This window comes from Conger conger, chromosome 9 (genome assembly GCF_963514075.1).
Source record: "Conger conger chromosome 9, fConCon1.1, whole genome shotgun sequence".
Taxonomy (NCBI): Eukaryota; Metazoa; Chordata; class Actinopteri; order Anguilliformes; family Congridae; genus Conger; species Conger conger.
The window spans coordinates 37,882,674-38,026,852 of NC_083768.1; the positions used below are offsets into that span (position 1 = coordinate 37,882,674).

At 41.5% G+C, this 144,179-nt stretch overlaps 1 protein-coding gene across 2 annotated transcripts; it reads left to right on the forward strand.

The window, feature by feature from the left end:
- The first annotated feature begins 18,000 nt into the window (after nt 1-18,000).
- LOC133136504 (cadherin-18-like) lies at nt 18,001-95,981 on the forward strand. Of its 2 annotated transcripts, XM_061254053.1 has the most exons (12): nt 18,001-18,201; nt 30,591-31,060; nt 53,591-53,885; nt 59,487-59,606; nt 71,101-71,268; nt 72,325-72,512; nt 72,708-72,961; nt 76,903-77,039; nt 83,003-83,124; nt 84,781-84,895; nt 91,748-91,999; nt 95,028-95,981. In XM_061254053.1, exons 2-12 carry the CDS (start codon nt 30,833-30,835, stop codon nt 95,540-95,542), a joined length of 2,394 nt encoding a protein of 797 aa, XP_061110037.1. In that variant the 5' UTR covers nt 18,001-18,201; nt 30,591-30,832; the 3' UTR covers nt 95,543-95,981. The 2 variants fall into 2 exon arrangements, with proteins under 2 accessions (XP_061110037.1, XP_061110038.1); XM_061254054.1 differs by lacking the exons at nt 91,748-91,999; nt 95,028-95,981 and adding an exon at nt 91,502-91,666 and having other exon boundaries at nt 18,002-18,201.
- The last annotated feature ends 48,198 nt before the right edge of the window (nt 95,982-144,179 follow it).

Genomic DNA, 144,179 nt, shown 5'->3' on the forward strand with positions numbered 1-144,179 from the left:
CAAAGGATGATGGTTTGGAGGTCGGCAGATTAATGCCACAGTAATAGGTAGTGACACGCCAAGAGTAAACAATATTACATTTATTTGTTGGCTTGACAGGCAATCTCACCCAGGAAAATGTGCATAGCTCAGGTCTTTTTTTATACATATTATCTATTTATAAAGCAGGACATTTTCTCAAGTACTTCAGGTGAGGTACTTTGCTCAAGGGTAGCTGGGAAGGTACCCACCTGGGAGACAAGCCTGGAGCTTTGCCTAGCAACCCTCAGGGCCTTTCACCATTATCCCCTCGTCACCAACCCCTTGTGACCTCACTTCCTGCCATCATTACTCATCAGTGCCGCAACCCTAGGGACAGAGGCACTATAAAACACAAGCCCGTGGGCTAACCTTGGAGTTGTCCGGGAGAAACACTTCCTACCCGCGTCTATAAAAATCCATGCGTGCTGTTGGACCCTTTAGTTCAACCCTCCCTGCACCCATCTGTATTTCCCACATTTACAACTGGGGTAGAGGAATTTTCCTGCTGCCATTCTTTATTCATGTATATTTTCATGTAAATAACAATTCTATCACCTGTAATTTTTGTTTTATCTTCAATTAAATAAACATTTTTACCATGAATGGATTCGCCGGAGAGCAGAGCAGCATGTTACAACCCAGGGGAGAGGAGAGGCTGAGTTCTGTATGGAAGTACAATACCATCATAATTATTATGGGCTTATTCAAAACAAAGTTTTTTTTAATGTTCCATCTGATGGACAGGACAATCACCCTGAAAGGTTTTATAAATTCTAGAAGCCTCTTTTGGAGACAATTTTTTTGTGTGTCTGGGAACATTGGCTCTGCTAGGTTGGTGGTGGTTTAATATATTATGAGTTAAAGTAGGTAATTGGCCACAGTGTGTGTGTGTGTGTGTGGGGGGGGGGCTCTCAGTTGCCTTACCTGCATATGGATGTCCCATTGCTGCTGGGGGCTAGCAGAACATTTGAGTAATAGCTGGTCCTGTCCTGTTTCCATCCACATCCTCTGAGGCCTTCGGAACTTGGTCAGTAGCAGTGGCGGTTGGTGGTGATACTGGATTGTAGGGCTAAAAACTAAAGGTCAAATACCTATCAATAGCTCACACTCTAGCATTGCATTTGAAAATATGCCATTAAATATATGCTATTTGATTTTTTGTCAAAGCACCTTACAATACAATGCAATACCATGAGCTCATACATTTTTCAGGATGGCTGGCACCAGTGGGAATTGATTCCACAACATTGGCAGTGTTAGTGCTAAGCGCTACCAGTTGAGCTACAGGACTACAATATAGACCCATACTCTGTCAGAGCAATAAAACTACGAAACCTAGCCTTGCTATAAAAAGTGCAATAAAGAGAAATCACCATAGCTGTACTGGCAGTAATGTAGCCTACCTAACTGACACTGCAATATGCTGACTGGGGCTGAGAACAAGTAACCCTGTAGCCAAAATATTAGTCATACCCTATGATTTTGTAATGACCATTAGATGGTAGTTTTGTTCTTGGTTTCACCATAATTCTTAAAAATGTATTTTCCCGTTTTTTTCGTGAAAAGATAGGGAGGGCTTAGCCCTGTTAGCCCGTTTATACCAGTCGCCATGGTTAGTAGTCACCTCACTGAAAGGCACAGTCAACAGAGGAGCCCAGGGACCTCATTTTAAAAATGTTCTTGGAATTAAACTTGACTGTGATATTAAGAAAATGTTCTGAAATTTCAAGTTATGCTTACGCTGAATTCATAACTTAAATTAAATTTGAACCCTTGTGAATGTGTTTTAGATTTCCCGGTCCTGCTAATGAAGCCAACATAACCCATTTTCCTGTAAGTAAGGTTGCATTTCAACATTCTTGCACTCATCATGCCTAAAACGGATTATCAATGAATTGTTATTTTTAAAGCATGAACACTAGGAAATTTAATTTGCAGCCCTCAAACCTCCAGATAGCCAACAGGGAATTGATTTTACGCCTAGTGTAAAATTAGCATAAAGATACATATAAGAGTAATTCTATGTGAAAGGGATTTTATGAATAACTACATAGTCATGGTTTTCCGCGTCAACCACTATTGAAAATACAATTCAATTGTTAGAAATGAGGCCCCAGGTGTGCCTAAGGCCTTCGCCTTTGATGGGCTGAGCCATTTATTTGTCCCTCTACCAACCATTCTTTGTGTCGAGTCAAACATAGTGTTTGTACCGTAGTCTGCATTTTTTCACCTTTTAAAAGGTTAAAAGGAAGAGTCAATGGGCCTTCTCCAAGGTTTCCTTGCACTGCCTCGTTGTGTTGCTTATCACCATTCACACCTTCACTAGCTCTACATATACATTCATAGACAATATGCTCCCTGAAGAAGTGAGACATGCCATCAACCAGGGACATTGCCTGAAATTCTGGGCCCCATGAGAAGATGTCACTGGGTCCCTTCGATTTACACTGATAATATCCCCCTCTATCAATCTGGGTCCCCTGAATCATTACCACTTTTTACTGAATTTTCTCCATCAGTCCTGCTACTCGCACCAGGCACTGCATTACCATATTTAACCAGAATTTTGTGACAATGTCAATCACACAGATGATGAGCACATTCTATTATAGTCGCAGTCTCTGTACCCATGGCTTTTTGGTGGTTCATAAGGTAATGCAACCCATCAGTGGAAGTGTGATTATACATTGTGTGTTGATTTCCATGAGTTTAGCTATCTAGCTAAATGGTATTTCATTATAGACCGACTGTAATTGTCTTGCATACTGCATACTGAGCACACAATACGACACCTCTGCCCTTTGAAGTAATGTGCTATATACAAAAATTAGGACTACATGCACACACACACACAGGACATAAGAGAGTAATGGTCACCAAGAAAGATGTATCTCTTTGAAATGATAATATCACATGCAATTTATTCATAGAGATGGCATTTGACAGGTTCGAGAGAGAAAAGTCAGCCTGATTGTGACAGCCAAAGGGCAGGATCACAGCACAACAATCATTCACGGCCTTCCGGGCATCTCTGCCACACAGGACACAGTAAAGGGTGGCTGAACTTTCCGCCTGTAATTTATATTTCGTTACAGATCAGGCCCAAAGAGCAGTATTTCCATAACACTGGAATATTCTTGCCATCGTTCAAATCTCAGAGCCTCTGCGGACACCAATAAAACAACAAGAAGGCTTATATCTGTCAATAACATGAGAAGAAGAAAAATGAAAACCCAAGGCCTTGGAGAAGGTTTACTGGAGGATCAAATGTTTCATTGCATTGGAAGATTTTGTTCCTTAAGAGGGAAAGCATGGCTTCCCTTGAAAATATTTTGTCTGAACCTACCTATACACTGTGGCTAGAAAAAAGAAAAAAAAAAAAAGAAAAAAGACTTAAGAGCTCTTTAATTCAGTGACTTCAGAATAAAAGGGAGCTGTGGTTTACCATTTAAAAGGGCTTCACAGGTCATGAGCAAGCACTTATAGATATTACTTAGGTCTGATTTGCTCTCTTCCCGTGAAGATCCGAATGCTTTTTATATTTATTGAGTTTGTATATTCTGTACATTTGTATAGTTCATTCACTGATATGAACATCAATTGAATTGATATATTATTAAATGCCTTTCTGACACGATCAAACCTTGAATGCTTTTGGGCTCCCAAGTAGACTAAAAGGGTCAATGATTACTTTTTCCTTTTACAGTATAACAACTCATAGGAGTAAACATTCGCTATTTGTAATGTAGTCTAAAGCTTGTGAGTTTGGTTGTGTGTGTGTGTGTGTGTGTGTGTGTTTTGAACAGAATCATTTCACTCTTCATAATAGCCTCAGATAAACCTAGAACCCAGGGAGGGACCCTTCTCCAATATGCGTCACCTTGGTCTATGGTCTTTTATACAGTAGCTCCCAGGATTTCATCCGTTCGCACTTGACACTCTGCCTTCTGTGGTTCAGGGCTGGATTAATGAGCCCCGCCATTTTGTCCCCAGGGTCCCCCTGGCCCTGTGTCGAGCCCAGGGTTAGGCAGGACTCATTGGGAAGGGCAGGGTCCACAGCAGTCTTTCACTCAAGCGCTGATTTCCATATGGGAGGCCAGGCATGTAGACATACTATTCAGGCAGTGACACAATGTGAAAAATTACAGAATGATATGCATCCTATACCTCTGCCCTCTGAAATTAAGTGATGTTGAATGCTTTAATATAGACATACAAAAGCATGTAACAAGTTCCTGACACCAGCTGGCATGTGTGACCTGAGCATGATGGCAGCCATCACACATGACCAGTTCATGGATATCGCTTGTCTTTCCATTTTAGCCCTCAAACAAACGTGTAATGCATCTACTGTATACTATTCAATGGAATTTACAATCTTTTTAATCAGCTGAAATGGAGATTGATAATTGCTCATTTATGCACAAACAAACTCAAGCAAAGAGCTTATATTAGTTTTTTTGAAGGATCCCAGCAAACCTTTGGTTCCAACTGGCTGGATATTTTCTAACTAAATCAACTGCCAACATTACACACCAGCAGCTTTCTGTAAATAAAGTTGAATAAATTCAGTGTCAATACAATAACAGACGGTCTGTTGATGAAACACCAAATACAACGAGTCTCTTGTTTCACAAGATTGCTTTCCACAGGCTCACAAGCTGTACGCTTAAACACCTTTTTGTTTGTCTTGTTACTCTCACAATGAACAGACAGATACGCATAAAAATGAAGAACCACACTATAATTAGAGAGAAGCTGAATATTAGTAACATGGCAAGTTATCCTGCCCCACACGTCAAAGCCTCAGTCAGCCTTCGACAGGAGCACCTACCTGGAAAGCAAGGTGATTGAGTGAACCAAACTGAGCCAAACCTTAATCGATACTTCTGGACATCGGGTGGTCAGCTGGCAGCCAAATGGTTTCAAACTGCCTGATTGTGTGTGACGACTGACAAAAGAGAAAATCAATGAGCATTTCTCAAGGACTTTGAAAGCATTCCTGGTCCTTAAAAGCGTAGTGTTGGGCCCCGCCAGTGGTTTTGCAAACACACTTGCGTACCTGCTACCTTTACTCATTCATTTAGTCATTGTTCATGAATTTATCATTCCTTCAGCAAATCAGTTAATTCATGAGCTGATTCACCCGTGCATCATTTATTCAGTCATTCATTAATTCTCAGTTTATTCCTTGTTTGCCATTAGTTGCAAGTGGCAAGCATGAATTGATACCAATTGAATGTCCAGCTGTCAATCGAATTTACAATCTATGGAGTTGCACATCCATTATGAACCACTATGTTACGATTTTACATAAAGTATTCATTGAAGCAAATTATGCAATCCAAAAAGTCGAAAGCTTTGCATTTACATAGACAATACTAATGCTGCTCCTGTATTTTTAAGTGAAAGGAACAATCTGTCTTAAGAGTTATTTGGAGGGAAATTAAAATAAATAATTGTAATATTAATGCAAAGTAAGTAATGTGTGAGCCCTGCCATATGACCCCGGAATTCCGCAGGAAAGTCCGGCTTAGCTGCTGGAAGTAGGACAATTCTGTATAAGGCATCATTCCAGAATGTTCCACAACTGCTCAGTTGGGTTCAGGTCTGGTGACAGAGAAGCGCATGAAATATGGATAAAGTTGGTGTTATGCTATTCCAATTGTTGTGCTATGTGGGGGAGGGCATTGTCACCTTGTCAGGAGGCCACTCTCTGCAGGAACGAGAATATTTACAGCTTTGCACCCATTTTCAGCTGCTGAGTGTTGTTCTGAATGCAGCTGTTTAGGTGATCAGTATAACTTATATTGTGAATTCAACAATGCTGTTCTTCTGATGCAGAAAAGCCTCAATTTCCCCAAATAACCCTCAGCACAAATACACAGGCAGTTCCATTATTTTACCCTCCATGAATTAAACAAGAAATTGATAAAAATGTCACCATGAATGAGTACACAAGACATGTCTGACTGAATTGAGCAATACACAATGAACAGAAACAAAAAGTGCTATAATGGCTTTTCAATGGGAATTTCAATACAGACTGTAAACATCTACGCAACCATGATTAATCCCACATGGATCCACTGGAGAATGTAAGCACAGTAATAATGTACAAAACTGACACACAATAACTAAGGGCTCCCACTAGTGACAGGAACTACCATATACAGCTTGGTATGCACAGTTGTCATCATATGCAAGAGTGGTTTTGATTTGAAGCATCGTGTTAATGAGTATAATAATGCATACAACAATATATAGGGGAGGGTGGGGGGCTAATTACCTTCATAGATTTACTGCCATGTAAAATGGACTAATGAATGAACAAACAACTCAAATAAACACTGGTTTATAATGTATAAAATTGGCTAAAATGCAAAGACAAATACATTTGATATTTGTCAATGCATACTTACCCAGTAGTTTCCGCACTATAGCAGAAAAGGGTAGTTTCAAGCGTTTTCTTTTTGCCTTTGGAGTTTCTGCACCTTGTTCCACAGATAAGTGGGTTCACTTTCCCACCTCCAATAAATGTAACCTGCAGTGTTTCTGCCAGGTGATGATTGTGTTTTTCTGGAAGAATCAAATGTCCACCTTCATCCTCTGATTAGCTCACCTACATGTCACTTCAGCCAGAAAGTGTGCATCTGAGACAAAAGAGGGCCGTGTGTGTGTGTGTGTGTGTGCGCGTGACTGTGTGTGAGTATGTGTGTGTGCATGTAGAGGTGCAATTTCCATGAAGGCATAAAGGTAATAAGTATGGGTAAATTCAAGTTCATGACTAAATGGAAGTGTGAAATTTGCTGTACCTTTGGCCACTACTTTGTTAATGACAAGTCTATAACGAAGAGGTAGCAGAAGTGATTCTAGGTCACCTGCTCAATAAATTTCAGACGGGAGAGGTTCATGTCCGTTAGATGAGAGGTGCAGCTTTGTCAAATTAAACTGAACGATCTCACCAGCAAGATGGTCTCCCACCTCTTTCTGGATACTCCATCTCTCTATGAGCAGTGCCCTCTCATTCAGGATAGGGGGTTGCTAACCATTTTTAATTGCCCTCCTGAGACTGTGCCCCTCTCTCCCGGCACTTTACTCTGGTTCCTCGGTTGTACGCGATTTAAACCAACAGTTTACGACCACCGGACATGAAATTCCCTCTTTCGTTCAAAGTAGGACACATGACATCATTAAAACTAATATGAAATTAAAATACATACTGTAAGCGCTGTCTGCAAACTGAATAGTGTTCCATAGGCCGGAACCACCAAATGGCCTAACAGATCTAATCCTGATAGCAATTATATTTGAGAAAAGATAAAATTCCAGAAGGAAAAAGACAGAGACCTGCCATGAACTTCATGGCCTCAGTGGCATGTGATTGGGAAGGAGACAAAAGGTAGATTTACTGAAAAACTATTTTTCTCTTTCTTTAAAAATCAGTAAAGCTTACTTTAGGGGTTTAGAGATAATTAATTAATAATAATAACAATAATAATAATAATACAGATTACACAATAAGTACAGACAGATTCCAGAGATCTCCCACAGTTTCAAAACATAATCAAGTCCCTGAAACAACTGTAACCTCACCAAGCAGCTACAGCTTTGATTATGACTTTAGACCATAATCCTGGTTAATCCCACATGGATTTCCTAAGATTAGCCTACAAAGAATCACTTTTGAGAAATGTAAGATGGAACGCTGTAAGGATCCTTGACCCTACAAGTGGCCTTGTACTGTAAACCTTAGCTCTCATAGTCTAAAAGATAATAAACATTCTCTACATTTTAAAATGAAGTGAAATAATAGCATTAGATATCCATTAAAGGCATGGCTGCTGTCATTTTGGCAACAATGCATTAATTGTGTGTTCATTAGTGCTTTTAAAAAATAAATAAAAATAAAACAATGTTCTCATTATTTTAGCTTAATTAAATAACTTCTGTTAGCAGCTTTAATTGGACGTCTAATGACTTAAGCATTATCAAAAGGGAGCCTTGGGTTGCTTTAAGACAAAAGAAAAACGTGTTTTTGTACAGTTTTGGTTTTGGCCTGTGACATAATCACAGAAGGTGAGGTCATTGATTGTTGATGGCATAACCATTAGAGATACTGAAAAAAACTAAAACAATTTTGCCATTTAGCAGACATTTATCCACGCCAATTAACATTCTGTTACAGTTTTATATATGCAGTATATTTCAGCAATACAACACACAGTTCACATGGACATATCACAAACACACACTCACACAATGTGAACAATACAACACACAGTTCACATGGACATATCACAAACACACACTCACACAATTGAACAGCCATGACATTATATCCATTACATTACAGTACATTTAAATCCCAGCTGGGATTAATACCCATATCAGTTCAGCTGTCATCCCACTTAATGAACCACTTAGCTATACTGTAGCCTCATTCATAGGCAAACAGGGGGCAGAACTGGGTGTGCTGGCTACATTTCCTTAAATCATCCTCCATTGATAAAGTGAACCCCTCGCACTCTACCTCAGCTGATTTTGATCAGTTGGGAAATGGCTTCTGTGATGGTGTTTGAGCCGCTCATTGCAAAGAGCTTAACGATTCATAAAGGACCCAATACTATACGATTAAATCTATGTACATATACACTACAGTATCTGCAAGGATCCTCGCACATAAACATACACTTGGGGGAGTGATTCAGCCAGAGGCAAAAGCTTCACTTCTTCTAAAGTAGCTTCAGTTCTGGTTTTATATGGTTTTTGAGGGATGGGAAATTTTTAAATCAGTTTTTTATTTCCCTGTAGCACTATCCTGTCAGATTTGAGCTGAAGTGCCTCCCTCACATACACCATTCCGTAATTAAATTCTTCATTTCCTCAGCAGATGCCATAATGTAGAATCACACCACTTACGGTATACATGAATGCAGCTCAATAGGTCCTGAGACAATTCGGATGAAGCACCAGAGCATGTAACATCCCCCGTGTGGAATTCAAACCTACAAGCTTCTGGTTACAAGGCTTGTTCTCAAACCGCCGTGTCAAACTGGCTAGCCTCCGTGAAACAATTCAGTATGAAAAATGAGGCTGAGAGCAGTCGTGGGATTGCGGAACCCACTCCAGATTCCGCTCCTGGAAAACCGCTAATCCCAAATGTCAACAGTGGGCCTGAGAAGCACCGGTTACTCGACAAAGAAAAGAGACCGGCGGGGGGAATCGCGGTCAATTTTTCAAAGTTGTCTCAAAGCCCCTCGTGGGTCAGGATATACAGCGCGTCGGCGTGCTGTGGAGCATGTCCGCCTCCCACCGAGGTCCAGCCCGGTCTGCCCGGGCCTGGGATCTCATTCAGAGTCCTCGCTGAGCGGACGCAGACAAATAGCCCGACACCCACGCCGGGGAGCTCTAATCAAATATCAGACAGCTTTGAAGTGAAAGCACTCGAACACTTGTTTCTCTTGTCCCGGTCCTGCCCAGAGCGAAGCGAAGAATCTAATCAGCAGCCTGTGACCAATAACGCGCCCAAAACAAAAGCGTCATTTTCACATCCAATGGGAATAATAAAAATGATATTTCATACAGCTGTGATAAATTATGATAGTGAAATTAATGCAAAGTTCACATGCAATATACTGTTTAATTAATAATTTGTTCTTATTATTATTATAGTTTTTTGTCCATTTACATAATAGGGAAAACTGGATTGGATGGATTCATCCTTCCATGCTATGTACAAATATATAATTTGGATAAAGTTGGCTCCATTGTGAGATTTGTGATGACTTCATCTTCAGACCCAGCTGGCTCTGAGTGTAATTAATTATTAATGTAATTACAGATAATAGGCCTCTTGGACCGACATTGTGTAACTGATACCTGGATTGCATTTGTTGCTTGCAGTGGAAAGGCTAATTTAGAGTAATAGCAAACGAGGGTTGGCTTCATCCACCGCGCACTTGCAGTTCCGCTCGTTTGTTCAGTGAATGTCCTTGTCCAAAACAGAGGAACTTATGTTGCTGAAATTTGAAGTTTGGCAAGCACTTAAATAAAAGAAGCAAGGGCATTTTTAATGAAAAGGCATTGTTTCTTTAACTGAGCATTGAGATTCAATGCCACCCTGAATCTCATTAAGCTTTGAGGTCACTCATTGCAGGGTTACAATCATCCTTTTTCTTTTACAATCATCCTTCTTTGCTCAGAAAAACAATGGTAACATTTACAAGGCAACTGCATTGTAAGGAACAGTAATGCTGGAAGTACCCTTGTCATGCAAGATATATGTTTTTGTAGGTTCCATTTTTTGGATTTGCATATACTTGACATTTCATTGAACACTGCAGATTGCATATTGAAACGGCAAGCTTTTGCACTGCAAATGTTTTCTGTACAGAAAAAGCTATGTGGTGAGGTGCTAAGGTAAATGGGACCGGAAGGTTGGTGGTTCAAGCCCCGGTTTAGCCATTATAAAATCTGCACAGCTGTTGGGCACTTGAGCAAGGCCTTTAACCCCACATTGCTCCCCAGGTGCTGCACGGTGGCTGCCCACTGTTTCTAAGTAACTAGAATGGGTCAAATGCAGAGGACAAATTACCCCACAGGGTTCAATAAAATATATCATCTTCTTCTAACCTGAGTTAAAGTTTTGATGTTGCACACATGCTGTGGTTCAAAAAGTCTTTATGATGGATGTATTAACTGCCTGTTTCTGAATTCAATATAAATTCATGCAATATCAATATACAGTGGCTTCAGAAAGTATTCAGACCCCTTTACTTTTTACACACTGTATTGTTGATTTAATTTTAAATGGATAAAATTGCTATTTTTGCCAATCAATAACCCATAATGACAAACTGACAATATGTTTATTGAAGTTTTAGCAAGTTATTAAAAATCTAAAATTGAAATTTGTTATTTATATAAGTATTCAGACACTTAATTCAGTACTTTGTAGAAACCCCATCAGATTGGATGGGAAGCATCTGTGAACTGCCATCTCTCCACACCTGTTCTATGGGGTTTAAGTCTGGGTTTTGGCTGAGCCACTCAAGGACAGCCACTCCAGCATTGTTTTGGATGTATGCTTCAGGTCGTTATCGTACTGAAAGATGACCCGGGGCAAGTTTTCTTCAAGGACCTTGTATTTGGCTGCATTCATCCTTTCCTCAATTCTGACCAGTCCCTGCTGCTTAGAAGCACCCCCATAGTATGGCGCTGCATCCACCATGATTCACCATAGGGATGGTATTAGCCAGATGATGAGCAGTGCCTAGTGTTTGCCAGACAAAGTGCTTGGGGTGCTGCCCAGAGTTCAATTTTTGTCTCATCAGAATATTTTTCCTCGTGCACAAGAGGGCTGTCATATGCCTTTTACTCAAGAGTGGCTTCCATCCAGCCACTCTACCATAAAGGTCTGATTGAAGGAGTACTGCTGCGATGGTTGTCCTTCCGGCAGATTCTCCCATCTCTGCTGACGACTTTGTGAGCTCGGTTAGAGTGAGCATTGGGTTCTTGGTCACCTCCCTGACAAAGTCCCTTATTTCCCGGTTACTCAGTTTTGCCGGAGACGGCCAACTTGAGGAAGAGTCCTGGTGGTTCCAAACTTCTTCAATTTCACAGTTACTGTATTAAGGCCACTGTACTCTTGGGAACACTCAAAGATTTAAAAATGGTTTCATGCCCTTAGCCATCTATGCCTCACCACAATTTTATTGTGGAGGTCTATACATGCAGTGTGAATTGTGGGCCTTTAGAAATTACGTCCAATAAATTTGTACCACGTTGAGTCCAATCAAGTTCTAAATACATCTCATGGAAAATGTAAGCAAACAGGATGCATCTGTCTACAATTTGCAGTGCCACCGCAAAGGGTCTGTACTTATGTAAATGAGAGATTTCAGTTTTTTATTTGTAATAAATTTGCAAAAATGTCAAAACTATATGTTTTCACTCTGTCATGTTATTGAGTGTAGATTGATGGGCAGAAATTGACATTTTATCAATTTAAAATGAAATGTATAAAACAATAAAGTGTGGAAAAAGTGAAGAGGTCTGAATACTTTCTGAAGCCCCAATGAATATGATGTTCTTTCCCTTTTGAAGTGTATTTATTTTACATTTTTGTCATTTGGCAGACACTTTTAATCCAAAGGGACTTACAAGTGCATAGGTTCTACCACAAGTCAAAGCATCACATCCATAACTAGGAAAATACACATGGAATGCTGTTCTAAACATATAGTCGTCAATTTTTTTTTTTTTTTTTTTTTGGGGGTTAGACAAGGGTAGGGATATCAGAAAGGGGGGGCGGGGAAAATCAGGAGGGAGGACGAAGGTAGAGTTTGAAAAGGTGTGTTTTGAGTCTGCGTCGAAATAGGGGGAGGGATTCAGCTCCCCCTATTTGCCCAACAGGCGTGAACATGCAGCTCGACCACCAGGTGCACGTAGAGAGGGAACCATAAGGCGACCAGAGCTGGCAGAGAGATCAAGGATTGTATGTAAGGTGGGGCAGTCCCCTTAGCAGCCATCTATTTATTACAGATATGGGAACAATGGAAGACACTGGAACTTTTACCTTGCACTTTGTTTATCAAAAAAGGTGTGTTGGCCTTCTGGTCCCATACAAATTTAAAAGCAAACAGAGGCCTGCACTCCAATGATTAATCAAACAGGAGTTAACTACTTATTTAATTATATTTTTATAGGCGGACATGCTTTGGCTCATGCATTGAAAATCTTAATGGAAGAACAGCAAAAGTCTTATTACATTTTTTAAAAATGAAATCTAAGGTGAAAGTGGGTTGTTGAGTATGAGCGTGCAATTCACAGCCTACAGGCTTGATTGTCAGGTTTTTCCTTGAGCAAAGCACCTAACCTAATACTTTGGAAAATATTCACTTGCACAGACTGATGTATCCTGGTGGATTGAACACATTTGCTGAGGGCAGAGTTGAAGCTCTGACTACTGCCATTTTGTTCCATAAACCTGAACATGCAATGCAACACGCAGGAATGCATGCACTGCGTAATTGATCAACTTTTTTATGCAATCGTGTCAATTTACTTAGTTGTCAAATGACTATGAATACATGTGTGAAGATACATTATACAACGGATAGGTCCAGTCCATTGTCTCTATTGGTCAGTTCAAGCCGTGCCAATATCCACGATATATGCACGGCTAAATGGAATGTTCACGTATCTTTTAAAATTACTCCGCGTTCCTAGATCACATATCTACTTTGAACGTAATGAAATTAACGTAACTTAACGTTATCATCATCTCGCCACAAAGTAAAGTAAAATAAAATGAGTGACTTTAAAGAGTCCTTTGATTTGAAAAGGAGCAGGATTTAAAAAAATACAAGTTGGGCAATATCTTCGGATCAAAATTCCAGCAAGACCACCAAACCCCGGCGAAGCAAATAATGACTCATAAGGACACAAAGTTATTAAAGATAAGCGTCTATAACAAAAAACAAATGACTTGTGTGTGTCAGTGTCATCTGGTGTAACACAAACTAGCAAGCTAGCTAACGTTAATGCAGTGGGGATACATTATTGCAATAGCGTTGCTTAGCTAAGGTCAGTGCAGTGGGAATACATTATTCCTACTAAATGTAGCTAACGTTAGTTCCGTTGCTTCGATAGTGAAGTGGGGATACATTATAGCTAGCTAATGTTCACAATACCGTTGTTTAGCAACCAATAAACCACTGTTTACTGCGGAAGAATAAATTTACCATAAAACATAGTTCTATTACCTCTCTAGAGAGCCTTGGGTTCTAAAATACATGAATTTAAAGTTTGTCTTGTCTTTCTTTAGTGAAATTCTGAAAGATAAATGTGGTAACTGTTGTATAAAAGGGTTATGGAACTCGAACATGTGGTACATTGTGAATATTGGCACAGTTAGGGTGTAGGGTTGCCACATTTGATTTGTGAAAAACCTGGACATTTGATGCGCCATTATCCATTCAAAAAAGTGCTCTCGTTTTGCCCAGTCTGAGTTGTACGTTGTATATTATTTCATTTTTTATTTTATTTTTGCTGCTGGTTGCTTGTCTGATTTTGTTCTCTGGTCCTCCTCGTCCGTCTCTCCCCCCATTTTATAAAACTGTAAAAAATAAATAAATACAAAATAAATACAAAATATTGGGCGATTACCTCTAGGCTAGTAGCTAACTGAACTTTCCCACGGTGGGGTCGTTGACGGGAATGGCCAGACTGACAGCCCATGCAACAGTTACTAGGTAATAAGGTAAACTTTCGTATTTCTCTTCCAATTAAAAAGTTAAAAAGTATAAGCATATGGCCAATAGTCATATAGTCAATAGTGTTTTACTAATTTTTACCTGTTTACAGACACGGGATTGGATGTCTAAACGTAAAGAGGAAAAAACCCCACTAGGGGGTGTAATGGCACTCCGCTTTGCCACACGTTCTCGTTCCAATAACACTTAATTATTGGAATGCCCAGATTCACATAATCTATATATTAGATTATAGGATTATTTCATATTTATATGTATTTACTATTCTTAGATATAAATTTTACATGTGTCGACATTTTGAATCATCAGCAATCCACTCTGCTGACCTGCTGAGAAGAGAGCACATGAAATATTCCGAATATCAAAATCAACATATGCCTTTTGAGTGGACCATCTGTGATAATAATATTCATCATATCTATTCATAATGATTCATTTATTATTTTTAATCTGCATTTCAGCTGTATTGCATCTGCAACATCCACTGAACTTTGCAGTTAAACGGTACGTCAACCAGTTTGTTTTGTGCACAAAGGTGGCTTACAAACACAACAACATGTCTTCATTCGGCACATAGTTCAAGATCATTTGTGTGTAGGCTGTCGTGTCAAAAACACGGTTTGGTGACAGTTAATATTTAAATGAGCATAACTTGCGTAATATTTGGAGTAAAAATATAATATTGGTATGCCAATAAATCAGAGATTCTCTTTACACGACTATATCAGGTCACGTGTTTGTTTGGTTTATTGCTTATCCATCTACTCAAATAAAACTGAGCACTGGTTGTGTCACAATACATTTTTTTACATTTTCACACACCTTCCATCCTAGTTTCCTTTCCTAATTTCTTTTCCTTGCCTTCTCCAATGGGATCTTGGAATGAGAGGACATATGGAAAGGAAACCAGAAGGTAAAAGTAAGCAATGCAAAGAGCCCCATTAGTGGAGATTGAGAAAAGGGTTGTGAGTAATTGTAGGTTCCTGGAGGTGTGTGCTCCTCCAGGTGAGGGAGGGGCCAGTGTCCGTACATTCCTCCTATCCCTGCTTTCCCCTCCTCATCGACACCTTTATTAGCATGATCCCAGGTGATATATCAATGAAATCAACCCTCCGCCCTTAAATATAGTCGGAAAAGGCCTAGCCGGACCGTCTGTCTGAAAGCGATATTGTCCAGTGATCTCCGATGTCAGTGGGGTTTTATCATTTCAGTCCAGGACAAATGGCTGAAGTACGCACTACTAACTTCCCAATAACGATTGTGGTTTATGGGTCACTGCCACTGTGACCTGCCGTCCCCTTCCAATCCACCCCCCAACCCCCATCTGCCACTTGTGCGTGGCTAATAGATTCACTTACTGACAACCATGAACCGAAAAGCTGTTAGTCTGGATAAGTAATACAACAAAACCCCAAATTACTTCTTTTCTTTTTCATTCCCCTAAAGACACACTATTTTTGGCGGGAGCTTGTCCACAACATCAGCGTGTTTTCCAGACGGCAGCTCCACAATTAATTTACTTAGCAGATGCCCTGATCCAGGGTGACTTGCAGAGATTCCATTTTTGCGTGTTATCTGTTTACACAGCTGGATATTTACTGAAGCAATTAAAGATAAGCTAAGTGCTTGAGGGTAAGGTTGCGCCGGCCCACCTGAGAATTGAACTCCTGCCGGTTGCAAGTTCCACACCGACGCTAATGTTGCTTGTGAATCACCATGTCTTTGCTTAAGGTATGTGAATGTCGCTGGAGCCTCTCTCATTTGAGGTGAAACGTGCATTGGCGCAGGATCGATATGGCGCTTGTGCTGTTTATGTGTAGCCATCATCCATCCTTGGAAATTAATGAAACCAGTTAAACCGGGCGGGTGTTTTATTTGGACCATAGCCGCAAACGTGTTCGCTGTGGGTCGTTCGTCTGCCCTCACGGTGTAGCGTGAACTCACATCCCCACCAAAACCAGAGCCATGAAATAAGATTCATCCAACTGCATAATCTATTTTTTCCTGTGATTAGCTGACCAATGTTCTGTAAGCTTTCAGATGAAGCCCCCCCCCTCCCCCCCCAACCACCCAGTCTTACTGGTCGCAAACGTTATGGTAACATCGGTAAAACATGGGCCACTCCTGTGAAAAGCCAAAGGCATTTAAACACAATTATCTGTATCTGTGCTATTGTAAATATGAAAAACACTTGTTTTGTCTGCATTTGTGGGTGTGCGCCCATGTGTACGCACATGTGAATGTGTGTGTTTGAGTTGAGCTTCAGTATGTGTGTATGTACACATGTATGTGTGTGTGTGTGTGTGTGTGTGTGTGTGTGTGTGTGTGTGTGTGTGCATTTTAGAGTGTGTATGCATTCTCTGCAATGGAGTAGCCTATTACTCAGTTTTACAGTGCCCTTACATCTTCAGTTACACTTAAATGTATCTCAAGGTCTCTTCACTATCTCAGAAAACACAGAGACAAAAGCAGGCAAGAGAGCGCTTTCTTCAGTCTTTATATAAATGACCTCAGGACTGGGCTTCCTTGTCTGCTGAACACAAGGAAACTATCACCAACATACCTTTTACTTTGTCATTATTTCCTTCACAGATGTCCTTACCAGGCACACTTATACAGTGTCAATACTGCTGTATAAAATGTCAATCAGGTTAAAACACGACACCCAGACCCTTTGTGATGAAGCAATTGCAGTTTGCCAATGAATTCTTATGTGTAGCCTTGGAACCAGTCTCTGCACCATGGGCTCTGATATGAATGAGCAAAGGACATCCAGCAACTGAATACTCAGAAACGTTTTTTACATCCGCGACGGACACAAATTCGACAGAGAGTATCCAATGAGAAATAAATAAAAACAGAAAAATAGAAGAATAAATAGAATCTGCGATAAAAAACCTGCTTGCGTCAGCTCTGCGGTCTATCTCACGGACCATAAATTGAACGGTAGGCTGTAAGGGAGGGCGGTTGAATTGGCCAGGGCCTAACATGTCTGTTTTTGCGCATAGCGTCCCGGGACACGCGCGGACCGGCGTGGGCGCTGGTGGGCGTTCGGCGAGGGGGAGTGGCGTAAATAAATTTAGTTTCAGAGATAAATCATCGTTTCCTTGGGACGAGGGGGGGGGGGGGGGGGGTGACAGATGGGAGGGGAGAGAGGTCACATGAGCGCGTTTTGAGTCCCCCTCGTAGTCTCCTCAGCCCGCCCCGCTGCCTCGCGTGACTGCCCCCCTCCTCCTCCGCCCACGCCCCAACCTCTCCTTAATTGATGGGCTAACACCTCCGTCTACTCATCCCTGCATCGCACACATGCCCTCACTCCACCCCTCCCCTGCTCCTTTTATTAATTAGCTTTCCTCCTGAAAGAGAGAGAGAGGGAGAGAAAGGGAGGGAGTGAGTGAGAGAGGGAGGGAGAGAGATGGAGGCAGAAGGAGGGAGAGAGATGGAAAGGAGGATACAGAGGCATGGAAAGGGTTGGCTTGAGGGAGAGGGATAGAGAGAGGCATAAAAAGGTAGAAGGTGAAAATGATAAAGAGGTAGAGGGTAAAAGAGAGAAGGGGGAATGAAAACTGAGCGGAGCAGCCCACCTCAGAGTATCTGAGAGAGAGAGAGAGAGTAAGAGAGAGGGAGAGAGACAAGCAGGGCAGACTTGCAGTGTGTGTGTGTGTGTGTGTGTGTGCGTGCGCGCACGGGGCTGGCCAATCACAGCTCCCCTCCTGAGCTGCAGCAGGCGTGCGGCGGCAGCCCAGCGGATTGGGAAAGCGGAGTCCTGAGCAGCGGATTGGGATCAGCGGCGTGCGGAGAGAGACACGGGGAGGTGCTGGACTATGGGAGAGAAGGACCCCACTCTCAGCATCCCGCTCAGATCAAATGCCTCATTATCTGTCAGTGCAAGTGAGACAAGGTAACGCGCTCTTTCCTCCTCTTCTGCTTCTCCCTCTTATTCCTGCCACCGCCGTTGCGTGTGTTTTCTCCCTGCTCTCGGGTCCCCCCCCCCCCCCCCCGCCCCGCTCCGCGCTCCGCTTGAGTTTTGCGTCTCTGTGTGAAACGGGTCTGGGTGTTCGGCGCTGCGTGTTGCGACAGGCATCCAGGACGCATGCGAGCACCTGCTGGGTTCATTTCAGCCGTCTGCAGCCAGGGCACTTCCAGCTTCCACAAAGATCAGACATAAGGAAGTAGATGACAGTGAAATCTATGCCTCGCAAAGAGTTTATCATTCTGGCATCGGGCTGTTTTTTTGTGTTTTTTTTCTCCTTCTGAAAAGACATGTTGTGTCCCCTCCACCAGCTGTCTCTGCAGCCTCGATATTCAAACGCATCTTTGCCAAACGAGGCACAGAGAGTACTTAACGTGCAAGGAAACTGTTAGAAACTGAAACAGAATACTGCCTTTCGAATGCTGCAACAAAATGGCAATGAGTCCAGTTTCGTGCAAGCGCTGCTTTCGGTCGGTCAAAGTGCTGTGCCCAAAATGTGTTATCGCACTGCATGGAAGTGTGGTCCCGCTTTAATATTTAATGTGCCATGCAAGGGTGTTGTCCGGACGATGCTTTCAGGCGAAGTCTCATCTCCGAGCTCTCGCCAGCGCCTCTGAGGTGCACTCCTGAGATGCATTCAGCCTGCGCCTTTTCATTACGTCCGTCGCAAAACCCGTTAAAGACAGTCGCATGCGGGGCTGCCGAGTCCTGCATTAGAGGTGAACGTGCTACAGTAACTCACTAATGCAATCTGTCAGAGTGGCAAGCGTGTACCATTCCCAAACCCCTGTCCCAAACCCCCCCACCCCCACCACCACCACTACCACCCCCACCCTGGCCCAAGATATTCTCGGGATAATTATTTCAATGTCAGGGAATTGAATGTGCCTTCATGGGAATGTTTACTGATGCATCTTGGGGGGTGGTTCTTCCAGAAAAGATAAAAAATAACACAAAGCAGGAATACAGGGAAGACCCAGCCCTGCCACAGCCAGCGTGAGGCATAAATGAGATCTTCTCCCCCAGACAGCGATAAGTTGATAATGTGCAGTAATTGGAGTCCTCCCAGTTTCTGTTCTTGTTCTGAAGACATGCAGTATATTCTCACCTTTTCAGAGTGTTGATATGGCTGAGAATATCTCCTGAGAACCTGCAGTGTTTTCACCTGTAGGCTTTGCAGCCACTTAATCAGAATCTGCAATATGGAGACTGACATCTTTATACTCGAGCCTGGAAAGCCATGGTCAGTCGTATTGTGTTTTTAAGAGGCCCTATAATACAGGTGACAGCAACTGAATTCGAATCAGACATCGCATTCAGGCTAACCAGACAGAAACATAGACATGACATTTGGAAGCAGACAAGAAACTTTATACCCCCAGCAAAGCGGGCCACAGCACATGACCAAGATGCTTTTGCATTGATTTTTCGTCATAACATTGTGTCTGGCCCCACTGTCTTTTCCATACTTGGAAGAAGAAATGTGTTTAGGCTTCAACGCTGGTCCCTGGCTCATGTTGCATGTATTTCTCTCTCCCACTGGCAGCTGATCTGTATTCTATGATCTGCATGTTTTCTGTACAGCAGCTCTGATGCCTGTTACACCCAGTAAGTGGCAGAGCAGAGCATCTGGTCTTGTGTGTGTGTGTGTGTGTGTGTTGTGTGGTTGTGTGTGTGTGTGTGTGTGTGTGTGTGTGTGCCTGCAGCTCATAGTTCCTGTGAAAGCTTACATTTCCTGACAGGCTTAAATGAACAGATGTGCAAACTGCCTGTTCCTTCTTATGTATGCAGGACAGTCTAGCTTTATTAAGATTTTTTTTTTTTCTCAACGCCTAGCGGTCATATGCGGTACTGCGGTTGTTTTGTGGGAGTCACTCACTCAGCCAGTGGTCCAGAGGGGATTGCTGCTTGTAGAGATTTCTCTGACAGCTTCCCCCAGCCCCAGCAGAAAAAAACCACTAAACAGATACTTTACTTCAGCAGTCCGGTGGAAGTGATGGTTCTTCAAAAGAGAGAAGTCAAATGGTTTTGTCATGTGTTCTTAAGGCAGTGACAGTAAGTGCAAATAAAGCTTTTAGAATTTGGGTTGTTTTCAGCCGCGAGCTGGAGAGAGGGAGGAAGCATCCTTTTCCGTGTCTCCTCTCGATGTGTTTAAAGTCTGCAGTGCATTCATAATATCTGCTGTTTGGTGTCTCATGCATCTGAATTCTAACAAGCCCAGGTCCCACTGCGTCTCAAGCGTGAAAACAAGAGCCGTTTCTGCAGCGGGTCATTCAGAGCCAGAAAACTGGAACAGTTTACTGTCATTTTTATCTCGAGACGGGGCTACTGTGCTGCTCGCTTCTATCCTTAAGCATTCTATCAGGAGCCCAGGACGAATTACAGCAGTGCTGACAGTGGATTAGATGCAGTCTCATTAACTGGAATAATTTTCACAGTCAGATGTTAAACCTATCAATGTAAGTGACTTAATCCATCAGAATTGAACTCTTTAGACAAGTCCTTGGGGAAAAAAGATATACATTACTGAGCATGTGTCACAGATATTCACCCTACCTCCTGCCAATGAATTTCACTTTACATCCACATCATGATAAAGAATATAAATTTGAATAATATATTTAATTGCATTGGTTGACATACAGTCATATGCATGCATGCATGGATTGATGAATGAATGATATAATCATGTTACAGTAAATGTAGAACAAAATATTAAGTGTTTGTTTTTTCGAAATATGTAGATCATATTACATAGGCATTGTATTCCACATCATGCGATTCCAGGAGTTTGTTTCCGAAATGTTAGCCATTAGAAGCATCCATTAGAACAACATGCATGACTTAGAGCAAAGAAATGTAAGGCTCAAAAAGGCTTGGACTCAGTTGTCTATTCATCTGTGGTCTCTCATGTTAGGCTAATAGCTTAGATTCATTGGTAGCTTTTATGGCTAGCCATCACCTGAGGGATTGTGGGACACTAAACTGAGTGCAGAGGCAAGATGGAGTGTTCCATTTGGAGAGGCCTGCTCACTCCCCAGCTAGCAGTGGCTGTTAGAGTGCCCCTGAGGGTGTCTCCGGCTTGGGGTTTCAAACCTCACAGACGGAACATCTCGGAGCAGTTAGATGCACGCTCACCGTTGGAGCGATTATGCCCCAGGTGTCTTGGTCTCTCCCATAATTCATTGGGACTTACACCAGTTCATTGCCAGGCTATTACTGACTGTAGTCTTTAGGCGAAGACAAAAAGCAGTTATGGACGTCATTTACTTTGACCTTGATCCCCCCTCCACCCCCCACTCCCCCCCAGCCACACTTTGCCTGCCTGAAATACGTCTCTACATTCCCATATAGATTAATGGATTTGTTACACGATTGTGCTAGTACCTGCTGAAAGTAGGTTTCACTTTAGATTCTATCTCGAGAGCAAACAAATATGCATCCTTATATACATGATAGGCCAACACACAGGCCTGCACGCATGTCCACACACACACACACACACACACTTTCCAGAAACTATACTGTAACTATTCTGTACATTTTTAATGTATAATCAAGAGCTGCCTTAAGGCGGTCCCTTTTTTTAGTCCCGAATCCAAACTGATTAATCATGAAATGCATTAGCAACATGAGTGTCTTGGGAGCATATATGTACCTCTCTACATATAGCCCCCATCTCATGTACATCATCCAGCAGCAAATATTATTCATTTATACAGTATATACAGTATGCTCAAATTCCTTGGGACGAAGACACATCTCTTCTTGATTTGACTCTGTACTCCACAATTTTAGATCTGTAGTCATACAATACACATGTGCTTAAAGGTACAATATGTAAGATTTTTGTGTTAAAACATTGTTACAAGACCATTGTAAATCCCTTCCTATCACTGAAAAAGGCTCACTGTCATGTTGACTCACCCTCAGCCTGTGTTTATAGTCCTTAAATTCTGGTTTCAAAATATACAGTTGACGGACTGACACCCCATACTAAAACATTGTATAGCTGTACAATAATTCAAGCTCATTGGTTGAAATGTCAGTGCATTTATAGAGAAGGGGGAGGGATAAACAGTGTTGTGGTTTGGGCGTGTTTTCATCAGCAATTCCTCTCTTAACCGTTAGAAGTCCAAAATGACCTATTGTACCTTTAAGTGAGTGTGCACCTAAGTGTTTTTATTAAAGCATTTATCTATTTATTTATTTTTTGGTTTCCCCATAACAAAATAGGACTGCAGTTTTTATACATAGTCCTGTAATTTCAGAGGACCATAATGTTTGGGACAAATGGCTTTGCACGTGTTTTTGATTAATCAGGTGTATTCAACTGTGTCCATGGTACAGGTATAAGAGAGCTCTCAGTTGTGTATCTAGTCTTGATTCTAGGTGTTTGAATTCCTCTGTGTGCATCTTTAGCATAGAGAGAGAGTAACAGAGATAAAGAGTGATAGAGACAGAATAATAGAGAGAAAGATGGAAAGGAGGATATAGAGACTTGAGGGAGAGGGATAGAGAGAGGCATAAAAAGGAAAGCTTATGTCAGGATGGTATTTATTTGGTTTATGTATGGGCTGAAAATCTAAATCTAAAAGCACTGTGCTGAAGCCCGTGTCAGACAGAAGCCAGACGGAGGGAGCAGAGAGGACTGTGCCATGACCGTTGGCCGTGACCGTGAGGCAGGTCCTCCGTTTTTGATTTGGCACATGCGGGCTGATACGAGACGCGGCAGACTGCGGACTCTGTCTGTGTGGGTCACGGTTCACAGTCACGGGGAAGGGGGGTGGTCGGGTTTATCTGCATTCTCCTGCCGCCCCACCTCACCCATTCCCGTTCTCAGCATTGGGTTGCTGCCGCTGCCTCGGAAACCGCTGTTCTGTGAGGCCCTGCTGCGTTTCTGGCCACGTATATCTCCCTAACCATAGACCGTCAGCTTGGCCTCAGTCCTTTGGTCTGGACATGTAAGTCCAAGGGTTCAGCGTCATTTGGTTTAAGCTCTGGGCGACTGGAGTGTGTTTATACTTTGCTAAGGACAACGACCACTGCCTAGGTTGGGAAAACAAACTTTCATGAATGTTCCCTGATTTCAGTCGAGCGACACTCTGTCGCTGGACTATAAACACATTTACAAGTAGTAAGAAGAATCATCATGGTAACAGCAGTCTAACTACTAATGTAAATATTCTACTACTATTTATGGATACTGTATATCTACATATTTTTCATCCAGTACAAATTGCTCATGTTCAAAATTATGCTTGCTCCATGCCTACTGGGGTTTAAATGGGGTCCAAACATTCACCACTGTGTAGGGAATGCAAGCACACACTCCCCTGCTGTTTCAAAACAGTCTCAGGCTCCAAGATCTACATCAGCCAATCGGCACGCAGAGAGGGGAGCCCATGAAGTCCAGTGAATCACAAATTGCACATCCCCGCTGATTCGCGAAACGGAGCCAGGAAAGTGAACAGAGTAACGTAATCACTATCCAGTCAAGTGCTCCAGATTTTTCTTTGAGATTGGCATGAGATGAAAATAGGGAAAGGAGTTTGGTCCCTATGCTGATACAGTAACTACAGTCTACAATGGCTAGCAGAGATCAAGGTTCATTTTATGCCTGCTTAAATGCATTTTTCGAGACTGTCAGTCATAGGAAGATCAAAGAGCGGGCTGCTGGTGGTGTGTCCACCGCACATGATGTGAGGAGAAACAGGAAGGAGTGAATTAGCCTTATGAAAAGGGAGATGGTTGCATATGGTTAGACAGAGAGAGCCACACAGGGCAATTTTACAAGCTCCCACCCACCTTCCCACCCACCTCCCCCCACTCATAAGGAATTCTCCCCAATGGTGTCACCTCCTACAGTACATGGGGAAACATCCCAAACTGCAAACTGCATTGTTGGTTTTAAGCTTGTTTCAGAAAAAAGAAAAGAACTGTACTGATATTCTGATATTTTATCAGTACGGATAAAACTGGCCTGTTATTGTATCAGTTAAAACAAATAGTCTATGTCATCCCTAAAAAAAAAACAGATCATACAGGGAAAATAACATGAACTGTAGCCATGGTGATCTCCTATGAGGAATATAGAATCAGTGAAGTTAAAACTTTTATTAATCAGCGATGCTCTATAAACCTTAATTAATAATGCATCAACCAAGTCACATTCAGTATAGGCTACTGCTTAAAGTGGTGAATCATTTTCTCGAAAAAGCTGAAATCTTAGATCTACTTAATAAACATGGCAATTAGCCACATAATCATCACCTACTGAGAGATCATTTATATAATTTAATTTTATCTTATTGTATACATATAGTTCTTTCCTCATTTCAAGTTAGGATGTACACAAAAAGACTGCACTAAATGCTATTTATATTTCTGTTCAATATATCAATATAATCATAGTCATTAAGAGATTCACAGAATACATGCCATTTCAAAGAAAACACTTTTGACTTAAGAGGTGTCATGTATGTGATTATCATGTATCTTGTAATGCCATCCATAAGCTCAAGTTGGGGCATACATTGTGACTTACAGAAAGGCTCTCCACTGCCATGCAGCACAACCAAGAGAATGGAACGTAATCCCCACAGTAGCAGAATACTCACATGACTAATTGTCAAAACTAAATTAAAAGGGTCTATAATTCTTACACAGATCACCCCATATATAGTGGGGTCCAAAAGAAATGAAAGTTACATCAAAGCTTTGCAAGAACTACTTGAAGACCAAAGAAGAGCAAGGAGTGCCTGAGAATCCACCTCAACACCATTGAACATTATGGGGGTATTTTAAGACTGACAAAAGCCAAGCATTCAGTAACATCACAAGATGTTCTTTTCAACATTGTCAAGTAATGCTGGCAAAACATGAATTATCCAGTTTTGCTCAGATTTATGGAGTCCATGCCAGCTTGAGTGCAGGTTGCCATTAAAGCAAAAGGTGGACATACCAAATACTAAGAAATTCTGAAATTTATGTCATTTTTTTCAAAGATTCAACTTTTCACTCAAATTGTTATGCTGATAATATAATTTTTAATGACAAGGTTGTATTCAATTGGAAAAGAATGGAAAATAGAATAATTTTCACTCGCAGTACAGAGCAAATATTGGGCAGCAATGTGCATATTTTGCATTAAGAAAAAAATAAAGTTGGAAGTTTTTTCGTAGCACCAATGTATCTCAATTATTTAGGGATCTGGCTTTTATAATACAGCATTGCAGTTGAGTTATATCCCCCCAAAACAGTAGCCGTAATGAACCATTGTACAGTGATTACACCAAATATGTAATATTTTCTTCTGGGGGAGCATGCCCTGGACCCCCCCAGTAAAACATCCTCTCTCTGCCTCCTCACTTGTCCAACCCACCAGCCACCAGTACAGGAGGGATGTGTTTAATCTCTGTTCATTTTCCTGATCCGTGAATACATCCTCCTCCGCAAAGAGGAAGTTAAAGATATCATGTCATTTAAAATATTTAGCTATGCAATGCACATGCTTAGCGATTCATGAACATGTTACAAATGGTTTTATTGATTATGTGACTATCCTGAGAATGCTAGGTTAATGATACAGCAAATGTTAATTAATTAAACATGTCTTAAAGCATAGTCATACAGGCTAAGACCTAGCAGCATAAAACAAACACTGTTCTATCTGATATTAGCTGCTCCACTATTGCTTTTGCTCAGTGTTAGCATACACAACTGCTACTGCAAATAATGCCTCCTTTAATACCACAAGGAAATGTTCTTACTGTGTAAGACTAGAAACATATTCGACCTTAGGCATGCTGACAATCATAGAGTCCCAGCCCTTTCCTGAAAATCTGCATCCATGCACTTTCCAAAAAAATGCTACCATATGAATGTTTGAGGAGATAACCCTTAGAACTTGAATTGCAGATTATTGTCAGAGGGACAATTACGCATGACATCATTTACAACCACAAATACAATGCAGTCTGTAAGTATTTGGACAGTGAGAAAATGTATGTTGTTTTGGGTCTGTACTCCAGCACTTTGGATTGGATGCAACAATAAATATGAGATTAAAGTGCAGACTGTTAGCTTTCTGAATATGTATCTATATTGGGCCAACCATGGAGGAATTGCAGCCGTTTTTATATATACTATAAGTGATCACAGCATTTGGTATTTCTCACTTATTTTTTTGTCTTATTGGTCTTCAGCTGCTGTCCACTTCAAGGTTTGCATGTTGTGTGTTCAGAGATGCATGATTCATTACTGTCTGATTAAATAATTGCATTAACAAGCTTGCATACAGGTCTACCTAATCAAGTGGTCACTGAATGTAATTCTTCCATTTTAGAGGGACCAAAATTGTTATTTTAATGTCATTAAGTTGTGAACTTGTATTATACAGTTGTGTAGTAGTTATACCTACCAAGCGTAGATCAACAACTGAGTGCCCTTATCTCCAAGATAAGCAGTGAGAGACTGGTTATAGTTATTTAATGCTAGTAGACTAGGTTTTTTAAAAACGTTTTCTAACTAGCTAGTTTGCTGATTAGTTAGTGATAGATAGATTTTGTGAAGGGTTAAAAAGACAGCTGGTGGGTTGTTTGAGCGTAAAAAATGTTTAAGCAGCGCTGCTTAATGACATGCAATGAAAGCCATGGCCCTGGCCTTTGGAGAGGGCTTTCAAATTTTACGAATTTAAATACATGTATCATAAATACAGCCCATCTGTGGGTACAGGTTAATACTCATCCCATCTGCTCAGAAAATGTTGGCCAATATCCTTTTTAAACAAACTCTAACCTGGCCATTCTGTTCTTGATCCTTACCAGTAATTCTCCTCTTGTGAAAACTGGTGTAGCCTATTTTTACGGCTTTATGGTAGTGTTTAACACATCTATGAAGACACCCTAGAGAGTGTTCTTGGTCAGTTGTATAGATGTAAATAAGTTTATCTTCACAATTGAAAATATACTTCAGTTATACAGTGGCTTTCAGCGGTCTACAAGGTAATTTGCCATTGCTGAACTCACCAAGTGTGCTTCCTTCCCAACAATGCATCAAAAATTACATTTTGACACACCCAATGTTCTGGCTGCAGTATGTCTTATATTCAGCTGTATAAAGGCATGCTTTAGCATTAGCATTGCTCCTCATGTTACCAGACAGAACAGTAGCAGATACCAAATGCATATGCCATACCTGGAATCAGCTATATACCTTTGGTTAGCTTTATTTTATATGAACTAATGAATGAATTGATGTCTAAAGTGGACCCAATATGGATGTTGAAATGCAAAAATTAAAACTGAACATTATCCTCATACAGTTTTATTTCTGATCCACTATGTTGGGAATATAGAACCCAAAACAAGTTTCCCTGTCCAAATACTTGCGGACTGTACTGTATAAATTGCAATTACTGAAGTACGGTTCATTTACACACATCAAACCAGCAACTGAGGGCACATGAAAATAGCTAGAAATATTTTCTAAGGTGATGAGGCTAAATTCAGAATTATGCCCTCTTTAATTTGAAATTAATTGGGAAAAATAAATGTGAAGACTCTGTAATTAATCCTACAATTGGAATCCTTGAAGAAGTGTCATTACTTGCCCTGTGTAGAAAATGAGTTGAAGCAGAACAGCCACCCCAGTGTGAAACAATGACACTGTTAATCCTAGCACACCCATGCAAATAATTACAATATAGGAGGAGAAGCTGTATTATAGCTGCTGAGTATTCTTAACAAAATAAAATTTCACGCAGTCAGACACCCACTAAGAAGTGACTCTGAGACCTCAATGATCACTCCTTTTCATTGGCTAGATCCCACAAATTAGCCAACTTGAGACGAGACGTGATGGTTTTTCAAAAGTTTTTTAAAGAAAGTCTTCACTGTGTGTACTGTCCAGTTTTAGAACGTCTGCTCTCATCAGCTAGTGTTTCTCACCAAGTCAAGTACCGTCTCAAGATGTCTGTTTGTTGTAGACTGGTTTCAGAACAGGAAACATTTGTTTATATATGTTTACTTGGTGCTTCGGTGTAGACTGCATAGTTCTGAGCTTTCTCTCGTCTTGTCTTCTCTTGTCTCAAGTAGACTGGGCTTTAAGTTACCGATATGATCCCAGGCAAATATAACATACGTATGACATGGACTGCTATAACAAAGCTATAACATTGTAACTTTGTCTCACCCTGTCTCAAAATAAGGTATAAGGTAGTGCTGATATTGATCTCTGCATAGACTTCCACAGGTAACCATGACTATAATGGATCACGACTGGGACCCACCATCACCCACACTATCACGACACAAGTGACACACTTTCACAATGAAGAACTCCCTTAATCCTCCTAATGTGCTGAGCCCACCCTGGTGATAAACAGCCATACTTCTGTACCAGAACGCTCTGTGCACATCAGCCCGAGAGCAAAGAAAGCAATTATTAAGCCGGCAATAAACTGGGGGATATTTAGCCTGATTAAGACAGCCGGAGTTGGAACCTGGGCAGGGCACCAGGGAACATGTCTACCAGTGGTGAGAGCCACAGGATCTTTAATGACTACTAAGTCAAAACCTTGGTTGAACGGTCTCCTCTGAAAGACGGATGTTTCAATAGCCCACTGACAACTGGAACAGCAGTCCCCATCCAATCAATGTCCCAAATCAAGTAATTAAGTCTGTTGCTAGGACAGGGACCACTGACCTATGGACCATAAGTGGGTTTAGCTCTGAGAAGCTAAAATTGGAATGATAAAGTGGACCTCATGCAACAAAACCCAATGCAGCCAGGCACTCTGTTCTTTCCCTCAATGCAAAACAAAAAACACCCATAGCCAATATACCCCAACTGCTTCTGGTTCTCTGCTTTTTTTACTCTGTTTGGCTTCCTATTTGCTTCCATGTTCCAGTATATTCAATAGGAAGACAGCAAAATAAATGTCAGCAGACAGATTTCAATTTTGCCAAACATTAAATATGTATCATTTTTTAAATTGTTTATTCTTATCAAATAGTTCTGGCAAGAAGGCCCAGGCAGACTAATTCATTTATTTATTTATCTACACAATTTCCTTTCAGCTGTGCAAAGTTTAAGAGATAGGTGCGTTGCAATAACCTCCCACAAAATACAGAAAATGGCTCAGAGAGTCACACAAGCGGAGCAGCTCTCTGAAGACTGAAATTGTGCTCGGTTGTTATGCTTGAATCTGTATTACAAAAAAGAGTTTGGATATAATACAGATTTTTTTAAAGCCTTCACACCTCTGCAAAGGTTGGTTTTTTTTTTCTCCCTTATCAGACTATGCACCTTTGCTCTTTTTTCCCCTGCTGCAGATGGGGTGACAAATATGTCTCATACCGCCATCTGTACTTTTGAATAGCATTTCAGGTGATACTTTCTTGAAAAGGGGATTTTGTGTTTAAAGTCTCTTTAGAAGTCTGCTAAGATGCTTTTATTATTAAGGACTGAATCACAGTGAAACTTAAAGTTCAGTCAACAGCGCACTTCTTAATCTCAGATTTCTAACATTTCTGAAAAAGGAAAGTGCAAAATGCATAAAAAGCAAATATGAAAGCATGTGTTTGTGTGTGACTGCTGGAAGTATGCAGAATATATTTTTATTCCAAGGGATATCAGAGGATATATTGTAGGTGTGAAGCATCTGAACACATCAAAGTGATCAGTGCTGAAATATTATTCAGGGCTCAGTTTTGGATGATGTCCCCTCCCACAATGTAACGGAGTGCCCTAGAAAACTTCATGTTGCTCATTGCTTAGTACGTGCATTTTGAAAATTACCTTCTCAGCATGCATAACAAGAATACTGTGTTCCCATCAAAAAAATTATAATTAAAATAAATTTTCATAAGCAAGTTTTTTCAGGAACATTTGTTTGATCAACAATGTCATACCTACTGCACTGCGTGGAATAACCTCATTGAGAACTGCATACCAAATACACACACACACATGCACAGTAACTTGCTCTGCATTTGAACAAAAGAAAGAGAGATTTGAGCTTCAAAATGGCCTCTGCCCCTTGAAATGTCTTCTCTCTAATACTGCAGTTTTTAAACTGATGACCAGGGCACAGCCTACTGTGGAATCCATGCTGTATTTTGACCATTTGTAGTAGTAACCACCTTCTCTGCCCTCTCTCTTTTCTATGACAGCACCCAGTGAAAAATAGCAAAATGTCTCAAAAATTCTGTGCAGCAGTTGGACTGAGTAGGGGCCTTTGAAGCAATCTGAAATGTTGTGGGCTGTCAGCATAGCATGACCACGCGTTTCTTTTTTCCCCTTTTGTTCCATAGGACGAGGAAGATGGGCACCTGTGACAGACTGTGGTAAAAACTCTTGAGAAAACTCACTTGCCGTCCTTCCTACCCCTGCCGTTACTCACTCCGTAATGTAAACTCAGCTTGGCTTTCCACACGTCAGCCAGCGAAACCATGGACCTTGGCAGAACTCTTCGGACCCTCCCGATCAGGATCTAGCGCCTTTCAGCGCGACCCCCCGCGGGACCCTCGCGCTTAAACGCCCAGGGAGCGCTACCATGAGGATTACGGCCTCCTCCTGCCTCTGTCCGCTGCTCGTCTGCCTCTGTGTGGTCCGAGGAGGGCACGGGACAGGCCACCACAGCCCCAGCAAGGTGCCCAGGAACCAAACCAAGCTCCCGGATGGGGAGAAGGAGGTGCACCACAGGCCCAAACGTGGCTGGATTTGGAATCAATTCTTCGTTTTAGAGGAGCACTTTGGTCCGGACCCCCAGTACGTAGGAAAGGTAGGGTCCCTCAACATTTATTATTTGCGTTTGGTGATGGAGCCAGTACTACCCTATGCTGTACATCACAAATAACAAATTAATTTATTCTGTGGGGAGACCAATAAGCCAATAAATCAACCAATGAATAACTATAATAGACTCCAATTTAATAATTTAATTAATATCACATTTTAGTAGTTTATTTATAATTTACCCTTGATTGCTAAAGGAATCCTGTACTGTAACTTGCTCTCTGAACTATCTGCTGGTCCCACCGCATGTCATATTGGTTGTTATGTGCATGACTCACGAGCTGGCTAGATATCTGCAGTTATTTCAGAGGTCGCAGGAATAGCTACTTTCAGTATATCCGACAACGGCTCAGGGACCCAAGAAGGGTATTAGCTATTCCCATTCTCAACATGAATAAACTGCTAAGTGGAGGAGTCTATACAATACGCTGAAGACCAACTCGTAGGGAGTGTCCAAACATTACCTGTAGCTATATGTAGTGAGTGTTCAGTAAGAGAAACCACACAGGCATGTATTTGCCATGCATTTATTTGAAATCTACAGTCCAAACACACATTAGTACTCCCTCTGAGTCTGGCAGGGGTGGGGTGTGTGAAGACAATGAAGGAAACCAATCTGAAACCTCACTTTGTCCCTCACAAACTTCCAATACAGTAAACCCACAGCAGTTTACATTTTCCATTTTGTTCAGTTTCATGGTTTGCAATAACAGAATTTTGAACAAGCTCTTTGTTTTTCTGATTTAGATCATTCTAGACATGAATTATCCTATGAGAGCCAAGTCTTATGCTGATCAACAAGTCTAGTGTTTACGTAGGATAAGAAGTACCGCCACCGTCCAGAGAATGGTAAAGAGGTATTGATAGCGGGGGGATAAGTGGGATAAATGGGAATGTGTCTGACCCATGATTCAGTAGCAAACCCCATTGTTACACAACCCCATTTCCAAATAATGTGCATTAATATTGTAAAAACTGTATTGATACACTTGTATTTGTTAGTTTAAAGTTTGTATTGGTAGGCTTAGATTGCAAGGTTTAAGTCTTTCATGAGCCTGTCAGTGAGGTTAGCGGAACAGCAGAAGTGGTATCCCCGCTGAATTGTAATAGCCAACAAAAATAATTGCATCCGTATTTCAATGAATATGAAACATAACGCTAAAAACGCTCACTCACATGTTCACTGAATAGCTACAAAGTACAGAGTTCTATATTAATATGTGACTATACAAAAAAGAAAGAAATAACAAGGGGGATGATGAGGGTTAGATAGACGCCTTGACTGTAACCACTGGTGTACTTAAGTAGCCTACTCTTTTGTGGTATCTGTACTTTATTAAAGTATTTCCATTCTTGGAGACTATTACTTTAAGTCAGCTACATTTCAAGTAAAATATCCTACTTTTTACTCCACTACTTTCTGCAACATGTGTCGTTACTCATTACTCTTAAGTGTGGAGTTAAGTGTATATGGTTTAAAACTACAATAGAATTATCTGTATTTCAGTGAATATGAACTATAATTACCATGCTCGTTCCATATTTTCATATTTTTAAGGCTCACCGAATGCATTCACAATTCCTTTCTACCACAGAAATCTACCCAGCACTTACTGCAATATGCAGATAAGCTTGAGCATAATTCAAAGACAGACTTTGCCATCTCGATGCAGCTAAGCTGTTTCTGATTTTAAAATGGTCTCTGTATCAGCTGGAACAACTTTGTTTCTCTGTTTACAACTTTGCTACGTGCCGCTACAAGAGAGCTGGTACTGGTTATGAGTTAGCCGAGAGTTGTAAATGTGTGGTGCAGGGTGGAGCTGGTCCAGAATGCACTTTAAAGTATGTAAGTCAATGTATTCAGAAATAGTAGTGTTATAGAAATGTGGATGTTGTTAACGTTTGCTTGTCAGTACAAACATTAACTTAACGTTCAGAAACCAAATGTTTGTTATACATACAAGTTAGCTAGCTGACGTTAGCTGTTGGTATTTGCTTCTAAAGCCAGACTGGGATGTAACATTACAAGCAATACATTATAAAGTTTGATAACTTCATGCCATGGGGCTTTAGAATGTAGACTACTGTGTGTGCACGTGAATTCAACTACCGTAAATCCTCAAATTGTGGCCGGGGTCTTTTATTTACTTAGGCTGTACAAAGCACAGGCCTTTATTTGGGACAGACTTGTATTTGAGGCAGGCCTTTATTTCTTATTAGGCTTCTGTTGTAGAATTTTATTCTTAAGGATCTTTTTTTCCTAAAGTGCGTTTTATTGTGAGACATACGTTTCGTTTGGAGCAGCATACCGGTAGGCTATCAAATGATTTTCGCTTTGGTTTGGGATTGAATTGACTTTTGGACTGTTTGATTCTATTGCTAAATGTTGGGACTGATGGGCACTGAAATCTGGGGGGTATTTGATGGTTCACTGTTAAGCTTTATGTAGTTGAAAGAGTGTCGGGATTTCCACCCGTCTGTTTATTGAGAGCCAAGGCAGCCGCTTTCATTCATTCATTGAACGTGCGCTGTGCTGTAAATACATGGAAAACTTATTGCGTAGTCAAGTAGCCTAAATTGAGTTAATTTTTAATTTTGCCTGATTTACTTTTTATTAAATCCGTAGGCTGGAATGCCTCGCGGCAACAATTGTGTTTAAATGTATACTGCTTCAGCCTTTGGCAAGCTACTCAGAAGGGGGCGGCAAGCGACTGGTAGCTTGAGAGTAACGTGTTGGAGACCCATGGTGTAGGACAACGACTGTTCATTGGCAACAGTATTAAACCAACCAACAATATAAAATATTAAGAAGAGCTCTTTTATTTCATAGTAAAATTCATCGAAACAATGTCTTCTAGTGCTCATGGACTGATAGCCCTACTGGTAGGCAATATTACCCCGGCTTATATTTGGGGGCCGGCCTTTATTTGTCCGAATTGACCATGCCCCTGGCTATTATCCGAGGCCCGGCTTCAAATAGAATCCTGGACACAATTTGAGGATTTACGGTATACATTTCTGATGTAGTATGTTGTTGGCCTTTACTGGTCTCCATATGACTTTAGTTACTGTGAGGTTTGCAAACAGTACTTAGACAGTAGAATGATAAAAAAACGACGATTACTATTACAATCAACGGCAATGAAAATTTCTGTTGCACCATCCGTAAACAGCAAAAGTCCCACTATATATATTTAAATCTTTAAGAGTTATACACAAGATACCAGTGCTAACAAGGTTAAGTGCTGTGGTGGAAGATATAACCTATACCCTCACATTTGCCACCGGGTGGTGGTTATGTGAAAAGCAAACCTTAAACCACAATGGATTATGGGCAAGCTTGCTAAAAATGACTTCTCCTCCTGCTGACAGGAATAGCTTTGCCCAATAAATCGGATAGCAGAATTAACTGTATTTAAATGAGTGCAGATCCTAATGTTTTCCCCATTTCAGATTGACAGTAAAACAGCAGCAAAAGCCAACAGCTGGCTTGTTTCTGAAATGTATCATGGTTGCCAGTTTGTGCAGGCCAATTTAGGATGCAGTTTTTATTCATTTATTTACTGACTTTTTTTTCCCTTAGGCACAGTTGTTATTTTATCAAAATACCCAGTCCACAGATATTGCATTCAGGGACAGGAAAGGTAAAGTGTAGTAATCAGATTCACAAGTTGTGTGCGTTCGACCTGGGATTTCCTCTGTATCTAGACTATCATGATCCCTCCGAGCCAATGGCTTCAGTCAAATCATTCAAACACAAGACAGAAAACAGCCCATGAGATGCTCCCCTCCCTACTACTCCCCACCCCACCCCAGGGGTATTCATACGGTTCCTTATGAAACTGCGGAGAGTCCTGAGGTAATTTGTAAGACAGATGGAAAACACGATGCTACGCTGTGAAACAAATCTGAAGGGAATGTTGGCAAAAATTTGTCACTGAGTCGCTGTTTTTGATGTTTTTTTGGGGTTTTTGAATAAGAAGCTGTATCTTTCCAAGGACTCCTTACATGCTGAGGCACGGAACTGAAACAGCACGACACCACAACAGCCCAAAGGTTTTTTTTTTTCTTTTTATAAATCGCAAAATCAGTTTAAAAATGTCAGGTAGATAGCAATCCGTGTCTTCTTCTGAAAATTCAGCGAATAGAAGTTTCACCCCTCAAGATGGGGCAAGATATGTTTGTTCATGCTCTACGCTCGGTAGAATATATGACATTTCCCGCCTTTGTTGGTGGAGGTAATTTCATTTTTAATGGAAAAAAGGAATTACAGCTATATATCTGCTTTTGGGGAGTAACATTACTTCTGTATTACCATGATCGACTGTGAGACACTGGCACAGTTGGGGCCTCTGTCAGATTCATTGCTCTGTATGGATAAGATACAAATCACATTAATGATAAGGCGCAAATGTACAAGGGTTGTAGCATCATCTGCCATCGTGCTCTCATTTCTCAGTCGACTGGCAGCCTGGCACAGCGCTGGTGATATCTGTTCATTAAAAAAGAAAGAAAAAATTAATGGATTCAGGATATTGCAGTTTGCTGCAGCGATATGTTGTGCTCATTAAAATGATTTTATTTACCTTTTTTCTGGAATAATCACACACCATGCCAAAGCTAACCAATCAGTGCAATGTTTCATATTCAAAAACAAAATCTCCAGTATTTGCTTTGATGCAATAAACATTGAAACCAGACGCAAGCTATGAAAGGTGCAGTCTCAGGGCGTTTTCCTTTTGTACAAGACGGTTTTCTCTTTTGCAGTAAGAATAATTGCTGCTTTTGTTTGTATACTAAAGAACAGGGTGTGCTTTAATTTGAACATTATACCGAGCCATCGATCATGCAGTGCCCGCGAGCAGCCTCCTTAACGGCATAGCGGTCTGTCCCCCGGTGTTCTGCGAATCGGCACCACAGTGGTCCACTCTCAGACAGATAATGCCAGGCATTCCAGATGAGGGTCGGCTATTAAGAGAATGTGAAGTAGCTGGTGGATGGTCCTGTCACTGGCGGACCACTGCAAAGTAAATGCACACCACAGAAACCACAGCTGGCTCCAACAGCAGTGCAGTGGGCACTTTATTCTTTATTAAGACTTGTCAACAGGAGCAGGACAGATGTTTTATCCTGTCAGCATGGGAGGTGGGCTGATAAAACAAGAGGGAATTGCATCATCACATAGAAACCCAGATAAGGGACTGAAAAGAAAAGGCCACAGCTTATCTTTGATCAGGATAAAAGGCAAAGCATACAGGTTAATGGCAGACACAGGCTCATCTGTTCATCTAAGCTGGTCACATTGCACGTTATGTCTGTACTACCGGGTTTGCTAAGCTATTTCTTGTTAGCAAGTGGTGTGCATTTACACTCTGAAGGGAAAAGAACACAACTATCTGTGTGAAATTAGGCTTTGGTTAATGTCGAGCCACGTGTCTACCCACACCTTTTTGTTTCAATTCTGAAACAGCAAACCCAGCTGTTAATCCTGGAGTCTAGTTTCCTTTTTCCCTGCTTGTTCCTCTGTATGCCCTGATACTACATGCTGCTACTAGACTGGGAATTACTTGCAGGTAGATATCATCTACATATAAGATGGAGGGTAAGACCTCACTGGAATGACTGCTGTAAAAAGACATAATTATAACAGTTTATCTTTCTGCTCTATGTGAGCATTCAAATGACATTGCAATTAAAAAATGGATGGGGAAGAAATATTTGTCCTCAACCTGGATTTACAGTACCAATGTCAATCCACAAACAATTTGGCATGCTATTTCTGATTCTTTCTGAAGTTGACACTTTTATGGGCAACAAAAAAAGTCTTTACCTGCACGATACTCAATCAGCTCTTTATAAGCAGCCATTTTGATTGGTGCACAGTTCTGCTGTCCCCTCACATCTGAGCTGAAAGGAGTGTGGCAGTCGAACAGCCTCGGCTATTGCAGTCACATGTTGCGTGTTTCCTCTCCATTTGCCCTGTAGCACTGCATTAGCTGACCATGCTAACGTGAGCTTTATCAGTGACTACTCGACGCACGGCTGCGTCATAGAATCTAGCACGAACCTTGAAGCAAAATTGCCCATTGTTCTTCCTCTCTATCTGTTCAGTACATCTCTCCCTCTCCCCCATTATCCATCCATCCATTATCTGAACCCGCTTATCCTGAACAGGGTCGCAGGGGGGCTGGAGCCTATCCCAGCATACATTGGGCGAAAGGCAGGAATACACCCTGGACGGGTCGCCAGTCCATCACAGGGCACACACACCATTCACTCACACACTCATACCTACGGGCAATTTAGACTCTCCAATCAGCCTAACATGCATGTCTTTGGACTGTGGGAGGAAACCGGAGTACCCGGAGGAAACCCACGCAGACACGGGGAGAACATGCAAACTCCGCACAGAGAGGCCCCGGCCGATGGGGATTCGAACCCAGGACCTCCTTGCTGTGAGGCGGCAGTGCTACCCACTGCACCATCCGTGCCGCCTCTCTCCCCCATTATGTGTCTTCTATTTCCTCATGAAATAGTTTTGCCTTTTAGAAAGTTTGTATATTTATATTTTCATTTTTTTTATTTTTACTTTTGTTTCAAACAAGCTGTTTTTCATTTATCTATATCTATTTGGATTCCTGCTCCAAATACTAATAGGTTTCATTCTGAATGAACTGTATGGGATTGCTCAACTTGCCTGCTTCATAACTGACACATCTTCCATCAATCTGGGAGGATGCTGGCATGTACTGTTTGTGGATCTGGAATGTGTACAAACAGCCTTCATAACATTTTTGCAATACGGCCCACCAACTGAGCTGTGAAGTCACTGCACCACAGGGTCGCTCATCAAGTCAGGGAGGACCACAGTGTCTGCACTTATTCCTGCTTTCCTTCCAATCAACAGCCAATTAAGGCCTTGAGAACATGCCGTGTGGGTTCTTCAGCCAGTCATTGACTTAGTGGCCTGACACCTGTGTTATACACAAATGGGGTCAGTCAGACCGCAGCCAACCAATGCGCCTGTCAGGGTTCGGGACAGAGGAACCAAACGCAGACTCAGGTCAGAATCAGGCTGGCTTTAATGACAAGGGGCAAATCCAAAACGTAATCCACAAATAGGCTATGGTCGGGATCCAGGCAGACAGAGAGTAGTTGGGAGTAGTTTGAGTTCAAAAACCGAGGAGGTAGACAAGCAACGGTACAAATCCAAAAATAGAAAGCAGAGTCAAAAAAACTAGGCAGAGATCAAGAGCAGAAAATCCTAAAACAGAACAGTGCAGAATGGAGCAGAAACAATACAGATAACAGGGCACAGGGCACAGGAAGCTAGAACCGGAGTAGGGAACGGAAACCGAAAGACAAACTCGCAAAGAGAAACTGAAAAGGACAGGTTTTAATACACAGGGGAATGAGACAACCTAGGTGGGGCATGGGAGTGCGGATGGTCTAACAAGTAGACATCAGGTGAGACACATGAAAGGGCAATCATACAATAACAAGGGAGGAAGACGCGGGACTGGATTCATATGGACACACATGTAAAACAAATGGCTCCGGGAGCAGACAATTGCACAGACATAAGGAATGTAGTGATAGTTAGAGAACAGGTGCGAACACTTTGCAGAATTAATGCAGGCAATCAGAGATAGAACAGGGAGGTGGAGCTACAGCAGTGCAGAAATAGGGAGAATTTTAATGTGTTAGTTACATGATTAAACTATACCCAAAACCAGTGAATGTTAGTTGGTTAGTTAGACAAACATATTAGTGTGTTAATATAATTAGTACTGTACAAATTCTTTGTTAGTCGGGGTTAGTTGATTAGTGCTATCTACAAACATGAATGGAGAGAAAGTGGGAAGCAAGTAAAGCGAGACAGAGAAGGAATCGTGGGAAACTGGAAAATTCCAAAAACACCTGAATAGTGAATCACGCAGACAGGGTAGTGACTCGGGCTCAGAACTACATAAAGACACAGACATCACATGGGAAGATGAGTGCAATAAGCAATGAATGTAAACGAAAACCAGACATGAATAAGAAAAATAATACAGAAACATGGAACCTGACAACGCCAGAGGAGTCTCTTTGTTTTAGGCAGACAATACATTCATGCATCTGGATATATCGTGAAGTAGACTTAGTTAAAGACCTTGATCAGACAGTACATGGCAGTGCAACTGCAATATTTTAGTTACATGTCTATTTCCCTAGCTACAATTGTCCAAGCTTTGTTCTCCAATCCTCCATTGGTATTAGTAGTCGAGAAACAAAAATAGAAGCCTTTCATTTGGACATGTAATGGACTTCTGAATCTCAAATATAAGGCATTAACATGGTCATGCAAAAAAAAAAAGCTTTGCTGGTCTGGGGGTAATTATGAGCATTAGTTGGTTTGACAGCCTGATGAACTTTGCGAGCAGACAAAGACTTGCTTAGAAGTCATCCCTGTTAATTGGTAAAAAATTGAACTGAGTAGTTCACCATTTCCCACAAGCCCCTCTGCCTCAAAGTGTTTTGTATTGTTGTTTTTCACGACGGCTTTAATTAAAGCATTTGCATGATAACAGGCTGAGGGCAGGGTAAGCGGCGTGAACTACCCTCGCAAGATTGCTGCGTCTTTATGGAGGGCCTAACCTATTGTTAAGAAATGAATTGGGCGTGCATATTAAATAATGTCAGGTCCTGATCAGTCCTCTTGAGCTTCACATTGGTGTTCATTTAGGGGTCATCAATGGTTTACTTTGTCCTAATGCAGGCAGAGGAAATGGACTGACCACCATTAATCTGTTGATGATTAAAGGAGATTAATAGCTGCAGAGATAATGGTATTTCAAAGCAACCCTCTTATTTCCTGGGGTAATTATAATGCTCTGAGAAGACACCCCCCCCCTCCATTTATTCATTTATACCAGTGCCATCACATAATAGCACGCTGACTTTGTGATGACTTTAGGTCTGCATAGTTTTAGCCATTAGCTTTTATATCAAATCACAGTATACAAGTCAGTGGTAGATATTTTGCATGTTATTTTTTGATACATTGTCTAAGCCCATTGATGGCAGTGATGCCTCAATGTAACGTGCGTGTTGCCATCACTGGAAGGCAGAAATGGACCCCAAGGTTCATGTTCAAGATAATTTTCCACATTCATGTTATTGGATTTACTTTTTCTCAGTATTTGTACAGTGGCTCAGTGTTTCATTTGCCGGTTTGCTTCTGCGGTAAGAATTTTGCTGGCTGGGAAAAAAAATACTCGACAGTAGGGGCAGTTGCATATTTGCCTGTAACAGGTGGAGAAGTCATTTGTTGTAAGATTGCCCATCATCCATTGTGGTTCAGGGTTTGCTTTTCACACAACCACCACCACCACTGTGGCAAAGGTGAGAGTATATGTTATATCTTCCACCGAAGCACTTAACCTCGTTAGCAATAGCATTTTGTAGATAACTTTTAAAGATTTTAATCAATCCTTTAGTGGGACTTTTGTTGTTTATGGATGGTGCGACAGGAATTTTCAGTGCCGTTGACCGTAATCGTGACTGTGCTTTTGGTTTTACCAAGTACTTTTAAAAAGCTAATTGTATGAGTAATATGGAGAGAGATTAGTCGAATATTATTCAAAAATGCGTGTAACATGATCCACAAATAAGAGACCTATCACAAATGTATAGTAAATGTATATATCCACACATAAATATATCTACTTATACACTCACCGCGCACTTTATTAGGAACATTTTTACTTTATTAAACCTTTTATTAAACTTATTCATGTGATTATCTAATCAGCCAATTGTGTGGCAGCAGTGCAATGCATACATCCACGTAGATACGGGTCAGGAGCTTTAGTTAATGTTCAGTTAACTGCATCAATTGAATTAGAGGGTTAATGTGTTTCATGGATTCCTGTCTCTTTTTAAAGTAATCCTGCTTCATCAGTTGAATTAGATTGTTAATGTTTTTTTTTGCATTCTAGTGTTAGGGTCAGTATTCCTGCTTCGTCAGTAGAATTTGAGGATGTCTTGTGCCTCTTTCATCATCACTTTGTTGTCCCGGTCCTTGGTAGGCTATAACGGAGTTGGGAGCCTAGGTAGTTGTCTCCCTTGCGCTATGGACATACCTACTTCCGACTAGCCTTGTCTTATGCCCATCATAATCAGCCGGACATGAGGTTGGTGCCACCGCCGTTTGTGATTTCCTCTCTTGATTCAAATTAAACTTCTCGACTGTGTTCATAGGTCATTTTATTGGTTGACTAATTGCTGGGGAGTTATGTATTCCCTTTCTTGTTTACCCCTTCCTCATGTGAGGTGCATCTCTTGTCTCTACGGATGCCCCCAGGAAATATTAGTGCTTATCTCATGTGGGTAACTTTTAGAAACCAACTCGGTCGCGTTTGGTCCTTGGACTGTGCTCCCACATTTTATATAAATTTTATTTAAAAATCCTGTTTCTGAAAATATTAGAATATTACGTAAGGATTTACAATACAGAAATGTTGACCTTCTGAAAAGTATGTTCATACTGCTGACTTGGCAGTTGTCTAGAAGATGCTCATTGACACCCTCCACAACGAGGATTAGCCACAGAAGGTCATTGCTGAAAGGGCTGGCTGTTCGCAGAGTGCTGTATCAAAGCATATTCATGGAAAGTTAACTGGAAGGGAAAAATGTGGTAGGAAAAGGTACACAAGCAACAGGGATGATCGCAGCCTTGAGAGGATTGTCAAGCAAAGCCAATTCAAGAACTTGGGGGAGCTTCACAAGGAGTGGACTGAGGCTGGATTCAGTACATCAAGAGCCACCACGCACACGACGTGTCCAGGAAATTGGCTACAAGTGTCACATTGCTGGTGTCAAGCCACTCCTGAACCAGAGACAATGTCATAAGCATCTTACCTGAGCTAAGGAGAAAAATAACTGGACCATTGCTCAGTGGTCCAAAGTCATCTTTTCAGATGAAAGTAAAATTTGCATTTCATTTGGAAATCAGGATTGCTTGAAGTCCAGTGTGACGTTTCCACTGTCAGTGATGATTTGGGGTGCCATGTCATCTGCTGGTGTCGCAGCCGTCTACCTGGAGATATTAGAGCACTTAATGCTTCCGTCTACTGACAAGCTTTATGGAGATGCTGATTTCCTTTTCCAGCAAGATTTGGCACCTGAACAAAAAAAGGCTTGAAATATTTCACTTCATGTGTAATGAATCGAGAATATATAAAAGTTTCACTTTTTTAATTAAATTATGGAAAAATGAACTTTTCCACGATATTCAAATTTTTTGAGATTCACCTGCATTTTGTCTTTAAATCAAACATAGCCTGAACGGCCAAAATGAGAGAGAAACTGGCAGGACAGTATTTGCAGACAAATACATTTTTAAATAATACTTGGATTTACTTGCTTTTTCCATCCATCCATCCATCCATCATCACCCGCTTATCCGGAGTCGGGTCACGGTGGCAGTAGGCAAAGCCGGGTATTCCAGGCGTCCCTCTCCCCAGCTACGCATTCTAGCTCCTCCTGGGGGATCCCGAGGCGTTCCCTGGCCAGGAGAGATATATAATCTCTCCAGCGGGCTCTGAGTCTCCCTCGGGGTCTCCGCCCAGTTGGACGAGCCCGGAAAACCTCCAAAGGGAGGCGCCCGGGAGGCATCTTGATCAGATGCCCGAACCACCTCAATTGGCTCCTTTCGACGCAAAGGAGCAGCGGCTCTACTCCGAGCTCCCTCCGGATGTCCAAGCTCCTCACCCTATCTCTAAGGCTGAGCCCGGCCACCCTACGGAGGAAGCTCATTTCGGCCGCTTGTATACGCGATCTCGTTCTTTCGGTCACTACCCAAAGCTTGTGACCATAGGTGAGGGTTGGGACGTAGATCGACCAGTAAATCAAGAGTTTCGCCTTCCGGCTCAGCTCCCTCTTCACCACAACGGTCCGGTGCAACGCCCGCATTACTGCTGACGCTGCACCGATCCACCTGTCGATCTCACGCTCCCTTCTACCCTCACTCTACTTGCTTTTTCTCATATTAAAAAACACATTCTAAATGCTCATCTTACAAAGATGGAGAAGTTTGCTTCCAACTGCTGAAGTAATTTCTGCTGTCTGAGTGTGATTTCACCTGGTAGTATATATAGGCAACATACATGGTATCCTCCTAAATTGGTTTGTGCTTAAGACACTGTTGTCCCAGCAACAAGCCTGTCTATTTCCACCAGGGTTGTCTGCATTCTGAGAAAAAGGTACAGAAATTGCACCTCTTACAAAGAAATCCATGTTTAGAACTTTTTTATCTGAGCTGTGTATAAATAGAAACAAAACATAATTGAAATGTCTGTTTCCTACCGGCAAGTATTTTGGTACTGTTAGTTACTTCCGGAAACCGACTTTTCAGCACTTTCATGCATAGAGCGTACATAGAAACTGGAGAGGGTGGGAGGGTCAACACATTGTATTCACATTTTATTCCTCCAGGCTTCAGACAAGAGATTGAAGACATGGTCCCATAGACTTTCTATTGTAAAAATGTAAAAATTCAATATTTTTCCAAAACAATCATCGTTTCCTGAACTACGACACATAATGAAATTTATTTTTGAAAAAAATGGAGCAATCAGGATCATCCCTGGATTAGTGCACTAATGTATGCTATCTGGTGGTGGATGTGGGAACAACAAGTAATTACTGTAGAAAAAACTAAAAATCTCCTGCTGCCCAGCAGATCTCCCGAGGTAGAATCGGCAAATGTAACACAAAACCACTCTATACAACTCAACAAACAGCTGTGACCTTTAGGTCAGAACATGATGTGCATTTCTTTGTTACTTTTTCAGTTTTAGCTGTTCTAACTGAAATAATTCCTTTTTATTATCGCAGGGAAATCTAGCTACAGAAGATTGTGTATTAATATCACCATCTGGAGTAAGAAAGAGCAAATTAAATATCTGTGGACTATAAATAAATGTGCATAACCTCAGACCATCTGTATATACAGTGCATCCGGAAAGTATTCACAGCACTTCACTTTTCCCACATATTGTTATGTTACAGCCTCATTCCAAAATTGAATAAATTCATTTTTTTCATTTCTACACACAACACCCCATAATGACAACATGAAAGAAGTTTTTTGGAAATCTTTGCAAATTTATTAAAAATAAAAAACTAAGAAATCACATGTACATAAGTATTCACAGCCTTTGCTCAATACTTTGTTGATGCACCTTTGGCAGCAATTATAGCCTCAAGTCTTTTTGACTGATATGATATGATGCCACAAGCTTTGCACACCTATCTTTGGGCAGTTTTGCCCATTCCTCTTTGCAGCACCTCTCAAGCTCCATCAGGTTCGATGGGGAGCGTCGGTGCACAGCCATTTTCAGAACTCTCCAGAGATGTTCAATCGGATTCAAGTCTGGGCTCTGGCTGGGCCACTCAAGGACATTCACAGAGTTGTCCTGAAGCCACTCCTTTGATATCTTGGCTGTGTGCTTAGGGTCGTTGTCCTGCAGAAAGATTAACCGTCGCCCCAGTCTGAGGTCAAGAGCGCTCTGGAGCAGGTTTTCATCCAGGATGTCTCTGTACATTGCTGCATTCATCTTTCCCTCAATCCTGACTCGTCTCCCAGTTCCTGCCACTGAAAAACTTCCCCACAGCATGATGCTGCCACCACCATGCTTCACTGTAGGGATGGTATTGGCCAGGTGATGAGCGGTGCCTGGTTTCCTCCAAACATGACGCCTGGCATTCACACCAAAGAGTTCAATCTTTGTCTCATCAGACCAGAGAATTTTGTTTCTCATGGTCTGAGAGTCCTTCAGGTGCCTTTTGTCAAACTCCAGGCGGGCTGCCATGTGCCTTTTACTAAGGAGTGGCTTCTGTCTGGCCTCTCTACCATAGAGGCCTGATTGGTGGATTGCTGCAGAGATGGTTGTCCTTCTGGAAGGTTCTCCTCTCTCGACAGAGGAATGCTTCAGCTCTGACAGAGTGACCATCGGGTTCTTGGTCACCTCACTGACTAAGGCCCTTCTCCCCCGATTGCTCAGTTTAGACGGGCGGCCAGCTCTAGGAAGAGTCCTGGTGGTTCCGAACTTCTTTCATTTACGGATGATGGAGGCCACTGTGCTCATTGGGACCTTCAAAGCAGCAGAAATTTTTCTGTACCCTTCCACAGATTTGTGCCTCGAGACAATCCTGGTTCGGAGGTCTACAGACAATTCCTTTGACTTCATGCTTGGTTTGTGCTCCGACATGCACTGATTTTGTGCCTTTCCAAATCATGTCCAATCAACTGAATTTACCACAGGTGGACTCCAATTAAGCTGTAGAAACATCTCAAGGTTGATCAGTGGAAACAGGATGCACCTGAGCTCAATTTTGAGCTTCATGGCAAAGGCTGTGAATACTTATGTACATGTGATTTCTTAGTTTTTTATTTTTAATAAATTTGCAAAAATTTCAAAAAAAACTTCTTTCCTGTTGTCATTATGGGGTGTTGTGTGTAGAATTTTGAGGCAAAAAAATAATTTATTCCATTTTGGATTAAGGCTGTAACATAACAAAATGTGAGAAAAGTGAAGCGCTGTGAATACTTTCCGGATGCACTGTACACCTCCGCATTTCACTATTAGGTCAACTGCGAAGTGAAACTAAGAGAAATATGGTCCCTATGGAAACAATGATGTGGAGCGATGTGATGTTTAGACAGCTTGAAAGACCTGCGTTATGCACTCTGCACAGAAAAGGTCTCCTCGATATATAGACATGTCAGCATCATAGAGCTAATCCACGTTGGCAGTGACATGTTGGGTGACAAAGAAAGACCGGCACAGGTGAAGGTCAAGGTGGAATTAAAGGGCGGTGGTGGGGGGCAGGGGGTGCTATATGAGAGCAGCCACCAATCCATCAGAGGGGAGAAGAAAGCCTTCCCCTCCCTGTAGGGTTCAAAACACGACATGTCAATCATTCCATCATGAAAGCTGATATTCGCTGATGTTCGTCAGATAGCTTGATTTGACAGCGGACATCTCGAGATTAAGGGAATGAAATCATGTCTGTTCCATTGTGTCCAGCTGCCTATTTCTGCATTATTTCACTTCGTCAGGCTATACGTACAGACCTGTAGATGTGGCCATACATTTTAAATACACATCGAAAAATGAATGCATAAATAAATACCAATCCACTTTTACTGGCATTGGAAATCGCATTGAAGCCATAAATTTAGTTTTTTATGTAAATTTGCATTGCATTTTCACATAGTGCTTATCATTCACTGAATTCACATGTGGCATGTATGTGTGTGTGTGTGTGTGTGTGTGTGTGTGTGTGTGTGTGTGTGTGTGTATTTGTAGGTGTGTGGGTGATTTCAGTGTAAAATTCCCTTTACATAAAATATGTGGACACTCTGGTATGATAAACAGATAGGATGCTTTGTCAACACACACACACACACACACACACATGCTGCATGGATGTGAATTCAGTAAATGATAAGCACTATGCACAAATTCAATAAAAATCATATTGAATCTAAATATCGCAATGCTGGTGATAAAAATGACTGTACTGGCATTTTAACAAACAAACATTTTATAGACAGTTGGTTTATAATGTCTGTAAATCTGGTGAAAAACAACATTAAGTTCACAACATGTGATAGCATTGGTTTTAAATGTTTATACATTTCTTGACAAAATCACTATGTTGACAAGATTTGATGTCCAAATTGTGCCTGCAGGTAATACTTCAGTTCTTTTACCAGCTGCTGACATCATTTTGGAAATTGAATGCAATCTATCTGTTTGCTTTTCTTTATGCATTTCAGTCTGTGTTAAAGCTCTCAAAGATTTTATCCTATTTTGGGTTTTTATGCTTGCTTCGTTGATTTTGGTTTGCTATCATACCTGTGTGATTTCAAAGCTTTTATATAATGGATGGAAGTTATGAGATGGTTTGAGACTGAAACCTGGAAAAATATTTTCCTGGCAAACAAATAAATAAATAAATAAATAAATATTGCCTTTGGCATCGTTTTCAGCACAAAATATCTACCTTGTAATAAAAGCGGCAAAATGTTTTATTCATAACGCTAAATAAGGGCTCTGCTGTGACAGGATAAGGCAGTTATCTGAAGTTTAATGGCATGAAGAAAAGGAAAAAAAACTTGAGCAGGGGTTTCGCTTAAATTGTGTTCGCTTCCCTTTCTTTGCTGCTGGAGAAATGGATTCATGCTGAGATCTGAATGTCCATCACACTCACAGTTCATTTAAAGCTTTCTCCACCAATCCTGTGAATAAAACCCATCTCTTCTGAACGGTATCCCTGCAGGGACGACGGACAAGGTCCTCCAGGTTTTCAAAAGTAAGCGAAGCAATACACATTGAGGTCTTCCCAGTGCTGGACTGATCCATGGGTGGTGGGTGAGGGGTGCTCGGCTGTGTTTTGTACAGATCTGGCAACCTTTGACTCAGAATGTCCAGTAACAAAAAGGAAACAGATTAGATCTTTCCACCACACTGTAGCTAATACAATTAGGAATACGGATACGGATAGGAGATTGCACATATAAGCACCTGCATATCCATGTAGGAGCACAACCCTGAAGCACTGAGGAAGCATTTAGCATTTAGGATTTGCATTAGCACAGATAGACACCAGCATATGCTGAAACATATGCCCCCTGCCCTGAGACACTAGAAGTGCCCTTTTGTTTAGTTTTTTGGTTTGTTTTTTGTGTTAAATCCCACTTCCCTGTTCCTGGTTGCAATATCGCTCTAACCGGGTCTGTGCATGACCCCACTTACAGTAACGGGGGGAACTTTCCCCCACTACCGTGGCACCCACTGGATGGCACCAGGCAGCTATTTTGTACCAGAACACTCTATAAGATATTCCACTATAAGACCAGTTAGAATATACAGGAAGCAAGATATAACTTTTTTCAAGAAAAACACATAAAAATTGCTGCAAGAAATATGAGTTCCTGGAATCTTTGAGATGGTGATTTAGTAAAGGAGCTGGCCCAATGTCAACATGAAGCTCTCTGGCTGTGGGTGCTTGGGACCCTGTGGATTCTCTCCTTGGTGGGACGGCCTTATTCTCCGCGCAGGTATACTGACCCCATCAGTTTGCTGAAGGTTATTTGAGTGGAGGCTCTGCTTTTTGCTGACCCCCACTTCAGAATGTCATTGCTGCCCGCTGTGATGGGTGGAGGGCCAACGAGGAGCCCCAAGCCCCTTCCTGTCTTCCTGTCTGAAAATGTGGGAATAATTATGAGTTTGTCTGAATCGTTGTGTGTGGTAGTTGTTCTGGCCTGCATGAGGTTTGAACCCATGCCCCATTGGTCATAACTGTAGTGCCCCTAAAGAGCTGTTCTGCGTCTTCCCCGGTGCTGGGCTGTACAGAGCGCAGCGAAGGCGGGAGACGATCTTCCTCTGCGAGTGGCGGAGAATAGCGCATTCGCTCCGCTCTTTGTGCCCGCCCCTTCAGAGCGCGTGAATCAGAGGAGCGATGCGATTAGCGTGAACGCTCAGACCTCTTACCACGCCCACGGAGGCGTCTTCGCTGACAGGCCGCGCCAGGAATCCCACGGCGACGCATGGCGGCCCAGTCGGAATAAAGAACGGCGGGGATAAGAACATTAAAAGCCCCGCGTGGAGAGCCGAAGCTCGCGGCGCTCCGTAACCAAACAAGCGATGACTGCGGTGGTTGTTTTATACACTCTTTTGTTTATCTAATTATCTGCATTTCGCAGGCGGATTTGTTACTCGATTTCGAGGGACCCGTCCGCCCACGTCTGTTATCGTGGCAGTGTGAAAACACTAGTCATATCACATGGGTGTCTTGAAAGTGGCAACAGTGCCACCTGGGAGATATGCTCTTCCAGTTCCTGTTTCTTAACCTGACGTGGTGATACCACTGCATTACTCACTGGGGGGGTGGGGGGAGCTTCTGTCTATCAGATTGATGTCTGTTATTTGCCGAGGTCATGGTTGTGTATGTGGATTTTCTGAATTGCTTGCAGTTATGTATCCATCTATATGTGATAGATTGTTTCTCACCTTCGAGTAATTGGTACATCTGTGTTAGATGTATTCTGGTATCTTGGCTTCTGCCGGGTGGATTGGCTATTAGTCACAGAGGTTGCGATGTACTTGGACATAAGGTATGCTGGTGGTGTTTGGGGTGTGTGTAGGTGGGGGGGGGGGGTGAGAACTGATGAAGGTAATTCAGTCAGAGGTAGTAACCTCCCAGAACAAGACATAATGATTAAATCTGTGCTGTCAGGGGAGCAGGGCTAAGATTACACCAAACCTCTCACCCTCTCACTAATTGCAAATTACAAAAACCAGTCCCGCTGATTCCTCCTTAAAGGAATGGCGTTGTTGTAGAGGGCGCCTGGTGCTGCAGAAGATTGACCTTTCCATCAGCACGTCTCCTGTAATTTGCGGACGAGCCGGAGTTTGGCTATAACCGGTCTTGCGGCCGACGTGGCAGGGGCGTTTTATTGGCCTCTGTGAAATAGGGCCGGTGTGCTGCATACACCCCAGAGGGCACTAATCCGCCATGACCCACGGTCAGACCGCATGCGTTTAACCGTGAAACGCGCGCTCGCTGAGTGCACTTGCAAATGCTTTCTAATTTCCCGTTGTTTGACGGCATGGAGGGCTTATTGCTTCTTAGACACGCATCGCTGTCCAGCAGGGTTGCAGCGTGATGCAGGAGGTGGTCATTGTGCAGCTGTTGTAACCAGCAGCGCTATTGTTTGAAATCCATTCAGAAGAAAACAGATAAATTACCTGTTTTTCTCTACCCTCACATTTGGAGCACCCTACTGCAATCAAAGCATCGTTTCTGTAGTATCATGCGTGAATTTAGGAGGCTGCATAATAATGACCTGTGTCAACTCGTAACCCTCCAGCTAAGCTCTGTGGCTGTTGCTATGGAGGACCACCCAATCGACCGAACAGATAGCTGTTACAGCATGTGTTTACGTTGTGTGTATGCCTACACAAATCATTGAAGAAAGAAAGCACTATTAGGTGATGAGGCAGGGGAACTGCTGCTTTAAGAGCCCCTGATGCTGTTAATATTGGGCAGCCAGCCCCACCCTGCCTCTCCCAACACACTGCAACAACCTCTGTAATATGTATATTTTGAGATTGTAGAGTTATAAGCTTATAACAGATATTTAGACAAAAATGAGTTGGTGTCATAAATATGTTTATAGGGCAATTTGTTAGGATTTTGATATTGTACAATCAGAGTACTTTTAGGGTGTGTTCAGTTTTGCTGTGTTGTGAAAACTCTCAAAACTACCCAGAAAGGAGATAGAACCTAATAATTCTGAGGTCATGATTTTCTGTACAACAGTATTTTTACAAATATTTGGCTGAACTGTAGAATAAGTTCTCTATCAGCAGCTCATACAATTTTAAGAGCGGCCCCTATCATACCATTGTTTTTTTTAATGCATCTGTATCAATTATTCCTGTTAAAAAAAGGACATTTCAGGGGTTAAATCTGTTGTATGGAAAAACATAGTAAATGTAGTTATTTTCTGATTGAAGCCTTCCATAGGCAGGGTAAAGGTTAATGCACCACCGTAGCTGAATGTAAACACCCTGAAAATGCATTAGGGCTTTGTGTGAGATGGATGGGATGCTTTGTTTGTGTTGCCTGTGTTTTTTATTACTATTATTATTATTATTATTATTTTACTTTGCTCCCTTATAATTTGCTACTTGCGTAGCTGCAGAGATATTGACACCTCCACCCACCAGCGTATCTCAACCCCCTCGAGAAGGTCACCCTCCCTTCTGCAAAGCACTAACAAACACACCCTCATCCTTGCAGGTTTTTCCTCCTGTGAAAATAACTGTCTGCTCAACAGTGTATGCACTCAATGAAGGTTTATTACTTATGTACATAATATGAATTATCATCCTTGCCACACGGTGAATTCACCAGCAAAATTCCAGACCAAAAATGCATGCCAACCATTCTGTTGGCCCGCAATAACTGCACCCTCCCACTCCCAAAAAGAAAAAAGCACCCTCCTTGCTTCCTGTTGTGACAGGCCATCTTCTGCCCGAGCATCCTGGTGGGTGTTTTGTTATTAGCCGTCAGTAATAGCCGCTGTTGTGCTGTGTCCAAATGGCAGCAGCCCTCTCTCAGCATGCTGCAATCACGCCTGCACTTTCATCAAGCCATTGTGAGCCATGGCATTACTCTGGAGCCCAGTGCTGAAAGAACACCCCAAAGCAGCAGCAGCAAGTAATTACAAAAAAAATACCCCAAAAAAAACAATGAGAATGTGTGAAGCAGGTGAAGAAGGGCTTGGGGGTTGACTTGTGGCTTCCTTCCTGCTAATCCATTTTACAACACAATGTTCTTCTGTAAAGACATGCTCGGGGCGAGTGGGCTGGCACGAGGTTCGAGACTGGGGGGCAAATGACCCTCTGCATGGCGAAATGAGAGAGGGCCAAGGAGTGGCTGGAAGAGATCTTCAAAGGAAAACACAAAATGGAGGGAAAATCTACAGTGCCTGTTTTGTACTTGACATTATCGTCATGGAAACAGAACAGTCTCCATGTACTAATACTACTACTACTACTACTACTACTAATTCTACTACTACCACTACTACCACTACTAATTCTACTACTCCTACTACTACTCCTACTACTAATAATAATAATAATAATAATGATAATAGCAGTTGTTGTAAGCATTATTATTCCACATGTACAGTTATGTAACATTGGACAGCATTAACATTTTTAAATATGACTGCAGAACTGTAGCCTTAGGAAGTCTCAAGTTAAATTAATTTCCCTATACTGGAGCTTTCCTTTAATACAGCAAATGAGGGATTACTAATAATTCACAGGGGTTCATTCGTTTTGTCATCTGTTTTTTGTCATAGGTATAAAATGATGGCACAGATAGTCCTGTCTCCCTGCCAGCTCAGGGCTTGTGTTTGCAGGACAACACATTGCATTTTCAGTGATATACCTTAGTGCAGCATAACTAATTTGGAGTAACACATTTACATTACATTAAACCCCTTTCTCATACTCCCATATACCCTTTCGTGTTATTCTTCTGTTCCAGTCTTTGCGCATGGTTGGTCTCGCAAGGGATTTATAAATTATCCTTGACATGCGGCAGGAAAAAAAAATCATGTCAATCACTTAGCCCTCTCAGCCATAGAATCACACATAAAATGACAAACAAACAATCAGTTAAGTCAAAGTCAGATTTGCATCCAGACAGTCATCACACCTGGGCTCTATTTTTAAGTGCAGAGTTAAATTTAAGATAAATCAGAGACATAACGTGGTGTGTTTCTTTAATTTGTTGCAAGACGCTGTTGGTTACTGCCATCCAATAAGTCTTTCATCCTCGTCGGATTTTCTCTGAACCACTGCTTTGTCTTTGTCTAGAATTAACAAGATTTCATCATGTCTTGATCGTATAAATGGTCTGGAAGAATGCAATGGAAATAATGATCAGTTGCCTTAATATTAATTACCTTTTTAAATCAGACTGTTGATATTCACATGTCTGATCCTAAAATAAATATTTTTGATATAAAATTCAATTGAAAATGTACGACTACTACTGCTGCTACTACTACTACTACTACTACTACTACTACTAATAATAATAATAATAATAATAAAAATAATAATAATATTTAGCTAATGGCTTGATAGTAAAAGAAGGTCCTAAATCATTGGCTGAACACCAACATGAGCGTAGAACAAATGCCATAAAACATAATAAGGTCACACCTGAGCAGTCATACTTCCTGTTAGCTGCCTCAGCGGCCAGCAAAGCTGTGGATCTCAATGCAGATGGCGAGAAGGAGACGGCGCTCTCGTTCCGCGTGCGAGGCCTGCCGCCCCTCCCTGAAGACAGGCGGATTCCAGACGCAGTGTTGAAGGATCAAAGGGTTCGCGCTGAAGGAGATAAATATGCCTGCGCGTCGTGTTTCCTTGTGGATCTGAGGAGCCTCTATATAAGTGCCTCAGTGGAGATGGGGCTTTGGAGAATCCACATTTAACAAGTTGTGTAATCCCTGTGATGTTGTCTTGCTTGTGTCTGAAAGATATATCCAGGCCTTATATATGACAGTTGAGCTGCAGTGGACCCTTTCCAGTCTGGATATATGTTAACTAATAGTATGCTGCACTGGCTTCCTTCTGTGTTTGTTGCGACTTCTATTCCTTTACATGAGCATAAACAATCGATGAAAGATGTGTTTGTGAATTTAGTGGGCACTACGGGTCACTTGGTTGCATTTTGTCCAGATTTTGCTCAAGCTGACTGTCATCCCTCCCATCTCTCTCTCTCTCTCTCTCTCTCTCTCTCACACACACAATCTTTTATTTTATTTGCAGTACAATTTCTGTAATGCATGAGTCTGTGAGTATCACAGTGATATCTCACTACATGCAAATCTCTTAGGGAAAGTAATGGGCTGTCTTTCTTTTATTGGCAGCTCCACTCCAACTCAGACAAAGGTGATGGATCTGTCAGGTACCTGCTCTCTGGAGAAGGTGCCGGAACGATATTCATCATCGACGAGGTGACAGGAGACATCCAAGCCACAAAGAGCCTGGACCGCGAGAAGAAGGCACACTACGTGTTGCACGCTCAGGCCATCGATCGACACAGCAACAAGGCGCTGGAACCCGAGTCGGAATTCATCATTAAGGTTCAGGACGTCAACGACAATGCCCCAAAGTTTCCCGACGGCCCATTTGTCGCCACGGTGCCCGAAATGTCGAATATTGGTAAGGCTGGCCCGGTCCTTTCCTTGATGTCATTATGAGAGCAGCCTCTGGCTGTTGGCTTACTGTTCTGCTTTCTAAAAGCCTGTGTACATTAGCCGGGTCATAGGTTTTCCCTAACGGATTACTGAGGTCATTTATCTGCCCTGTAAGAGGAATTTTTTTAGGTCATCCTGAGCAACGGAGATAAACAGATTAAATGGGGGATTTATTTCTGATAAGGCTGTTTATTCAGGCCCGTTACACCCTTCCACATTTTTTACTGAAATGTTTTGGGTTTTCCTTTTTCCTTTGAATGCATTGTTTATATAGTTTTTTTTGTTTTTTTTTACCTCATATTTCATTCTCTTTTACAATATTTCAGAGGTTTTAGTTCCTGTCAAGAACTGCAGGGAGATTAAAGTTTAAAGAGGTTGCATGTGACTTTCCTGCCACATTGTGACTTTCATGTCTAACATGAAACAGAAATCTTTAGAACTGTAAATCCTTAAAAATACATCTCTGTGAAGTTAACTTCAAGAGGTATTACAATGTAATCTGTGTAATTACAATTGCTATGTTATAAATATCCTTATACTGCTTTATTACTAGTAGTTTTCACAGTTGAGCCACTGAAGTGCAAATTAGCATTTTTAAATGCTAATTCCATTGTAGCCACTGTCTAGCTTACTAGCCACAATCTAGTTTCCATATTTACTCTGTGTTGCAAAATCTCTGTATTATATGGATTTTCTTTTTGTGAAGTCACCCAGCTGTCAGTAGTGTTTGAAATAAATCACATTTCTGATAGTGAAGTGAATAGCCCAATATTTTAGAGTCCACTTCATCAAGGGAAAGAGCTCTTTGGTTGTTTCATACACCACTTCTGTTCTTGCCTCCTGCACTGTTTGGAGCTCAAGTTGACCCACACTAGATTTTTTGTTGTAACTCTGGTGAGCACTATAATTTCTGTACTGCAGAGTGGTATGTGCACTGCCCTGATGTAGTTGAAAGCAGTTGTGCGTTATGAGGTAAGTGTGCCACTCAGAATGGGGCCAGGAGTTTGCATTTGCAGATTCTTTTGTGTTATGCTTTCTTCCCCGGGAGTCATTCAGTTCCCTGCTCGTGAGTCATGAGGTATGGATCTCACTCAGTGCTATTTAGTAGCATTTATCATAAGGAAATATTGTACACGACATTACAAGCTTTCAGAGGATGCTCTTATTCAGACCGACTTGCCCAGCTTTTGCATTTGTACAAAGCATCTATTTATACAGCCGGGTATACTGTAATACTGAAGCAATCTAGGTTATGTACCTTGCTCAAGGGCGTAATGGCCGTGTCCTATAATTGGGAATTGAACCGACAAACATTTAGTAACTGTACTAAACTGCTGCAGAAACCGCCATTTTAACAGCTATTAGTAAACAAGTAATAAAAGATAAGGAGCTCTTTGAATGTTAGCAGGCTTAGTGTCACTTGAGTTTTCATTCTGCGGCTTGTAGGAGCTCTCCAACCTGGGGACGTGTTGGAGAGCCGCAGAAATCGCCACCCCCCAGAGAATACGTTGATTGGTGATTGGTTACTAAGAAGGTGGGAGGTGTGCTCCTTTTCACAGGCCCTGTTTTGTGCTATCGATCCCGTAGTTGGCTTTTGTGTTCCCATTCCTCCCTTGTCGTAACTTGTTTCAAATCAGAACTGGCAGCACAATTTGTTGTCGCAAAAGAGGACGCTGATTTCATTCAAATTGTGATCCGCAGTTAATCACGCCATTGACTCAGCTAAATTCTCAGGAGAAACATTTCACAGTCATTGTGCTTCCCTGCCTCACTGTTAACCATTCGCTGCTCCATTCTACTGAATATTGAAACTTCACCGATGTGCAGTACACACCAAACCATTTGGGTTAAATATGTACTTTTCCGTACATGATAAGCCTCTGTTGACTTACTCTTTGGCATTTTAAGTTATACCTTTTGCAGTGAAACAGACATTCCTGGTGCACAAATGATGCCTGCTGGGCTGCCCCATCTCAGATGGTGTGATGAAAGTGGAGGAGTGCATAAGGCAGCCCTGTTGACAGGAGGGTGGAATGTTCCCACTTCTCTGCAGTACCTGGTCTACTGTAATTCGCATGGGATCCAATTCCTCCTGTGTGTCCTCCAGTCAAACGCATATGAATACTCACTCGTGTTTGATCTTTCAAAACGCATACGCATGCAGCGACAGCGTGCTTGTTTAGCAGATGTCTTTGTTCAAGGAGTATGGAGTATTATTTCTTTATTTAATTGATTTAACTTACCTGTGCCTGGGGTTACAACCGCAGTACCAGAGCAGAGGTTCTTCAGTCCTGGTCCATTCTGATGAATACAGGCCTACACTGTTGCTGGGCAGGCAGAAGCTGAATCTTTTACCGATGTTTTGTACTTTTTGTAGTTTAGTGTTAAACTACCATTTGTGGTCTCACTCCTGCCTTAAGGTTATGCCACTTTTCTTAGCCTCAGGCTGTGTTAAATGGTTCTCCCCGTACACCAAAACTCTTTCATCAGGGATGGGGCTGTAGTGGTGCATTCGACCATAACTGAAGAGCCTAATCAAATATAACTGTCAGTAATTTTGAGAGTGCGACAGATGTTATTTACCTGGAAGCATCAGCAGTCAGACAGTATATTTCCTAAGACAGTTTCATTTAATCTCTCATTAAACTTTCTGAGCAAATAAGAAAAATTTAATTCTCTATTCTCTCAGCAGACGTGCATATCTGATGGGCCAATCGCAGCTTAAATTGTGTCCATTGCTAATCGGCCTTTATATACGTGAATGTATCCAATTAAATGCTGTGATTGCAATGTGTGAATTATGATCAGTGGCCGAACAGCATTGTCTCACTTGGTATTCAAAGCTGCGGTCTTTCGTTTTCACCCGTCTCTGTATGCCTTACTGCACACTGCTGACCACATCTTTAGATGTCTGTCAGAGCACGTGTGCGTGTTACACGCATGTCATTAGCTTGGCATGCACTTCTCGGCCCGTCAACCCGCAGGAGGGGGAGCGGCTCGCATTTCAACAGCCACGCACAGGACCGGGTCTTCAGGAGGCCTTAGGCCTAATCGCCTGCGATGCTCTTCCTTCCTGTCGGAGATTGTTCTGCTGGGTGCACGCCAAACTGTGCTGTGCTTCTGTTCTTCTCAAGTCGGCTGTCCCGAGTGCGGCCGGATCCCTGCTCTTCCTCTACCCTGTTCTCCTCCGAGCAACTGCTGAGAGGCACTGAGAACTCAATGTCGTCCGTCTTTACAAAACACGAGTCCACACCACTGTGCCATTTGCTGACAGAGCGTGATGTTGTGCCGTATATTAAATTCCTTGTATTTTCAATAGTCCACATATTTGCAATATATCACAAGCAATGGATTAACGTTTTCAATCTGAGCGATGATTTGAGGATCAGAAGGCAGCAGCTAACAGCTCATCATCTGAAGAAAAACATTCAGGGTTTGGCTAGCAGTCCTGTAGGAAACGGTGCATTAGACAAACAGTTGGGTACATAAATTCAGAAATTTAATAAGTACTGTATCTGTCATAATTTAAGGAGGTGAAAATGTATGCAGTGAAGGTACAATTTTATAATATTGTTCAATATTGTGTCAAAATTTGCTCAGTTTGTGTTTTTTGCAGAATGTAATTATCACCATTCATGCATTTTAATGCCTTGAATAGAAAACTTCAATTAATAGCTGAATTGGATGCAATAATATTTGAAGAAAAATCTTTGCAAATCACTTGAAGCCCAAGCAAATATAAACTTTAAATTGAATTCAAACTAGCAAACTGTAGAACCAGCCAGTATCATTAACAGAATGTCTGGGACAAACACAGGGAGGGGAGAGCCAGGGTGGGCCAGGGTGGGCCACCTCCATCAAAATAGTACCCACCCATTGGTCTTGGCTCAACCACCGTACCCTATTGTGAATGGCCACCGAGGTAGTTCTGGCTCAGCTAGTTCTATGCAGGCCCAACTGTATGAGTATTTCGGGCTAGGCTGCCGCTGTACATTTTAAAAGCAGATGGACTGTGGCCCCAGGGGCAAGGGGCCTGCCCGGCCCTGTGTGGGGTTTCAGGGCCCAAACAGCAGGACCTGACTCACACATTTCTGACTCACATAGTTTCTGATCACTTCAGTAGTGCAAATCTTATAATTCTGCTTATGAACGTAAAAACAGAAATCAGAGATTTACCTTATTTGGGGTTAGACTGAGTTTAGAAATGTCGGCCTATTTCATTATACAGTATTTCAAGTATGCTTAAGTATCTTAATTTACTTACTTAATTATTAATGTACATATGAAGGATATAACCTTCATATCCGTTTAATGCATGTTGTTGTACTTGTATGAACAGTTGCATTGGCATCCTGGAAAAAGCTATTGTCAAATATCAGATACTTGCTCTCCTAACTGCAGAAAGTGATGTAATGTGCATTGTGCACTTTGCAGTCGGATGTGTATCCGTCAGATGCTGGAATACATATTTGAAACATAAGCCACTGTCACGTAAGTTACTTTGAAATCTTCTTCCATTGAAGAAGTGCCGAGATTCCTCCCAGGGCCCCACGAGTTCACACCTAATCACATTTGTTAGGAGCGGTGGATGGGGAAGGCATTCTCTGGCTGAACGATGCAGTCTTCCTGCTGCCAGATTTGGGCCGGCTCCAGTAATCCTATTTCAGTGGACTAATTTCAGGCTTCAAAACTGCGTTAAATGCTTTGTGGCTCTGGCAAAAAAAAAAAGAAAAAAAAAAAAAACAGCTACAGACGGTATTGATGGATGGAGTGATAGGCGTATAGGCCGAGACTGTCTGAGGTAATGATAACGGACACAGAGGAGGACGGGGAGGGTGTTTGATGAAGTATGTGACCTGGGTTGTGATTTACTGAAGGTACCTGTGCAGACTCCTTAGCTGCAAGGGGATTTGGCAGCATTTTATATATTTATTAATCACTTGAGTTCACATTAAAATGTCCCTGAATGGGCAGGGAGAAAGGGGTGGAGGAGGCTTTAAGCTGTGCCTTATTCATCTTTACCACCTTTTACCAAAGTTGTTGATTGATTTTCTCTTTATTTGATGCATTGATTCCTGCTTTTATGGACCTGCCGACGTATTGATCACTTGGCAAAGTACTTTAGTGGTAATTATTGGGAGTCGTTGGGGTTTGCTGGGAGTCATGGAGGCATTCATGGGAATCTTCCATTGATTCATTATGTCATGTTGTTTAGCCTTTTCACGTATAGACATGTTTTTATGTATTTGTCCAGAGTGGACCTGTCAGATTGCTTGTTCTCCTCTGCCAAACAAAGGATCAGCTATTTTGAAAACTGCACACATACTGCAGGCACAGTGCTTATTTTATCATGCGCGCCAACCATTGTATGTGTAGTTTACCCTGCCTCAAGGTCGAGGTCCTGCTCTTTTCATACAGCAAAAAAAGCAATAAAAGCTATATAATGTATACCTCCTTGATTTTCCTGTTTGTGATTTTCTCATTGTACCGTCATGTATACTAACACTATGTACACTCATAGTACGTGAATGAAAGCATGAATGAACGACTGCTCCCCTCCACGCAGGCACCTCGGTGTTCCAGATCACGGCCACGGACGCGGACGACCCGACCTACGGGAACAGCGCCAGGGTGGTGTACAGCATCCTGCAGGGGCAGCCCTACTTCTCCATCGACCCAAAAACGGGTGAGAAAACATTGGCTTTCCTTCCCCCCTCTGCCTGAGAGGGCTGGGCCAGGCCCGTCCCACTGGGGCTGCAGTAGAGAAGTCGCTCTGTACTGGTACAAGATTAGAAAACCACATCCAGGACTGTTCCTTTCAACACTGCAGTACGACCTGGATTTAACCAAGTACTTGTCCGTAATAGAGCTCGATGGACAGTCGCTAAAATGATCTTGCTAGATTGAGGTAGTTCATTGAAAAAATAACCAGTTATATTTATTGTGAGTGGAGTCTTTGTTCAGTCCAGACCATAGCATGTTCATAACATATTGATTCCATAGCATTGTTTATTTGCTTAGCAGACACCCAGGGATGATCCCACAACTTTGTGTTTATTGGCTGTCGGATCCCCTGAATGCTACTCAATGCCAGTAATCCTGCTGTGGGCTTTATATTGGCCGGATCAGTGTGAATAAAGGTGCAGAGTGCTTCTGAGAGCCATTTCCCGTGCTGTAGAACCCATGGTAACAGAAGAGGACCAGACAAAGGGAAGCTCTGCAGTGGGTTCTGCACTTTGAGCAGATAGCCATGCTCCAAAAGCAACTTTCTCAGAAGCATTTCAGGGAAACTCTTCAGGGATTTCTGTCCTTCGCTTTCCGGAAAATAGGTTACCTCATAATGCATAACACTGAGAATGCATCTGCATTGCTTTCATTTTTCAGTCAAGTTTACATTTTGTCAGCCCCTTGATATTTTCTTTATTTGTTTAATTCTGAATGAACTGGCTATAATTCTGGACTAATAGTTACATGGACTTCATTTATAACAGAGAGAGAGATAAAGAGGGGGAGAGAGAGAGATGTAGAGGTAGAGAGAGGTAGAGTCGCTGTGGTATTTTTTGCCTTTTGTTAAACAAGAGCTTGGGAACAAAATGTAAGGCAATAGGCCTACAGGTATCAACAATGCAGTTTAAAAAAATGCATTATTTATTTAACTGACACGGGGCAGACAGTAAGGTTATGCGCAAGACTGCGGACATGGTTGTCTGTAACCGGTCAGTTGAGAGTTGCCTGTGTGATTGCGTTAGATCGGGGAGAGGAGAGTTTTTGAGCTACTGCGGCACCAGTAACTCCCTCTCCTGTTCAGCAATGCTACCGGCATACCAATGCGCCATATGCAGTTCCCTCAGAAAAATTAACCGACCATCCATCCGATTCCACTAACCACATTATCCCTTAAGAAGCAATAAGCAAGCTGGGGCTAGGACACATGAGGTGGGGCAGGGCCACTCCCCTGTTGAAGGCTGTACTGTGCACACACACACACAAAAGGAGGCACACACACACTCATATGCATACACATGCGTACACTCACGAACAAAAACATTTTATGTTGCAGAAATGTTATGACTCGGTTGTCATTACCACAGCCATTTTTGATAAATGCATCCTACATTTGAGAGCTGGCTTCTTTTCTGAGTATTCTTTTTATTTCTGCAGACATCAGGCTCATATATCCACAGTACCTCATACATATTGCAGACATTTATTTTCATTTGAATTTAGCAGAACATGTCCTATCAACATGATGCAGTGCAGCTCTTTTTCTATTTTTGTTTTGGGCCAATATTAGGTATGCTAGTAGAGATTCCAAGGGCCAACAAGATGCTCCAACAAAAATAACTCAATTTGGCCCATGTTGAAAAACAACATGTGACAAATTGTCTGGCTTTTATAATCTACCAATATCCAGCCAACAAACGTTGCCTGCTGGTTGATCTCCACATGCTTGGTTATATTATTTGTGTGCCAGTCCTGCTAGTTAACATATGGACAATCTAACCTAGCTACAGGTTCGTTCTAACTGGCCCATCTGTTTGGGTGAAATGTACTACAACTGAAAGAAAGCCAACATTGGCTGTGGTCTGAGAAGTTAATGTTGGAGAAATTTAGTGTGCATTAGTGAAAAAGGATTGACTGCTCATGGATTAACAACCATTGATTGAAAAACTACCAAGAATGGGTCAGAGTTGATTGTAGTCACCCAAGCATGACCACCAATATCCATTGCTGATGGACGATATTTAAATGGATGAAAACAGTGGCATAACAGACGTCTTTGTTATGAATATGTTATTCTGTGCCTTTTTTTCTTCTATATTATTTTTTTTCATTGTAACATATGTATACAGCTGGGTGGTTTTGACATGGTGCAAAATGGTCTCCAAAAAAACTTTAAAATGAAATTGAATTGCTGCTCAAGGAATCTTTCCCACACTCCACCCCAACCAATGAGATTGTACTACCCTCCTAGCCCAGCCAATGGTCTGCCTCCAGCGAACTGGTCGTATTCCATGCTCCGTGTTTGTTCACCGCTTCTGTTTCTCCTAATGTCCTCCACCGTCGTGCTAATCATTTATCGATTCCGCCGTTTATTAATGCACTGGATGGTAAAATGGCCATGGGGGAGGGAAGACAAGAGCAACCGCGAGAGGAAAAGAAAATCAATAGCAAACTGCTGCAAACCACGTGCCACCTGGTAGTAAAAGGTAACTGTGGACTTTAGCTCCCCGCATGAATCCGGAACAGAGCTTTATGTCAGGAACGGAATGAACTGCTGGAAACACATTACAGGTAGAAAGCTGAACAGCATGCTCACGGTTAAACAAGGCTGCTGCCGCGTGGCTTGTGTTGTTAGACATGCCAGTTTCACTGAGTGACACATACCACAGTCCAGTGTCAAATCATAGCCGTGCCTATGTCAACAGTAGCAATGATATTCTGAACATTACCCAGCGTTGCAGTGTTTAACTTTGTGTGACCTGACCTTCTCAAAAGCGATGGCAGGTTGTAACATAAAAATGAAAGGACAGTTTAAAGAAATGATAACTCAGACGCCCAATGATGTCAAAGCTGCAATGGAAAATGGAAAAAAATTGCATCCAATATGAATCTGTTCCACTCAAACTGTTTCCTCCATTGATGCAGTTGTCAACACTAAGAATTTGCATATATGTGAAGTATCAAGTGCGAAATATCACAGCAGCTGTATATTACTGCCTGTGCGTGCATGTGTATGTGTGTGTGTCTGTGACTGTGTGTGTGTCTGTGTGTTTGCAAGTTTTTCAGATGTTTGTGTCAGGAGATCAGAGGATAATTGCACACATAATTTTTCACCATTTGGAGAGTGTGAGTCACTTCACTTGCCAACCATAGCAAAAACAATGTGACAATACGGATGGGATGAATATATTTTTCTTTGACACCAGATATGCAGAGTATACTGCATGTGTTATTTTGCTGATAGTTGACATTAAATTATGCCATCTTCATATACCATCCAATGAATTTTTATTGAGTTCAAGTTAAGAACCTTGCTCCACAGTGCAGACAGCCGTACCACAGCTAGGAATCAACCTAATAGCCTCTGTGTTGCAAGCCTAGTTCCCTAACCATTACGCTGCACTGCTGCCCACACATATTACCCTGTACTTGAGCTATCATAGCTGGCATGTTTCATTTTGCTCTTGTCAGACTCATGCCGTGGAGCAGGAGTACACCCTCTGTTCAGACACTCTTGGTGAGAGTCGCTGAGTGCCTTCACACTGACCCAGCAGGAGCCTCCTGATCGTGGGGGTGATGGCAGCTTCACTGTTGGTGGCATATGGACACTGGACATGCATTCTTGCTTGCTCTGTTTTCTGTTAGTTCGTTAGTACGGTGGGGCAGCGGTTAGGTCGAGGTTGCTTTTCTCACATGCAGACAGGTGTTTGTGGAGAATAAAGGATACAGATGTTAAATGTTAAACGCAGTCAAATCCACCTGATTCCTTCACATTTCACCTTGTGTCCAAACTCAAGTCATATTGCAATATTATGTCCCTTTCACACATGGAAGCCACAACATTTCCAGGTTCAATTCTCCAGTTTAGGTTGTGAGTCTCTTTGCACATGACACAACTCCAGTTGTCCAGTTGACCATGGGTCCAGTGATAATCTAACTATCAATGCTTATCTTCACAAACCACATTTGTAATGCAGCCATCAGTACCCAGCAACTTCTGACTGTGGTTTTGCTCCTACCAGCTGTTACACACAAATATTCTAATTTGGCAAGAAGGATAAAGATGCTTGTGTTAATCAGGACAATGCATCGTTCAGTGGCATGTCCTACTCTAGACAGCTAGTGCAACCTATTCTGCTGGAGGATGATGGTATCGATGAAGGGCAGGATTAAACCTGCTAAGGCAGACATTGTAAAAACCATAATAGGATTATTTCAGACAAGGATAATCTTGTAGAAAACCATGCTGTTTCCTCCTACTGAACTGGAAACATTAAAATGAAGATGCACTTTCCTGAATATCAGAAAACCATTGGAAATGATAGTCAACTTTCCTAATAAAATTCTAAAAACGGCTAGCTTTATTTTATACAATAAATGAAAAGCCATGCAGAGATAATAGTACTGAAGGGGATTCGCATCAAACTGTTTAGGTATATTTGCTTACAGTATGTAGTTGCTGAATAGGGGGCATTATTTCTGGGAATGTGTTTTTGCTTGTTTGTTTGCCTCTCATCCATTGTAAGACAAGAGTAAAGAGATACAAAGATGTGAATTTAACCCCACAGAGTGGTTCTGTACATCTCCTTTGAATATGGAGTGGGTCAATTTCATCGGCGATGGGGAATTTAAACGTGTCAGCTCAGCTGTACTGCCTGACGGACAGAAGGGGGATTAACACCTTTCTGTTTGGATCAAATTCAGCACTGTCACTCTGTCGGTCGATCTCCGAAACCCCTAGGCCTCGGTTAAAGCTACGTCTGTCGAACACCCATGCGTAAAGGAGGGGGTTAGTCCCGCCAAATGGAGGACAGACTTGGAAGGCTGACAATCTCTCTAAGCTAAAAGAGAAGAAAGGTTACAGTCTCTTCTTTTGGACCTGCACCAGCTGCTGAATGAACAGACCTTCCCCCTGAATTCAATCTCCCGAGTCAGTGGAAATAAAGACAGAACACCCAGAGCCAGCCTGACCGAAAAAGGTACAGAAGCAGCCCACCAGGGGCCCCCTAAATATTTGAATATATATTATTTAGGGAGTGTATGTCCCCCCCAAATCAAATCCTGCTAACAGCCCCTTGAAGAGCACTGAGAATACACATATTAATGAACCCATTGCAATATAACGCCAAAGTGACTCCGTCCCTTAAGACGGTTTGTCAGTTCTGTTAGAGTTTAGGCACACTTTATTGCAACATTGCCAATTCAATCTGGGAGGGTTTGATTTCAGTTTGATTGGAATCGCACTTTCCCTTAAGTTGATTTGGCGGATTTAGATTTTACCCAGAGGGCTGTGAGCAGAGGTGAGAGGCAGGGCTAAGTTATGGACAAGCTCGTCAAACCTTTGCTTTGCCTGTTCTGCCAAGTGAAAGAGAAAGTTTCCTCAAGGACCGTCAGCTTGGAAAGGCAACGCTTTGCTACGACAGCACATCGTCTTGGGGATTTTCAATTTTCAATGAAATGACGACGTGGCATGTGCACCTCTAACAATTTGCGGGCCTTACAAAGTTGCAGTTTATTACAGTTTATTATTATTGTGGCACGCTTTCCGTAGCGAGCGAGGGCACTGTGGGGTAGGTGTACAGGCACGAGCACCCAGCAGACTACACTACCGTCGTCCCTACCAACCATCCCTCAAGCGAAGGCGAAGCGTGTCGCCACCACACCTCCGATACCGGATTGTTTCCATGGCGATGCACATGACAGCGCCTGCGTTTCTTTGGATTTCATTTTTCTCAGTGTAAAGGAAATCCTATTGCGGAGATTGAACGGTGCAACACAGACTAACGGTTGTTCAGCCTCGCCTGTCTTGGAAAACGCACTTAACGCGTGACTGCGCCCGGGCATTCTGCCGCATTCTGAGATGGCGAGGAATGTGTTTAACACGCAGCAAACAGGTGAAATCTGATGGAGCGCTGTTTCCCCAGAAGCACAGAGAAGAGAGGCAGAGCTAGCATAAGATCTGCTGATTCTGTTAAAGTCGTGCGGAGGGGGAAAACATATCACGGAACATGACTTCTGTTGCTAAAAGCGTGTTGCAGGATCCCTACCTCTTTTGGGGTAGACATTCAGGTCTGCTTATGGCTTCTGTGACTGGAGACCCAGTCGCCATCTCAAAAGAGCGTGCCAGGCATCTAATCGCGTAATCTGTCTGGAGCTCACCTTATTTGTACGAGCCACACAACATGACATGCATTTCTGTTAGCGGGTGGCCTGGAGCTGCTTTTAAATGAAAACAGTGACCCTGAGGCTAATTAGCAATTAAAAAGCCTGGAACACCAGCAGGGCTCCTCACGCATAAATATTGTATTTATTATTTATTATTATATTTATTTATTTATTTACTTACGTATTTATCATATCTGGACGTGGTTCGGCATGTCGGTAATGTATAAAGCACAGTTATTTGTATATTAGACTGACAGTGGTTATGACTCTGCGCATTAGCCTGAGCTTACTGCTCGGCCCTTTGTCGTGTAACCTGAGCTCATCAGTCTTCATGCAAGCGATGTGGCTGACGGCATAATGGAACGTGTGAGAGGCATCCGAGGGACCGTCGGCTGGAGCTGCTGGCTCCCAGCCCAATCTCAGAACAAGCAACGCTGCAGCCCTGGTCAAAGTATTAAGATTTCCCATAACCAGAAGACACCTGCAAGCCATTCTGAGGTTAATGCCAATGTAGACATCTGAAATCCGTCGAAAACCGACACCGCGCATCGATCTGCCGGGGCACTCCTCTGAAGAGGTCTGTGTGTTTGAAATCCATGTTCTGAATATCAGAAGAGAAAAACAAGCACAGATTTGATATTTGCGGCCATTCCGACTGAGCTGTGATTGGCCATACTAAGTAAACACGGTTACTGGTTTTGATGTTCAGCGTATTGATTTACTTTCGGTGAAGACTCCTTAATGGATGTCAAGCAGTCTGCAGATATGTGTGCTGGAGGATCTTAGTACAGCGCTCTGAATTTCAGGAATAAGCCAATGTTTGTTTCAATCAGAGTTCAGTTCTGTTGCTCTTAGCTCTGATCACACCAGTGTAATGTCTGCAATGCAGCATGCTCCAGCTTCCTGTTCAAATCAGCTGTGGTGTTTATGTGAGTAAATCAAACCCTGGGAGACCATCGACTGGCTGCACACAGAATTGGGACTGTGGTATATTCTACCAGCTTTCAGTTGCACATTTATTTTATCCAGAAACCACTAACTGCTCTGAATTGTGTTATATATAAGATGTAAATAAGTACAAGGGTGGTTATCTACTATCTACTCCTTACTGCTACACACAAAAAAAAAAATCCAATATCATTTGATACACAACTTATGATACATAATTTATTCAGTAACTACTCAATACCTTGGCTGTCCTTGAGGGTGAAGTTGGGATTCACAGGCAGGTCACTTTGCCGTTGGCAAAGTTATCTTTTTCTGCAGCTCTCACAGTCTGAATCACCTTGAGAGATGAGATGAGAGATGGGAACAGGGCCAACAACGCAGACTTCTTCCTGGGTTCTGAATTCATTTCATTTCATCTATTTCATTCATTTAATTTATATCGTTGTGTATTGCATTTTCTGTATGTTTCTCCCATGGGATGGATAAAGTTCTTTGTTTGTATAAGAGTCAACGAGAGAGGAAATGTACATGAGAAGCAGCTGATTTTCCAAACTGGACTGGACAAATTGTGTTATCCAGTGTCTGTTTGCATTAGGCCACATTTCTGAGCCTCTTGTTTTGTCTTTCACCTAACGCCAGAGTGCCGTTTTACATCTGAATCGTCCCCCTCCTCGTGTGCCTGTGTGCGAGGCCCCGGAGCCTCCAGTGACCTGGCAGTTAGGGTTTTAGTCAGTGCAAGTTGGGCAGCCATTACTGAGATTCACTCCGGGGCAAATCTTCCAGAGTGGGGTTCATTTGTTCAGACAGACTAAGGTGTCTGCCTGCATTATGGTCTCCCTGCTCAACCACATACACACGCATGCTCACACACGCACACACACACACACACACACACACCGGCAGACGCACACGCAGACACACACATATGCACACCCACACATACGCAGTCACACACTACCTGCGGTTGAATCCAATCTCAATGTTTGGCTTTAGGTTTGGGAATGAAACAATGAGATGTTCAGACAGACCCAGGCAACCCCTGTGGCTGAATTCATGCATTCCTGATTGCTACAGCCAGTCATATAGAGTATTCAAGGACTGCTGAGTGGTTCTTTCTGTTACTGCATCTTCTAGTGGACCGGTTCTCAATCCTGGCCCTGGAGAGCCACAGGGTTATGGGGCTTTTGTTATTACTCATACTTTGACTAGCACAGCAATTGATCTGGTAAAATAGTTTGTTATATAGCTAACTCAGGTCTCCTGGTTTTTTGGGCCTGAATTGGTTGCTGATCTTCAGGTGAAATAAAAAACCAGCAGATGCTGTGGTTCTCCAGGACCAGGACACAGGATTCCTGTCCTATGATCAGAGCGACACACTATTGGTCATAGCATAAACCAGAGATGGGAGTGTTTCAGTCAGATAACCTGAAAGTCTCTTTGCTCACTAATGCCTGCAAGTTTGTCTCTTAAGTTACACATTAGTTGCCTTTGTCCACCTCTTTGTGTGAGTCCAACTTTCAAAGTGTTGTGTGATAAAAAGTGCTGGTTGACATCGTATGCTTCTAAGGAGAGTATGTGCTTGTCTCCATTTTCCGAAATCAATAGAGGAGGTTGCAGCATTGAGCGCTGATAAATATGAGTATTCATCCAAGAATAGAGAGCAATGAGACATGAGACGGTAGAGAGCAATGAGACATAGACGCCAGCCAACTGAACCCTCTTAAGCATTAGATATGCTATTGCAAATAAAGTGTTGCCCTGCACCACAATCACTGGTGGCACGGTCAGAATTTAATCCCAGACTGTGGGGCCTGTCATTAGAACAGCAGCTCAACAGGATGAGCCACCGTGAACCAGCATCAATGTATTATTTATGTAATTATTTAATAAATTATTTTTATTATTGTTATTCACACTGTGAACAGATTTTTTCAAAATGATAGAAGGCTGAGTTTATATATATATATATATATATTTATATATATTTATATATATATATTTATTCCTCCTGAGAAATTATTGTATTATGTTAAGAAATCTATCTCTGGAGTAGGCTGATGTGATAGTGGACAACACTTTTGAGGTATTCTTTCTTTTTTTTTTGTAGCCTTATCACACTGTGACAGTAGGATTACTTTAACTACATCATATTTTAAGTTGACAATGCAGTGTGGGGAAATTAATATGTTCCTAGCATTTGGCTTTAGAAAACCCATGTCAGGCTTGACCTAACATCAGTCCCTAGTGAAAACAGTTAGTATGGGATAGATCTATGTGTCCCTCTTGTCTAAGCTCTTGATATACCATTAGCTGCATGTTTCATCTGTTCTTACAGAGTGCGGGTTCGAGCTCAGCATGGGGTTAAAGGTTTAATTGAGATGATGGATATGGTATAAAGGACTCAAATGAGATGGTGCTGAATGTGAGGTCAGATAGATGCTGTCCTTTGTTCTATAGTGCAACAGTGTCCATCATCCCTGCATAAAAAAGAAAAGATGAACTCTACTTCATTCCTCTGAAGTTAACAAGAACATGTTTATCAGCTCTTTTATAACACGGAATGGGTACGAAAGAGTCAATCCTGAATCATGCATAAACCAAGACCATGCATGTATTTTGGAGAGCAAAAAACAAGGAGGAAGATAGCAAGCAGTCATTTATCATTCTTGTCACTTTTTCCCAACTACTGTCACATACTCGCCATGGGACAAAACACAGCAAATGGTAAACCATTTCCATTTGGCCTGGAGATATTTTGTCTCAGTCTCTGGCTCTGTGCACAATACCTGCGGCAGTCCTGCCACCGAATCCATTTCCACCCTACTCATAAAGCTGTGCTCATATATATTAACAATCGATTTCATGGAGAACTACAAAATAGAAAATGTAACAATAGCCACTTTAAATACGTAATTGTAATTGTTGTGTTTATTACACTCTATGGTCACATTATTTTCCAAAGCCTTATTTTTAAGAGGTTAATTTATGCTCTTTCATTATCATGAATTATTTTTTATAAATATTTACATTGTGAATTTTCTTTTAGGGCGTGACTATGTATTCTGATACATTTTCTGAATGATTCATGATGCACTGTGGTGCACTGTGGGAAGCGGACAGTATTTTCCATGTTTCATGGCAAAGCTGTAAAGATAATTGAATGGGAATCCAAGGCTGAGGTGGGTTTAATGGCCCTCCAAGGTTGTGAAACACAATGAAATTTGATGAAAGGTTAACCTTGGTTTTGAAAGAGTGGAATTATAAACAAGGGACACTCAAGCTGCCGGTTTATGCTGCTGAATATAAACTTTTATTCTATGCTGTGATCTAAACAAAATGTAATTCCCATTTTTACAGAACATTACTCACTTTCTAAACACCTATATCTTGGGGAAGTTATATAGCATTGATTTTATTGGATATATATTTTTCTTTTTCCATATTCAGCTTGTTATTTTCTGAAGCTCTTCAGGATCGGGTTCTTTCCAGCACTGGGACTTGGCCACTCCAGCAGTACCAAACGAAACCTGAAATCCATTCTCAGGGTGCACACTGACTCTGCTGCCCTGTTTGAACGAATTTCACTTTTACCATTGAAACAGTAGAGCTAACGTGTGAATGGCCACAGTGGATGAAAATGAGAATGGTGTGTAGTTCATAAGAGCATATGGGGGCAATGTGAGTGCCAAAAAAAATATTGAACATATCATATGCAATTCACTTGAGATGCTATGCTGGAACGTGCATGAGAATGTACTGACAATTCAGTGTCTTCTAAGCCTTTATGGGCTGGTTCAAATCCTCAGGAACTACCCGTTTTTATGGTTAGACAAGCTGTGTGGCTGTGTGAGATGAAAATGAAATGAAAAAAGATAGCCTTTCTCCAAACCTCCTTCCCCTCCTTGACGTTTTTTAATCCAATATATTTTTATTTAATATTGTTAACACAATTTTGAACCTAGATCACAAACAGGAGAAGCTGATGCGCTAATACTAAATCAGCGGAGCGGTTAAACCCATCTCTTAAGCAAACGAGCCTATTCTCCCATCAGTATCCTGTCAGGACGTAGGTTATTAAAGTCTAAGCTTCCATTTAGCACCCCCAGTGGACATTTCATTTTGAATTCGCCTCAAGGTGTACCCGTGAGAACAGAATTGTGGTTCTCCAAGGAAGTGCAAAGAGGTACATACAGTATCATATCCCATCTCACACCATATCCCATGACACTAGTTAGAAATCAAAATGTGTCAGCCCATTGGACTGATGGACAAAGCACTGGACAGAGTCAATACGACGGGCCTCCATCTCGCAGAGAGACCCTAACACTCTGCCCATGTTGCAGGTGTGATCCGGACTGCCCTGGGAAATATGGATCGCGAGGCTCGGGAGCAGTACTCAGTGGTCATCCAAGCCAAAGACATGGCCGGCCAGGTGGGCGGACTCTCCGGATCGACAACGGTCAACGTCACCCTGACGGACGTCAACGACAACCCGCCCAAGTTTGCCCAGAGTGCGTACTTAACCAATTCCTTTCATTTCCTTTTATATGTGTACATTCCCAAACAGCCGACAATAACAATGATGAATAGCCAACAGGATAAGGAATTTCAGTATCTTTCGTCAGTTTGAATGTTTGTTTTGTGAGGCAATATTGCACTACAGAGACAAGTGTAATCTGAGGGTGAAATCATTTTTTTCACTAGCAACAATTAGCATCATTTTCTTGGGGTTTTCAAAGGTATAAATGGGTACCCCCCTCCCTTCTGCCATAGTTTGAGGCTTGCTTTGAATTACCGGCATGGCACTCTGGAGCTCATTACGGGCATTATGAACTCTATCGGCGCAGCGTGTGACAGTACAGAGCTCGATGAAAGCACTGCTTTCTTCTGTCTGGTCTCTTTCTTTTTTTAAATAATTAAAGCAACCCTTATCATACATGCAAACGCCATTATGGTGTTTTTTCCCCCCTCTGAAAGTAAAGACGTATGTTAAGGGGAGGCGTTTGAGTGGGCAGAAGGTCCCAGGTGGCCCTTCACAGCTTTGTCACATTCTCAGCCTTCCCTTCATGGGATCAAATTCCACTGACCCCGACTCTGCAATCAAACGCCCCGGTCGCCCGAGACCTCCCCCAGCTGGGCGGGCAGTGCCTATTGTTTTTCGCAACCACTTTTCCCTCTTTTTGTTTGAGCGACGTGACGTGCGAGAGTCGGGTCTGTGACATTAGCCCCTGTGCACAAAGCTAATGGCTTTTTGAGGTCAATTATACGACTCCGCAGGTCGTGCTGTTTGCACTGCTTGACATATCGTTAGCAATTCAAAGTCCCTGAAGCTCAGGCCGCCACAATGGAGTTAAACTTGGATGAATTTAAAGACTTGAATGAGAATTGAAAGAGAATAAGCCTTTTTTTGTGATATCCGCTTGAGTCGTGATGCAGGTTTTCCTCAGATCACCGAGAGACAATATAACTAATATCATATCACACTGTGCAGTTAATGTAGAGGTGTTGGGACTGTGCATTTATCCAAATATGTTTGTGTCTTGTGTTTCTTTTCTTCATGTTCACAGAAAACTACCAGCTCTACGTGCCAGAATCGGCACAAGTGGGCAAGGCGGTGGGCAAGATCAAAGCAAATGATGAGGATCTGGGTGTTAATGCAGAGATTGCATATAGCATCACCAATGCAGAGGGGGCGGCCATTTTCTCCATCACCTCAGATAGGGACAAGCGGGAGGGGGTTATCTCACTGAAGAAGGTGGGCTACACAACTCCAGCCCCAACATAGATAATTGTGCTGTGTAGATTCTACTCTTATAGAGTGCTTTTAACTATAAAAGAGTACATGATATGCCTTTTGAGCCCAGTTAGAGTTGACCTAACACTGCTAGAACATCAACCCCCCCCCCCAAATGTATATTCTGTGCCAATGTGATATCATTCTCCTCCGCAGCCCCTAAATTTTGAGAAGAAAAAAGCCTACACCCTTCACATTGAGGGAGTCAACACGCACCTGGACCCCCGATTCTCCCACCTGGGCCCCTTCAAGGACCACACCACCCTGAAGATCATTGTGGGCGATGTGGATGAGGCCCCTGTCTTCTCCATGGACTACTACATAATGGACGTGTATGAAAACGCTGAGGTTGGGGCAGAGGTGGGGGCGGTGACGGCTCGGGATCCAGACAGCACTAACAGCCCAGTCAGGTGAGTGGCACACACCTGTGTCAGCACGCCTGTACGTTTACATTTACTGACATTCAGCAGACACACTTTATCCACAGCAACTCACAGAGCATCGATAGAGGGGTTGCATGTGGCAAAGGTGTGTGTGTGTGTGTGTGTGTGTGTGCGTGATGCCTACTCACACATACAGTTATCTGCTATATCTTCTTTCATAACATAGCCCTTTGTGTTGTGAAATGCTAATGCTCTGACACTTCTGGGAAGGTTATTCTGACATTATGATCTGTACATAGCAAAGCTAATGGAAATGGAAGAGGAGAGAAGAGGAGGGATAGAGAGAAGAGAGAAGGACAGAGTGGGCACGAGTGAAACAAGGGGAGGGCGATTGAAATAAACCGACAGAGAGAAATGGGAAAGAAACAGAGAGAGGGAGGTGGAGAGCGGAAGAAGGAGAGCAGTTTATTGCATTAATCACTTACTCTATAGTGCCAATGCTCATTACCAAACAATACAGATTCTGTATTCTGCTCATTTATAGTTGTGTTTGCTTTATTGTTGCCTGCATTTGTTAATTTTGGTTTGATTGCATACATGTTTTACTTAATTAATCTTTCCATAAATTAATCTTCATTACGCTGAGAGAGCGAGAGAGAGAAGAAGAAAATAAGGCTACCATTAAAGCAATGGTCATTAGCTGCAGAGGACTGAGGGCATAGCATACAACTAACAGAGAAGAAATTGAGACGGATGCATCCAACAATCAGAAAATGTCACGAGATGAGGCAAACATATCAATCGATTTCCCATTCGGTTTGTGTGATTGTGATTGTGTGCACTTTGGCCTGTTGTAGTGGCGTAGTGCGGTGATCCACAGGCCTGCTAATCCGCTGCAAGCCTGGGACTTGTTCTGCTCCTTACATGTCTCCCTCATAAATCTTCCATTTGTGTTGGAATACAATCTAACAACCCTTCAATAGGAATAATGCACAGATTTGTGCAAAATATGTAAAATGAAGGATAAATGGAATTTTAAAAAGGATGGGTGGATTAATTGGAGCAGATTAAGTTCCGAAGGCATCTATGCGGACATTAGCATATAAAAGAAATGATGTAAGAGAGTAGCACCCACAAGCTCTCTCCTTCTCAAAATCTCCCTCTGGGTTTATTGCGTGACACAGCAGATGCGACAAGAGACCAGGCACAATCTTCCATGCAACTGTGGTTCTTCAATTCCCCTGGATAGCATTTTAAAATGCATTTTCAAAAGAGATCAATACAGAATCATGTCTGGCCTGCATAATTAGGACCTCATTTTCAAGGGAATTGATTAATCTTGATTACTTATGTGCTGGCAAATAGTCTGAATTAGTTTAAACTCTGGGTCATTGCAACAGACTTGTAAGCTCAGGGTGTGGATGTGGGGAAGTGCTGAATTTATGCCGGATACTACTGAAATAGGATCCGAGACCTCTTATCTTGGACTTCCCGTGTGCCAGGAACTATTTCTGTGGATCCAGCACAGCACTGTCAAAGGGTGCAAGGATGTATGGATATAAAAACCCATGCGTTGTGGCCTTGATAGCTGTGAAACCCTCAGGTCTACAATCACTTTCCAACCCCTCCTCTCCCACCAATTAGCACTTGCATTGAGACACTTCGGTCACCTCCTCACACAGACTTTTTGTTCCGGCACCTTCTGATTTGAAGTTGAAGCACTGGTGCGGGAGCTTGAATAAAAAGCTCAGGGAATCGCAGTATCAGGTCATTTTAAAATAGCTGCTCTTTGTCACAAAGGTCCCCACCCAGCGTATCCAGAATTTTCTCAAAAAATACAGAGCACAAGAATGATGTTTCCTTCATGAGCGATATCCGGCCATCTTGAAACTGTTCTTGGGTGGAATTAATTAAAGTCGTAAATAAATGACTGTGTGCATGAGTGGGCGCTCACCCTTTCCAGCCAAGTTAACCCTTTTGCACAAATATTTACGACAGCCACACAGCGTGTGTTTTTTTTCCGTGTGCAGGAGCTATTCTCAAGTTCGACTGTTATATCACACTAGCCCGGTTGTAGTTGCCCTCAATGTGAGTGCTGATGATTATTGTAATTATAGTAATGATATAACACTATATGCATACTACTGCAATTAAACCTGCAAGCAGGGTTGAGGGGGCCAAGCAGTCCAGCAGGGCAGGGTCGCCATTGCAACTTGATTGGATCATGTTAAAAGTGTGGCTGTAAGCACTGATAGAAAGTTTTATGGCAATTGACCAAAGATTGGGTGTAACTGAGATATTGGTTGTCATGTCTCAGCTTTAGAATTTAAGGTATCAGCATACATAGGAATCCGTTACATCAACAGTTATTAGCATATATCCCTATATTAATTTTTGCTTATTGCAGTGTCTCCTAGTGATCAAATGACACCAACTGTTCCTACATCCTCAGGAAGGAGGAGTCCTGAGTCCATATACCAAGTTTGGTATCAACACATCAAAGTTTCTGAGATATGCCTTCACTTCTTGTTTGGCGGATTCACCACCAATTTTGATTGGCTGTACTGAATGAACTATTTCTAAAATCAATAATTCATGTGATAACTTTTGAGGCTTGGTCCGAAGATCATTTGTGCCATATTTGCTGAAAATTGGGCAAGCTTTGTGGCCTGTGGCCATTTTTAAACCAATTTATTTAACTTCTGTTTAAAAACGTGAGCTTTATCTTCAATTTTACCCCCATTTTACCCACATTCTATTCAATGTACAGTAAATATACAAGAATACTAAACGACTCTGTATTGGCAGGCAAGAGGGGATCGCCTGTGTGAGAGCTAGCTACCTGCACTGTCTATTTCCTTTATGAATCAATGTCAGCTAATGCAGTTTGTGTGGGGAAAACGTCTTTATCTGCGGTATTATTGGTTTTATTATTGTCTCTCTGATTACTTTTTTTTTTTTCACTTTAACATCATATGGTCAAATCAGTGTTTTAACGTGACTAAGATTACTCTTTCCAGAATACTTGATGAGGAATTCAGAGGGGTTGTGTTGGGAGCTAGTGGATCATCACTCAGTCATGTGTTATCTTTGGATAAATGCGGAAAAAAATGAGAAGGCAGTGCCGAAAAACAGTAGCTATTACTGTCAAAATATTTTTAAAGTTTGCGGAGTGTTATGGCATGACACACAGTGGCATGATGTGATACATTGCAAATTGGAATCGTCATTATATCGTTTATCGCTTTTTGTCATCCTGTAGTTGGCTCATTTTCACAGCAGTCTAACATCAGATAACTGATGTGGCCTAATATATTTTGTCCTCTTGCTACTTTTGAGCCAGTGTGTGAATGTCTGTCAATGTTCACATTGAGGGCATAAAGACCAAATAAAGCTCCAAAAATTTTTTTTGTGCTACTTGGATACTTGACAGTGCTGGACAAGATGCAAATGTGCACCCACATCAGTTAACATTGACATCAGAGAGACATCTCTCTATCTCTCTCTCTCTCTCTCTCTCTCATGAATTTCACTTTTCCCTTAACATCCATTCCGAAATAGAGAATGGAGAAGGTCTTTAAGGATCTTTTTTTTGATGTTCTTTGTTTTCCAGAAGATTCCTTCAACATGCGCAGTTAATTTGGCCTTGTTTGAGTATTAAAATCCTCTTCATCTTCTCCCATATTCATGGGCTCATGGTCAGACATTGCAAATTACAAGCTATTTCCTGTTCTTGTTATGGTTGCTATATTTATGTTTGCTATTGAGGTTAGTAACCCCACACAGTGGTTTTGACTCAGGTGCCTTACTTTCTTTGAGTAGCACCAGAGGTGGTTTGCAGACTCAGGCCTTTCAGACATATCAAAATGTTAATGTAATGGATTTCCCTTTTCTCTGTTGCCTTATTCTGGGACTGGGCAGGGGCAGCACTCATGCAATTTTAATTGTCCCCCCTTCTCTATAAATAGGTATTTCATTGATCACAGCATAAACGGAGATTCCAATTTCAACATCAACGCTGCAACGGGAGTCATCACGACCACCCGGACCCTAGACCGGGAGGAGACGGCCTGGTATAACGTCACTGTCGTCACCTCGGAGGTTGGTAAGTGCAGGCTGGCACAGAGACCGCACATGCTCCCCACCCCCAACTCTACACCCCCCCCCCCCACACACTGTCATCGATTTATGTGCCATATTTACATAGGAGAGCTATTTCAGCACTATATGAAATGATGACTACCTGGTAATCTTTCACTCCTATAGCCTGTTTACACATCCATATCGACTGGAACAAATGAATCCTGAAATTAGCAGTGCATCCTGGGTAGAATGCTGAGCTTGTACAGACAGAGGGATAATGCCTGAAGGTCGATGGGGTCAATCAATTTTTCCACCATTTATTTTGCAGGTCTGAATCTGTATTGACACCTTTCTTCACCCTTCTTTAATGGTGTTGCCCTGGTAATGGAGTGAAACTTCACACCCTGAGACACAACAGAGACAGTTCTAATAAGTTGCAGTGGCTTCTGTTCATTTCAATTCTGCTCAGTCCAGCCTAAACTGTATTTCCAGGACCCTTTGGCATTTCTAGTGCCCAATAAAATCATTTTTATTTTTTACTTTTTTTTTTTATTCCTTTTTTTGTTTTGGATTATTATCACATAAGGTATATACCTGTATTGATTTTTTTTCTTCTTCTCTGTATTCACTTTATTCATTGTTGTAATGAACTTTTATTTTATACCGCCTCAGAACTTTTATTTTCAAATAATGTCTATGATATGAAACTGAGACTGCAAAGCTGCTAAGCGGAGCTTAAGAAACAAAGGGAGGAGGAGAGGCCTCGCATTTCTAGATATGTTTTATAATACATGAGCACAATTTAGAGAGAATTTGGCTGCAGCGTTCCAAATTACAGCTAATAACCAAATTACGGTGCAATTAATGAGGCTGTACACCCCTTCACATTAAGTGCATTTACAATAAATATCCTTATATTTTTAGTACAGCCAGATCAACAGAAGTTCAACTTCCAAATTAGTTGCTGTGTTATGCAATTCAGTTCCATCTTCCCTGTATGTTGATGCCATCAGGCTATATGTTCTGATTTATACTTTCTGATCTCTAGTGCCAGGGTCCTGTGAAAATAGACAATGGACAGCTATATAATTTGGCTGCACTGCAATTTTATATTCACCTATTCTGTGTTAGTCCAAAGAAAAAACAAGAGACTATTTAAATACTTTAATAAAAACAAATGGCATGTGTGTTTTTAAATTAAAAATGGCTCAAGCAACTATAAATAATATATTGTGGATAGAGTGCATTCAGTTGTCATGGGGATAAAGTCAAGAATATACTGCACTTTGAGTGGTGGGTGGCCCTCAAGGCGATAATAGACTTTCAAAAAGACTTATTTACAGAGGACCATGCCATCTTCTTGGGAAATGAACGTCAGAGGCTACGTGACACGCATAAAAGTCACAATGTCAATTTCAGACATCACTGGAGCCTTACACCTGTGAGAATGTGCTAAAAATCACCATAGAGGTCAGTGTGCACTGATCAGAGGTGTTATTCGCAGTGATACTTTATTTTAGGAAGGCAGGAGAATAAGCACAGAGCAAATCACATTGCTTATGCATAGCTAGCACAGGAGATATTCAGCACATGGAGAAAAAAAGATAGAAATACTAAATAAATGAAGTTATACAGAGCAGAGAGAAGCCTCCAGGTCGGGCGGCCTGTAGCGTGGTTAAGGTAAATGATTGGGACAGGCAAGGTCGGTGGTTCTAATCCCAGTGTAGCCACAATAAGATCCGCACAGCCGTTGGGCCCTTGAGCAAGGCCCTTAACCCTGAACTACTCCAGGGGAGGATTGTCTCCTGCTTAGTCTAATCAACTGTACGTTGCTCTGGATAAGAGCGTCTGCCAAATGTCGATAATGTAATGGGGACTGTGGTAACTGCTGGGAAGGGATGATCACAGGGACTGTGTGATGACTAGGGATGAGTGAGTTCTGTTCCCGTATCAGTTAAACTGAGAACTTGGATCACCCCTAGTGATGAAACAGAACTATGGGACTGTGATGTCATTGCTGGTCCAGGAGCATTTGTTTGACTGTAATTATCCAAAGTTTGAAGTGATTAACAAGTGTGCCAACATGAATATAATAATGGTTGATGAGAATGTCAGCCCTCCGAGGCTTGTCAGTTTGCTCGTCCCTTAAGGGCATGTGCTAATTCTCCTCTTGCTCTGCTATTAAATTCTATTACCATGAACTGTACACCATAACACCAATATTACATCACAAGTATGACATAATACCTTTTATAAGCAATTATGACAGCGTATTTCGGCTTATAACCAAAGTACACCCTCCTAATGTATGCAGCAATTATTTTCTGTCACTTGTTTTCAATTGGAAAAGTTTTATCTGTGTTCCATACAGGATTACTTACATTATTACGAAGTTATGACATCGGTTGTAATTTGTAATATATTGTTATATTATGTCTAGCAGAAACAAATGAGGGAACTGGTCTGCATCTCGTATTTGAAGCTCACTAGCCAACAGTGATGTATAAATTGAAGTGTGCATGTGGATAGGAGGATGTCAGATGAGGGCCAGCTTTTTATCTTTATCTCTTTCCCTTTTCTCCCAAATATGGATTTTTGGCCTTTCAAATCATCATTCTATCACCTGCACAGGTAGCTCTCTGGTTAAGTCCTATTGGCCCAAAGGGAATTGGACGAGGCTGACCAATGAAAATGTCGTTATTTTTTTCAATTTCTTCTTTTTTTTTTTTACATTTTATAGTTTGATATATCATTGTGATTTTGATTAAAATGTAAATATGTGAATATCATCAGGTAAAAATAAATCTTTAAAACTGGATAAACAATCATTTTAACCATAATTTACCCATATCCCGTAAGACCGAGGGCATGAGCCAGTATGTCACAATATTTATGACAATTTTTGAAAAGGATCGCCAACGGGTCTTACCGCAATACATCTCCATAGCTGTCCACCTACTCCACTGTTTGCATCATGTGAACGCTAATGCGTCACCAGGGATGCCCTTTGTTGTTTTGCAGAAAAAGAGTTTGGTGCATCTTTATAATTGATGAGCTGTGTCAGTCAATGTCCCGTCAGTGCAAGGCGTGAGAAAGCGCTGCCAGGAGCTCATTATAGCAATCTCTTAGCGTGCTACAGGATGTTAGCGCTGCTAGGACATTTCACACTGTCTTCCCCCACAATGGTACAGGCAGATCCCTTGGTGAGACAGAGTTGAAGAGACGGGAGAATATTCCCATTCACAGTTCTTCTCTGGGGAAATTTCATAATTTTTCCTGTGCATTTCTGTCCCAATATGCTTATTTAAAAATGTGCATTTTTATGACATAATATGAGAATGCATGTGTGTGTACATGCGTACATGCGTGTATTCGTGTGTGTGTGTGCGTGCGTGCATGTGGGTGTGTGTTTTCATATGAATGTTGTTCATTGGTGAATCTAAGGCTTTCTGTGTTAATAACATAATTAGAGCCCCTAATGAGATGGACGCTTGATCCCCCTGTTGTTACAGATGTATCGCCTGGTTTGTTGTATATCATCCCATAATCAAACCCTCAGGCCCAGGAGTAGACACCATGCCTTATACAAGTCTCCCCTTGAGCATTTGATATTAATTATGGTCTGAATAATTGCTGCCATCATGTTTTAGTTTTACGTGTTTTTAAATGTTATTTTTAAACTTAATTTCCTATTTAATCAAATTTGTTTGCATGCAACTTGTTCGCTTTTCAATGGCATAATAATCTTGTTTTATGTTGCATGATGTATCTCTGTTTGGAGAGAGACAGAGGAAACACTCACATTTTGTTTAATATTTTACCAATAAAAAAGATTGCAGTGGGCGAGAGTTGAGAATGTGTGGCCAAAATGCAAATGTAGTCATGGAAAGCATTTTGTGTTATAGAGCCAGCATCTGCATGAATATACAGTTCATGGCTTTAATGGTGACCATTTGCAATTATTTGTGCAGCACACTGACACAAAGGGCCCAAGCCCTTCTTACTGCAGGTAGAGTTCTGTCTTGGGAATAAATTCAGCTTCTTTTCATGGAGCCTAGATTCAGCCTCTGGGTGTTCGACTCTCAAGAGGCACTGATTACCATCTTCACCAAGGGCCAAGAGGCCTTGTGTCATTCAAGCAATCGTTAAAAAAATAAATAAATAAATAAACCAATGTCTAAATGAATACAATCATCATATGCCCTTAAATGCTTCTGCCTGTGCTCGTTAAGGTGCATTCTGGAGGAAACAACCACAGTTAACCCTACTGCAGACTGGCTAATGATTGTTAGATTTATGCATGTATATATATTTATGCATTTGTGTGGGCCCTTTGACTGGTGAAGACGTAGTGAACATTTTACTGGGAATGAGTAGAATAATAATGGGGTCTTTTCAGTGTTCATGAGGAAAGGCTCTGTTAATCAAACCACACTTGCCTGTCTCCTGAACTGCCTGATAGACAATAGGAATTGCATTTTGATTTCAGCCACAGTGACAGAATCATCATTGTTTACTAACTGCAGAATGATATTAAAAAGCACAGTAACACTGTACCATGTCACCACATAAAAATGTACCTATCATTAGTTATTGGCAAAGTATAAAAGCACTATTCACTATTCACTATTCACATCCAATAGTGCATTGCATAGTTCTGCATTGTATAGCAACCAACTTTATATCAAATATAATTGTGTACATATGCAGTACAACACCTCTGTAAGGCATTCTTATGTTTTTCTGCAATAAGTATCAAATTCTATGAAGACTGACATAGTATATACTCTGTGCGAGCACTTTATTAGGTATGTATTAGACTTATTTTTTAGACTTGGTATATTGGTCTTCTTCTTCCATAGCCTATCCACTTACTGTAAGCGGTTTGATGTGTTGAGCGTTCAGAGATGCATAGCACTGTTGTAATGTATGGTTATTTATGTTACTGTCACCTTCCTCTCAGCTTTGACCAGTCTGGCTCTTCTCCACTGACCTCTTTCATTAACAAGGCGTTTTTACCTGCAGAACTGCTGCTCACTGGATTTTTTTTTTGTCTGTTCTTCATAACATTCTCTGCAAACTCCAGAGACTTTTGTGTGTGAAAATCCCAGGAGATCAGTAGTTTCTGAGATACTTAAACCACCCTTCCTGGCACCAACTATCATTCCACGGTCAAAGTCACTTAGATCACATTCTGACACTTGGTCTGAAAAACAGCTGAACCTCTTGACCATGTCTGCATGCTTTGATGCATTTACTTGCTGCCACATGATAAACTCTACCTAATAAAGTGCTCAGTGAATGTATGACAACACAATTTATATTTAGAACTGGTTTTATTTCTTGTTTTCTTTTGCATGACAGCTGTAAAAAATGACTTTTTTATTCCTAGAAAGTAAACCCACCATGAATATGTTATATTTGCTTTTTAAGAGCTTTAAGAAGCTATGCTTAATGTAAAGAGTGACAAGGGCAACAACAGTTTACACAGCTAGAGCCTTAAAGCTATGCCACACTGGTACATCAACTTTGAAAATAGCCTAAAGAAATATGAGTTTTAAGTGGTTGTTTTTAGTTTTTGAAATCAGTGAGCATCCAGATGATTCCTTTTAGGAAAAAATGCCTGAAGTATTCCAGGAAACATGCAGGGAGGCACTTTTATCTGAGACAGATTCGACAATAGAGGGGAGCCTGCAATGGAATATGACTGTCACACAATCCATAGGCTGTTTAGTAGTCTGTACACTCATCGATTCTAAACTGGAAATGTTTAAGCTACATTCCTTCAATGTGAACTGTGGCCTTGCTGAATTTTAAAGGAAAAACACCCAACAGAGAAGACACATTTTGAAAAGCATTATGTGTTGGCCCACAGGTCACTTCAGACTCCAGATTCCATGCTGTGCTGACAGTTTTCATTTGTGTGTGTGTGTGTGTGTGTGTGTGTGTGTGCGCGCGCGTGTGTGTGTTTGTTTTTCTTTCTAGACAATCCAAGTCTCCTCAGTCATGTCCCTGTCACAGTCCAGGTCTTAGATGTCAATGATAACCCGCCAGAGGTCGCTATAGACGACGAGGTCATCGTGTGTGAGAGTTCTAGGCCGAATCAGGTGACTGACTCCTCTTCTTTTTCTCCAAGCTGTCTTTCTCACTTATACCTCATATTCTCTCTCAGGGTCTCCTTCTGCCTCTCCATATCTATCTCACCTCCATTTTCTCTTTCAGTCTGTCTCTCCATTTCCCTTGTTCTCTTCCCTACGTCTTTCTCTCTTTTCATTTCAGTTCTTTTTGTTTTCTCTCTCTCTCTCTCTCTCTCTCTCTCTCTCTCTCTCTCTCTCTCTCTCTCTCTCACCCCTCCATGATGTGTTTAACAGCAGTGCTGGATTTATCTCCAGCGCCACAGTCTCGCCTGGCCTCTTGAGCCTATAAATTATTCAGCGGGCGCTGATGTCCCCACAAGCAGATAGCTCCGCTTTAAGCACACAGAGCGGGAGGCTAGAAAATGCTAATCATCGCTCATTCAGACGGGGCACGTGTGCAGCAAAGCGCAACCGCTTCGATGCACATCGCATTCACATTTTCTCTTCATATTTTTCCATTTAAATGAAGATTACAGCACAGAGGCACCGCAATCAGTTAGCGGGCCCGGATTGCAACGGCTGATGCATTTTTAGAGGGAACATCAAGAGGATTTAGACATAGCAGCATGGTACAAACTGAGGAGATGCACTTGGGAAATGGAGGGAATACTGTAGAATATTCACTTAAGATTATTTGAGAAAATAAGACTGAGGCACGTGTGGAATGAAGTTATGCAATTATAATTATCGGGAAAAAGAAACTTCAAGCTTCAAGGACTAGCAATGCTAGATTTCTCATTTCAAATAGCTGCATGTAGAGCAGAAACAACAAACAATGCTTATCACCAGCAGGATTCTGCTCATGGAAAACCATTAACCATATCTGTTGATAAGACTCCGACTGGGCTGCAATCATCATTTGTCCTTAACTTTGACTGTCCTCTGTGAAGCAAACTGTGAGAAACTAACACTCCTGGTCGGACAGTAAAGTATGGCATTCCAGTCATTTCCCATCACATTTTCCAGCAATGTCAGTTTAAATTTTGTGGCAACAAAATAATCCACTGTGTTTTATGTAGAGTGCATTATGTAGAGTCGTGTCAGGTTTCTGCACATAGCACATAAATATAGCGACATTTCTGCATTGACCTCGAGGCTTTTCTTGCATTTGCCGCATGCCAAGTAAAGGAATCCAGCCATTGCAACAGACCACTGTTCAATAGAGAGTAAGATAATGAAGACATGAGGGAAACACTGGCAGACCATGCACAGGAAGTGTTATTGAAAAAACCTAGAGCTGACAGAGAGATGTAATTGGTCCTCCCTCCAGCTTTGTGGATTTTTGATTGGGCAGGAGGGAGTAGTTATATTCACAGACATATTCCGCATTCCAACACCCTGCAGTCTAGCTCCTTCTTATTGACTTCTCATTGGCAGAGAGAGCCAGGGGCACCCTGGTATTTCAGATTCATCAAATGGAAATAATGAATGAAAGAAGGAATGATAGATAGATCGATAGATAGGTACTGTAGATATGTTGTCATTAATTAGACATACAATTTTGTAGCCAAATAAAGAAGAAATATGACTTTGACTTATGGAGCTCACTATATATAATACGTATGTATGGAATTTATGTGTACATATATTTATAAATTTTCACAATTTTTTGTTTTATTCCTCAAGGTGATTCAGACTATAAGAGCAGCGGATAAAGACGACTTCGCCAATGGCCGTTTCTCCTTCACTTTGCCAAGTGACCTGCCCGTCAATCCAAACTTCACCCTCAAGGACAATGAAGGTACTGAATAGTTTCTGAATAAATTAAGCATGGCAAGATGTGTATCATAATGTACAGTATTTAATGTTTGCTTAATTATACAGTTAGCATTTTTGTGCTCTCATGCTTACAGTTCAGCAGCTAAATTAAATGCAGTCAAGTAGCACAAATTGCCTTGAAACCTGTTCTTAGGGTAAATGGACCTGCATGGTAAGAATTGAGAGACCACTGCAACACTGCAAGGCACCATTTAAAAAATAAAGTCAGCTCAGTTGAGTAAAGTAAAGTATGGGTATGAATAAGAGGGAATCGACATAAGGAACATATGCCCTGAGATTTCCCCATAGGCAGTAGACATGTTGTGTGTTCCATCTATATGGTGTGCTGAGACTCCACCACTGAAAGTGCACCTGCATTCATGAGGTCATACTGAGGTCATCCCTTTAAAGAAAGGGAACAGGCCAAGAGTGGGTCATCACCATGGCAACTGCCAGTGTCTCAGATGTTTGTTTGTTTTTGTTTTATTTATTTTTTATTATATTTTTATTTGTGGCCTGTGCACTTTAAATGACCCCCCTCTGACAGGATGGCTGGATTTGGGGACGTTCTGATTCGGCAGGTGTCTGAACAGCTAGACAGAATGGGATCTCACTACCTCTTTTTTTATTTTATTTTTTTTACTTTTTTCTCATTACCATAGCATTTTTACTCAATCTGGCAACTCCCCAATTCAATTAGATTTTAAAAAGGAAGGTGAGTATAAGATGAGTTCTGCTGGACTTGTGAAAGGAATGTCATGATCGAGCTGTCCTCAGAGTGTGAATTACCACTTATATTATTGCAGGTACATTTCATGCTTGAAGCCCCGCTCAGACAAGAAATTGCTTTCATTTAACACCCCGTTTTGGATGTTGCTGTTTAAGTCACACACAACCAGATGGTTATTTTGTTTATATTTACAATCAACATTGCCAAGATTGGGTCATTGACTCTATTGCAAAATATGTTGTCTGATCTTGTTCTGTACTAGCCGGAGACAGAAGTTGAGTGATAGGCTCAGTTCATTTTGTAATGAATTAAACGAATAAGTAATGAATCCAGACCCTTCACTCTGACACTTTCTTGAATTTACAGTCAAGAGAGCATTGATGAGTTTCTAGCAATGGGAGCCCACAATACCTTACATTGTTTTAAAGGTTGTCCGTTTACCTCATCGTGGACATCATTGTAGTTCTGGCTCTGATCCCTCCTGAAAAGCATACCAGTGCCATACCATACCATACCAGTGCCGTACCATACCATACCATGTCATACCATACCATACCATGTCATACCATACCAGTACTACCCTGTCTGGGACAGTCAAGTTCTGGATGCAGGTTCCAAGAGTATGTGGTTACACTGCCATTGTATATGTTTAGCAGTATGAGGTAATTTTTTTTACATTTTTACAAAGATTACTAGGTAATAGGATAACATAATGGAGGCCAAATTATAAGTGTAAATAACACACAAATACATGATATTTCATAGTAAAAAAGCATACTGTGTATCCTTTTCACATAAATTAACAATACTATATTATTAATATGCATATATATTTTTTAAATGCAACTTTTTGGAGTAAGATAAGCATATTCCACAGGCTGCAGACAAAACACAACCATTTTATGGGCATCAATGTGGTTAATTTGAACCTAAAACCTGAAAATATGAATGGCTAGCTCTGCTTTCAGGTCTGATTATACTTCATACGTCTGAAAAATGAAATATAGGGTTATTGAAATAAGTGCCACTTTAATAGTATTACGCATTTTGAAGGATATGAAAGTATCATGGAAGAAGTGTGAATTAAACTCATTATTTTGGTGAGAGGCTCTCAGTAATAGTTTCCTTCTTTTTCTTGTTCTTCTTTTTTTCTCCTCAATCTGCACATTGATGGATACCATAATATTGTTGCCATAATATTGTAGCTGAGTTTGTGCTGAAAACAAAGACATGGATCACGTTGGAATCACTGTATACAGTTGATTAAAATGACACGAATGTCAGAGCATGACACGGTCACCAGTTTTCCTCATTTTGCCCTCGGACCCCAGAGGGTTAAACTCTTAGATATCAGCAGGTGCTGTCGAACAGTAAAACAGAAGCTCAGTTAACCAAGACTCAACTTATACATATTAATGAGCATTTGTCATCTGAATATCCATTGCTGCACCGGAGATGGTCTCAGACTTATTATAAAATGTGTACACAGTATAAGCTGTGAGCTCTTGTGCATTTTTAATGTAAGAACATGAATGAATATCTAAGTATCTGGCCATCATATCTTTCTCACTCATGTGTAAATAAACACAGTGTGTCATTTGTAGCTGATATTTGCTCTTGAATATATTTTTAATAGAATAACCACTAGTATTGACTCAATAATAGTGCAATAATTAGCTTTAGGGTAGAGTTGCTATATCAAGGTTTGAACACAGTGCAGTAAATAAACACAGTGTGTCATTTGTAGCTGATATTTGCTCTTGAATACATTTTTAATAGAATAACCACTAGTATTGACTCAATAATAGTGCAATAATTAGCTTTAGGGTGGAGTTGCTATATCAAGGTTTGAACACAGTGCAAGTCCAAAAGAACCACTAGAACCCACTGAGCCTGGATTACAGAATGATTAAAATGATAACCACAACTCACAGAAGCAAGCATGCATTTTCACGCTTTGCTGAAATTATAATCATGTGCCTGAAAACACAGGGGAGGCATTAGCCTTGAAATTCAATTGTTCATCGGAGGCAAACCACCGCGAGTCTGAAATATGAGGTTCAGACTCCATTATCAATCTTCAAAGGACTCACACTGTTATTTTTCCTACTTTTCATGTAAAAATAGTATTGATTTAGGTTATGTCAAAATATGTCAGGTTTAGAGAGCACGTGCTGTCGGTTCCAGCGTCACACCTGAACAGTGTCATCACGAAACAACACAGTGGATGATGTGTCTTCAGTCTTCATTTCAATATCTCTTGTCCTCCTCTTCCATATTTCCTTCTGATGTGGATCAAGGAAAGGAACCAATGGGAGGAGAGGAGAAGACATTTTAAAGAATTCAGACCAGGAAAGTCCTGGTCTCTCTGTGAGGTTTTTTCCAAACACTGCTGGTTGCTGGCTGCTGTTTCCCAGAGTTCCATGCTGTGTGCACTGTGCACATTAGGATGAGTTTGCATTTTAAACGGTTAAGCATTGGTTAAGCACTTAATCCTTTACCATTCAAAAAACAGTAACGATACAATAAAAATTATACACGGTTGACTCATATTTAACTAATACAATAAAATAGAATAGAATTCATAACACCCTACACACCACAACTGAAAAATATATTCGTAGGGACTGAAAATTAAAGACAAGAAAACAACAGAGGATAATCGATGAGAAGGCTTTTTCTTAATCATGTGGCTTTATTATACACCAGTGTGTATATGCTGTTTGACAAGTTTAAAGAACATGCCATGCCATTGCTGCATTAAAGGAAACTGCCAAATAGTTGAAGGTTTACCATATTCAAATTTGATAAATAAAGAAAAAAACCCAGGTGATAATGATTCATTTTTAATAGAGTAAAAATTGTGTAAATAATTTCATGACAATCAGGATGTGACTGTTGTCTCTGTGGGCAGATTTAAATATTTAACAGCATACATTAGTCTAATAACCCTTTGATGCTATGCAGATGATTAAAAACTTTCCTCAATTAGATTTCATCTTGCATAACTCCTCAGGGAATGGGTCTTTAATATCTACAGGGTCAAAGAGGTGGACAACGAGGAAGAGGAATTGGTCAAATCTATTGAAGTCATTTACTGAGCGTGAGCTGAATATAGTTTTCAAAGCATTCACGGCTTTCAATTTAAACAGGAAACACAATCACACACTCACACAATCTCTCTCTCTCACACACACACGCATACACATATGTTTTGGCTCTGCAGTGAAACAATAAATATGAGGAGGAACTATGTATAAACAACAGCTGTTCCTACAAGGATCACCCAATATGGATGTGAATACCCTCAAATTGAAGCTGGCAGTCTGCACTTTATCCTTGTGTTCTTTCATTTCAAATCCAATGTGCTGGAGTACAGAGCCAAAACAACAAAACTGTCCCTTTCCAAATACCCACAGACTGTACTGCATATTACAGACTATGACTTATGTTTATTTTCTTAACAGACAAAACAAACGTTAGATTAAATTGAAGTTGACTTGGACTATATATAAGCAGGTGAAACCAGTACTTGCCCTCAGCACATATTTCCATGTTGCTACACAGGAAGCCTATTTATTGGGCCTTCCTGTCTAAGAAAACAGTCCCTGCTACCCTTTAAACAGAAGCCAATCTTGCTGTTTACTACAACAGAATAGCTGACTGTCAGCTGAGTGGCAGCATTCCAACCGTTGATTCTGTAGGGAAGACCACACTCTTCCACACCTACAGTGTCACTCAATACATAAACACTCTAAACATCACATCTGCCATTGCTATGCATTATGCATTGCTATATGGCGCTTGTAGCAGGCTGTGAATAATTATTACTCTCTGAACATGTTAGGATGAGGTGTTAAAAGTGTTAACTCTATACAGCATACCTCTAATCCTAGCAGAATGTCTGGTATTGTTGCGTTAATAACATATTTATATTTATAGTGACTGTTTCTCTTAAAGTGTTGTTTGTGTTTGAAGGACTACCGTTGGGTTGTCATATTGCTTCACTCCACTTCTCAACGACCTGGCACCCTGGCATTTGTTTTGCTATTCAGGTTGAGAGTCCCGTTTGTGCTAAAAGCTTACTGCTGCATATTCAAAGGAGTTACAAGATGTTGCACCATGGCCGGCATGTCAAAGAAACTTTGAACGCAATCTGAGGCAAACACACCCCTGTGCTTCTATGTCGGTTAATCCCTTTAAACACTAACACAGTTTGAGCACTCATTTGGGCGTGTGCCCTGCGGAAAAAAAACAACCTTATTGTAGAAATGAAACAGAAAAACAGCAACACAAATTTCTCGGTCCACTCAAGGAAATATGAAAGCGATTGATGGAAACGTCATTACCTGTGTTCTAATCCGTACTTCCTCCAACACTGCAAATTCAATGAAATGAAATGTGGAACCTCCACCCAATCCCCCACATCCCTAAAGGGATATCCTTTCATTAAAGGTGAGAGATATTTACCCTCCTCTAGTCTAAGGACATTGTTAAGTAATGAGTTTTGACATCATACTCATGGCCGATGCGTTGGCATCCTAATTTAAATCTGGTGTATAATAGCGCAAATTCCCTAGGAATTGCCCCCGGGGACTTTTTTGCATACAATGGTGTGTTCCCATAGAACACTGCTGCCCCTTACAAACACACACACACACACACACACACACCAACACACTCACTGCCTGGAATTCCCATGAGACGGAGCATTTCCATGGATCTGTGTTCGGAGGAAAAAATCTGAGTCGCATTTGGAATATGGAGGCCGTGACCACGCATACAAATTTACAGTCGAGCCATAAAAATCACAACACCCCCACCTCTCTCACCTTTCTTTTCTTTTTTTCACTGCTCCTTCAGGATGTGAGAGGTGATAACTTGGCATGCCTCAGGTGCGCCTGAGTTAATAAAAATTTTGAGTCCCTGCTGCCTTAACGGTAGCACACCACAGCAGATATTTATATGAATGGAGAGAGCGTAGGACTGCATCAGTCTACCAGGCTACTGTGGACTGTTTGACAGGGAGATACACAGTCAACCACAAAAAAAGGAAGTTGCACATGAAAGATAAATGGTGAAAGGATGCTACATCTTCATATAAATATAAGAGATTAGATTTATGCGTCCCATCAAAAAGGTTGTCACGTTTTCTGTTTCAAGTGCGCGTATAATTTGATGTGCGTGCCAACATACACATGGAGGTATTTATTTATGCATGTATTTATTTATTTATTTATTTATCAAAGGACAATTATCATTTCATATCGGCTTCATGAATTGACTTTCTGAATGGCAGCTACATTGTGAGGTGCTTTAATTGTGTGGCCACCAAACCCTTTCTCGGCATACATTTTCTTGCAGGTTTACTTGTTCCAGAGATAACCATTTGTGAATTATGTCAGGCTTCCAACAGTATATAAAGATACATGAAAAAAAGACATGATTTTTTAAAATTTTGTTTTGTTTTTATAGAAATGAAAATAACCACACATTACAACAGTGGTATGCAAAAGAGTATCTCTGAACCTCTAAATGGATAGGCTACAGCAGCAGAAGACTCCATAAGTCTAAAGTTTAATTCTAAAAATTTAGTTGAATAAATATGTAATAAGTGCCTGTGTGAAGTTTTACACAAAAAACTGTTTTAAAGTATGAAAAAATGCTACATTTAGAAGTTTGTATCTTCTTGGAGCCTATTCACGTCGGTATATTTGAAGCTCAATGTCTCAAAACGACTTAGAATGCAGATGGAACCTTATAAGGTCACAGAGTGTTGATTGGAAGACGAGGCCCGTATGCACAGGCATTGTTCCGGTTTTCCCGCTAACTGTTGTGTGTTTTGGTCCGACTCCACAGATAACAGTGCCAGCATCATTGGTAACCTTTTCCCGCTAACTGTTGTGTGTTTTGGTCCGACTCCACAGATAACAGTGCCAGCATCATTGGTAACCTTTAGCAGTTAGCGGGTAACCTTTTCCTGCTAACTGTTGTGTGTTTTGGTCCGACTCCACAGATAACAGTGCCAGCATCATTGGTAACCTTTAGCAGTTAGCGGGTAACCTTTTCCTGCTAACTGTTGTGTGTTTTGGTCCGACTCCACAGATAACAGTGCCAGCATCGTGGCTCGGAAGCGGCGTTTCAGTAGCGCATCCCAGGAGCTGTACCGGCTGGCCGTGGTGGTGTCGGACGGCGGAGAACCGGAGCTCAGCAGCACCAGCACGCTAACGCTGCGCGTGTGCGCCTGCGGACAGGGGAAACACGCCCGCACCTGCCAGGCCCAGGCCTTCCTGTCCGCCGCGGGCCTGAGCACGGGTGCCCTCATCGCCATCCTGCTCTGCATCGTCATCCTGCTGGGTAAGCGGCTGGCCTGTCTCCACCGCGCTCGCCGTGCGGTGATAAACTCTGTAATAGTCATTTATTGTTCAAAGCAATGCCTTCTGGTCTTCGTCAGGTTTCCCTGAGACCCCGTACGACACTCGACTCAATGCCGAAATGGTTCCAGAAAGCCGCATTTGTCTTAAGATTGAACAGAAATAAAAACTAATTTGGGATGGAGCAAATGTCGCTATTTGGCAACCGAAAAAACTCTCTCTGTTAAGTGATGGCGGACTGTCTCAGAAGCAACAGAATGAGAAAGAGGGGAAGAGACAAAGAGAGGACAGGAGGGTGAGAGCGAGAAGGGCCAGCAAGAGAGGGGGGGAGATACACAGCGAGAGATAGAGGGACAGAGAAAGAGAATGAGTGGATATACAGGGGAATACAGAGAGGTTGAAAGGGACAGGAAGGGAGGGAACGAGAGATAGAATGGGGGTAGAAAAATAGATTAGAGAGGAGGAGGAAATTTAGCGTGATGAAAGGGCGTTATATTACTGTGTGGTGAGATCTGAACGCCTATCCGTTTGAGCCATTGTGCGTCATCTAACAACACCTGTCAAAAGACTGCAGTCCGTGAGGCGCAGTTCCAGCTGTATCTCTGCTGAATGACATTAAAAAGCATACAATTCCCTTGGATGTTTTCCATTTGGAATGATTACAGTTACAGATGTTACAGGTCGAAGGCTCAGTGCTGGAAGATGAGAATTTTCTCACCTTCGATATGTCAAATCCAGTTTCCAGCCCAGAGCGTTCTGCCCGAGATCTAAAATTGATATAAAAAGATTTTTTTTTCATCTTCACGGTTTTCAGGGGTTTATTTCTAAGTCTGTTGTGGTGTACATTTTTCTTGTAGAAAAAAGGCAGGCATTTTCATTGAATTGTTTGCACATGCTTTAATATTGTTGATGCAGTAATGCCAGCTCTTATCCAAAGACTCCACATGCTACATGTGTATAGATTTTTTTATGAAATTATTTTTATCAGTCAACTGCTTTCATCACAATACAGGAGAGCCTCAGAGAACCAAACACATTCAGTCGTTCGGAATACTGGAATTTGTGGCATTTTTGGAGCTCTCTGAGTGACATGGAAATACAGTTGTACAAGATGAAATATTTACTTCAGTCTGAGTCATAATAAACCAATAAACTCAATGCCATTTGCCCATTCAATAACTGTTGTATAAAGTGGAATCAAATAACAAACAGTAAACGTGCAAATCAGAAACAGTCCGTATAGTGACGTTGGAAAACCAACAAGGTCTCGCACTCTTGTGGGTGAACACTAATGGGAAGCAAGTCATCACAATGGCCGTTGCCATCAGTGTAACCTGAAATCTGAAATGATTTGGTTGGCATGGTTGGCATTTATATAGCACCTTTATCCAAAGCGCTGTACAATTGATGCTTCTCATTCACCCATTCATACACACAACACACACCAACTGCGATTGGCTGCCATGCAAGGCACCGACCAGCTCGTCAGGAGCATTTGGGGGTTGGGTGTCTTGCTCAGGGACACTTCAACACAGCCCGGCGGGGGATCGAACCGGCAACCCTCCGACTGCCAGACGACTGCTGTTACTGCTTGAGCCATGTCGCCCCATGATTTGCCTGCTTCTCACCTTCATCGAACAGCAAATTGTGCCCTGGTCCTTTTTTATGTCAAAAGTAGTATTCTTCTTTCCTTGTAGGCCACTCTTTAGCCACAACAGTTAAGCTCATTCCCTTGTCTAATTTTCTCATTCATTTTAAGTTTTTTTCAATAGTCAATAGTGTTACTCATTTGCATTTTGCAGACGTCATTTTGTATTAATGTTATACAGTACTTTCCGATTCCATGTTGTGTTCGGTTGACTGGACTTTTCAATAAAGTTCTAGCATGTGTCCGTATAGTCCATGTATTATTTTATTTTATTTTATTTTACATTGTTGCAGTATTAACAGTCATTTTAGCAGCATTAGTAGTACTAGTCTAACTTTTATTCTCAACTCTCCTCTGTTCTGCTTTATTCACCCCATTTAAAAATACATATAAATACAGCTATCTAACTAGCCAGCCACTGCAGTCATACAGTATTCCTAATGCTATTTTCTATATGCAGTAGTGTATAATCCAGAAATACAAAATAAAAATGTGTTCATGCAGCTTTATTTGTCTCACAGCTGCAGACAGGGCAGAATAAAGGGATTTCCTGGTATGAAATTAGATATAAATAAAGCCATATTTTAATGTAATTTAAATGTGAAAAGGCTAGGCAACTTCTGATCAATGGTCTCCATTCTTGCGAGGGAAATTGCATTTGGGATTGTCAGAAAATCATAAGAAATGTACTTACGGCCACACCTGCCATCACTGAAGGTAACCTATAAAAATCCATTATGTCTCAGTGTGCCTCAGAATACCAAGTATGAAAAGTGTTTTCTGAGGCCAGAGTATCCCCTGTTTCTCTACTTTATTACATTCATTCAAAAGACTACAAAACCGCCAGCAGTCTGTCAATAAAAATTCAATTGTTTCTGCTTTGAAAATAAGACTTTTTAACTTCTTTACTCAAGTCAAATTAATCATCTTAGATTATGAATTTATTTTTGATTACGTTCCTTTATTAAAAGTGAGTTTATTTAATTGGACCAATACTGTAGCTTTGTTTGTTTGCATATTTGTGTTTGTGTGTTTACTAACCTTTGGGTTATCTTGTTTGAGTTTTCAGTGGTGTGCATTTATAGAATTTCTAAATATTAAAACAGTAAAATGTGTGCAAAGACATATCAAAAGATCTCACAGGTTTATCACAGGTTTTATAGGAAAGCAGTCTTTAAGGCATGTGCCGGACCCTCCGCAATCTGCCAAACCACCTGCAGGGTTCGGTAAATGGCATCTGAAGAGCGCATAACCCAGCTGTGGCTCTGCCGTAATAACAGCCATTACGTTGTCAGAACATTGTTTTTGATTGCCCGTTCTCCTGACCCGACGTCTCTGGCCTCTCCCCCTTGTCCATCTATAGCCATCGTGGTGCTGTTCATCAACCTGCGGAGCAAGAAGGCCAAGAAGGAGCCTCTGGTCATGTCCGAGGAGGACGTCCGGGAGAACGTGGTCACCTATGACGACGAGGGCGGCGGGGAGGAAGACACGGAGGCCTTCGACATCGTGGCCCTGCGCAACCCCGCCGGCGCCGAGGAGAACAAGCACCGCAGGGACGTGAGGCCGGATGGGCGGCGGGCGGCAGCCGGCGGTTGCCACGGCAGCTGGAGCCCCTCTCACGTGCTGGACGACGCGGACGTGCAGGCCATCATCAGGAGGAGGCTGGTGGACGCAGACCTGGACACTAGCGTGCCGCCGTACGATTCGCTCCAGACCTACGCCTACGAGGGCCGCGGTTCCGCCACGGGCTCCGTCAGCTCCCTGGACTCCGCAGACGGGCTCTCGGAACCGGATTACAATGACGTGGACGACTGGGGGCCAGAGTTCCACAAACTGGCAGAACTCATCGGAGAGGTTGAGCTGGAAGCAAGGGCCTAGCTTTTGGCTCATTAAAAAAACACAGACAAAATAAGAAACAACAACTCTCCCTTCCTCTTCTACCCAGTTTACTAATAAAATTTAAAAAAAGGAAAACGATTTTGGACCATTCCGCTTGTTCACTTTTACTGTCGAAGGAATTACTCTTTCTACCAGGTTCTACAAGCGGAAAATGGTTATTTGATTTTGGAAAAAAGGAAAAAAGAAAACCTAAAATGCATAAAAAAATTACATATTTTCCCTGGTGTATATTTTTTATTGCTTAATAAAGTCTGTAATTCCAAATAAGAGTAGCACTGGATGTGAATTTTAACTGACACTAACTGACATTTTTGAAACTGGAACAAAGTTAGAGAACTGAGCAAAACTAAAGTATTTATTTAAAATGTCTTAAAAGTTTTAATATATTTTGGTCTGCATCTTTTACTGTGATGAAATACAAAAGTGTATATTGGAACCTAGACAAAACCAACAAGCCACTTAAAATGCCATTAACTGAGTCATTATTTCTGCATTTATGCTGCAAATATTTTAATCAGCAATGACGGCAGGGCTTATATGTTACTTCAATAGAACTGTTTCCACTTCAACACATAGAAGGACACAAGGCTCCATCTATAATTCATCATGAACATACTCATTAGTTTCTATCAAGAGTCAGACAAGTGTTTTAATTGGCTAACAGCAATATGTTTTATGGAAAATTGAATCTGAATGCTTGGGTGGTCAGATTACATTGATTTACCAACACTTCTAAATCAGCTGCAAAAATCTGTGTTATTAATATAATATGTAATTCATATTTGAACAATCCTGCAGAAAATGGAACAATGCTAAGGTGGCACTGGTTTACATAGTATGATGATGTTGGAATTTCAATGATGTTGAAAGCAGATGCTTCTGAGATCAGTACCCAGTCACATAAAAAGCAGCTTATGTCTCCACATACGATTCATTTACATTGAAGTGCCTAGCAGACTGTCAAAAAAAAATAATATATGCAGTATCATTTTTTTCTTTTAAGGTAAGCATATTCTTTAAAGGCATACTATACAGGATTTCTGTCTTCTGTGTTTGTATACAAAAAATGTCTATGCCCCATTCTCAACCCCACCTGTCCGGTGCAGAGCAGTGTGTGTCATGTTCGCAAAGAAGTCTAACACGAGTCTAAGTCTAATCAGCTTTAGTAGTTGCTTTCCACACATGCCATTTAGCTAGCTATTTAAGTGGCATTACTTAGGTTTGTATTTAGTTAGCTAACTTTAGCTAAACAGTGGATTTCAGTCTATTCTGTTAGCTAGACTGCATAATTCTGTAACATAAGTATGCATACCTACAAATACATCAGTTCATTGTCACTTTGATTTTTTATAAAATTATAAAATCTGGGAGTGTTTTGGAATTAGCCCTGCCCAGGAGAGGAAAGACGCTGGTAGAATCTCCTGAAAATATAAGCAGTAATGGTAGTACAATGCAGTGGGACCCAGCTATCATGGCCAGCCAGCTGACATACAAAACTGAATTTAGTTAGCTTATAGGCAGCTAATTAATGTCACTGCAAACTGGCCAGCCACTTGATTAGATAATGGTTAACCACCAAGGCGAATCTCTCACAAACCCACCTTACTGTAGTAGCCAATCATCTCCTCTTGACCCCCCCACCCTTCTTCTATTGGATCATAAAGCATATGGGTTCAGTGTACTGGACTCATGCTTTTCAGATACAGCACAGGAATAACAAATGTCCACGCCTGTGCAGTTTTTGGAACAGAAAGTTCCATTTGGACAAATGTTCAGAATTACATTTAATTTTCAACTGGAGACTATTTACACATTATTTATGCATTGTTTTTCGTTGACTTCTTACCCAGGAAATCAGCATCGACTATCATTGATGTTGATGATCATGATTTATGGATATATTTATGAAATAGTAATCTCAGCTTCTGCATACAGGATTCTGCATCTGGCACAGTCACGTCTTTAATCTCATTCCACCACATTTATTTCAAGCATTCTTCATACTGTCTTTACAGAAGAGAATCTCTTCAAGTTTGCAAGTATGCAAGTATATTTATCATAACAGGTGGCACGAGGTGAGTATTTTCAGTCCCTGAAATGAACAATTGCACATGAATCCTGAGATAAAGCAGAATTGTCTCTTTCATTTGAAGTATCTTTATTGGTAGGTAATGAGTGGAGGGACACGTTATCTGGTTTAATTTTTGCATTGCGATAGCGCGCTTGCATACTGATAGTGATAGGGAGGATATAACTGTGTAATAATATCTTCAGAACTGAATACACATTCAGTGGACACGTTAATCATGATTTGTGCTACTGACGGTGCCAGTACTTTTGCCGCTGGTGCAAAACTAAATATGAAGTTCATATTGATTTTGGATGGATAAATTGCATTTTAATGCCTTGGTTGGGTTCCATCACAGCACGGGGATTATGGATAATGTCTTGGTCTATGGCACCTGTCCATGACACCCAATAAATCATTACTGTCTAAATATACAGGGGCTGTTTTGCATGGTTGCCATTTAAATAACCTGAAGCACTTCTACATCATTACCACCTAAATGGCCTGAAGCACGTTTACCTCGAGGCTGGTCCACTTTACCCTCAAGTATACTGCTTTACCTGTGAGTCATGATCAGGCTGGCAGTGGAGGAACCTGCTAAGGTCAAGATCCTATAGAATGAATGTTATTTGTATTAATTGTTGTTTTTGTGCGATTGGCATTCAGGACATGTAGGTAATTATTAATTTCCCTTACTTTTTAAGGTTTGATCAATCTTGCCAATGTCCATGTCGTTTCCAATTGCTGCATTGGTTTCCGTGAGACGCCATGGCATGTTGATATGGCTTCAGGGTGAATTATTTATAGAAATGTGTCAAGCCGAGACAAATGTTTCATGCACTGAAACAGGAGGTAGATGGCACGACAGAGAGACAGAAAGAGAAAGAGATGCAGCTTTGCACTCATATGCTTGACATTAATGTCAAGGCAATAATCTTAACAAATAATCTTAATCGTTCTGGAATTGCCATGGCATGATTCACATGCAGCACATTTGTGTGGGGTGGCAGGGTGGGTTGGGGGCCTGGATTTGATAATTAGCACATTGTCTTCCAGGGCTCCTTTCAGTCAGCCCGTGGGAGAAAGGGCAGAATGGATGCTGACAGAAAGCAGATGCCTGAAAAAGCTGCCTTATATCCGGCTCGGCAGCGATTAGGGAATTAGGCGTGCAGGTTACAATACTGGCCAGCGCACAGCCATTTTACGATTAAGGAAACATCTGACCTGCATTGCTTCAGTACATTTCTGAAATGGGTAATATGGTTAGAGTGTCAAATGTTAGCTGTGTAATTTTCTCTGGACAAGGGGTGATTTTCAATTTGTTAATTTGACAGGGACCCTGTAGAACTTAGAGTACAAGTCAGCTGTACCAGTCGACTTCTGACTTTTGAGCTAATTTACATATGTGATTTAATATATTACCTCAGGCTAAAAATAATAGTATTTTAACAATATCACAGAGCATACGACACTAAGTACAAAACATCTCATCACATGCTAATTGAGCACAATACAATAAGCAGTAATACCCAACAATGCACCACACTACAGATGGAAAATCACATACCCAGCTAACACAGAAATGTTTCAAAGCCGTTAGGAGTATTCCCGTTAGATTGCCATTTGGTTGAGTGTTTACATTCGGATGAGAACATTCCCTAAACAGTTTTGGAATGTGTTGTTTGTTCCATATAAGCGCTGTCAAACTCACAGAATTTTTTTTTTTTTTTCTTCCAAACATGTCGTATACAACTTTCCTGGCAGCGTTCCCTGGTGGTTACCGTTTTCCTCATGAAAAACCTAATTGTGCAAATTCATTTTTATTCTACTCTGAATGAAACTACTGAACTGGCAGATTTGTTCAGTGCCGCAGACATTCCCAATGAAACAAACATAAAAGACCACAATTAAACGTAGCCTACTTTTATTTCAAATTTGAAAACTGGGTAATAGGCTGTAGTGTTCTATATGACTTAAATATAGGCACCAAATTCAATTCAATTCAATGTATTTTGTTTTGCGCTTTTCATAGCAGACTGTCCGAAAGACGCTTTACATGGTAACAGAAGGGAAGAAAAATGTGAAATATCAGCTCTAAGCCCCCAAATAGCAAGTAAACAACTCCCTTGCAGGATAAAAACCGTCAAACAGTGGCAAGAAAAAAATCCCAGGTGGAAGAAATCTCGAGAGGAACCCGGCTATAGGGAAACGCCCATCCTCCGCTGGCCTATACGTAGGTTGAGAATGAAGAAACCAAAGACAAAAGGATGTGATTGAATCATTCCCTCAAACATTTTACGGGAAAGAGCAGCCTTGCTTTGTTCGTGCAGCCATTTAGTCATAATCTAATATACCTAATAAGTCCAGAACATCGCTTTCTTGCCTTTGTGGCATGGGCTGCGACAGTCGTCTTTCACAGCCAACGTGGTCTGCGGATCTGGTGTGCTGGCAGTGGGATTGCAGTTCATTCCCTGATTTGGTTTGTGGTGGTGGGTGCAGTCACATGTGCAGCAAAGGGGATCTAGCAATAACAGCACATCAGTAATGCATCACGCATATGTGACAGACGCGCAGCCTGGAGACAGGGGGAATGTATTACTCCATAATGACTCACTCTACACAGGGACCTCCAACACGTCACTCTTGAGTGATCGATCTCTCGCAACCCACCCAATCATTTCTGGCCGAATAATTTTGAAAGTATATTGTATTTTTTAACAACTATCCTCCACCACCTGCTGTCAACAACCTGATATATGTATTTAAAGCATCGGGAGCCTCCAGTTGTTATCCAATCAAAGCAAAGTAGGAATATTTTAACCCCGCCGGTTATGCATTGGCAAATATAAATTGGGCTCTAATGGTTTTGAGAGTAATGTAATATTCCCTCTAATTCTTGATTTTCACATTCTGCCATGTCAATGCTATCTTCACACTTCACTTTGTGATCTTGATGTGAATGTGAAGGCTGACATTGTTGGGTGGCTATAACATGAGCTATAATATAAGCATTTTCACCCTCTGCAATCATGGACACTAAAGGGGAGGCACCTTAGCTGGTCCAGCTATGAAAACGCTGACAACCCATTCCATCAGTGACAATATAACTTTTTATTTTATTTTTGTCCACAATTATTATAGGTACAATAGGTAATTTCAGACTTTTAACGGTCAAGAGAGGAATTGCAGCAACAAAACAGCAACCGATTTTCAATCAATGAGCTTGAATTATTGTACAACTATACGATGTTTGAGTAGAGTGCCGGCCCGTCAACTGCATATTTTGAAACCCGAATTTAAGGACTATAAACACAGGAAGAGGGTGAGTCAACATGTCAGTGAGCCTTTTTCAATGATAGGAAAAGGTTTACAATGGTTTTGTAGCAATATTTTAACACAAAAATCTTACCTATTGTACCTTTAAGTGTGCAAGCCAGATATGCACTGCTAACCTGATGTGGCTTGTAGTGGCAGCTCACCAGGGTTCCAAAACGTATTTTCCCCTCCCTCGCACAGGTTCAAATAACAAACACAAAAAAATAAAATAAAAAAGACGGCAAAACCGAGCGACAGCTTTTCTGCTGGCCACTTTTCAGTGTTCCTTCTCCTGAGTGGTGAAACTGAAGGATGAATAAAAGAAAACCACAACAGAAAAACAGCTTTCTGGAAGTGACCTCCTGGTCTCGGCCACACACTGTGGAGACGATCACACTTATTTAATACAACCCAGGAGTGTATGTGCCCTCTCCACCAGCAGGCATGGCCGAGACAATTTGGTCCTCCGCCGGACCCAACTTGACAAAAATCCGGTCTGGACAGAGAAGGTAAATCATTCATCTGTGTGAGGCAATGGACCCATGGGACCCATCGGCAGTGCCTCACTGTATTGGCATTTTTATTGGTTGCATTTTTATGCTGGACTTCCCAAAGGAAAGAGTACATTTTCTTGCCCTTTTCCAGACCTGCCAGAAATGATGTCTGTTCTTTAGTACCTGGGTCATGTCTGGATGGTAATCCTCTGCTCTCCTTGAGCAAGGCCCTTGGGGGGTAGGGTCTAATCAATTTCGCTTTGGTCGCTCTCAGACCCACTCCTGAGCCTGTCCACGCGGCACAGGCCAGGCCGCACTCGGCCACCCTGGCGGCTACAATGCACCAGGGAGAGGGGGTCCACGCACTCACACACACACTGGCAAAAAGAAAGAAACAGTGTCACATGATTCAGCCCGCACCGCAAATGCCGGGCCACATCCCAAAATAAAAAATAAACCCAAACAAAATCCAGGCAGGTACTGCTGTTCTGTCTGCTTACTGGAACCGCTGTCATACCTAATGTATGAGTATGTAATAAAGTATAATAAAGTGCTCAGTGAGTGTATGCTCAATCAATGGGTCAAACAGTTTGTTATATCAACAAAGACTAAGGGCTAGTTTCAGGTCTCAATGTGCATCAACATAAAACACAAAAAAAGCTTTATGTGTACTGTAGCATGGGACATTTTATTTTGTAGGTTCCTCCAAGAACCAATGGGTGAAATCCTATGACGTGCATCATCAAAACACATTAGTACATTGCTGCACTAATGAATCTGGCCAGCCAGAATCTTCTAGGTGCAGAATGCACCTCTTTTCACTGACACACCACACTGCTCTCTCCAGTACAGTACACGGTGCAGGCTTTAAAAAGAATAAATTACATAAATATAAATTTTCCTTCCATGGAATTACAGATTCCTCGCAAGAGTAATCAGTCCAAAATGGTGCCCGGCAGTTCAAGTGCCCACTCTGAAGTGTGAAAATAGCCGTTCCCGTCCACCGAAGCTGTAATCGGGAATCTGACGAGCGCTCTCCGTAAATGTGCCTCTTCTCTCCCCTGACGGAGTGAGAGTGACTGACGGACGGTCAGGAAGGCGGCCGTGTAATTGCAAAACCGGTTGTTTTTAAGTACGGCTCAATTTAAAACTGATTGCATCGCTTTTTAGTTCCTCCGACAGAAGGCTCGTCATCCAAACAACATCCGGCGCCAGGCCTGTGTTTGCATGTACATCTCGCTCTTTCCAAATCACTCTCTCGCGTTTCACTTTCGGGTTAATTAGCCTGAAACATGGCCAACACTGCCAGACCCAGCTTTTGTATATTAATTCACTGAAACGATAAACAACTAATCTAAAAGTGTGTCCAAACAGAACTATATATACACAAACATATACGTACATAGAGATGTGTGTGTGTGCGTGTGCAAGCACGTGCGTGTGTGTGTGTGTGTGTGTGGGTGGGGGGGGTATAAAGCAAATTTTGGTTGAGAAATTCATGGCAGGCAACACCATGATCATAAAAATCATGAAAACTGCAGTTGTTGTACCTAATCTGGTTTTTAAGGATTTTAGATATGTAGATATGTTTTTTTTTTAAATGATAGAATTTTCATCTCAAAAGTCAGCCAAGACATAGTACTCTTAGCTATTGAGTGTCATAGACTGTCACCAGCCCAGAAGAACCACTAAAGAACTACTAACAATATGATTTTATTATATCCTCCATAAGGATTTAACATACTACCTCCATGACCTCCTTCACCCTAGCGTAATAGCAGAAAGTATAGAAAATGTAAATTAAAGTACATAAGGAGAGAAAGTAATGAATCTCAACCCTGACCCGTCCCAGTTGACTGCAGTGAGTTTTAGGCAAATAGGGCATAACTGACAAGTGACTGAATCAATATAGTGTAGTCCTTTTGCATTTAATATCAATCTGATAGTATTACACAGAGGGCCCTGGTATACTGACACATGGTGTTCATAAGTAGTGAAGTATCGCTAGCACAAAATGGTTTCTTTTCAATGTGTGTGTGCCTATGTGTGTGTATGTGTGTGTGTGTGTGTGTGTGTGTGTGTGAGTGCGTGAAAGTGCGCATGTATATGTGTGTGTGTGTGAGAGAGAGAGAGAGAGAGAGAGAGAGAGAGAGAGGGAGAGAGAGCCGGAGAGAGAGAGAGAGAGAGAGAGAGAGAGAGATCCAGAGTCACAGAAATTACAGTTTGCAGTAAAGATTGCATATATATGTTAATTCAATTGCTGGTTTGGGGGGGGGGGATACATATTAATATTCTTGAATGCAACTCTTTAATTGCAAAACATTACCTTCTAAGTGTGTTTCCATTAGCATGCAAAGCAACTAAGATAAGATTAAGTTTACTTCAAAAGAAAAAAAATGTATGTCCCATAAATCATGAATGATTGCAAAGGTCTTGTTCAAAGCAGACTCTTAAGAATAAAACCATTACTTGCGAACTAGTCTTTTTTTTATGTTCATTCAGGATTTTATTCATCATCTAAAATAATGTACTATATTTCTCTACAGTAGAAAAATACAAAAATGCAGGGGAACAAATTCAAATGCATTTAATGGTGAAAACTATAATTCCTACATTAATTTTAAAAAGTCATCAATTGATAAATACTTACTGTTGAATGTCAACAGAAGTGTTTTAAATGTTTTTTGTACATAAGTCAGGGTTGATTGCAAATGTCGGCTCTGCTTCTGTCTACAGTATATGTAAAGAAAAATGAATGAATATTAAAGCCCATAACATCGATTGAAATACAGCTCATTTACAGTGATACTTTATTGCATGGGGTGTTTGAGCTGAATGCCTCTCAGTCCGACCTGTGTTTTAGTTCTGTTGTAAATTTGTGACTTCATTTTATAGGGGGTGCCCAGTGACAGCTAATTTAGTTATTCAAATGTGGTTGTGTGTGCTGACAAATCAATAATTCAGATCAATCAATCAAGCCTAAAAATATGTATTAATTACTTATAGTTCTTCAAATACAAAAAAGAAACAGCATAGAATAATGACAACAGATTGACAGGGTAATATTTAGTTTGGAGAATGGCTAACTTTTATTACTTCTTAATTAGTAAGGATAGCATGCCCAACTGAAAAGTAATTACCATCTGGCCCTGAAGTATGAATTAACTTCTCCTCTTAGTGATTCATTGTGATTCATTGTCATGAACACTGTTCTAGCCCTAATTGGGGATTATGTTTGTCTAAAGATCACTGATACACTGTCTGATAGGATATCCTGATTTCATTGGTATAAGAAAGAGAGACACATTTTATGGAAAATATGTGAGACACAACGTATTGTTCTGTCTAGAATATCTCTGGACAATCAACTAGTTCACCTCTTTTCTTGGTTGTATATGGTCAGTACATGGAGAGTATAGTTTAAGGCAGGCCTTTCCAACCCTGCTCCTGGAGATCTACCAACCTTTAGATGTTCACCCTAACAAAGCTCACCTAAAAGCTAGAGATCTTATTGTGCCGCTAATTAATACAATCTGTTGGGGGTCATCTGTGTTGGGGTTACATAAACTAAACTAACTTGGTTTTAAAATAGCATGGGGCATATTTTTTTTATGGACCGAGTTTGGCCTGTTTATCATTGTTTGAGTGTCCCTGTTCTAGACTGTAAATGATCAGAGATAATATGAATAGCCTGTTTTTAAAGTTTTTGAAATACATCAGATGCTTTGCAACAGCACTGCCATGATGACAATGAACATGCTGCTACAGGTAACTCAATTCCTTAATTAATTGCAGGAGAATTAAAAACCTTTGCATGGTAAAACGACGGCAAAACCAATTAACAGTTGATTACTACATGATGCAGCCTAAACCTTGCCATCATAAAGGAATAATTGTAATTGCTAATCGGCTTCTAGATTAACCCAGGTATTGCATGAATTATTATACAGGTCTTACTGAGAAATCGATAACATTTTTGTTTACTTTTTATCTATCCAAGGTTAAATGAACTAAGATGCACATCTAATTAAAAGAAGTACTGTACATAATGTGCTCCATGCTACATTAATGATTTTGGGGAATTGTACAAATTGTACACATCCAGTTAATGAGGACTATGCTCAGTCGGTGCTGACTATAAGACTGCAAATGACTGGCTGGAAGATGTAACCATGGCGATGCAGGTGTGAGTGAAGGTTCAGAGTAAGTGATTGATGAACCACGGGAATGCAGATTAACTTAGTGTTCTGCCCCACAGTGTTTTTCCCAACTTCTCCAGGAGAATTGTCTCCTGCAAACAACCTCTTTTTCTCCACATCCTCGCTATCAAGTACACCTGTTTATTTAAGAACTATGTGAACAGGCAGGATAAACATGTCAATGCAATTTGTTGCTGTGTATCTGAGTGAATCGTGAATTAAATTTAGAAGTTATTTAACAGTATAAAGTATAAATAAATGTGAAACAAAATGTGTGTACAAATTTACAATGTACAAAGCCGGAAAAAGAAGTAAAACTAAGGTGATTAAAATTGCATACCATGTGGCAGCATACAAGTATGCAATATGCAAATATTTTGAGCTGACCAAATGTCATGCCTGTACAAGAAGAAGAAGAAGAAGAAGAAGAAACAGGTTTCATCATGTGAATCATGTGATGCTACAAATATTTTTTGTGAACCATCAGAGCTGACTCCAAACTGCATTTTAACAGTTAATAGCAACAAGATAGAATAATTATTCACACAGCTACAGTAATCTGTATCCAGTCAAAAACCGAAAATCGTTTTAGTAATAAAAAAGGCTTCCACTTTCACTGTGTTTGAGCTTCTGTAACTTTGTTTTAGTAATTTAATCTGTCTCTTGAAAAACTAACGCCAACGGGGTTACCTTTCAGGAGAGACCAGGATTATGCCTGTAGTGAAAAGGGTTCAAGAATAGTAACCCTGCTATTTTGGGTATGTCAGTTTTAAGATTGAGTCAAGAAAAGGGGTGATATTTAAGGGGTGAAATTGTCCACAGATATTAAATTTTTTTTTAAGTCTATGCTGAGGCGGCACGGATGGTGCAGTGGGTAGCACTGCCGCCTCACAGCAAGGAGGTCCTGGGTTCGAATCCCCGTCGGCCGGGGCCTCTCTGTGCGGAGTTTGCATGTTCTCCCCGTGTCTGCGTGGGTTTCCTCCGGGTACTCCGGTTTCCTCCCACAGTCCAAAGACATGCAGGTTAGGCTGATTGGAGAGTCTAAATTGCCCATAGGTATGAGTGTGTGAGTGAATGGTGTGTGTGCCCTGCGATGGACTGGCGACCTGTCCAGGGTGTATTCCTGCCTTTCGCCCAATGTATGCTGGGATAGGCTCCAGCCCCCCTGCGACCCTGTTCAGGATAAGCGGGTTAAGATAATGGATGGATGGATGGAAGTCTATGCTGTCAAGAAAATGATATTGAAGGTGTTTTAGATCCCTGGCTGATGCAATGTCTAATGCATACTTCATTATAGGATAACTACAATGATAATGATCCCCCTCACTTCAGATTTACGCGTAATATTAGGAAATAAAAATCTCCTTTTAACCTCTCTTTTGATGACCGACCCAATGCAATTTAAAATCCAGTATCTAAGAGTACAGTTTACCCTGATTCAGTCATGCTGGGCATGTTGGACTAACTGGCTGTTATAGCTACATGGACACTCAATATTTTATGGTGCAAATATCCTTGGCAATGGCATGGGGGATTTTCCTTCTTGATTTTCTGCATAAGATAATTTGGACTGGGGCATACCACCAGTAATTTTCTCCTACAACCATATCAGAGGAGAAAGAAAAATGTAATTGCAAGATGTTGGCTGAATAAATGGGAATGAAGTGCTACAGGAAATATGTTCAGTCAGTTATGAAAAGTTGGTTTTATGAAAAAATGTTAGCCAGCGCATATAACATGTCAATTGCATTGATACTGTATGTCTGTGTCTCTATGCCTACGGCTCTCAGAAAGAAGAACAGTCTCAAGGGAGCTTCTGGTGTCAATTAAATTCCTCCTTGGAAACCTACCGCCCAAGCCCTTATGCTACATGATCCAGCAGCTCCATCATGTAGTGTGATGACACCAATAGATTTCTGTGAGTGAGGACGCACACCTGGAGATCGCAGCTGGGAATTAGCTGTCCTTGAGCGATTTTCCTCAAAGGTGTCCATTACAGTGCTCACCGCTAACCTTGCAAATTCCAATTACATTCACCATAAACACGGTCAATTATATCCAGGGATTTATGGAGCTTCAGTGTTTCTTTTTACCGCCCACTTTCTTTTTGTTCAAGCAGGTAAGGAGCACCAATCTGGGTAATTAATGTGAACAAAGTCTGAAAGAACTTTCTGGTTAAATTTCAGTTTGAGGGATTAACCTGCTGCTCAGAAATTCTCATCTTTAGCTTTTGATCTTTTATATATATTTTTTTCCAAAGGAGCACAGATTATGAAATGAGAGCATGGACCCTTGTCCCTTTTGCAGAACTCCTTTCTGTGAAGGTGCTTTCTAATGGCTGAGTCAGTCCATGAACAGAGCAGAGGTACAAATGCAACAGTCCAAGCAGAGGTCATAAATAGAGAATCAAAGAAAACAGACAGTGGAGAATACAGAAAGAAAAACGGACAGCACAGAATACAGATACGAAAACAGCCACTATCCCTGAGCAGAACACACAAAGACAAGCTGAAAACTAGCACTGAACAGAACTAACAGGTAGTTTAAATAGACTGACATGTGGACTAAACGATAAACAGATGTGGGAACAAGGGAACATATAATAAGGAAGAGGAGAGATGATTGAGTGAGGACAGGAAGGAAGTCCATATAGGGAGTGAAGGGCTGAGGCAAGTGCAAGCACAGAGAAAGGAAGAAACAATGTGTAAAAGGGCACGGACGTGACAGAGACACCAAATCACTGTCCAGGACATTCATGTTATTGATGAGGCTTGTATATTAGCATCACGGCAACCACTGATGCTGTGATAGAAAGGCCAATTAGTCAAATCAGTCTCTCTACATTTCAACTGTGGGTTGATCGTCTGAGCCAGTGCCGAAAAATTAAAAGGCGCACACACATGTACTTTGTACAATTTATGTGGAATGTCTTGGGAATCTGAAACATGTCATCAATCTGGAATTGATTACATGGTAGTTGTTTAGATTGATGAAGCTCAGTTTAATCTCATAGGGTCCCAATGGCTGCGTCCTTCCCTCAGAAGTTGGGTTGGTATATTATGCGCACAATAAAGGTCTCATGGCATTTATCTCAGTGTTCTATGACTAACACCAAGTGACGCTGGACTCTTTTATGAATGGGAGATGCTACACTCACTGAGCACTTTATTAGGTATTTATTAGACTTATTTTTACACTTATTGGTCTTCTGCTGCTGTAGCTTATTCGCTTAGAGGTTTGATGCGTTGTGTGTTCAGAGATGCTCTGCTGCATAACACTGTTGTAATTTGTGGTTATTTGCATTACACTCACCTTCCTGTCAGCTTTGACCAGTCTGGCCCTTCTCCTCTGACCTCTTTCATTCGCAACACGTTTTTACCTACAGAACAGCTGCTCACTGGATGTTTTTTTGTTTTTCACTGTTCTCTAGAGACTGTTGTGCATGTCTGAGATACTCCAACAATCTGGCACCAACAATCGTTGCACTTAGATCATATTTCTTCTCCATTCTGACATTTGGTCTGAAACACATCTGAACCTTTTGAGCATGTATGCATGCTTGTATGTGTGACCAGGTGCATTTAGAGGCAGCGTTGTCTTTTGTGACTTGCTCAAGCCCCGTATTGGACACACCCCTTTACGTTTTTAGCGCGCTGACTTTACTGGGAATTTACTTTGGTTTGTCTGCGGCTATGTAAATGCCTGGTGCCTTTATGCATATTCCGTCCATGGGTTTTGTTTGTCTCTTGCCTGATGCTGGTCTTTCTGCTGCCGTGTAAGTAGTGCGTGTGGTTCATCATGTGAAAAACTAGTTTTGCTAGTTATTAACGGTATGCACCATATGAATTACAATTGCTTTTTTATGAGAAGCGGTTAACACTGTTGCACAGCGAATCATTGTCTTTGTTCTGAATGCAGGTATACGTAACCTAGAGCAGCCAAAGGGACACACTGGTTGTCCACATACACAGCTCCATACGAAGGTAAAAGCTGATCTGTAATTATTTGCTGATCTTGTTACTTTTGTGTTTCAAGGTAACCGCCAATCCTATGCGAAGGTAAAAGCTGATATGCAAACGTACGACGCTCTAGTTACTTTCAGTGTGTTTTAGGGCAACGTGTGGGAGTGTGAATTATATATTTTATTACAGAATGTAGAGGTGCGAAATCCGTAACAGAATGAAGGGACTGCATTATGTGGTTGTAGAGGTGAACTAGCATAAAGCTAGTAAAACTCTATTCTGAGCTTGTTTGTGTATTGTGTATCTTTGTATGTCATTCCTTATTGTTGGACTTAACTTTTGCAGGGCTACACCGCCGCTGCTTTGCCTGGGTTTATTTCTTCTACATTTAGTTTTTCTTTGAGTATTTGTCTGGCTTCTTCTGTTGTATTCAAGGCTTGGTAGCCTACCTGTCTCGTTTGGTTGGTTATTTTTGCTTGCTTTGCATAGCCCCATGTTGTACTCTGCTTACTTTCATGTGCTTCTTTCCTTTTTATTTGTGTTGGGTTTCTGTTGAAGTATTAATTGCATTCTTCTGATTTGCTTTATCTTTAGTTTTTGTCACGTTTCACGTCTGTCTCGCCATGTTTTATGTTTATTCATTTTGTCTTAGTCTTGTATTGTCTTATCATGCATTATGTCATGTCTAGTTATGTTTCGTTACGATTATATTACCTTGTTAAGTTGAATGGTTATCGTCTTAGTTTCGTTTTGTGTAATGTTTTGATTTATGTTTATTGTTACGTAGACTGGCTACTGTGTATACATACACTTTTACATGTCTTTCCGCAAACCTTGCGTTCCGCCTTTTCTCTCTCTCTCTTTCTGTCTTTCACTCCCTATTGTTTCCATTTGTCTATTTACTAAAACTACTAACGCTAGATCAGGATTGGGTAGAAACTAACAAACTAATCATGTGTTCATGTTACCTTACGTTTCTCCTGCATGTCATTTACTAATTTACTAATGCTAGGGCAGGATAGGTTTATTACTAACGATTACTAATCACCTTGTTAAACTTGTCATCCATCGCACCTGTTTTCCATTTCCTTGCTACGCTCTAACTAATTGTCTACACCTGTCTACACCTGCATTTATATCCCAGTCGCGCTACTGTTCACTGCGAAATTGTCTGCCTCTAGTTTTACTATGCAACTCTTGAGCATTATTTTCTGATTGATTCACGTTAAGATCCAAGCCTGTTTTACCGACCATCGTTATTGATTTCTGTTTCGTTGACCATTGTTTGTTTTTGACCACATCCTCGCCTACCGTCTTTGTACTTTTGCCTCGCTGATTGGTTTTCGACTTCCGCATCGCCCTCGACTACGACTCTGCCTGCCGTCCGCCTGTACATCTGCCCCGCTGACAGCTCTCCTGCTACCGGACCTCCCTGCACGTTTACCGACTACGAGTTTGCCTCTTCCCTCGGCACCGTGCTTTTTGTTTGTTTATCGTTTGTTTGGCTGGATCTACGTGTATGGACTTTGCTTGTTGTGACTACAACAATTTGGGATTCGTCCCAAATAAAGCCCTGACGGGACTTTATTCCATTATTGTTTCTGAGTCGTGCATTTTGGGTCCAACCCCCACGCACCCGTCTCAGTTTTGTTGCTTTCATCAATCCATGCTGGCTTTGTTTGATGTCTGTCTGGGACTATGATGTGTATGGTAGCCACTACGGCTATCCCTCTAGGCCACAGGTGTCAAACTCCAGTCCTGGAGGGCCATAGTGTCTGCTGGTTTTTGGGGTGTTCTGGGTTCATTCAAGTCATTGATTGGTTAAAGTATCCACACGCCTAGTCCTTAATTGGCAGCTGATTGAAAGGAGACCACAAAAACCCCCAGACACTGCGGCCCCCTGGGGATTCAGTTTGACACCCCTGCTCTAGGCCCTGCCTAGACTGCTTGTATATGCTTTTAAGCTACAGCTTTCTACAGTGCTACCTCTGGTCGCCCAATCCCCCATTGTCCATTGATATGGTAAGGTAACTTCCTCTCTCAGGTCCCCTGAAGTGGGTGGCAGCGTCGCCCTGGGTGGTGAATCCCTTTCACTGGTGGTGCAAATGTTTTTTGAGGTGAGAGGTATAGAGGGGTTATGGCATCTTGGTTTTATCACCTAATACCTTGGATTGTGGTGCTGTGTGTCTATATGTGGAACTTCCATAGGTTTTCCTTTGGATTTGGGTGCACGTGTGTCATGAGCATGTGGGGCCTGAGTCCCTCCTAGGGGATACTGCCACCTTGTAGGTTTACGACGTAAGCTACATTTTATCCCTTGTTGGTACCAGCCAGACTGAGGTGCACAATCACGCAGGTGGAGTATTCCTTTTTCTTATTGTTTTTTGTCTTCACTTATTAACAACTAAAGTGTCTATGATCAGTCCCAATTTTACCTTGTCTGTATGTGCTTTTATGGAATAAACATTGTTAAAGGCTGAATTTACTTCTCTATCTAAACGTACCTGTACTAAAGGTTTGGGAAAACCCTGTTTACCTTTTTATTGAAGGAGTTCTGTTAAATTCTTAAGGTGTAAGGCCTTAGGTGGCATAAGCCGCATTATACACTCAGGTTTTGCCGTGATCTTAGCTGCCTGGTCACAAAAGCATTTAGTTGCTGCCACAAGATTGGCTGATTAAATATTTGCATTAACAATGGTATACAGGTAAAACTACCAAATAAAGTGAGTATAAATGGACCCCGATTTTTTGTTGCTCATATATTCTTGTTGGCTTCCATTCCTTTACATATAGTCTATTTATACAGCTGCATATTCTGCTGAAGCAATTCAAGTTAAGCCATTTTGCCCAGGGGCACAATGGTGAAGACCAGACATTGTTGAAACCTTGTCACTTGCTCACAGTAGAAAATGAGAAAATAAGATAAATCACATTTGGGAGCTAGGAGCAGTATGTGGGCATTGTTTTCTTATGCAACAGCATTCCCACCTGGAAATAAAACCTCCAAGTTTTCCTGTCCGTGTACTACATGGCTGCCCTGAAGCTATTGGAGAACACAGCTCCCTTCTCCCTCTCATGTGTAATCTATGTAAGCTGCCCTGGATACGATAAAAAAAAATGAATAAGATCTTCCCTTTTAAAATAATTTTGTGTGCATGTCATATTAATATGCAAATTCAGCAAACACTAAAAATAATTTGTCAAATTTGTGTAAGCACTAACACTAGAATACATTAAAGATAAAGAAAAAGTTTAATTTAACATTACCATTGCCTGCTTTACCTAACTTTAGTGATAATGATATCTGTCATTTTACACTAGCTCTTCCTCTGTCTATATTGTGATTTAGACAATAATGTCCATATATTATTGGTTTAGAGCAGAGGTGATGAATGTTGAAAGTTAATATTTTGACGGTGGGCAGTCGTTAGCTAACGGATGAGCAATTTAAGGAGAAAAAAATTGTAATGTCTGTATAAATGTGGAAAATGTACTTAACGAAAATGAATTAATTTCTAGATGGATGGGTTCCATATGTGTAGATTATTTATTACAAATTAATTATGTAGGGCATATAAATTGTCATAACACTGTAATTAATAATTCTTTAGAAGGTTATGTTGCCCACCTCCCACTCAGAATGCCAATGCTATAAATATCAGGGTGTCAGAAAATGTGTTGTATCACTAGCTTTAATAATTAGCAGCTCTGTCCTACGTTCATAATATATATCTAAAAGCTTATTTTATATACTATTACATTATGCATTTACATTCTTCGTGTGTGTTTTTGCGTGCTACCTACCTACCCTAATTATACTGTCATTGGCATTGCAGTAATAGCATGTACACGGGTCAATGTAGCCTACGATATCAGGGACGAGTCCAAAACACACCATTTTATTTTAAGGAGGTATGTTGGTTATTTTATTTGGCTGTCCCATCTCCTCCATCTCTGGCACAAGCCAAGCAGGCCCCCCCAGCACGACATGGCCTAACCACTACTGTCTATGACCATATTTTGTGCCCCCCCCCCCCAAGGATTCTTGTTGCCAAGCATGAGACCAGCGGCAGCACAGAGCTTGAATGAGCAGTAATAAACGCTCGATAAAGAGAGCAAAAAAAATCATTGTTTATTTCCTCTCTCAAGCCGCGCAGATAAAGAAATAAAATGCATAAGAAAAGCGCAAGGAACACATACTAGCCGAGCTCAGCCTCTTCCCACCCACACAGTCTCTCATCTCACGCCCGTTCACTTTTCATTAGTGGCGCTGGCAGCCAGTGGTAATCTAGGTTCTCCTCCTCATCCATTGGCAGCCTGTTTTCATATGTATTATTCTATTTGCAATTCCAACTATTAGTAACAAAGTGAAAGATTGCCTATTTCCGAAGGCTCACGCACAGCGTAAACATCTTTACACATAATTACACTGCAACTAGTATGCCATCTTTGTGGCAGTGCTTACTTACTAGATCTTTATAATATCCTCAACATAAAAGGACACATATGTAAACAAACATATGTTCAAAGCATGTAAAGATGTTTAATTTCTGCACCTATGCAGAATATTGCACAGAGACTTTGATGTTATGATTGCCTTGCTCTAATCGTGGAGGCATTTAGGGTAACCCATGACACAGTTGGAGGGATGGCATTTCTCCATAGGAGGTCTCGACAGTGAGTCAGAGACCCCCACAAAGATTCCCGCTGTGAGAAAAACAGATCATAAAATCTGTAGCACAATAATTATTCTTATTGAATTGCTCACCTTTTCAGGGATGAGGCCTGGTTTTTTGCCAGCTGTAATCTTTGTGACAGTGTCTCTGTAAAAATTGCTATAAAAATAAAGTTTAATTGGATTTAATTACATTTAATTAAGTACTGTTTGGATTCCGGGCAGAATATCTAACCAGTAAGTATGCACACACAGCTAAAAATAATATGAATCACTGAACTTGTTACATTATTCATGAGTGAAATGACATCTCCTGGTTGGAGATCGATCCTCCCAGTCAGAAACTAGCACCCTGTGTAGAATTCCCTGAGAGAAAATGTGAACTGGATAAATCAATCTGCCTACCACATTTTTGATATCACAATTAGGCCATGTTACAGCATTTCTCTCCAGGTTTCATAGAAACAAGAACTATGCAATGCTGCCCCACTTTTTCCATGTTTGTTCATGTAACTGTTTCTTAATCCTGCCACCTAAAGGCAATGGTCTTACAAATTTAATATTTCCCATATCTCAGGAAATACTAAATTATTTTTACAAACTTACATGGGCTGTACGTGAAATTGCACTTGAATATTTATATAACTGTGATAGTATTTTGTCAGGCAGACTTATATTTACACAGTATATGTATTGATATAATGATTTCCATGAGCAAGTAACCTACCTTTATCTTTATACAAGATTAAACAGTCAGAGGATTAAAGACTGGATACATGCAGCTAATAGATGAACATTTCAAGAGAACACCAACACAGCACAAAAAATATGGTCCTCATTACATCAGTCATTGTGAATTGTATTTTTGGAAATTGCTTGCTATTTAAAAAATGGTGAAGATTTAAACATTTTTTTGCAGAGCTGGGCCATGTTGCCTACCAGAACAGCAGAGTCTGATGTATGCTCCAATATCGAAACCTCCGAAGATCGCTTACTTACTAATCTGAGGATTTAAACAAAATATGTGTAGTGACTTGGTGAAATAAAGAAACCGCTTCAAAATCTTTATTTCATCTTCTCTGGCACACCGCATGCTTTTCTTCTCTTGATCGCTCACCTGACTGGGGCCATAACAGAGTAATTACAATAACGCCCCCTTGAGGACTGGCTGATTTAACATTTTTAACACGTGCAGTATACCACAATATGTAACGAAATAAAGAGTCAGCAGAAGGCACATTATTATTACCACTGATGCAATCCTCTGGGACTTTTTTTTCCTTCTAGTTTATTGTTCGGCAGTAAAGAAATTCTGTTTGGAAACTACTGACCATATACCTACCACCAGTTCATCTGGCCCCCGGGAGAAAGAAACCATTATTTAAACACAGCTAATAAACAGTATTGACCTATTTATTAAAGACCTTAGATCAGAAACAAAGACAATTCAAAAGATCTTGTGAACAAAGCAACAACATACGTAGTAGTAGTGGTTGTGGTAGCTGATGTACTAGTAATAAAATAATATTTTTTTATGTACAGTGAAGCTAGTGGCATTGGTATTACCAATGAGGGGACAGTTTTTGGGGGCCATTTGAATAGGACCCCTTGGGGGTTCAAGAGACTCCACAAAGACTCCTGACAGGTCTTCCAGAGAGACATTTAAGTTCAAATCCTTGGCCATAGGTACAGTAAATGATCACTTGCACCTCTAAGGCAAAGTGGACTGCTATTATTGTTTCATCGATCAATGTGGTACTATAATTTGTGTACTTTTATGTTTTTGAGCATTTTGATAGAAATGTTCCTAAAATGTTGTAGAATAAGTGCAATATGTATACAGTAGATACAGTAGCTTCAAATCGAATCCTGGGCTGCTGGGTATCTCACTCCATGAAAAGTGCCATTCTCAGCACATCAAGTACCACGGTCTCAGATCAAGTCCAATTCATGCCAGTCCTACAGTTCCCTGTTGCAGTAATAGTTGGAATGGCACCATTATGAAATGATACAGGTAAAGGTTTGCTACCGATAAGCTTTATGAATAATCAGCTTATTTCAGAGTGGTGTCCAAAAGGGAATGATATGGCCGCTAATATGGCAGTAGGATTAGTGGTTTTTGATAGCCGTTCACTCACAATGGACACAAAGAGGTTGCACTATCTGACTTTCCTGAGTTATTATGAGTGGCACTTGGGAACCAATTTAGCATGTTTTCAATGACACTTCAATCCCATTTGTTCACAGAGCATCCTGAAATGAAATGTCATAGTGTTTAGAAGTAATGCTTTTAAAATATTTTGTATTCCTTTCTTTCCCTATATGGTCCAGAAAAATACAATATCAAATAGATCTTGCTTGCAACAACAAACAAAGAAGAACATTAAAGAAAAGAACTTGAGATCACCCAGTTCATCTCTGTAAATGGAGACACGTTTGAACTATGCACAGTAAGGATTGGGTTCAGCTGAGTACACTGTCGCCATCTTCCAGAGGAGCAAAATTACAGCTTCGCATTTGACCTGAAATAATGGGGTTTCTCCTGCCCTCAACTAGTTCTTTGTTTTTTTTGTTTTTTTTATGATAGATTAGATAGTTAGATTAAATAGATTGTAAATCATCCATGGCTTTATTCTAGCATAGCTGGATCTCCACAGGATACCCCCAGCCAAGTCTATAGGCAAAATGTATTGTTTTTCTTGGAGAAATACAGCTAAACTGTGCTTACTGGAAATGTGGATGCTGAGATTTAAACAAACAGGGAAACAAGAAGCAAATAGTTTTTGTCCCTTTAAAATGTAAGTGGTGTTCTCTGTGCCCCTGTCTCTCCACCCTCCATCTATCAGTATGTCTGCTATTTTCCCAATTTCGCTTCATTCCTGCGTTTGCCTGTCTCCTGCTATCTTTGTCCCCCACACGTCTCTCCCTCTCTCAGCCTCAGGTTGTTTTGTTTGTGTTGAAAAAGAAGCCCGTCTGATGGCTAATGATGATTACGTCCCAGTTGATTAACCTCATCACTGAAATGGCCCACTCCCACACAATCTGCCAGTGCGGAATCATCATAATCACCATTGAGAGACTCTGATTAGAATGTTTGAGCAGACCATTATATCCATACATTTTTTATAACAACACTTCTTTCCAGCAAAGAAACACGAGCGTAGTCCCAGAATAGTGATGCATTTAGAACACACCCAATCAGTCACATGAGCCATGTTTTAAGTGTGCACTTTTCTTATGCTAATATTTAGCAGGGCATTCAAGCTCATCTTCAGAATAGCATAGACAATTTATGAAGTGAAGAGGCCCTCGGAGAATCAATGTGAAATATTGCTTATGCATATACTGTACATTCCACTTCCAGTAAACACATGCTCCACAGAAACAATATACAGCTACCTAATTCATTATTTATATTTTAATTATTTTTATACCTTTATCATGTTTTATTATAATGTTTTACCTGCCTTTTATGAAATTATCTTCTCTGCTGGCTTCAATAATTGTGAATTGGTGCTGCATATTTCCTTGTTTTCAGCAATAACTGAAATGGCATTTCCAGTTCAGAATGATTCATTCTAAATATCGTTTTAATTACATGTCAACAAAAACAAAAAAAAACAAAAAAAAAACAGATTGTAAGCACTGTTCATAACTAGCACAAGGACTACTATGTGACATATGTGTGCTTGCTTCTTCATGTTGTTTATTGTTTACATGTAATCTCTTAAAATGCCACTCTAGGGACAAACATTGGAAATTAGCATAATGTACAAATTGTATGCTTCAATGCATCACATTATTGTTTAAACAATTCTCCACATTTCATTTTTTTATCTGCTCTTTTCAAAAAAAGAAAAGCTAAATCAAATAACAAGTAAAAATAAAAAAATAAGACTCTTATCTGTTCCATCACAACTGAGCAGAGAGGACAGAAATAGCATCGGTCACTGTAGGCGTAGCTGATAGGATCAGGTAGCAGAGAAATGGTTGGAGTATGTTGTGTTTTACGATTAAATTTCCTATTTTTATTTATTTATATTTTTAGAATCAAGGGAATTCCTCTCTTAGTCTGATTGGCTGACGATGTTTTTTCTTTTAAAGCATTTTGCATTTTCCAGCTCCCAAAATTCATACTGCAACTCCACACTACATGCACTCCACACAGGCGGTTGAATTACAGCTTTTGAAGTTTTTTGTTTTGCATTGATTAATGGCACAGCATCATTACCACAGACGCTGGTTAAATGCCATTTCTAATGAACCTCATTTTCACAATTGCCTTATCTTTGAGATTTCCAGAAGTCAACATGCATACAGATAATTACATAAGTGTCAACAGCAAAGAACTAGCTGTTAATGGAGAATACCTGCTAATTGTGACGTTGAGCCACAGAGAATTGGATGCTCTTTGCTGAAACCTCTTCTATCTGTTGAGAAGCACAGACAAATTCACAGGCTCTCATCCACAGCACACTATATCAACCATCGCTTCTTCTTAGGTCAAGGGTACACAGAGAAGGAGTCATGAGGAAGAGAGTTCATGTGCAGGTTAACCCCCCCTCACGTTATCGCCCCCTTTTCTTGACACATGCCTGGAAATGACATACTCAAAATTAAATATTTAAATAATCCTTTTGATGACAGGCCCTGGTCTCTTCTGAAGGGTAACCCTTTGGGGTTTGTTTTCCAAGAGTAAAAATTACTGTAAATAATACTAAAACAACGTTTCTCACTGAAAATAGTTTCTGTTTTTCAGTGGATACAGATTATTGTGGCTTTTACTATTATGCATTTGGTTCGCTGCAGCCTTGTCGTGAAAAGGACACTGACATTACCTTATTTCCTATAGTCTGTGGATTTCCAAAATGCAGAAAAGGGGAGGTCCCCCCATTCTAGTTTTGCAACCCACATCTTACAAAATAAGAAACTGTTGTTGTTAAAGCAATGTCATCTTAAAATAGGTTATACAGACAGAACCATGAGTTTTAAGGAATGAAACTCACCCCGAAATAAGGAATGAATGCATTGAATGCAAATAAGTCCCCTCTTAAGGACTTAAGGGGTTAACATGGACTTGAAAGCCAGAGAGGCAGTAGTGTATGATGAGGTGATGTCATTCCAGCTGATTGAATCTCTCTCTTCCACAGTCACTCTGAGGGAATTATCAACCCATGACAGCGACAAAACAGGAAATTGTCACATTGTGTACATGTTGGGAATGTTTGTCAATCAATCTGTGGCTCATTGGCTCGAACAAAAATAAAAAGACAGCAGACATATCCCAGTTCCCCCCTGGGCAGACTTCACAAACATCGAGCTGTATGACTGCATCACAGAACATTATGTCAGCCTCATATGTGATCCTGGGCAAGGGCGTCGGGGGAGGAGATGATTATCGACACTACAGAGCTACTGCCACGCCCGGACATAACAGCAGGCTACGTAATGAGGTCTGCTCAACCTTACACCTGTGGCTCCGAGGAGCTAGGTCTGTTTCTGCTTCACTCTCACTAGCAGAAATGTCATGCTGCAATGAATACATATTCATAGGGTCGATAATACTGTTCGACACTGGCATAAGAAAATGTGATTTTAGTTTTTTTTGGATGTAGCATCTATAGGCATGATTTATTTGCATTTTATGTATAATATGAACTTTGCCTTTGCATGGCCTGATATTCTGGACGAGCCTGTAATAGGTAAAGCCAGAGCCCGGGTGACTGTGAGAACAGGGTTGCTCATTAGACCTTTGTGCCCCAGCTCATAGAACACAGCTCTCCCGCAGGACACGGTGACACAGGTCCTCTCCCCACGCCCTCCGGCGGCAGTAAAAAACTCCGCATCTGTCTGCTTCTGCTGCTTATGAGGAGTGCCTAGCCCTACTGCCCCTAAACACCTGCTGAACACATCTGCTTTATGACTGGCTCTCTTTCTCTCTATATATATCTCTCTCTTTCTCCCTCTCTCTCTCTATCTCTCTCTTCCTCCCTCTCTCTCTTTCTCCCTCTCACTCTCTCTATCTATCTCTCTCTCTCTCCCCTCTCTCTCTGAATGTGATATAATTTGGTAATTTCATTATACCTTTTTTGTTTGTTGTCTCTCTTATTGTTCTATTGGAAAAGTGTTATACCCAATAGATCTTGCTTGCGATAATAAATAAAGGAGAACAACGAAAGAAAGAAAACTCTTAGGATCCCCCAGCTCTCGTCTGTAATTGAAACAAGCATTTAAACTATCCACATTAAAGAAAGATTCACTACACTGTGATTGTCATTGTTGACTGTGATCTCTCGGGAGAGAGACCTACCTGTCTGTAATTAGAAGCATGGCCTAATGCAACTTGAACAGTCTTTTCATTTTAATTACGTGACTGTTGTTAAAATGATAGCTGCAGTAGGGCCTACAAATTATGGATAGACTGTATTTGTAAACACTGTATGACAATTTCTCTCTTGGCATAATAAGCCATATGTAATACATATAATATCAATGAATGCTCAGTGAGCACTTTGTAAGAAACCCCCCAAATACACCAAAAGGCGGAAGTATCCGAGAGGCGAAGGAAACGCGTGTACTCTGACCAATGCTACTGGAACAGGGTTAATTTAATTTCGTTCTTGTTTATCTGACTCCAAAAGATAAGTTCAACTGCTCCTCTGTTCTAACAGTTCAACAAAAGGAACTGCAAATGTTCGCTAATAGTGTGGCTCTATATGATCGCTATCTATTTGTATAGACACGGACGTGCCTGTGGCCTGTATAGCCTACAATTATACACTTAGTATGTATCTTGTGACGGCACTGGTGTATAGGCGAGTGACTACGGGGTGCAGGTATTCTAGGTTGTCTATGTCTGTTAGGACTCTAAACTGCTAAATGTGCAGTGGTGCGAGCCAAGAGGATGCAGGTTCAAATGAATACAATTTATTAAACAATGTGCATTGCAGAAATAGAATGACAATGTTGCAATATGAATGGCTATACGCAAATAGTGCACAGGAGATCGTATTAGCGAGTCTCCCCGAACCATTCCACGTTCCCCTCAATATACCCAGAGTTTACAGGAAAACAACAAATCATCAAATAAAGAGTCACAAGATGGCGGTAACAATGGTCCTGCTGATGTTATTTCTGTATGTCCAATAAACCTGGTTAACCTTTGTATTACAGCTGGATGCTGACTCACAGGTAACTTGCATTACCTGTGGTTTATTCCTACAAGATCTTTATTCAGCAACCAGTGTACTACACCACCAATGACACCAAACTATTTCCCACATCATTAAAGACACCAAACACTGTATGTGGAAATCCCATGGTTTATACAGTGCTATTTCAACTCATCAGTTCTGGGAGCATTCTGTAAAACCCCACGCTAACCCAATGACGGAATTTAGCGGGGGCCGAAGGGGGTTTTGCGTGCTTGTCCTTCTGGCGTTGCTGGGAGAACATTAGTAGGGTTAATTATTATCCTCCGTACAAGAACAGAGCACAATTATGTTTAAGAATATACTGGGTCCGTTGCCATGGGTCGGATATGGATTGACCTGCCCCATATCCCGCTTACAGCTGGCCAGAAACGGATCAGTACAATTCTTAATATTCTCCGTTCTCAAACGGGGCCGTATTGTACGCTTAGTGGTTACTATAGTTTTATTAGTTTATCTGACTCCATTTAAAATATAATTTAGAAATTTGGGTTTGCAACTTACGCGGACCTCGGGAGTGATTATATTCGACTTGTACCTGCGCCACCATTACTCAATATATGCTCTCGCGATTAACATTATTGCTGAAATCTCAGTTCGGTGTAGAACTCAGAGGCTGAGGGTCCAGTCAACGCAATACATGCAAAACTGCCATGATAGTTGCGAGCCCAGGTCGGCGTAGCATTAACTGGGCTCCTTAGAGCTTGGCAGGATCCAGCGCCGTAACGCCCAAGGGTTCCCTTCGCACCAGATTACAAGAGCCGTGCGTCACCGACCCTTTAAGTGGCAGAAACTTGCAGGCCTCACAGCTCAGAACTATCACATATGTGCCAAACTGCCGATCGGTCAGTCTTTGGCCTCCCTTTTCCCCCTCAATATTCAGTTGTAATTTAGGCTGAAAAGGTACAAGATGAATTAGAGTCATGGAGATCACGCAAGTTACAAACAAAATTGTTTATTCGCAGACAGGTAGGATATTAGCTTTAAAATATCACAATCGATTACCAAATACACAAATTAAGAATAGAGATAGAGTAAATAATCATACCTAGCCTGCTTGGACTACACACAAACACAGAGTATAGAATATGCCATGTGGAAAGTCGAATACGATCTTCCGCTGCTACACATACATACATACATACATAAGACATGTTGTGTGGGAAGTCGAATATGATCTTCCTGATACTTACATACACGTACAATATGCTGTGTGGGAAGTCGAATACAATCTTCCCAGATTGGTCTGTCTCCCTTGCTTTTATGCCAAATCATATGTATGGAACCAGGCGGCAGTGCCATAAATCAACTTGGAGGGGTGGTCAAATCTGGAATTTAGACCCCCACCAGGGTGGGGGTTGTTAAGTAGGGAAAATGAGATGATTACCAAGAGAGGAGATGCAGGTTTTCCCCTGAGTTACTGAAACTATAGTTTATGAAATTCCATTTGGTATGAAATGTATCTCATCCGATTCCTTGATTTTATCAGATCACATCCATACCAAACAGATTACCCTTATGTTTTATTATGTTGCAGTTATCATGAAACTTCCCTCCTATCCATTTTACATGCAATTCCTGTTACCATTACATAAGACTTAATGCAATAATACAAGGATCACATGGGCAATGTTTTCAAGGTGTTACCGGGTCTATTTACTATCTTAATAGCAGTTTTGAATATTTAATCTAGGAGAGCAGTCACCGGTGTAATGACAGCAGTGCCCAAATGAGGGCACTGTGGCATTGTCCGGAGTCTTCCCCCTTGAAAGTGACCAGGTATGGGGTCACAGGGAGGTCACCAATGTTCGGGAGGATTCTTTTCCCATGACCCAACTGGCCTTGGACCACTCATACATCTTAACTCCCCAACAGGTAGTCTAAACAACATTGAAACCCCAGCTCTCAGGTCCCTCACAAATGGCAGCCCTTCCTGACCTTAACCACTATGCTACAGGCCGCCCCATCATATCTATGAATGCTGTAGTTGGGAGTTTTCATGATAACTGCATTATGCTGTAAATATGTATTTGTGCCTCTCATGGTAATATACCTTTTGGATAAACCTGATTTGGGTGAATGAAAGGAAAGGAGACACAACTCCAGATTGCTTGGTTTCTTCTCCTTATCTCCGAAATCCAGTTCTTGACCGTAAAAGTGAGTCACCCATCTATAATTTACAGCCAGGCCCACCAGGCAGGGGGCTAAAACACATGGCTTCTACAGAGACAGCTTTTGCCCAGTTTCCCCTCAGCTCCTGAATGGTTATGCTATCAAAGGTAGACTGTTACAAAAACTAGACCATTACACCAGTCTCACTGAACCAATCAGAATAACAACAAACATTACTATATTCTGACCTGGGATTATCATGAAACATCTTTATACCATCTCCAATATTCCTGTTCTGGAATGTGAGAAAAGGGGGCCCCCAGGGCCCAAGAAGGCGCCTCTAAGAATCTTTCTCTAGCTCTACCCCACAGGCATGCGTGCCGATGGTTGGGGCTAACAATGTATGCTCCAGGAGGGGGAAGTCAGCAAGCTGACCAGCGCTTGAGACCAAATGTTACTTATGACTGGCTTACAATTGCACTGAGGTGGCAGAATTGCGCAGAGGCAGTACAATATTGACGAGCACTGTCTTTTCATCAAACCTTGCTGACCCTGTGTCAGACCCACAGTCTGTTTCCTTTTGGGGGTCTGCAGAGTAAAAATGCCCTACACTTTATTAGATATTTATTAAACTTTCTTTTTACTTATTAACTCTTCTGCTGATGTGACCTATCCACTTAGAGTAATGATGCATCGTGTGTTCAGAGATGCTCTTCTGCATACCACTGTTGTAATGTGTGGTTATTTGTGTTACTGTCACCTTCCTGTCAGCTTTGACTAGTCTGGCCCTTCTCCTCTGACCTCTCTCATGAACAAGCTGTTTCTGCCCACAGAACTGCTCACTGGATGTTTTTTTTCTTTGCACCACTGCAATCTCTAGAGACTGTTGTGAATATCCCAGGAGATAAGCAGTTTCTGCAATACTCAAACCACCCTGTCTGGCACCTTCATTCCACAGTGAAAGTCACGTAGATGTTCCTAATAAAGTGCTCAGTGAGTGTATATGTGAAGACATAATTACTGTTTGTTTTAAACAAGCAATGATCAATGATTGCTACATCTACTATGATGTACTGGTTACTACCAACATCATTGTCTAATGTATCTTGCTGTTCACAGAACTAACTGCACAGTGTTTCCAATTGATGTCAGTACTGTATATGCTGCCTTAAGTTCATTACTTATCTCCTAGCATATCTTCCTCGCCAATATCTTCTGCTTGCGCTCAATATCCAAGGGATTGTAAACAATAAGGCATGTTGTTCCAGTATTTTTTTGTCTGGAGGGCAGGCTTGACTCTCAGTTCAGTGTAGTTAGCGATATCATTAATCTGAATTAATGATTTAATCTTACATTATAATTGTTTTCTTCCATTTGTTGTGTACTTGTTTGTTTGTTAGCTATTACAAGTGGTGTTTATTTAGATTCAGTGAAACTGGGTTAGGTGTTTGTTTCTCTCAGGTAAGCTAGGCTATTAAGTTAGGCTATTGTTTTACTGGCTGGCAGGCCACAGCTTTTGTTGTAGGAGGAGCCAATACTTTGCACCCTGCTCAGGCTATTAGTACTGGCACACCTGAACTCACTTCAGTGTGCATTATTGTTCTGCAGTGGGTTGGTTGCATTTTCTGTATTCAGCGTCAGTGTTATTTAAGCAGTTGTGTAGCGCACCAGCGGCAGCTGTGTGCGGCAGCCTCGGCTACTTGCCTCGGCGTACGAAGTCGCAGGTGTACAAAGTCGAGGGTGTCTATCTACGGGTGTCCATCCAGGCTGTCCGAGAGCCTGATGTTTGATTTTGTTTTTGCTGCCTGCCCTCATTCCACTGTGTAGTATTCCCCTTGTCCTCCCTAGTTCCCTCCATGTGTTTCCTTCCCATCCCTGTCCTCTCTCCTCTCCCCAGGTCCCAGTCAGGTAGGAGGTTCGCCTCCCGCCAACATGGGCAGAATATCTCTAACCTCATCTTTCCTCCCAGATCCCCTGGTATTGATCTTTGTGTGGCTGGTGGCCTCTGGAACTGCCAGTCCGCCGTCCAGAAAGCAGACTTCATATCTGCCTATGCCTCCCACCTCAACCTTGACTTTCTTGCTTTAACTGAAACGTGGCTCTCACCTGAGAACACGGCCACCCCGGCTGCCCTTTCCTCTGCCTTCTCTTTTTCCCACACACCCAGATCCTCTGGCAGAGGAGGTGGCACAGGTCTCCTAATCTCATCCTCATGGAGATCTAGTGTCTTCTCCTCATCCCTCTCCTTCTCCTCTTTTGAATTTCATGCGGTTTCTGTTACTCTGCCGTGCAAACTGTTTGTTATTGTTGTTTATCGCCCCCCGGGTACTCTGGGAAACTTTTTGGATGAGATGGACATCCTCCTCAGCTCCTCACCTGTCAATGACACCCCCCTGATCCTCCTGGGTGACTTCAACGTCAACTCAGAGTCCACCCAGTCTACCTTTCTCTCCCTCCTCTCTTCTTTTGACCTTACCCTCACTCTTTCCCCTCCCACCCACAAAGCAGGCAACCTTCTTGACCTCATCTTCACAAGGAGCTGCACAACAACCAACCTCTCTGTAACACCACTCCATATATCTGACCACTCCTTCATCTCTTTCTCTCTTCCACTCTCCTCTAACACCCATCCATCTCTCCCACCATCCACTGTCACCTGTCGACGGAACCTACGCCACCTGTCTTCCTCCACCCTCTCATCTACAATCCTCTCCTCCCTACCATCTGCGGAGTCTTTCTCTCGACTGTCTACCGATGATGCGGCTACAACTCTCATGTCCTCCCTCTCATCTTCCTTTGACTCTCTGTGTCCCCTCACCACCAAACTAGCTCGGGCCTCCCCCCCCAGTCCTTGGCTTTCTGATGCTCTACGAGCTGTCCGAACCGAACTGCGGGCGGCGGAGAGAAAATGGAAAAGGTCCTGTCTCCCCAGTGATATAGCTTCCTTCCATGCCCTCTTATCATCTTTCCATTCCTCTGTCTCTCTAGCTAAATCTTCCTTCTTTCACTCGAAAATTAACACGGCCGCCTCTAATCCCCGCAAACTGTTTTCAACTTTCTCCTCTCTTCTGGCCCCCCCTCCCCCCCCACCCCCCTCATCACTCACACCTGATGACTTTGTCTCCTTCTTTGAAAAGAAGGTCGATGCTATTCGCAATTCCTTCTCCCAACCCTCCACCCCTGCTGACCCTCCTACCCTCCCCAACTCCCTAACCTCCTTTTCTCCCCTCTCTGACGCCGACACACTGAAACTCCTTACTTCCCACCGCCCAACCACCTGTCCTCTTGACCCCATCCCCTCTCCCCTCCTACAATCTATATCTGAGGACATGAATGACTTGCCTACCGCTGTCAGGACAGCAGAATCCCTCCCCCTATTTCGACGCAGACTCAAAACACACCTCTTCAAACTGTACCTTAGTCCTCCCTCCTGATTTACCCCGCCCCCCCCTTCTGATACCCCTATCCCTGTCTAACCCCCCCCCCCAAAAAAAATAAAAATAAAAATAAAAAAATAATTGCACTTATGATGACGACTATATGTTTAGAACAGCAGTCCAGGTGTATTTTCCTAGTTCTGGATGTGATGCTTTGACTTGTGGTAGAACCTATGCACTTGTAAGTCGCTTTGGATTAAAAGCGTCTGCCAAATGACTAAAATGTAAATGTAAATGTAAATTTGAAGCACTAATGAAACAATGGTGCACCACACCCACTGATATTATAGTCAACATAATTCAGCCCATTTTCCTCCAGTGCCATACACTTTGATCTGTGCTCCCCTTGCTTCACCTTCATGGAAATGGCACCATTCAATAGCCACTCCCAATGCGCCAAACACCTCCCAGTGACTGTGCCAATGTACCGTGCAAACCTGATTCCGGCCCTCAATCTTTCTCTGTGTATGTGTTTTGTTCTTGTAATGCTTGCTTGCCCCTTCTCTATCTCTCGCTCTCTCTCTCTTTCTCTCTCTCTCCTTCCCTATCCGTCTCTCTTATGTCTCTTCCATTCTTTTTCTCTCATTTGCTCCTCTTTTTGCTTTCTCGGGAGACCTTTTAGACGTATTTATTTATATTAAGAATAGTAAATTATTTTGTATTATGTTGAAAGAATTATGAGGGACAGCATCATTTCCTGACTGCAGACTGCATCGCTTTGATACTGTGCCAAAGATAGTTTTGTGGATTAAACAAATTGAATGCAGTGAAATTATTAGAGGTACGCTGTGCACTTATAATTCCTCTCTTCATTCTTAATATATAGCTTCCATCTGTTGGAGTATGCAGCTTGCATATTTGGTGGAAGAAAAACAGGTGTTGCCTATACAAAAAACAGAAGGGGGGGGGGGGGGGGGTCATGTAAATTAGTGGCAAAATTCAAGAGGGAATCCAAGAATTCTCAGTATCACATTACGTAATGAACCGGTTGTAATAAAGTAAGCAAACTGGTACGTCAGAGCACGTACGCAAACAGAAGGAGGCCATTAGCACCTGCGGGAGAAAATAACAGCATACGGTGCCTTGGAACGTCATGCGGATACACACCAGGAGAGGTCCTTTTAAAAACAAATGAAGCCCAACAGCACCTAATGGAATGAGTGCACATAAATCACACAACATACAATGTGATCTGAGGGCAGGGAACATCTCCCGTTTCTGATCCAATGGTACTTAATTGGCAAAAATAAATATTCATATGTTTCCTGCTGCCTCAATTCAAGATGCACAACACAGTGCGTTGCCATTAAATAGAAGGTATACAGGCAGTGGGCGTGAAACAACACAGTGGATATTTGTACTTCTTTATAAGGATAATTAGATGGAAAGCACCATTGGATTGAATTGAGCATTAGTGTATTAGTGTTATGGTCAAACGATAATGCCCGTTTAATGCATCCTCAGGGAGGGTGCGTCTGCAGAAATTAATGAAGACACATATTTCAACGTGCTGAAGATGTTCTGTGCTCAGTGTACAATTACAGAACAAAACAATACCCTGTAGTTGAATGTATGTTTTATCGAGAAAAAAAATGTTTTGTGCAGGTGCAGAATCGTGCCCATTTCACAATGGGGCTCATGGGAAATGAAGTCCATGGCTGTAGCTATCTTTACATTCATCAGTATAACATGCCTCCTCTGTACAATGTCCAAGCACAGGAAACATTGTTCACTGGCATAGTTCTCTCTTGGTTTTCATGCTCTTTAATGCTCTTTTTAGTAGTACATATCGAGATGCAGGGCATATTACTGAAGGAGGAGCAGATGTGCACAATGTAGATACACTTTTAAAAATTGAGAAATAAAATCCCAAAATTGAATCTCTCTCACAAGAGAGGACATACAGATGCTGTGTGGACCTGCCAACAGCCCTGTTTTTTGAAGCACTCTCTGGGGACAGAAATGTAGTGAGAAAACTGTACAATATTCTGCTCCACTGAGAGATGGACCAGATTTGGAGATGGCTGTACCTGTTGATATAAACCTGTCTCACTAAAATCCAGGGTACTGTAACCCACCATGCTTGTGTTAAAGTAGAGTCAATTCTGGGGCAGCCTATGGACTCGTGGCTAAGTTGTTTGACTGGGTCGCAGAAGGTTGGTGTAACCATCATCCTTCTTGCCATCTGCAAAGGTCTGGCACTGTTTTTATTCAGTATATTCAATTGGTAACAAGGGTCAAAAAAGCACAAAAAAATATACAGAAAAAAACTTTGTACAGACCATGCACTTAAAACAAACTAGTTTTTTAGTTGTGTTGTCATGTTTTTGTCTATTTTTTTCATCATTAATCTTGTGATGCCGACAAGCATTTTGGCAGACATTTTCGAGTGCCGACACTTGTGCATTTCCAAAGTGCCATTTCCAAAGTGAAATGTAACATGAGATTAAGTCTCGCTTTTCCATTTTTCTACGGGACGACAAAACAAAAAATGCTGACATATTTGTCAAAGCTTCAGAGCACTGTTGCACAAGAGGGACATCCTGGGTTCAACTGTTGGCCGGCCAGATCTGCGTGGAATATGTATGTTCTCCCCGTGTGTGTGTGGGTATTCCACTTTCCTCTTAAACTCAAAAACATGCTTGTCTGATTAGGTGCACTACTGCCATTGCCCTTGACCAAAGAACTGGCCTCAGAACTGGAGTTGGTCCCTGGGCACTGCAATATGGCTGCTCACTGCTCCTAAGTAACTAGAATGGGTCAAATGCAGGGGACAAACTACCCCACAGGGTTCAATAAAGTATGTCTTAACTTAAACCTTAACTGCTGCATCATGTAATATGAGTGAAAGTGAAACTTTCCGGGAGTAAAATCGAGCATTAAGCCTCTTCTGTGGTCATGGTTCCTGAAAACTTGCAGGCACTGGGACTTTAATGTTTTATCTGGACTTTATTTCATACTAAATATCTAATGTAGAATATGCTCCTGCAAAACAAATATTTCCCTTTCCTTTTATCATCCTATAAACACCCATTGAGTAAGATCAGTCAACAATTCAACAGGGTTTGGAGTAGTGCACTTTCTTTCTTAAGCCCCATTCAAAGTAGTTTTCTTCATTTTGCATGTCCTTGATATGTTCAATAAATATAATAGAAGCAATTAAATGCTATTTCTGGCTGAAATAATGACATGGGTGTCATTAAGTGCCAGGTGAACTATTGCTCACTAATTGACCATGACTACTAAAAGGAAATGTTCTTGAATATAGACCTCTTTCCTTTTCAAATTAACACTTCAGGCATGAGCATACTGTATATCTAGAGAATGTATGTGTAGGGACTACAACTTCCACATTCCCACAGGAAAATTCTGCGACGTCCACCACGAATGACGTCTAACTTGGTTCAGCCAATCCCGTAATGGCGGGAGCAATAAACGGTCCCGTATAAGAGCAAGACACGTTCTTGGGATCTCTCTTCTGCTCTTCTGTTTCTTCTGCTTTTTCTGCCTCTTCTGCTTCTTCTCTTCGACGCACCCTTTTTGGCCATTCGCTTCAGCTCATCTGCTCCGAGACTCGGACAGAGGCTGAATGCTGCACAGCGCACTACCAGGCCTACGGACACACCCAGTTACCTCGCGGTAACTTCGTGGCCTATAGCGAGTGGAAACTGGTGTACGCGGAACGCTACATCAGTTTACTCCTGCAAAGCTCACAACAACGAAACAGCAACGAACTTTTACACCTGGAAAAGGACCAGCGGATCAGACCACAACGCGCTGCTAAGACGGGAACACCCCAGCCTGCGCATCTCTCCCAGACACCATTCACAGCACCATCGCCGCTTCTACAAGGACAGCATGTCTTTTGGATCCAGCAATGCGTATGGACTCAGTAAGAAAACAAACATTCAGGCATAGCCAGTGTTTAGTTTAGTCTTAACTGTTTTTGTGAATCTGTGTTTAAATATTTACCATCCAACCATTGTAATGTGTTTGGTTAGCTACATATATATGTACGTGAATTGATTCGCCGTCTTTTGCGCATATATAGAGTAAAACTACGCAAGTAGTCCCTTCTCACAGCTGACTCTAACTCATTACCACACCCAGAACTCTAGCTTACTCAAGCTAGCTACTCCCACCTTTCCTTTGTTCAAGCGACACGCGCGCTTGCGCGCGCCACACACACATGCACACACACATACCCAACTAAATTTCCCTACTAATTCCCGTTCGTTTATCTGTTATGTGTTTGTATGTTTGTTTAATAAATATATTTTATTAAACCCCGGTGTCCGTTTTGGAATCGCATAGACATGAGAGCCGAGTTAAAGCAGTCTTTCGAAGAACTTCCAACCTTCAGGTTATCGGTATGTTTAATCATTAATATTGGTTATTTTAATTATTAATTAAAATACTAAATTTGTGGTTAGATATTTCTGATAATAGTAATTTTATGAGACTGATTACTTTTTGCAGTTATACTGCTACACAACGTTTAACTGGCGCCCCGGTTTCGTAGAGAGTAAAATCCCTGCGTAATTTGGAGTCCCGTGCGAGGACCCCTACATATTTTGGTGCCCCATGTGAGGAAGACTAGCTTTGGCTCAAATTTCATGTCTTGTCTCATAACGAATTCCCCATCCTAGTTTGGAGCTCTGCGTGAGAAAGACGAGCTTTGGCTCATGTCACGTGACTCCAGAACGAATTCTCGGCATTCTTTCTCAGCTAAATTGCCACAAGTGCAATTTTCTGAAAAGACCACTAGATGTCACCATTTTTGAAAGCCTGCATGAGCCGCTTTCTCAATATACTGCCCCCTCGTGTAACATTGTGGCATTACATCCGTAATCTTACACGGTAGTTTGTTGATTGGCATTTACCTTCCGGTATAATACGTATTATCAATAATAGTATTATTAGCCGCACTGTATTATTAATTATAATTACTTTGTCAAAGTAATTTTAATAATTCATTGAATTTTACATTTAAATCCAAATTTAATTGTAATTTCAACCAATCACATTCTGGTATTTAGGATTAATGTGATCAGCATCACAGTTCCTATTTTACTGTCTGAATATCCGCCATATGTTCGGTCATTTTGCTGTTGTTGCATTGCAGTACCGCTAGTGCAACTCGAGTCCCTGTGTGATGCGATAGCTACCTTGTACTATAGTTATAGAGAATATTCAAAGAGCGTTTTAAATTCTTTATCCTTCATCACAACTGGATTGTGATATTGGGAAACAATTCATTGCCAACTGTTAGGAGCTCAAGGCCCTTGTCAAATTGTTAACTTCAAGAGTACCCTCTTAAGTTACTGATTTTAGCTTTTAGCTTTATTTGGCTTGAGATATGGAACCTATATCTATTGATGAGTACCTTTCCTTTTTAGCCCATGGTTTAGCACCTGGCTACATAACTTTCCTGAATCAGATGAACCTCACTGATTGTAGGAAAGAAATGTTCTCATTAATCAACGAGAAAGGCCACTCCCCCAACCATTCAAAAGACCCAATTCTAAGTTGTCTGGTCTTGAATTTTGCCAGACAGATTAGTCTTGCTCTTCAGAGCAACAAAAACTTAGAATCAGAGATGGCATACCTCAAAGGACAACACACCAGTGTTTTACTTGAGCTTCAAACTGTTGGCAAGAAAGCAGTACAATACTTGCGTGATCTGCATTCAGCCGAATCGGATCTTTGTTCCTACAGAGAGGAATTATTTCAGTTGAAGAGTGGATGCCACAAGCTTCCACATCCACTCTCTTCTGTAAGCCTGCTTTCTCAGGCTTGCCCAACTCCAGCTTCTCCTGCTTCCTCCTTACACCACAAGGCGGGGGAAGGGGGGTCACAAATGGATTCGGGTTTGTCAGATCGCGGTTCCACAGCTTGCTCTGATGGAGACTCGTCAGTCTCCTCAGATTGCAGTGCTGTTGACCACCCATGCAATGGTTTGCCCACCTCTTCCCTGGAGAGGGAAAGGGGGGACTCCATCCCAACGGTGGTCCATCTCCGCAAGGGAGAAACAGTCAGGCAAGTACAGGACTGCACCTTCCATGCCCACCCCTCTCATGAGGAGGTCAGGGAACCTTCCCGTGGACACGGTAGAGGAGATCTAACGTTATTAATTGGGGACACAAAAAGCAACGCTAATCCCGCTAGCTATCCCTTTATAACTGAGAGGATAGGTGACAGCTCTGTACAGTACACTGACAGCGACAATTCATCTTCTGCCAACCATTGTGAGAATGACTGTTTTGTAGCTCTGCCCCCTAAACCAAACCGAGGACGTCGAGCTCCGCATGAAACGCATTCACATTCAAATGTGATTTCAGTCTCTCCTTCTCCAAACAGGCAGACTAGTGCAACTTCACTGGGTCTTCGCTTTGAGGAGCTAGAGGCCATGGCGAAGTATGTCCACACATTTGACCCGAAGGACTCCGAATTTAACATTCAGAGTTACTTGAGGGAAGTTGACTACTGTCTCTCGGATCTGCCCAGGGCAACCGATCGAGAAAAGGTACGACTTGTATGGAAAACCGCAACCAGAGAGATCCATACATTTATGGAACAACTTCCACCACAGGTTCGTTCCAGCTATCCCAAGGTTTGTGAAGCGTTGGTAGCTGAGTACCTGCCACGGTTTGATCAGGCCACAGCCATGATCAAATCTGTGGAGGTTAAACATAGCCGTACAGAAAGACCAAAAGACTTTTACCAACGTCTTAAACATGCTTTTTTCCAGGGCAGAAACGGACCAGGCTTAGATGAAGATCAAGCCTTCAAATCCCTTTTTGTGCACAACCTGCACCCCTGTGTCCGAACTCATGTTTCACTGTTTTCAAGGGGCCAACACTCAGCCCTTGAATTAAGAAATGAAGCCCAAATGGTCTGGGACACTTTAAGGATTGTGCCCAGGAACGAGGTATTGGAAACAGCTAAGCACGTTGTTCCAACCAAGCCCGCCGGCACTTCCCAAGTTGCCCCATTAAAATCTAATGGCTCAAAACAACGGCATGTGAGTAAGTTCCCAGTTAAGAGCCACCGTGGTCGCTTCTCACACTCTGATTCCAGCCGGAATTGGAGAGAAGACCGACCCGGTAGGCCCAAGCCTCAGAGTCACCAGCATGACTCTGATAGGGAAGATACCTTGTCTGTAGAGAGCTTCTTCAGTTCCTCTGAGGACAACTAAAGCCTCTAACCTTTGTTCAGAAGTGTGTATGCTTTGAGTAACCACTCCAAAGAGCTATCTGGTCTTGTTCAACCTCCATCAAAAGACGTTGAATAAGACTGATCTATAGCCGTGGTCTCCTCACAGGCAGACTCCCAGCTGAAGCTTTGACCACTTTCTTTTGCACACCTTTCCTACCAAAGGGGGGTGGCAAAATAAACTGGTAGTTTATAGCAGCCACTTAGATTTGCATGTAGCAGCAGCAAACGCAGATCGTAAGTAGGTACTGTAGAGTTAAATCCGACACCTGCTATAACTCATAAACGTTCATTGCTTCTTTCTATACCTACTGAACCATCGTAAAGTATTGCATGTAGAAACTACAGTGTAATCTTTACAAGTATATTGCCACACCCCAGTGTGCCTTACTCCACCTCTTCCCCAAGCAAGACAAGACCACTTGTGAGCTTATCACATCATTTAGAAATGAGACCACCTCTCCATTTCCTTCCTGATGACACAGCCATAAGGTTAAGCTTGGATACAGAAAGCTGCCCTAATTTGAAAATGTCCCCACATATTTCAGATGACAACCCTCGTCAGCAACCTGACTGTAGGGACTAGAACAATTGGTCAGTCTGAACAAGACTTCCAAAAAGGCTACAGCCTCTCCATCCTAGACCCCTACATCATCTGAACATTTTCATGGCTGGGTCATTCCTGTTGGTGCTCCACCTTCTGGACACCATCCAATAACTAACAAAACACCTGAACTAACAAAACGACTAACCCTTTCACCAAGGTTTCTCATGTTTTGTGACAATGTATTCACTGTTCGACCTTAGTGTTTCACATTGTTTGTATCATGTGTTTTAGACCAGTTTAGTTAATTGTTGATAAATGCCTGGATGTTTGTCAGTCAATTGTGAACTGTGTTACCGACCCAATGTACTTGACCTGTGGACTGTGAACTGACTTTTGTGCTCTCGAGGAACACTGGCTTCAGCCGCATCCTGAGACCACAGGGGGGATGTAGGGACTACAACTTCCACATTCCCACAGGAAAATTCTGCGACGTCCACCACGAATGACGTCTAACTTGGTTCAGCCAATCCCGTAATGGCGGGAGCAATAAACGGTCCCGTATAAGAGCAAGACACGTTCTTGGGATCTCTCTTCTGCTCTTCTGTTTCTTCTGCTTTTTCTGCCTCTTCTGCTTCTTCTCTTCGACGCACCCTTTTTGGCCATTCGCTTCAGCTCATCTGCTCCGAGACTCGGACAGAGGCTGAATGCTGCACAGCGCACTACCAGGCCTACGGACACACCCAGTTACCTCGCGGTAACTTCGTGGCCTATAGCGAGTGGAAACTGGTGTACGCGGAACGCTACATCAGTTTACTCCTGCAAAGCTCACAACAACGAAACAGCAACGAACTTTTACACCTGGAAAAGGACCAGCGGATCAGACCACAACGCGCTGCTAAGACGGGAACACCCCAGCCTGCGCATCTCTCCCGGACACCATTCACAGCACCATCGCCGCTTCTACAAGGACAGCATGTCTTTTGGATCCAGCAATGCGTATGGACTCAGTAAGAAAACAAACATTCAGGCATAGCCAGTGTTTAGTTTAGTCTTAACTGTTTTTGTGAATCTGTGTTTCAATATTTACCATCCAACCATTGTAATGTGTTTGGTTAGCTACATATATATGTACGTGAATTGATTCGCCGTCTTTTGCGCATATATAGAGTAAAACTACGCAAGTAGTCCCTTCTCACAGCTGACTCTAACTCATTACCACACCCAGAACTCTAGCTTACTCAAGCTAGCTACTCCCACCTTTCCTTTGTTCAAGCGACACGCGCGCTTGCGCCCGCCACACACACACGCACACACACATACCCAACTAAATTTCCCTACTAATTCCCGTTCGTTTATCTGTTATGTGTTTGTATGTTTGTTTAATAAATATATTTTATTAAACCCCGGTGTCCGTTTTGGAATCGCATAGACATGAGAGCCGAGTTAAAGCAGTCTTTCGAAGAACTTCCAACCTTCAGGTTATCGGTATGTTTAATCATTAATATTGGTTATTTTAATTATTAATTAAAATACTAAATTTGTGGTTAGATATTTCTGATAATAGTAATTTTATGAGACTGATTACTTTTTGCAGTTATACTGCTACACAACGTTTAACTGGCGCCCCGGTTTCGTAGAGAGTAAAATCCCTGCGTAATTTGGAGTCCCGTGCGAGGACCCCTACATATGTTTGTTGCAGCTTAGTCCTTATTTATCAGTTCAGAACCATTCATACAGTAGTTCTTCTCTCAGAGTAACCAAATCGGGTGACTGTTGACCAAAGTATTTAAAGTGTACGCACTCACCAGTGCTGTACACTTTAAATACTAACAATAATGGATTGAAATCCTTTTGCCATTATGGCATAAAGGCCCTGTCACATATGGTCACTCCGGGCTCTGTTCAGTTATATGGGAATGGGAAGACGCCTGATGTAAGCAATTTTGACTCTGGTTGTTGGTGCCAGATATGATGGTTCCAGCATCTCAGAAACGGTAGCCCTCCTGGAATTTCCAGATGCTACAATTACAGACAATGGTGAAATAAGCAACAACAACAACAAAAAAAAACATCCAGTGAGCAGCAGTTCTGTGTGCAAAAGACCTTGTTAATACGAGAGGTCAGAGGAAAATGGATATACTTATTCAAACTTAGAGAAATGCCACAAAAGCAGAAAATGCAGTTGTTTACAAAAATGCTGTGCAGAAGGGCATCTCTAAATGTACAAACCTTGAAGTGGATAGGTTGCAGCAGCAGAACACCATGTCGGTTCCACCCCTGTCAGCTAAGAACAGGAAGATGAAGCTACAGTGGGCACATGCTTTGAAAAAATGGCATCCCGTCTGCAAATCTCAATTAATGCAGGGACAGTGGGAGTTTTCAGAATGTAGGTTCAAAATTTGGCTTAAACAGCACAAATCCATGGATCCATCCTTGTGTCAACAGTGCAGGCTGGTGGTGATGGTGTAATGGTGTGGACTTCCTGCTTATAAGATGGAGGTAGTTTGCCTGTAAGAAATGTAAGTGGTTGGACATGGCAAAATAATAAAAGCAATATCGGAAAAGTGAAAGGATGACCAAAACGGCAGCTACTTCAGCAGCTATGTGCTTCATTAAAAAAAAAATTGACTGCGATTGCATGAATGACTGAGTGCAAGGCTACAGTTCCCAGGGGCTTCTGCAGTACCATTAATGGCAGCTATATCACGTGCTACAGATTCTGCCCTCTGCTCGGAATCATTCATGCTTACAAACTCTCCTGCATCAGCTGTCTCTGTGGAAGGAAGCTGACTGGATTCTGGCAGCTGTCAAGATTGAGACTACGCGTGTCCATCATTTTAATCTGCTCTGACATGTCGAGCTTGACCAACATTCCAACACCATGGTTTCCCAATAATAACCTCCCATCGCATATTCTCAGATATATCTGATAGCATATATATCTTATGAACATATTTTTGACCTACCTACCATATTTGACAATTATAATATTAAATTGTACTGTATGATATTGACTGATCAAAATCATATATTGCAAATATAATGGAATTATATGAACAGCTTATAAAACCTTGCCATATTTACAACATACAACAACATATTTACGTACATACACATATTCACAAATGTAGAACATGCTTACATCTAACATGCTTGCAGTTTTATTACAGACAGTTTTTGCAAGCAACCCGCACAAAAAAAAAAAAAACATTGTAGTGTTGCCAACAATATTAAGGCCAGAATGACTCACAGGAGCTTGCGGGCATTCTGAATTATTATATCTCATAGTGGAACATTTACTCTGTGAATTTGTGTTAAGCACTTTTTCCATGGATGTAGCAGTCTCAGCATGGATTCAAACTGTTTTCTATTCCATTCCAGCTCCTATTGGAGCAAATACTCACAATTTATGTCTTCTCTGCCTTTGTATTGGACAAGAAACACTGTTTTCACATTTTCCTTATATTTCACCAGAAACAGACCAGGGTCAAATAGTTAACTGATATACTTTAGACCATCCTTTTACCTATACACGGATCAAAAAAACTGCTTTCTTAACTGTATTTGATCCTGGTCTGATGAGAAATAGGTTGGTGTGAATAGGGAAAAGCAGTCAGGAATCATGTGGAAATTACCTGCGACCTTTCCAGCTGTCCACCTGACCCATTGCTAGCATTTAATTTCCCCCTGGCCCTGGCAAACATCTTGGACTGAGAAGTTGTGTCCATATTATGAATGAATCTTTACTAAGATCACATAACTGTTACCCAGCCTTTTATCTGTTGCATGTCTTCAGTTGGCCTTTTAATAAAGTCAAGCGCACTTGTGCTACTGATATCTTGTATTACATTTCTGTGGACCCTCTGTATGATTGATCTGCACAGAGACTATATCTTTAAAGTAAGAGCCCCACTGTGTTGTGACTAATGGATTTCCCCCTGGTGGTTCCTAGTCATAAGTCAAGGACTCAACCTTAATGGGTCCTCCAGTTTCTTGTTCAACGAATAGAAGTTAAAGCATTATAGCATAGACAGGCCTTATCTCATTTCTCATCAGCTAACTGGTGTTCAATTATGATAATGGTGGTTGGTTGCCAAGACACAACGATGGACAGAGGGTAAGGAAGGGGTTGATTGGTTAGGCAATGTAGTACACCATTTTGTTAATGCAGCTGGAATTGCGGAACCCACCCTTTGATAAAATAGGGAGGCCTTGTTAACCCGTGTGTGCTGTTCACTTTTTGAACACGTTGGTACTATTCACCGAGTCAAATTGACCCGGAACATGATTGGGATTTTAAAGCACTACAGAAATTAAAATTGTGTCAAATTACTTAACAAAAAGTACCACCCTTTTTCATGCCGTTTAATGTCAAACCATTTTATTTTTACCAGCTGCATAGTATGTGTTACTTGAGAAAGAGTTTATAACAGCATTAAATAGCCAATATTCCATATATGGTATTCCATTATATGTCTGTAACATGGTGGAGAGGGCTGTGTGTCCAATCCATGAAATATGCTGCAAATCTGATTCATAGAAATGCTACAAGAATATATGTGTGCATAGGTGTGCTTGTATGTATTCATGTACATGTATGTGCAGAAGGATCATGGACGTACTTTTGTAGGGGCGTGTAGCATGGGTACTCAGTGTTTTCTTTTGCATGTCCTCCGCAGGAAATAATCCAAGGCCCTGGAGTTTCAGGTTAAAAAAAGAAAATCCAGTATTACATTTATTTTATTTTACTGAAAATTGAAATGGGTCAATTTTACCCAAACACCATATGAGGGTTAAAATTTAATCTCTGATTGGCTTAGTTTGCCACCATCCACCACAGTTCTCTGTCCCCATCTGCAATATCAGGGTAAGGGTTAGGGTGGGGGGCAGCTGTGCAATTACGAGTGACTTGCAGAGCATACAATCTTATACACCTAACCAGTTTATATGGCAGGATATCTGTTGAAGCAATTGAAGGTAAGGACCTCGCTCAAGGACGCAATGGCAAAGCTGCAGCTGGGAATCAGAGCCACAAACTCTAAGACAAACCCAGTTCCCTAACCATTATACTCCATGGCCACTCTGTCCTGTTTAAGTGTTCTGTCCTATTCTGTCCTGTTTTAGTGTTCTGTCCTGTTCTGTCCTGTTTTAGTGTTCTGTCCTATTCTGTCCTGTTTTAGTGTTCTGTCCTGTTCTGTCCTTTTTTAGTGTTCTGTCCTGCTCTGTCCTGTTTTAGTGTTCTGTCCTATTCTGTCCTGTTTTTGTGTTCTGTCCTGTTCTGTCCTCTTTTAGTATTCAGTCCTGTTCTGTCCTGTTTTAGTATTCTGTCCTGTCCTGTCCTGTCCTGTTTTATATATATACTTTTTTCAACTGCTGGTTAAGCACTTTGACTCTAAGGAATCTGTACTGTAGAATGTTTATGTAGAGGTGATACAGTAGCTAGCAAAGTGGGAATGCTGATGTACAAACAGCTGAAGTGAGAGTTCAGGGTGTCGATAGCTTTTGAATGTGAGGTTTAAGGGTGCCGGTGCAGTAGTTACTGAAGTGAGGATTTGGAGGGGTTTACTGTGGTGTCTTCCACAAGCCCACTAAGTAACTCCCAGAGAGAGGAACAGAGGGAATCTAAGAAATCAAGCGACTGCATTAAAGTGCAGACTAACTCTGACCCACAACTAATCAGTGCTATGGACTGCCCCAGTCAGGGCCCAGTCTGCCCAGATAAGCACAGCAGGGCTGGCAACTGTGCAATCAGCGCCATGCAGGTTGGAAAGGATGACATGTGCGTGTTGCCAAAAAAGAAAAGAAAAAAGAAATGGAACCACTTACAAACATACCAGAATTAAGAGACTGACAGCGACAACAATTAACTGCAAATTGGCAGCTGTGCTAGGGAAGATGCAATGACACGATTATTTGGATTGTTGCTCCTGTTAGTTCAGGTAGACATTAATGTGATTCCTTGTTAATTAAGTTCATTTGAGTGCCGTTAATCAGTCAAATGAGATTTTGCATTGTGAAAGTTCCAAGTATTTGCCCTCTGTGAATGTAGCCTATGTTGCTGGAGTTGTATTTGCGCTGATGAGAGTGATAGAGAGTAATTGTTCGTAATTTTACATTGGCCCTCAGAAAAACAGACAAATTAGTTCCATAGATGTGGTATTCAGTAAGATTTTCTAAGATGAATTAGTTGACAGATGTGTTCATTGTTAGAGGGCACTGAACCATACATTAAATTGAAGTGGCTAATTAATTAAGAAGCACAGCTTTATGCTTTAGATGAATGAGGCAGGGAATGTATCTGTCTGTCACTGCACTGGAGCGTTGATAACGTGACCAGTCTTTCTGGTCTTTGCATGGTCAGTGTTAGTGAGCTGGGCAGAACTGACAGTTTCCCATCCTGGTGACAAACCATCTTTGCACCCAGGCAATCTTTGGCATGATGCTTGTGTCTAGCCTGTTATTTATTAATATCCTCTTATTGTATTAATAATCTGTATACCAAGTTCAACCAAAAGGATGAATGCAGAGTATACTGTATAACAACATTTGAGTATCAGACAATGCACAATCCTATGGCTACATACTGTACATGTGGATTCTGTATGTGATAGTCGTGACTGAATGACTATCTTAAATGTCCAATGAATTGGCAAGTACAATCCATTTTCGTTCATTTGTTTACCCACATATTTCCGCTGGTTGCCTCTGGATTTGCACCAGGGCTGGCTGATAAAACAGGTGTGCTTTTATCCTGGAACGTGCTGGAAGGCAGTGGAGCTTGTGCTCTCCTGCTTGACGACAAGCCAGCACGGCACATAGAGTAGTGGTGTGACGGTTCCCTGTAATCACGACTGCGTTTTTTTGTCACTGTGCCGGTAAGGAGCACGAGCATGACAATCTCTGGCAAAAATGCCCATGCTTGTCAGAGGAATGGTGGGGGGGGTTGGGGGGGTAATTCGCTTTGAGAGAGGAACATCCCTCTGCACGACCAGTGAACGATGTTATCTAACTAAGATAAGAACCTTGTGCCGTCATGACTAAATGGTTTCAAATCAATTTCTTTTTTAGCATTTCAGGTGCTGGCTGCATATGGAAAATGTCTATATGGTGATTCTGTGTGGAGACCGATAAGGGCATGGAGTTGGATCAGGTGAGACCTGTCCAGTAAGGCATCAGCGGTTTGGTCAACAGTTACTCTGAGTAAAGAACTGTGTTGCAACAGAGTCTTCAGAGTCATACTGATAGATTTCTAGTTATTGGGCCCCTGACCAAGGAACTTGGTTGAACCAGAATTATTGTAACATTAATGTGTATAAATGACTATATCAAATAAGAACTCTGTGACTGTAAGAGTCACTGGGTAAGAGTTTCTGGTTAGCCAAATACATGATATCTATAATTTATCAAGGTTTAAATCTCTATTTAATGCCAGATGAATTTGCTTTGTTGGGAATATAACTCAAAACCCAAAACAGGATCACCATGTTTATCTGACCTTGCCACGCACCCTCCGTTGGCAAAACTGCTGCATTTTGGGAAGGCAATAAATAGATTTTGGATGACTCAGTATAAACTGAGTCTATATAAATCAGAATGTGTGCAGTAACTCACACAGTTCAGGGTTTTCTTGAGTGTTTCTTGTGACAGTGGAACAAACGCCTACACTGCAGACTTCACATCCATGTTGGACATGGCAGCTTGCATCCAAACAAATGAATTGTGTGTAATTGTGCACATCAGAGCTGGTCATACACAGAGTCTTGACGTCGACCGCTCTGTACAGTGAAGGTAATTACTTCCAGGAACTTGCCAGTTCTTGTAGCAAGATATGCTTGGGAGGAAATGCTGTTTCATTTTGGTATTACAGTCAAGGGGAGTAATGAACGTGCTCCAATTCTTTTAACCAATTGAAGTTAAAAGAAGACCCTGTCACATGATTTTGAGATCCACCCAGTCTGGCTTTGGTCTAATGTTGTTCACATTCAGATATTTGACCATGTTTGCATGCTGTTATACATTGAGTTGCTGGCAAATGATTGGCTGATTAAATATTTAAATGACTAGACAGGCTTACAGGCCTACCTGATGAAGTGGTCACCGAGTGTACACACAGACGCTCACACACACACACACACACACACAAACACTTACGCACACACAAACACATCCATTCTAGATGCCATACATTGATCACATGTTGGTTAATTGGCATATGGGGGATGTGGGGATGGTTCCAAATGCACATTAAGCCTTTTAAGAAACTCAAAGCAACTTAAAAGACATTAAATTTGGAACATGTTCAATCATTGCTGTATGTTCCTCTAAACTATGCACACGTCCTAATTATATTTCCTTATGTTTCCATATGACTCGGACATTAATAATTCAGTTCCATGTTACATTAATGAGAATGCATGGAGTTACTGAAGATGAAGAATAATTCATTCATCATAATTATATGAAAACACAAACACAATTATTCATAATTCATCAACAGGAAGCTCATTTAAAAAAAGGGAAGGCTATGATAATTAAGCACTATCTATTCAGTCATACAATGGACATATTGTCTTCAATTAATTCAAATTTCTACTGTGCTTGTGTGTATGTGCGTGCGGGGGTGCGTGTGCATTCCTGTGTGTGCACGCGTGTGTGTTTGCATGTTTTCAAATGAGCATACATGCATTTGTGTGTGGGTATATTCCATTGGAATCAAAACCATTGTACAGTTCATGTTATGTGGCAGAATACCTGAGGACCTGGTGGAGGACATGCCCCCACCCACCATAATGAGATTTCCTTTTTTCACTGAGTGCTCGTCTACTGCTGTCGGCATATCGTTGGCCAGCTGAGGTCCCTAATGCACGACAGATACCTCTATGCATATCTGCCCCACACATACACACACACAAACACACACACCAGCTCATGTCCTGTGGGTTGACAAGAAGGAAACAGAGCTTGTCAGACAAGAGCACTAGCATTAGTGCCATCACCAGACCTGAGGACACTACAGTGATGGTTTGGTCCTACATATGTAATTGGATGTTCTAAATTGGGTGAGGAAAAATATGGGTTAGAAAGTGATTCCAAAAAATAAAAAAGGTATTGCTCACACATCTACAACCCATCCAATAAAAAAAGCTGTAAAGCCAGACCTAGTCTCTCTCTCTCTCTCTCTCTCTCTCTCTCTCTCTCTCTCCCTCTCTTCCTCCCCCCTCTAAATAACTCACTAAGCTTTTCCATTCGGATCTAGCCTGGCGCAGTCAGTAGCTCTTACGGGTGGGTTATGCAGCGTCTCAGGGGATGGCCCGCATTGGCCCTCTCACCCTGGAGGAGTGTCACACACCATGCCAGAGCTCAGTGCACGGGGCTTTTTAA

What these genes read in the sequence shown, in the direction of transcription:
- LOC133136504 (XM_061254053.1), top strand. Translation starts at nt 30,833, where the DNA reads ATGAGGATTACGGCCTCCTCCTGCCTCTGTCCGCTGCTCGTCTGCCTC. An exon ending in GGGTTATCTCACTGAAGAAG is followed by an intron (nt 72,513 to 72,707) that starts GTGGGCTACACA and finishes TCTCCTCCGCAG; the next exon opens with CCCCTAAATTTTGAGAAGAA. An exon ending in CTGCATCGTCATCCTGCTGG is followed by an intron (nt 92,000 to 95,027) that starts GTAAGCGGCTGG and finishes GTCCATCTATAG; the next exon opens with CCATCGTGGTGCTGTTCATC.